The sequence below is a fragment of the Panthera leo genome, chromosome D3, assembly GCF_018350215.1.
Source record: "Panthera leo isolate Ple1 chromosome D3, P.leo_Ple1_pat1.1, whole genome shotgun sequence".
NCBI lineage: Eukaryota > Metazoa > Chordata > Mammalia > Carnivora > Felidae > Panthera > Panthera leo.
Genome location: NC_056690.1, coordinates 91,780,906 through 91,924,536, shown reverse-complemented (window position 1 = coordinate 91,924,536; position 143,631 = coordinate 91,780,906). Strand labels below are relative to the sequence as shown.

The following is a 143,631-nucleotide window of genomic DNA, read 5'->3' as shown; positions in this document are numbered from 1 at the left end:
GCCCCGGCCCCGTGAGCGCTGAGCACACAGACCGCCGGGAGACACGGATTCACCATGATTCCCTTCCTTGACATGCTGATGGCGGACTCCCTCGACTTTAAATTCCTCTCTCAGAAAAGAAAGAAAGAACCAGAACTTTTTTTCCCTAACCACAAAACCCCAGGCACGGTGATACTAATTTTTTTCAAGATACACCATTTTCTTCTGAGAGGGAATGACTCCCATCAGTTTGTCTCTAATCAAATCCAAATGCAAACGTGGTGTAGACTAATGTCTTCTCCGTGTTTTCGGGAGCCGGGCGCTGTATTCAAAGGAACGAATCTTCACCCCACCTGATGTGCATTGATCTTCAGATGTGTCAGGTGGAAACTAATCTCCTGTTATTACTTGTCAGTTTAAGAACTCCCAGCTCCCTGGCTAATTGGAAAACAGTTAAAAATCCCTTCCCGAGGTCTGGACGGAACGCGGAAGGGGCCTGGAAGCCAGTACATGAGCTCCCCTGCTGGTGATGGACATTATCCCAAGTGGGGGGAAAATCCTGTTTGTTCTTCAAAAGCAACAGGATGACAGAGGTTAATGGAAAAAGCAGTTTACCCGCAAAATTTATGAGATGGTTGCTCTTTGTCCCCTGGCTTCCCTCCCATGGTGTTTAAAACTTCTCAGCATGACGTTATTTGCCATCAAGGAGTTGCTGTGTTATTGGTCATGATGCCAAAAAAAAAAAAAAAAAAAAAAAAAGGAACACAGTAGCACCCGTGCATCCTGAGACCGCGTTTCAGGGCACCTACACGTGGCTCTGTTTAGGCGCGTTAAGCCAGGTCTGAACATAGTTTCACCAAACTGAGAAACGAGGGTCATTCTTAAGTGGTAGAATTTCTTCTACAACCTTTCAAATTTTGACTTCTTTATATGAATGTGCGTTATTTTACCCGTTAGCCGAAATGCTTTCAGTAGATTCTTTTTTTCGAATTTCTCTTGTCCAAAATGTCCAGCGGCACATGCCTCGGGGATACCGTGTGGAGACGGCCTAGCCTGGGGTGTAGACCTGTGGATGTGGGGTGGGGCTCCCAGGGCCTCCGTCTCCGCGTCTCGGCTCTCAGCCGACGGGGAGCCGCTGCCCTGCCCCTCACCCACGGCCCGTGGCCCACCTTCGAACGCCCTCCTTTGCCCGCTAACCTCCTACGGAGGAAACGAGCTCCCGGGACGGGGTAGAGGCGGGCGAGGGCACAGCAGTCTTGAGAAATAACTGGAAAATGTTAACAGTTTTGCCTCCTTTTCTTTTCAACCTTAGTGAACACAAAAGTTCTTCATCAGAGAATTACTGTGTGTCTTAAAAACTAAATGACAAAAACCGTTCCCCTGTTACGGAGCCCCGGCCCAGTGGGCCAGTGGGACTGAGGGAGGAAACCGGGACAAGTCACTGGCCCGAGACTCGGAGGGTTTCCACAGGGGACGCTCGGCGGCCGCCGCCTGGCCCCCGCCCTTCACGCCCTTGCCCGGCCTGGCCCCAGCTGGACCGTGGGGCCAACAGGTCACCCTCGTGCTCCGGGGAGCTGCCCGTCTTTCCTACAGACCTAGCATCATCCCCGTCCGTCCTGTCCCGGCAAACAGGTCCCCTTGTTCACGGTGAGGGCTAAGGCTCCCCACAGACTCAAATATGACGAGTAACCAAACCCCGCTATCTTTCAAGTGACTCCGCAGGGATCCCAGGGGCTCCCGCTGCTCTATGGACAAAGGTGCCGTGCTCTGACCACGACCTGAGCAGGGCCGGGGCAGGGCTTCGAGGGCCTCGGCCTCGCAGCCCAGACAGCCCTCCAGCCGTGGGTGGGCCCCTCGTCCCAGCAGAGCCCACAGGCCTTCGTCACGGTGCGCACGCTACTCGAGCTCAGACCCCCTGCCAGGCAGCTGCGCTTCCCGCCGTGGAGGTGGGGGGAGTCGGGGTCTGGGCGTCCCTTCTGCCAGGTGTCGGAGGCCACGGAAATGTGGCCAGACCACATCGGCCTCGCCAGATCTGGTCGGACCAGCGGCCAAAAGGTGGGAGCAACCCAAGTGCCGGTCAACGGGTGAACGGATAAACTAAATGCGGCGTGTCCGTGCGATAGAGCGTTATCCGGCCTTGAAAGTCTCGGAAAGAAATTTGACCCTAGCGACAACGTGGGTGAGCCTTGAGGGCGCGATGTTGAGTGAAGGAAGCCAGATGTAGCAGGGCAAATCGGATGAGATACCGAGAACAGTCATGTTCGTGGTGGCAGAGAGTAGAGGGCGAGTGCCAGGGGCTGGGGAGGGGACTTAGTGTGTAATGGGCACGGGGTCTCAGCTTGGGCAATAGAAGCTTCTGCAGGTGGTGGTGTCACAGTTGCACGACAGTGTAAATTTACTTAACGCCACTGCACTGTGCCCTCAACACTGGCAAAGGCGGTAAATTTCACGTACATTTGACCACAACTAGAGACATATGTAACGGGTGGCTCAGATATAGCTGGCACCCCCACCCCCACCGCTGCGCGAGGGCATCATCACCATGACAACCAGGGTGTGTTTCGCAGCGTTTCTTCCTGTGCTCACCGCAGAAGCTCTTTAGTTAGTGATCCAAAAATAAGGAGGTTAAACACGAGGTCTAGCGTCTTAGGAAACGCCCTGAGGTATAAACCTCCCTGGAGAATGATTTTCCTTCCGTGGCTGCTCTTCACGGGCCCGGTGGTAATATTCTAGGAGGAAGACCCTCCAGTGCGTCTGGCTTCTCATGTGAGCAAATCAAAGCCCCAGCGCACGTCGCGGCTTGCTCGAATCACACAGGCCTTGGTGCCAGGGCCTCCCCGACCCCCGCGGCGTGCTCCCCGCCGAGGCCGCAAAGGTGAGATCCAGCTGAAGGGGTAAGATGCCGACGGAGAAAGAACAGTCCGACGGCACGTGAGGTCTTGCAGCCTCAAGGGACCGCGTTGCTCAGGAGACAGGCACATGTGGAAGGTGAAGGCTTTCGCGGCAAGGGCGGCCGTGGGAGCAAGAGCTCGGGCCTGGAAATGAGATGCTGCATGTGGAGGGAAGGCCAGACTCTGGGACCAGGCGCCCAGCAAGGAGGGGCGACCCGCTAGACGGGTCTCCTCTGGTTTAGATACTAACCCACAGTGACACTCGGCCACGTCCAGTTCTGTGAAGTTTCAGCCAGGTGGGCTTTTGTGTAGCTGCTGTGAGGCCACAGCACCCCAGGACAGTCCCAACTGCGTCCACGTCGTACCCACACCACACCCGTCCCCTCCCCCATCCCGGCTCCTGCCACGTGCCGCCCTGCTCACCTCGCTGTGGTTTGATCGTTAGAAGAATGTCACATAAATGAGATCGCACGGAAGGAAATCTTCTAGAACGGCGTCTTTTGCTCAGCGCTGCACCGTGGCGATACCTCTGAGCTGTCGCAGGCATCCAAAGTTTGTTCTCTTTTATGGCGGGAGTGGCGTTCCCCTGGATGGATGCGCCATTTTGTTTGTCCTTTCTCCCACTGATGAACATTTGGGTTGTTTGCAGATTTAGGGATTATGAATTGAGCTGCGAAGAAACATTTGTGGACGCGTTTTCTCATGAACGTAAGTTTGCAGTTAAGACTTAAATCACTTTTTCCCCTCAAAAATGGTGACCCATACTAGGAAAAAAAATCACTTCCAAAAATATTTTTTTTTCCTTCTACCACTCAAAGCAGGATCATAGGGGAAGTAGATGGTTAACTTTATAAGAAACTGCCAAATGGTTTTACGGAGTGACCGCACCGTTTTTGCAATCTTGCCAGCAATGCAAGACCATTTGTCGTTCCGTATCCCCTCCAACACTTAGTGTTGTGAGTACTTTTAATTTTCCCCGTTGTAATACGTGTGTGGCCGTATCGCCCCATGGCTTTGATTTGCATTTTCCTAATGGCTAATGATGTTGGGGATCTTTTCACATGCTTATCGGCCCCCCACCCATCCTGGTTCCTGCGGTGTCAATTCCATATTTTGTCCACCGTTTTTAGCTGGGTTATTTTTTTTAACCACTGAGTTAACATACGCTGGTATGTTCTGCTTTCAAGTCCTTTGTCAGATGTGCGGTTTGCCAGTGTTTTCTCCAGCCTGTAGCATGATTTTTCATTCTCTTAATGGTGTCTTTTGCAAAACAACAGTTCTAAATGTTGATCAAGTCCGGTTTGTCAGCGTTTTTTATGGGCCGTTCTTTGCGTGTTGGGTCTAAGAACTATGTTTTCTTCTAAAATTTTATAGGTTGACATTATAGATAAAGATCTAGAATCCATTTTGAGTTAACTTTTTTATAGGTGTGATTTGGGATTGAGGTTCACTTGGGGGGTATGGAGAAGCTGTTGCCCCAATAACATTTTGTTGAAAAGACAGTCTTTTCTCCGTTGAATGGTCTTGCACCTTTCTCAAAAATCAACTGATCATATTTGGTGGCGGGTGGGGCGGGGCTATTTCTGGATGCAGTGTGTTCCACCGATCTATGTGTCTCTCTCTCCTCTAAAACCACACTCCCTTGATTACTCTTACTGTATAGAAATCTTAAAATCAAGTGATGTGCCTCCTCGAACTTTATTCTTCTCTTCCGCAATTTTTTTGGCTTTTTTGGTTCCTTTGCATTTCTGTATAGTTATAGAAACAGTTTGTCTACATCTAAAGAAAACCTCGCTGGGACTTTGACTGGAAGCACATTAAATCTGTGGAGCAACCTGGGGAGAATTGACATCTTGACCACGTTGAGTCTTCCCATCCATGAATATGGTACATCTCTCTGCTCACCCAAGCCTCCTTCGCTTTCTTCCTCCAGCCTTTCCTGGTATTGAGCAGAGGGATCCTATACTTGCTTTTCTAGATTCGTACATAACTTTTTGTTTCTTTGATGCTATTGCACGTGGTAGTGTTTTCAAATTTTCCTCTTTAACTGTTCTTTGCTTAGTATATAGAAATATGACTCGCTAACTGTCATTTTAGTACCAGGCCACTAAAAATATATCAATGTAGTCGTAATTGTGTGACTACCTCAGATTACTTGTGCAGCTGACAATTTACAGCCTGGAGCCCAAGTCAAGTCACTCTTCACTGGGCATGTAACAAAAGAAGCGTGTGATTCCCAGACCATCCTTCTAGTGACTTAGGATCAATTCTTTGTGTGAGGCTCTGTATGGAAAGCGACCTAAGCAGTCTGCTCAGGCCGGCAGGGCACAGGACACCTTGTCCACAGCACAGCGAGATGTGCAGCCAGAGAGAAGATGCCGTATTTGGTGAGGCAGAGCAGGGGTGGGCGTGGAGGGAGAGCAGGGGGTGGGCGTGGAGGGAGAGCAGGGGGTGGGAGTGGAGGGAGAGCGGGGGTGGGAGTGGAGGGAAAGCAGGGGGTGGGAGTGGAGGGAAAGCAGGGGGTGGGAGTGGAGGGAGAGCGGGGGTGGGAGTGGAGGGAGAGCAGGGGGTGGGAGTGGAGGGAGAGCAGGGGGTGGGAGTGGAGGGAGAGCGGGGGTGGGAGTGGAGGGAGAGTGGGGGTGGGAGTGGAGGGAGAGCAGGGGGTGGGAGTGGAGGGAGAGCAGGGGGTGGGAGTGGAGGGAGAGCAGGGGGTGGGAGTGGAGGGAGAGCAGGGGGTGGGAGTGGAGGGAGAGCAGGGGGTGGGAGTGGAGGGAGAGCAGGGGGTGGGAGTGGAGGGAGAGCAGGGGGTGGGAGTGGAGGGAGAGCGGGGGTGGGAGTGGAGGGAGAGCAGGGGGTGGGAGTGGAGGGAGAGCGGGGGTGGGAGTGGAGGGAGAGCGGGGGTGGGAGTGGAGGGAAAGCAGGGGGTGGGAGTGGAGGGAAAGCAGGGGGTGGGAGTGGAGGGAGAGCGGGGGTGGGAGTGGAGGGAGAGCGGGGGTGGGAGTGGAGGGAGAGCGGGGGTGGGAGTGGAGGGAGAGCGGGGGGTGGGAGTGGAGGGAGAGCGGGGGTGGGAGTGGAGGGAGAGCAGGGGGTGGGAGTGGAGGGAGAGCAGGGGGTGGGAGTGGAGGGAGAGCAGAGGTGGGAGTGGAGGGAAGGGTTCACAGGTGTGTCTGGGCTGCCAAGGGAGGAGTCAGAGGAGGAGCTCACGGCTCTTGTTTTAATGTCAGTAGCGGGGGAGGGGAAGGGACTCAAGAGATGTGAAAGGGAGACGTACAGGACTTGTTCCCGGAGGCCAGGGCGACCGCGGGGTTGCAGGCCCGGTGCTCTGAGGCAGGGAAGGGGGCGTCTGGGGACAGGGCACCTGTCACTCCAGCCACCCCGGTCGGGGGTGCAGCTGGCGCCGCTTACGGGAGGCCCCTCAAAGGCATCGCATTCTGCAGAAGCCGGCTGCAGCCGTCCTGGTGACACGTGTCTCCTAAGAAAGCGCCATCTCGTGCAACAGGCACAGAGCGACGGGGGTGGCGCCCCCAGTGACGCCAGCGCATCTGTCTGACTTGCTTTAACGGAAATCCCCGTCGCGGGTGTAGGGCAGTCTGGCACCGACTCCTCGGGCCTTCTGCGCCCTGTTCTGTCCCCGGGCGAGCGGGAGGAAAGCCCCGGGTTGCTGACGCTGCCGGGACGAGCCCGTGTCTCCTGCTGGTGGCCACACGCGGCCAACACTCGGCCCGTGAGGTCACTGGAAGCTGCTGCTTGGCGGACCCCCGTCTCCCCCTACCCTGTCGGTGCCCCCGTCCGGTGTCGTCCCTGCAGCACTCGCCGAGTGGGGAAGCCCTGGGCGTCACTCCCCACGGCCCTTCCCTCTGCTCCGGACGTGACCGTCCCAAACGGGGTGGAGGCCCAGGGACCCTGTGACCTGACACGCTGACGGGGAACAGACGCTAGTTCACGCGATGCAGCCACCCCGGAGCCGAGACAGGCTGGTCTTCTGCTGTTAGTGGCGGTCTGATCCAAAATTCCAGAGTATTCTCCTTTACCCACGCCAGCAGCTTGGGGAATGAACGCCGGCTCGCCCCGTGTCCGTCGTGGGTGGACTCCGCCCCCCTGTGCGGTGTGTATGTGACGTCTGGGGAGCCAGACCCTGGCTCGGTGATGGAGACGCAGCCCAGAACATTGCAGCCTGACACCCGGGATGCTCCTGGTCCCCTGATGCCCCGGGAGTGTCCCCTGCCGGGTCAGCCACTCCCCAGTGTGAGGTCCTGGTCTAAACAGAATCTAGGGGCGCCTGGGGGGCTCAGTCGGTTGAGCGTCCGACTTCGGCTCAGGTCATGATCTCGCATTCGTTGGTTCGAGCCCCGCGTCGGGCTCTGTGCCGACGGCTTGGAGCCTGGAGCCTGCTTTGGATTCTGTGTCTCCCTCTCTCTCTGCCAGTCTCCTGCTCTCTCTCTCTCTCTCTCTGTGTCTCTTTTTCTCTCAAAACATAAAATAAAAAATGTTTAAAAAAATTTTTAACAGAATCTAGATGCCCAGAGGAGAAGAGAGGCAGCTTTCCAGGGAGCCCGACAGGCGGAACCCGGCCTGAGGTCACCATACTCTCTCTTTCAGGATGGACATCACGCGGCCAGAACTGCCCACTACGGCTCCCTGCCCCAGAAGTCTCAGCACGGCCGGCCCCAAGACGAGAACCCCGTAGTGCACTTCTTCAAGAACATCGTAAGTGCCAGCCACAGGGGGCAGGGAGGGCTGGCCACCGCACCCTCCAGGGGCTCTGAGTATGTCCCCAGAGGCCCCTGGGCGCTAACCCACAAGGGACGTGACTATATCCCCAGCGATGCCTCCCTCCTCCTCGGGGTGAGGCCGGCCGTGAGAGTTGGGCCTCATCACGAGGGACAGACCGTCTCTGCCACTCACTGGAATTTTGTGTTCTAGACAGAACTCACTGCTTTTAAGACTACAGTGCTGTGTGATGCTTAGTTTAAAGACACAGGCTTTGCCAAACCATGGGGACAGCAAGACCAAAGAGATAAAAAGATGAGTGGCCGTCAGGGTTTGGGGGGAACACGACATCACCCATGCGTCCGCAGAGCCCGACGCGGGGCTCGAACCCACAGGGATCCGTGTGGCACGTTCCGCCGACTGAGCCGGCCAGGGGCCCCTGACAAATTCAGGTTTGAAAACAGAGGCGAAACCACGCGCTTGTGACCCTGAGCGTTTCTGCAGCAGGCATTGTAAGACGGTGTTTTGCAAGCGAGTTTTAGGAGCCGCAGACCTGAGAGTGCGCCGTCTGAAGCCCTGAAGGGTGGGGGACGCTTCACCTCCCACCCGGGAAAGGACCGTGGGGAAGGAGGCTCACCGTCTCCACCCGCGTGCAGCAGGCGTCCCCGGGAGGGCTGGTTCCTGCCTGCCGAGCCGCTCCCGTTCCCGTTCCCTGACATCGAACTAGGACAGGAAGGGGCGGGGTGGGCAGGCAGCCAGCGGGTGACTTGTTAGACCCCGGGGGCCCCCAGCAGACAGGAGGTCCCCGGGAGCAGGAAGGTGGGGACACGGGAGGGAGGGAGGCTCCCGCCCCGCTCACCGGTCTGCGTGTCTTTGTAGGTGACGCCGCGCACACCTCCTCCGTCGCAAGGAAAGGTAAGACCTCCGCGTGTTGTCGTTAATTATCACGGTGCGTAGGCCTTCCCCGGAATCCCTAAACGTACCCAGAAGAGGGCCGGACTCACAGCTTCACCCCGGAATGTTCACCACGTGGTCCCGGCCGGAACAGGCCCCGGGGGCCGCCGGTCACTCGGTGCTGCTGGTCCCCAGCGCGCTCCCCCTCCACCTGGTCCCAGACCCTCCCCCGGCCGCCCCCCCCCCGACCCCCAGGGAAGCGGCAAGTGTCCTAAAACTGATTCACCCCCTCAGCACGATCCCGATCGGTGTTTCTGGTTTGTCAAAAGACTTTACTTTTTCCTGCCTTGATCACAGTGTCTGTTTCTCTCTCTTGTCACACAGGGGCGAGGACTGTCCCTCAGCAGATTTAGCTGGGTAGGTGACACGCGCATGTCCACGCGGCTGCCTCTCCTTCCTGCTCTCACAGCCTCCCAGCTCCTGCGCTGGGCTCCGTTCCTTTGCCCGACGGTCCCCTTTCTTCCCCTTCAAGCCCGCTGGCCCGGCCACCGGGGGGCCACCTGCTTCTCCCGAGGGGAACCCAGCGCTGGGCCGCTGCCCCCTTGCCACGCTGGACCTGAGCCCCTCCCCGGGAGGGTGCGGCTCTGTGCTGGAGGGATGGGAGCACAGGGGATGGGAGACGAGTCCGTGCAGCGCTGGCCGAGGGAGGCCCCGCGGCCAGAGGACCCTCCATGGCCACCCCTGCCCCCCCGGGGTTGACGCCTTGTTGAGGAAACACGACGCTGCCTTCGGTTACACACTCAGAACAGCCTAACTGAGCCACGAGATGTGGGGTTTGACTATGGTGTGGTAACAGCCACAGCGTAAATATCCAGCCATCCAGGAAAAGTCTTTTTGAGGAATTTTAGGCTTTTGAATACTAAGAACAAAGTGTCAGTGAAGATTTCCAACGGCCAGCTTGCCCACCTTCCAGGTACCAGTGAAATCTGTGTCTGTGCCAGCCTAGAATGGCCGTTGGTAGAGTCTAACCAAACCCACAGACTCCACTCAGTAGTCATGGTAGGTAGAGTTCTTACTTGACAAAAGTTGTAATTTTCGGGATAAAATAGAAGAAAAGCCACTAACCTACAGGCCGGGAGTCATGTCCATCCTGGAAACACATCCTGATTCTCTAGCACAGAGCCCGCCTCTACTTGGTGCATGATTAAGCATCATATAAACAAATGGATAAATTTTAAGAGAAAGAAAGAGAAAGGGAAGAGGGAAGAAAGACCAGTAAGGAGGAGGGGAGCAAGGGGGAGGGCGAGGCCCGCAGGGGTAGGGGGGTCCCACGAAGCGGCTGCCTCGGTCCGATGCACTCTTACGTTGAATTACACGCAGATATTTGCTGCACCATTTTACAGGAATATAGTTGAGCCTCTTCCTAAGCTAATCAATTTGCCAAAAAGGTGACCCAGTGTAGGACCGTCACATGGGCTGACCCCCGCAGCCGATTGACGTGTGACTTTCTCTGCCAGCAGGAGACAGACGACATGGAAGGATGAACTCTTGTTCCCGCAACTCCTTGGTCTGCCCCCTGACTTTCTAGGCGTGGCCTCCCGGGCACTCTCGCAGCCAGTGGCCGGGGCAAGAGGACCTCTGTCCCTCTGGGCGTCCCCCGCACACTCGGCCCAACAGCTGACCGAAAGGACCTTCCCTTCCCTCCGCATCTCCCTTCCGGCTCCTACTAACGTGTATTCAATTTCTCTTTTTTCCAAAGCAAGATGCTTCCACGTTTTTCCTTTGCTTGTCCGTTTTCTCGAGCCACAGGACTGTCTTCCCGCTTGGAGTTTCTGAGTGTCCCCTACTCTCTTTCTAAACTACACTGAGTGTTTCTCGGTAAATTCTAGGTTGCCCAAAGACATAAGTGAACAAGAATTTGAAAGGAAGAAAAGCCAAGCAGATTGCTAATCTGAGAACCTATGCTTGAATCTTGTCCTCGCCAGCTTTCATTTTCGGGGAAAAGCCGCAGGGACGGGAGGATTTAGCGCTGGCGCGTGGGGTGCGGTTTTCCGCCACGTCACGTGTCTGTGCTCGGCTCTGCACGCTTTAGCCATCCACGTGCCCCTCCGTGTGCGGCCGTGCGGGGAGCACGTCCGCGGAAACGTCTGGACCCCGGGGCAGCGCCGCCACAGCCCTGCCTGACCCCGTCTCCAACACCTTTGAAAGCAAGACACAGATTGCATGGCTCCCCCGTCCCCTCCAGCCCTAACGCGTTTGTGAAAGTCGAAAGGACTGTAGGCCGAGGCACGGGGTCCTGGGGGCTCCATCAGAGGACGGTTTTGTCCCGTCGACTCGATTCCTGGGGGGCGGGGCACGGAGTCTCCCACGTCCTGTTGGCACGACGGTGAAATCTCGGGGCCTGTCCGCCGAGGACGGAGCCGGGGGGCTGCCGGCGACCTTCCGCCGACACCCAGCGGCTTGCTTGGCCCCCGTGTCGCACCTGAGGCTGGAGCGTGTACCGTGAATGCCCACCTCACCGTGTCTGCACACCCCGAGCCCCACCCCTCCTCGTGATCGCAGAGGAAAGTCAAGCACGTGGGAAAACACGCCGGTCGTAGGGACACAGATATTCTTACATTTCAGCCGTCAGCGGCCACTGCCCTGGGCCACAGACCCGGAAGTGAGGAGTGAGGGGGGCCGCTGGCAGCTGGAGGCAGGGGTTGGCTTCTCCCTTCAAGACACACACGCCGTGAGCCCACAGGCTCTGTTCACAGAGCAGAGCCTCCTGACCACCCCGTAAGGAGGGGCCGTTTATCCCCATTTTATAGAAGAGGAAACTGAGGCTCGGAGAGGTTTTGACACTTGCCCGAGGTCACACAGCTAGGGAGTGGAGAGCTGAGACCGCCCAGGCTGCGCCCTGGTGCCTGGCTTGCTGGCCGGCCCCGCCCCATTTCCTTCTTCACGACCGGCCCAGATCCCAGGGCCCCCAGGAGGACTCTGGTCCTGGTGCCACACATCGGCGCTCAGGGACCCAAGCCATGGCCAGGGGTGGTGCTTCCTGGGAGAGCCTCCTCGAAGCCAGAGAATGTGGATCTTCTTTCTGCTTTAGAAAAAGTCTGAGCCTCAAAATTTTGCAGAGTGCTAAGTGCAAAGCTCTGCACCCTCCAGGCCTCTAGCAGGAGGGGGCAGGGGTGAGGGGTCTGCACGAAGAAGCAGGCGGGGACCCCACCCACCCCCTCCCCACACCCAGGACAGGCGCCGGCCCTCCCACAGCCTCCTTTCCAGGGACACGAGCCACCCCCTTCCGCAGACGTGGGGGGAGAAGGCTTTTGCTTGACGCGCTGCACTTCTCTTGAAAGCCACACGGCGTGAGGAAGGGATCTGGTCTTTCAGTGACAGCACTTGGGTGCACGGCTCCTCACGCGGGGGCCGTGGCTGGGCCAGCGCTGCAGCGAGGAGCGGAGTGGGGCTCGGTGCTGGGGTCTCCCCGCGCCCCACGTGGCCCCGCAGGCGCCGCCCTGAGAGCCGTCTGGTCTCTTGCAGGGAGCCGAGGGGCAGAAGCCGGGATTTGGCTACGGGGGCCGAGCTGCAGCCCACAAGGGATTCAAGGGGGCCGACACCCAGGGCACGCTCTCCAAAATCTTCAAACTGGTAACGTAGCCCCTCTTAACGTCAGGGGTGCGTCGGGGCTGCGGGTGGGGGGCCCTGGGGCGGCCTGCAGCCTTTCCACACCGCCTCTCCCGCGGGGCTAGCTTGCCAGGCTGGCCGGTTCAGCGGGCCTTCTCCAGGCTTATGTGAGCAAGCCCTGGGCTGGGCCGGGCTCCCTCGGGGGCCTGAGGACACGCAGAGGGACCCACGTGCCCAAGGGAAGGAGTAGGAGCCGAGCGAACAGAGGGGAGGTCACTGCATCAGGCAGAGCCCCCCAGAGGCCACACGGGGGTCAGCCGCACTGGCTGATGTGGACGCTGGAGTCACAGGGGCCACCATCTGTTAGCGCCTGAGCTCAGCAAGGCCCGGACACCGGGACGGGACTTGGGAGACAGAGTAAGGACAGCAGGTGGTCAGAGAGCCCCGCAGCCCCCCCGCTCTGGGCCGGGATCCAGACCTCCACCTGCCCCTGGGTTGTGGGAGGGCCCCGTCTGGCCTCTGTTCATTCCCGGCCCCTGTCGTGGCTCACGGTCACGTCCGGGGTTCACTGTCGGTCCCGGAGGGCAGGAAGAACATTGCCGTGAACAGGCTGTAACTGCCTGGGAGCCGGACGTCCGAGGGCCTGGGCCACGGGACCCACCTGACGGCAGCCGCTGTCCCCGGGGGTGGGCACAGTGACTGGTCTGCGCCCCCAGGGCTGCTCCCAGCGCGGGCAGGCCGTGAGCCCACAGTCAGGGGCCCGAGACTGCCCAGGCGTCCCATCCCTGTGATCACACAATTCTCGTCGGGCTCAGGGGCTTGTTGAGCATTGCCGTGTGCTGTTGGGGGTCCGGGACCGTCCCCCGCACAGATGAATCCACAGCCTCCCAGAGGAGTGGGTTCTCGTGGTGGGGACGGAAAAAGATGGGTGCTACAGGGAAGAGGCAGGGCAGGGCCCACGGGGGGCACGGGCCTCCGCGCCCCAGAGAGCTGCTCACGGCTCCAGGGAGAGAGCCCCACCAGGCTGCGGAGCTGGCCTCACACCCAGGGGGCTCCCGGCTGAGGGGAGACCGCGGGTGAGGCACGGGGCTCCCCCCACAGAGGGCCCTCTGACCTCCCGAGGGCTTTGCCACCTGGGTCCCATGACACCTACACCTTACGTGTGCGCGTCGAGGGGCCAGCCGTGCGGGTCTGGCAGAGACCTGTGAAAGTGGGGCTGGGGTGTCCGCGGCACCCACGCGGGGTCTTGGTGGCCGAGCCAGCACTCGAGGGCCCGCGGCTGGAAAAGGAGAGGGACGGCCCCAGCGGGGACGCATCGCCCCTCTGGGCAGTGCGGGACAGTCCCCAGGCTGACTGAAGGCCCCGGGGAGCACCGTTCTCTGGCCGGTGTGCTCACACACTCTCGTTAGAGTAGCACCACGAGCCGGTTTCCACTCTGAATGCAGACGAGGCCGTCCCCTTCCTTGCTTGATGGCGCCAGAGCCGGTTCTGAACAACCAGCCGCGAGTATTTGCAAGGGGGCCCGGTCCGCCCTTTGTCCGACCTGAACAAGTGTGATGCCCGCACGTAAAAGACAGTGTTCCTGTGTCACGGCAGGAAAGGCATCAGACAAGGCACAAAACCCCACGATGCGCGCAGCACCCTGCCGAGAGAACCACAAATCGTGAAAGATTTCACTTTTATCTTTCTTGGATGAAAGAAAGGTGAGCGAGCGTTGCTGTAGAACACGGAAGACGTGGTCGCCGCAAGGGGGGTGATGGTCTGGGCTTGGTTCCCAGACACCAGCACGGGCGCACCTGCTCCGTCCGTGCTCGTCCGCGGCGTCCAGCCATCGCAGACAAAGCATCCCGGGTTCTTATTCCACATGACGGCCTCCTCACCTTGTGTCTTCAGGCCAGTGGTCACATCCTGGGGGAGGCGTGTGTTTCCACGGAAACTGCACGTTGTCGGTGTTCTTGGTCGCGGATGAGAACGGGGTCGGCCTCTCTCCGCCTGTCCTCAGACCACGCGAGGGGTCCCAGTGAACAAGTTAATCTAACGTTAAAAGGTCCTGCTGTACGTGGCTCGGCGGTGTCGCCCCGAGAGACTGGGCGGCTGAAAGGCGGGACCCACGCTTCCCGCAAGCTCCAGGTCAAGCTTCTCCGCCAGCCAAGCACGAGGCTCCTCAACCCGACTCGCCGTTGACACGAGGCCTCCGACCTGTGTGAGCTTGCTGATGGCTTCGTAACACGCCGACGTTTTACGATTTGTGCCGGGATAATTTGGCGTGTGGCCCAACTGGCCATCGTGGGGTCGCATGAGTGGTGTGCCCGGTGGCCGGGACACGCGGCGGGAACGGCCCAGTGAGCGCGTGCGTGTGGAATCCCCCCCTCCCCCGCCACGGCGAGTCCAGATTCGGCGGATGCTGGGCCCACACAGAGGTGAGGGGAAGCAGGACTGTGGTTGAGGAAAGTCAGCCGTATCCGGGAAAAGGCTCAAATCTGTGAAGTGAGTGGTCACCAACTGACTTGCTAAGTCGTCTTATGTCAGGTAAAGTGCAGGCAGGATCTTCTCCCCAAGGTCAATTCCAAAGCAAATCTGAGTAAGAAGACAAATCCTACCCCGCACATTCAAGTAACTGAGGTCATCGCGATGCCTTTGCTCAGTTCTGAGATGTGGCGACGAGAAGGTGAGGAAAAGCACCGCGTGGAGGCCCCGGGTACAAACCCAGAGCCGCGTCCGGGAGAGCAGCGCTTCCTAGGTGCCCAGAGCCTGGCCAGGCGTGCCCTCGCCTGCGTCTGAATTGCCTACGGTGCCCACGCCGCTCCTGGGCTCCCCCCAAGGCTTCCTGCCCCAGAGCGCCCCGGGTCGGGTCGGAGCCCGGAAGTGCGCAATTGGAAGGCCTCCCCCTCGTTGGAGAGATGCGGACGTACCCACTCGGGGAAAGCAGTTCCTGTGCTTTCCGGCGTGGTGACCGTTCATCCCGCGGACGGAATGGCCGGGGGACAGGGAAGGCCGAGGGGGACCGCTGTCTAAGGAACGTGCCTGTGTGCCAGCCCGGTCACCAGCCCCACCGAGAGAGCCCCGTGTCTATCCCGCACATTTACGGTTCACGACTAACACAAGCCTGAGGCCCATTTGGGTTTTGTAGGTTCAGCACTTTTCCTACGAATTTCTTTCTGTACAAAGTGGTTTAAAACTCCTGTACAGACCCAGGGAAACTTCCAATTTCAATTCATATGGCTTTGATCAGATTTTACCACGTTAAACGTTTGCGAACTGGCCGACTACGGTCACATGCTGCTGAAAGAGCCACCGCAGTGCGGTGACAGATTAAAAACGATCCCTCCAGAAGTGAGAAGGGCTCGGGGAGGGGGGGGGAGGGGGAGATGGCGTAGACCTCCCGGTAGTTACGGTGGTGCTGTTTCCTTCCTCGTTGGTTGCAAACTGGGTGGAGAGCACTGTATTTCTCCCAATCGTCAGGGAACGGAATCAAAATGTAATTGGAGTTCGCTATTTCCAAATACGCAGCTGAAACAGTTCCCTGCACTGGGGTACAAGTGGGGAGAGGGCGCAGGACCTTCCGGCAGGTTCTGTTCCTTCCCAGCCCACGACTCAGCTTCGGGCCAGCCTTCTCCTAGTGAGGCCAGCCTCATCCACTCGGCCGAGCCCAGGGCCGACCAAGCGCTGGACATCAGTCGGTTCAAACGTGCTAAAAACCCGACAGAGAGAAAAGCGTGAGACCCACGCAGCAGGGGTGCTGGCTCTAAACCCGACTCCGCCTTTGGCTGACTGACTTTGGGGAAATAACTCAACGTCTCTGTGCTTTGGCTCCTCCGACTGTAAAACGGGGAAGCTAAGAATCCCTGCCTCCGGGATCGGCTTTCTCTTTCCTCAGAGGAAACAGATGTAATGGATTTTGCTCACGGGAGACACTCCGTAAGCTGTAGGTACAACAACAGGAAACAAAACCAAATGTCCACCGTTGTCTCCATCTCAGAAGGAGCCATCAGGAAGTGAAGATGGGGCCTCAAGCCAGGTGTCTTGCGAGGGGTGTGGGGAACTTGGTCCATCTCAGCACAGACGGGCTTTGCTCTATAGAGCAGTGGTTCTGCTGCTTTTCGGGAATAAATCACACTGTACAGGGACGCCCGCAGGTGGGTTTCTTGGGAATTTAGAGAACGGTGAAGCCAGTGCGCACTTGTTCTGGCTCCTCCCGAGGGCAGAGCTGAGGGCCGGTGGTCAAAGGCGAGCCAGGCACACGGGTGGGGGGCTGGCCCCTAGGACCCGGCTCAGGTGTAGGAGAAAGGCCCCCTCCGGTGACTCCTTCAGATACTTCAGAGGCTAGAATTCCATAAGTGTTTTCGCTTCTGAACAGAAAATCCCACAAGTGAGTTGAAACGTAAAACCCTGACAAATCAGAACCGTCACCTCACTCTGTTGACTGTGCTGTTTGTAAGGCGTTTTTGGCTTTAGCGCTCCCATTATTGATATTGTCGGGCAACGTGGCAAACGTGTGATTAGAACAGGTCAGGGTGGGCTCAGTGCACGTGTCATTGGGCAAATAGGATGTTTCATGTATATCTTGCTTTCTGGGGGCTCGCAGTCTCAAGGAAATCTTTGAGAGGTGACTTAATTGTTCGTTCATAATCCAAGAAGAAAAGGGGAATCCAAGGAGAAAGAGCCTAAACCTTGAATAAAAATGTGAATGCCAAAAGAAAGGTACGTTTCCCCCGGGTCCGTCTAAGTGGCATCTGGACCCACAAATGGCCCCGTCTCCTGGGGAGCTGACGTCTCAACCGAGCCCCCTCTCCGCCACTGGTCTCTGCACAGCTGTGTGCCACCTCGGCGATCGCCAATTTGGGTTTCCGTTCGTCCGGAAAATACGTCCATTCGTGGTTTTAGGACCTTGATGTCCGAGTCTATGGACGACCCCTCTGGGCAGCTGGTTTTATGGGTGAGGCGGGGCAGAGCGCGAACAGGACTGTTCCTGGGGATGACTTTGCAGGGTCTGGCCCTTGCCTGGTGGGCACAGCAGCAGGTGTGATCACGGGACTGAAATCTCTTCCAAGATGAAGCTGTCCCTATTGTTTGCAGACACCTGCCTCAATTACCCCAGAATCTCTAGCTGGAGCAAATAGGGCTCAGTGAGTGCAGGGTAACGGGGTGGGTGAGCTTTCCACCCCCAGAAGTGCAGCGTTCCATGAGGCACCGGCTCTCTGTGTCCTGGGCAGGAGGTCAAATGAGTTTACCCCGTGTAAGAGAATCGCACTTGGCACTTGAGAATCTTACCCACTTGAGAATCGCATTAGCGCCCGCATCGGCTGGTTTGTGGCCCGGCTTCCACCCAAGCGGGGCGCATGCCCGAGGCTGCCCGTACGAGCCACCTAACTGCGTGTTTCCTTTTCTCAGGGAGGAAGAGACAGTCGTTCCGGATCACCCATGGCTAGACGCTGAAGCCCTGCCCCGTTGTTGTGATAGAATCCCGTCCTCAGCTTCTTAATATAACTGCCTTAAGATTTTAATACTGTTCACATAAATTACCTACCTGTAGCAAACCCCCCTTGCCTAATGCCCGTTGAGTTGTGCACACAGTAGGGGCAGGCACGCCGCATCCTACTGGCAATTTCCGGCCATCAGCTAAACGGAGAAAACGCAGACAGAAAATTAAACGGCGACCCTGAGTTTGAAGATAAACGCCCTGGGACTCTCATCCCCCTGCGACGCGGCCCCGCCGCACTGTGGTGCAGGTGCACGGCGCGCCTCCAAGTTCACCCTCCGTCCTTGGACTCGCTTTGCTGACTCGGCATCCCTCGGCTTCCCGGGCACTGCCGTGGCGACGCTGCTGTGGACACAGAGACACGTGCGGGGCGGTGAGGACTGTTGATCCGAGCTTCCTTTGGTTTCTTCCCCTGCCCTTGCTCACCTCCTAACACACACTCACTCTCCCTCCAGGGTTAGGCAGTCGGGAGCGGCACAGGGGGCTTCGGTATGTGAAGTGCGGGCGGGCAGCTGTGGAGAGTCCCATGTGGTGGGCGCAGAGGGGGCGCCTGCGGGGGCGGCTGCCCACCACGGCCGGCTGGCGGAATTCAGGCGTGGCGGAGAGGGGAACAGGGAGGCAGACCTGGGCTGGGCTGCGGCCCCAACAGGAAACAGGGTCTTCTTGGACATTAGGTGATGGCGCAGCGGGAGCCAGAGCGGCCCCGCAAGCCGCCTGTTTCCCCCCAGAGCCCAGCAGGAGGGTCTGAGCGGGACTGGAGGAGTTTTCTGGGTGGTCTCGCGGCGTCACCCTGGTCACCGCGGGAGGTGACCGGCGGTATGCTTACCACGGCACGGCACACAGCAGACACTAACCCTGGGAGGACGGGTAGCGTCCCGCCCACCCGCATCCCAGACACAGACGTGCGTAGTCGGTAGGCTTCGGGGGGTTCTCTTCCCGAATCGCTGACCCGGACGTGCGAGCGGACAGGGGGACTCCTCTGAGCTGTGTCTCTTCTAACGCGCGCTGACCTTTCCTGTGCGCCCCTCCTAACATACTGACCCCACCTTTTGATTTTAGCGTATCTCTCACAGGCCTTCCGAAGAGCCCCACACCGGCACCCCCGCCCCCTTAGAACCCAGATGAGGAGTAGTGAGCGTAATCCTGTCCTAATTCCTGTTCGGTGTGGGTTTAATATAGTGTCTATTAATACCTAGCCTCAACGATGGGGGGGGGGGGTGGTAGAAAAAAGGTACAAAATTCCAGAAACAGAACCTCCAAATTGCTCAACACACACACTCGACATCTTTGAGCCGACTGCTCACCGAGTGATCTCTCTTCGTGGCTACGCACCCCGTCAGCGTGCGCTGTGATGGGGGGGGGGGGTCTCATGGAAAGTACACACTGTTCTTGAATATTGAAATAAAATAATAAACTTTTAATGATATTTGTACGGGTGTCTTACTTTATCTTTATTCTGGTCTGTGGACCGCGAGCCAAACAGAGCAAAAGTCGCGTCTCGGAGGCAACGTGCGTGAGTGCTTCCTGAGCAGGGGCTGAGCCGCCGGTCAGTGCGTTATCACCGGACGGCTTTCCCGGTAAGAGAAAGTGGAACACAGGTCATGGTTAGGGCACTGGTTTGCTCACTCACAAGGCAAAGAATTTTCAATTTGTCCCTGAACAGCCTGTTGAAGTATATTTACACTTTATTGTTTTACCAGAATAAACACCTGTTAACGTGAGCTGAAGAAACTCTGAGAAATTACTTCTTGCCACACGGAGACCTCAACAACCATAAGGGGTTTGGGAAATTTTGTGTGTTAGCTGCTGTGGGTTACAGAAGTTCTGTTTCCAAAAGATAAACCAAAGTTTTCACTTGGTTTTGTTTTGCTTTTAACTAAAATCCCGGACTCCCTAGTGCCTCAGCCATGAGAAACCGTGCACGCCTGCGGGTTAGCGAGGGAAGCCCCCCAACTCTGGGATGCCTGTGGGAGCCCTTCTCCAGGGGCCCCGGGCCCGGTGTCGTGCGAATCCCCCCAAGAACGAACGGGGAAGCCGTCCTGCTCGGCCGGGACCGACCCCTCTCCTCTCCACCTCCGGACCCAAACCCTCAGACTGACGAATTGTGAAATTCATGCACAGATAGACACGTTTTGAAAATAGTATTCTTTCAGGGGCATCTTAACGGACATGTAAGACAGGTTTTTGAAACTAAAAAAATATAATGGGGCGCCTGTGTGGTTCCGTTGGTTAAGTGACTCACGGTTCCTGAGTTCAAGCCCGTGTCAGACTCGGTGCTGACAGTACTGAGCCTGCTTGGGATTCTCTCTCCCTCTCTCTGCCTGCCCCACGCTCCCGTTCTCTCTCAAAATAAGTTTTAAAAAGCCACACGACGAGAACACAGCATCACGTCTGTGATGTCTTGACCAAAGGTGCGTCATGAAGAAACGCTGGGGGAGAAAGTGGGGGACCGCCTCCTGCATGACCGGCCCGTTTTTCAGAAATGTCGCCGTGACGGGAGCCACGGCCAGAGGGGGTGCAGTTCCGACCCGAAGGTCAGGGTAGGTGGGAGCCTGAAGCCCTCTGTTGGTGTGAGGGCGGTACTGTCCGTGCCCTTCCTGTAACTCGTATGGAAGTTTGAAACCGCCTCAGAAATGCAGGGGTACACAGAAGGGATAAAGACGGTCGGTCATTATGGGGCACCTGGGTGGCTCAGTCGGTTGAGCGTCCGACTTCGGCTCAGGTCATGATCTCACGGTTCGTGAGTTCGAGCCCCACGTCGGGCTCTGTGCCGACAGCTCGGAGCCTAGAGCCTGCTTCAGGTTGTGTCCCTCTCTCCCTCTCTGCCCCTCCCCTGCTCACACTCTCTCTCGTGGTTCGGTCGGTTGAGTATCCAACTTCGGATCGGGTCATGATCTCACAGTCCATGAGTTTGAGACCCGCATCGGGCTCTGGGCCGACACCTCGGAGCCTGGACCCTGCTTTAGATTCTGTGTCTCCCTCTCTCTCCCCCTCCCCCACCCTTGCTCTGTCTCTGTCTCAGAAATAAACATTAAAAAAAAAAAAAAAAAGAGATGGTGGGTCATTAAACCTGAGAAAGAAAGATCACCCCAAGGGAAGCAGGAAAAGGGCGCCGTGAAGAGCGCCCCGGGGCAGGTGGCCAGCTGTTGTCCCACTTGGCACAGAGCCACCAAGAAACTGGCGGACCTCACGTCAAGATGAGCTGCTCTGCGTGAGTCATAGGACCGTCTTCCCAGGGAGTGTGGTTACCAGGGTAACTTGGTTCTGATACAAGAGTGGCGGCATAGGACCGTGTCTCTTGATTGATCCAGGATAATGGAATCAGGAAAACATGTTTGTCAGTAGAGAGTGTGAAGCAGTGTGTGTGGGTGTAGACAGTTTCCATTTTTCACTCCTTCCTGAAGGACTAAAAAGAGCCAATACCTCAAAGGTGCTACGTGACAATAACAGCTTCTCGGTGACGGGGACGGCATCGTGGATGGTGTGGGGTAAATTGGCCACTGACGTTTGTAATAAAAATTCCCATTGAGAGAGCAAGCCGAGCCAGGGACACTTCACGGGCTCCCGAGAGATCGGACGACGTAGCACCAGCAGCCGCGATGCATCTGAACTTCTCACAAGACGCCAGTTTCCTGGGCGCTGGCAGAGGGCTCCTGGGTCAGAGAGAAAGGGGGTGATCGGTCACAGCACCGGGGGAAGCAGGGCATCAGCCTCTGTGCGGATATCCCCACGCCCGACTGCCACAGGGCGACCCAAAGTGGGCCAGGTGATGCCCGCACGCACAGGGCACCGTGGTGCAGGAGAGGAGCCCGGGCTTAGGGAACCCGGGGCTTTTATACAAGGCAGCCAGCTGGCCTGACCTGGCCCCAGAGGAAGACACGTCTTGATTAGACCGGTCAGGAAACAAGCATGGCTCTGCTCTGAAGATTCCCCAGCTCCAGAGTCCGCGTCCTACACGAACAGCCTCGGAAAGATCCCGGGTCAAAGGCAGAGAGCACTGTGTCCCAGGACGCCCAGGAACGAGGCACCTGCGGAGCGTGGCCTCCCACCCGTGACGGCTCATTAACTGAGAACAACTAACTTTATAGGTGAGGGGACAGGCCCTGAGAAGTTACCTGAGTGTCCTGACGACACGGTCAGCCATCAGCCCCAGGACCGGTCTGACCCGAGGTCCCAAGTCACCCTGCCCCTCAGCTTTGCTGGCGCACAGGAAGCTTTGTGAACTCATGCCTTTGTGTTTGGACACAAAGACTCTTACATCATCAGAGAGCCAAGCGGCCCGGGAAAATGCATCTGGAGAAGCGTTTTAAACGGTGGAGACAACCACTGTTATCTCCCTGGAAGAGAGCAGATCTTCCAGAATCTGGGAATTCTTTCTAAAAAGTCCCTTCCCCCCACCCATCACATTTTAAAACCTGTTAGAGCAATATTCCTCCGACAAACAAGAATTGTCAATTTCTCACCATTCCCTCCGATATAAGTCCAGGAAAGAAAACCCAAAATCATTTTAGGTAGTTCAGTCCAACAAGGTATGGAGCCTCCACTCTGTGCTAGGAACAAGGTGCACAGGGATGTCCTCAGTTTGTCGTCTCGACAGGACAAGGACTTCATAAACCTCCAACTTCTAAAAGTTTGCAAATATATCTTTACTTATTTAAAATTTATTTACTTATTTTAAGGTAAACAGAGACCGCTGAGCGGGAGAGAAGCAGAGAGAGAGAGACAGAGAGAGAATCCCAAGCAGGGGCTCGAACTCACGAAGCCGTGAGATCACGACCTGAGCCGAAACCAAGAGTAGGACAATTAACCGACTGAGCCAGCCAGACGCCCCTGGAAATAGATCTTTAAATAGATCTTTAAATAATATAAACGAACTCCACTGGTGTTTCTGAGGAAGTCTAACACCCCACACAGCTCACAAACAGACACAGTGATACCGTGATGGCGTTTCATTTCCTTGTTTTTACTCCCAAATACCTTGTGCGAGAGAGAAAATGAACAGTTATCCTCAAGGACAGAAAAGAAGACCCGCTCGCACTCTTCAAACCCCATGGATCTCAATTCATTGAAATCCAGCGTCGCTGTGTTGGGTTAACCCTTGCTGAAAACGCTACCTACAGAAAACATCCATCTTTAAAACAGTCGTAACTCACCCCGAACCCAAAAAATGTAAATATACAGGAGCTTTAAAATAATACCAAAACTATTTTTATTCTTCTTAAAGCCAGCACAGTGGCTTTTGGCAGAACTATCCATTTCTAATACAAAATTGGATTAAATAAATATTATCCAATGTATAAATAGACCACGGGACAATTTTGAAGGGTAGAAAAAAAATTCTTCTGTAAATAAAAAAAAAAAATTAATTTTCTTTACTGGTGAATCAAGAGTGAATCACTATGTCATTGTAGGATTTGTCAAATAGATTACAAACCTTGATTTAATACAAAAGTCTTCATGTTGTAAAGAATTACATGTAAAAAAGATTAAATAGCAAAATTTCTTAAGGTTACTGCCTATTGCTCCTGCCATGTAATCTTTATTTTTTTTAGTGCTTCAAATAGTTTATTCATCATCCATGAGAACCTACCATAGCGCCTCTATGTGAAGGGCAGGGGTATGACAGGGAGTGTGAGCTCATCTGTGTGTGTGTGTGTGTGTATGTGTGTGTGCACACACGCGCACATGCCTCAGGAAGGGCAGTCCATTCAGATCAGGTCAACAGTGACAAAGAGAAACTTGACTTACAAAACTTACCAAGGCGAAGAAAACGCCTTGATAAGGATAAGGCAAAGATCTAGAGGCCCCGGGATGTCAACACCTTTGAAATTCTGTCCTAAGAACCCAAACCCCTACGTTGCATGAATAGGGATTCAGTGGCAAAAAGAGAAAAAAAAAAACCTAGATTACTACAAAGTGCCAATTATATAATTTCATCTCTGCCTCACTTTACATAGATTTGAGAAAGAGAATAGATTAGCGATGACCAACCCTTGGATTATTATTTTTTTGGTGGTGGTGGTGGGGACACAATAATGATTTTGAAATAAACTTCTGGGAAGAAAAAAAAAAAAAAAAAACAGGCAAAAAAGCAGGCATGAGAAGTCTCTAAAAAGAACACCCAGAAAGCAGACCTACGTATCTTACGTATCTTCTTTCAAAGGGTTACTTACATAAATCTGAGTGATCATTTAATGTCAAAAGTGTGCACCTTCATGAGTTACAGATATTTGTCTGCGAAGGAGAACAGAAACCTACTCACACTTCTAAGAAAACCTTGTACCTGTACCAGCGCAAGCATTGCTGGCACATAAATGCTCCACGGGAGGTTCAGAGATGGGAGAACTGGGTATAATCGTGAAGGCCAAGCTCACATTCCCTTACAGGCAATGGGGCAGGGAGCACAGGATATCAAGCTAGAGTCGCTGCCCCATTCAGTGTCTCACTTGCTCGGAACAGAAACCCGACGGGGCAGTCAGTGGGAATTCCTCGTTAGAACAGATGGTCCCGTCCCATCCGCGTTGGGCGGCGGGGGGTCGGGTCTGCACCGAACAGCCAGGCAGGCGTCTCCCCCAGTCCCTTGTGGGGTCTGACCCCCCTCCCCCTGACCCGTGCAAGCACTGGGGGACCCACAGAGGAGGGCCCGGGGTAGGGACACTTCGGTTTACATTTCTGAAGAGATGTTTTTATTTTACTCTATTGTTCTGGGAAAACAGGACCACCCTTGTGTCCTCCAGGGGACGGGACCCTACGCCCGCCACACCCTGGCTGCCTGCCCGCCCCAGGAAGCATCCCCTGGTTCTTAGTGTCTGTGCAAAGGCAGGTCACCCTCTAGGCTCACGTGAGTGCTCCTGGACCCTCCCCTCACCACCAGAGTGGGTTCAGGACAGTCACGCACTTTCCAGAGGGACCCAAGTGACCAGGGGATTGTCTAAGGTGGCCAATCATGAAGACAACGGACAACAGGAGGGACATTCATAGCTCACATGGATGGTGCGCCTGTCACTGATTTGTGAGGTCTGGAGCCCCTCAGAGGGACCTTCCAGGGGGTTAAGTCCTCCTCGTCCGGACTTCACAGAGGTGAAGGGAAAGATCGCTAAAGTTCTGCTCTGTTAAAAATGATCTGAACTTGAAATTAATTCATGTGCCAAACTGTTACGTATTAAATACTTCAAAAGAAAAAAATTAATCACACTTCCTAACTTCATTTTTTATTTATTGTTATTCCAAAGCAGGTACGCTATGAGGAGATATTTCTAAAAATACAGTTATCTGTTCTCAAAACCCTGGTTATGCAGGAGGCTAGAAATCTCTTGTCAGAAGACATTTATTAACCAGTAAAATATAAAGATCAACCTGTACTCCACCAAAGGTTCAAGTGAAATTATGTCTTTACAAAACCTTATATTTTCAAGGAATGTTTTGCAAAGAAGCAGCTTTTATAACTAGGAAGTAAATAAAAATAATATATTAATGTCTTGTGTTTGCCTGCTGAGTTAATAAATCGAGAAAACTCACAAAATGAATTATTGATAGATTGTTCCTCATTTTCTTTGACGAAAATAAAAGTAGGCTTTAGATTCACCTGGTAAGGCCTTACGTAAACAGGCAGTTCACCAATACAGTTCACTGAACTACGCTTTCTGTACAAGTAGGAATCAAACCCTTTTAGACACTGTCCTGAGAGATGACATTTAATGCTACAACCAAAATAAATAACCTAGCGAGAACAAAATTTTTTAAATGCAATAATTTCAACTTTGGAGATCTCTGTTCACCAAAATTAATCAACATTTCTAAAATATTTTAATACAAAATTATAAAAGAAAAGTGCATTAAAAGCAGAATCTTTAAAACTCTGGCACAATTACAATTATTCTGAATATATGGACTACTGCCGGTACACAATGACATTCAAGGAGAACCTCAGGATATAGAAGTCCAGTATCACAAGAATAAGTCAAATAAGGCTTTTTTTTTCCTTAAAAAAATATACAATACACAAAGCAGTTTGAAAAAAAAGTAATATTATTTAACAGTTTTCTGACTTAAATATTTTCACATAACAAAAGTTTTTATATCACCATCAATATTACTTATATACATATGCCCAAAGTGAACAACAACAACAACAACAAAAAAAAAATCAAAAGATGCCCTTTGAAAAAATAACAGTGAGAATGTCTCTTTCTTCAGGAATCTGAAATGAGCCCGTCTCTTAATATACAAAGTCCATACAATATTTATAATAAAACTGCTCTCTTCTGAAACCAGGGAGGCAATGAGAGAAAATAAAAGCAATTATTTTTCAGGAAGAAAAAACCAAAGGCAAAGCAACCCCACCTTTATGTTACAGTGAAAAGATACCCATTTGTGAATATAACGAATACAATACTGATCTGAAGTGCTCGCAGGGAGCTAAAAACTCTGACGCTCTCTCTGGAATCTGGGGACTAGAGCTTCTATTTACAAAATATACTGTTCAGCCACACAGAGGCCCATATATCTGCGTATGTACATATGTATTTATATATAGAACATATAAATAACTCTGAAGGAGAAATTCACATGAAGTAAAGAACTTTCCATCTTTGGAATGCTGTAGGAGCAACGCACACTGCCCCCGCACGGGGTGGGATTTGGTTTGGGACGTGTTCAATGTGGCACCATTGATGATAGTAAAGAATTCCCTGAAATAAAAAATACACCTGCTTATGCGTGAAGAGAAAGTCACGGGGCTCGTACGGTCCTTACCTTTAATCTACAAATGCACCTCTCAGGCGTCGGGGTGGGCAGGGCCACGGCGCCCTCACTCCCGGGAGCCAGCTCTGCCCTTCCCTGCTTGTGACGTATGGCTTGTGCTTTCTGCAACCGTCTAACCCGCGTACCTGGATGTCGACTAAAGAAGCAAGTGCGGCCCCTCCCGTGAGGACGGTTTAATCCTTCTCGGCGTCGGGTTTACAGCCCCCCAGGTTTCTGCCCCGATGCTGTGTTCCTGTAGCTAATGGTCAGACAAACGTGATGCGGAGAGAACTGGTCCAGCCAGCTCTCAAGGAACTAGTTAGATTAACTTACGGTAGACCAAAAACAGTCCATTTCTAACTTCAAAATGCACAGAGGAAAAGAAATGGAAAAAACTTCCCTGTGTGTTCTGACATTTTTCGAACTTCATGCACCTAATTTTATGTGTGTTTTATAAGCTCTGCTTCTTACGACAGAAAGCATGAAGGAAACTATCTTACTTTTTCCATGGTAACTTTCGTCTTTGCCAATACAAAGACGTCACACCACGAGGACAGTGAGATCCAGTTAAGTTCTGTTTAACTAGATGCACTGGCCGCCGAGTAGAGGGGGAAACTACCTATCGTAGTACCTGAGCTCAATGATTCGTAGACAAATGACGGCACCGCGTTCACACCGTCCCCGGTTTTTTCCTCTCAGTCTCTGAAAGACAATGATTCTTAGATAATTTTATAACTGAAACACCGCGGTGGTAACATCCTTGACACTTGGAGCTTCAACACGGACACTCCAAGCGCTCTGTTCTTCCGCCACATGCGACTCGAGGGACGGCCGTCCAGGCGGGGACGGGCGCGTCAGAACACACCGGCCAAGGCCTGCCACTCGCTCGCGGCCTCCTGCACCACGTCTTCCAGCTGGAGGGTCCGGCTCAGCTCCTCCGCTCCGGGCTCCTGCGGGGCCACGGGCTCCTGCACGCTTCCTGCAGCACAGACGGGAAAGAGCAGGCGGGGGCTCGGCCAGCGGCACACGGCTGCTCACGTTTACACAGAGACGATTAAACACAGACCAGAGATCTCTAAATTGGTTCGCTTTCCGTCCCACTGGAAAAATCATTTGAGCTGCAGCTTAAATAATTATGGGGGTGACAACTTCCGCTCTTGGAATGTGAATGAACGGCCCTTGCCGCGCACCCTCGCTGCCGGACGGTTACGTCAACGCGGGCGTGGTGAGCGATTAATCACGAATCCCACCAATACGGCGGGCATGGCCTCCTCACAAGACGAGGAGCACAGAATGTTTGTGTGACAACATAGCCTCCCTCTCTGGATGCCCCGCCCCAGGTGAAGGCCCGTCCCGCTGGCTCCCGGACCCCACCGTCCTGAACAACCATGATCCCGAGACACAGAAGCACGGGCCTCCCGCTCAGCTAGCAGTGTCCACGGTGGCCGTGGCGAGGCCATGTGCTCCCCTTGCCTCCCTGGCACAGCCGGGTGCTGTGCGGGCCACCAAGGACCAGGAGGGAGACGGGCCGTGGGGGGGGGGGGGGGGGGGGCGGGGGGCAGGGGGCAGACGGGCCATAGCAGGCGGGGGCGGGCCTTACCGGTGTAGCTGTGCGCCCGCTTCATGTGCAGCTTCATGTTGCTCTTCTGGGTGAAGCCCATGACGCAGTAGTCACACTTGTAGGGCCTCTCGCCCGTGTGCTTCTTCATGTGCACCTGCAGCGCGCTCTTCTGGTTGAAGGCCTTCTCGCAGAGCGTGCAGTGGAACGGCCGCTCCCCTGGGGGGACGCACACGCGTGAGCGCCCTCTGGACGCTGCGCACACGGGAGCGCCCCCCTCCGCCGCCCGCGCCCCGCCCCCCGCGCCGCCGCGCCCGAGGGCACACACGGGGAAAGCGTCCTGAGCAGCCTCCACAGAGTGCTAGGGCGAATGTACCCCACAGCGAGACCCAAAATAAAGGCTGAATCAAAAGCTACTGCAACTCCCAGAAGCATCTGGAAATACAAGTAGAACGCCCGTGGCTTACACAAAATGTTGCTGACACACCTTAGGCAGTAAGGCAAGAAAACATTAAGTAGGCGAGAACATCAAAGCCACTTAATGAAAAGGCTGATTTATCTAGTATTTTCTCAAATGCCATTTTAGCTGCTTTTGAGTTAATGCACAAACTGAACACTGAAGGCAAAGCTTCCATGTCGGCCTCCCGCGGCCAGCCCGTCTGGCAGTGGGCTCGTCTCCAGTGCCCCCTCCGGCCCGCAGCCCTGCCCCTCGCCGTCCCTGCCTCTGCCCCACACGCCGGGCCACCGCCAAGCCCCCAGGGCACGACCCCTTCCTCTGGGCCTACAAGGTTCTTTCCCGTGGACTCTGCACGGCTGCCTCCTGGTCAGGGGTCTGTCCCTCTCCCGGCCCGGCCTTCCTGGACCACGTGTCAGCAGGAAGCACCGCGCGGTGGCTCAGAGATCACCTGCCCTGCATGCTCCCAGGGTGTCACGCTAAGTCCGTCCCTGCTACCCAGCGGCCGAGACGCAGGAGGTCTCAACCACGGCCCACCGGTGCCAGGCAGAGCCGTGAAAGGGCTCCGACGCTGTCCTGCCGTAATCCCCGGGACTCTGCACGCGAGGACGTCGTACCTGTGACGGCGCTCCCTCACACACAGGGAACGGTATCACAGGCGTCATTACAGCCACCGGTGAGGGGACTCGGGGGACCCAGAGGGGGATCGTCCCTGTGGGCCCACACACACCCTGCCGGAGCAGAGGCGGCCGCAGGGACCGGAGGCTGCACGGGGCTCTCCGCTGGTTTGCAGACGGAGCGCCCGCGGGACGGGGGCGGTCCCGGTCAGCGGCACGCAGCGCACGGGGTGACGTGCCAGCAGCGGGCTCTCCACGCCTCCGTGCGCACCCGGCTCGTTGGCAAAGCCCCTTAGCGCGTAAAATCACGAGCAGGTAGGGCATCGCTGCTTTTCACTCCCACGCTGCCGAGTGCCGGCCTGTGCGGACCACCGGGGACGTCCCCGAGGACGCCAGAGCCCGGGGCCGGGAGGGGCGCGGACGGGGCCGGCCAGGGGCACCGGAGGGCGCAGAGGCCTCGTGGGGGGCGGGGTCCGGGCTGACACCCGAAGAGGAGTCAGAGGAGGCCGGGCGGAGGGAGACCTGGAGGCCAGCACAGGTCGCGCACAGCAACGCCAGTCACGGCACAGCAGGCGCAGCTGCAGGTCCTCAGAGGGCACGAGACGGCCACGTCCGCCTGCCCCCCAGGGTCTCCACCCGGCCGGCGCGGAGGCAGACCAGGCCTCGGCGGAGCAGGGAAGGCGCTGAGGCAGAGGCCGCCGGGCCGGGTCAGGGCGGGTGGCGCGTCACGGGGCGGGAGAGGCAGGGACAGACCCGAGCAGGCTCAGGTGGGGACAGGACGTCCGCACAGAGAAGCCTGAGGACGCAGGGGAAGGGAAGGAAGGGCCCCCGAATGCGGGCCCAGCCCCGGAGGACGCAGCAGCCGGCGCCTCCCGCGTCGTGAGTTCTGTGGTCGCCCAGGAGACCACAAACTCCGTGGCCTGCGGAAGCCAGCGTGCCAAGTGAGCGACGGCAGCGTGCAGGCCCAGCTCCACAGGGCACGTGTGCCGCGATCCCCTTACTCGTCGGCGGCGCCCCGGTTACCTGTGTGGATGCGGCTGTGCCGCTCCAGCTGGCTGGGCTTGGCGAACGCCTTCTCACAGGTGTCACACTTGAACACTCTGGGCTTCTGGGAGCTGAGGGAAGGGCCGGCTTGGTGCGTCTGCATGTGCTCCTGTTAACGACCACACAAGACACCTGGGGTCACGCCGGGACCACAGACCTGTGACAGGAAAGGCAACTCGGCCACGGGATCACGGCCGCCGCACGGCCCACCCGGGGCCCCGCGCCGCGGGTCGGACACAGCAGGCCGACCCCGCCGCCCTCGGGCACCAGCTGTGAGGCTCTCCAGGGCCTCTGCCCTCCCTCGTTGCCCGTGACCTTGACGGTTTTTAGGAGCACCGCTCAGCTATTCTGTAGGATGTTCGTCAGCTGAGAACCGTCTGAGATGTTTCCCGTGACGGGACCGTGGCTCTGGGCTTAGGGGGTAAGGAGGTGTCTCGGTCCCAGACTATCAGGGGCGCACAGGCTGCTCCGCGACCGTGGACAAGCTGCAGCACGTGGCTGACGTCTCACCTGTCAGCCCCTCCCAGGCACACTTAACTCTGCTTTTCGCGCATCCTCGTGCGCCCCGGGGAAGAAGGAAGGAGGAGGGGACGCCACGAGGGCGGTGTCCAGATTGCTTGGGTTTGTCTCCTCTTCCCGGCCATTAACTTCTCCAAGCACATTTACGCCCGCGAGGACTCGCGGGGATTTATCGTGCGCCGTGGGTTATAACCCAACGCTACCTCATACCTTTTCTTGCTGCAACTGTTCCAGCTCTGGCCGCCGGGAGCTCTTCCAGAGGGTTCCCGGGTGCCTTCGACACATTTGTTACCCTTTTCTTTCCACCGGTGAGATTCAGGACTTCCACCGAATCGCGTCGGTCACCCTCGGAGGGGGTGGCGGTGCTGGGGGACGGCGGCCGGGCCGCAGGGGAGCCTACCTTGAGGTGAGTGGCGCGCTTGAAGGCCTTCCTGCACACGGGACACACGTGGATGCGCTCCCGGCCGTGCACCTCCTTGCTGTGCTGCAGCAGCATGGCGGCCGACGCGAAGCCGCGGCCACACTCCACGCACTGGTGCAGCCGGGCCTCCTTCTCGGGCGGCCCGCCCTGGGCCAGGCTGGCAGAGACGTCAGTGACCTGCGGCGGGGCCGGAAACCCCGGGCGTTACTCCACGGCTGCGGCTCGCAGCAGAGCGACAGAGGCACCCTCCGACACAGGCACACCCAGCCCCGAGTGTCGTCTGTCACCCTAGGGGGGCCGGCGGGGACCCAGGCATCCTATCTGACCGGCCCGCTCTCGCACTCGGGGCAGAGTTTAGAGAACGGAACGGGGTTCCACACACGTGACCTCCCAGGTGCAAATTCGGCTCCCACCTGACGTCCCGGCTGCTCTGGAGAGAGCTTCTCCACCCTGTCCCTGGCTTCCTCATCTGGTCAACCGTAACTATCAGGGCTGGCGACGGTTCGATGAGGTAACCCATGAAAGGTCCTGAGAATAACGCCTGGCTTACAGCACGTACTCAGGAAATGCTACTCGTGATGGTAGTTTTAGCAGAGACAAGTATAAAGGACACTGCCCCCACAATGCTGCTGCCTTGGCTGAAGATCTTTTCAGCAAAGTGCAATATAAACAATACTCAGTAGAAGGGGTTTTTAGCTTTTGATTGGATGAGAGCATTTTCTCCAAACTTTAACCACAACGAATTAGGTTTTCAAATCATGTTAATGGGATGCTATTAGCACCCGGAGAATAAATAAAGCCAGAGGAGTTTACTACTCACTTTTATAAAAAAGACTTTGGTTTTGCAGGTGAAAACTTATATAGAACAATTTAGTGGAAGAAAATCAGAAATAGTTATCAAGATAATTGATGGGATTTTCAACATTTTTGTTCTAGTTTATCAAGTACTTTTTCATAATACTGTAATATACAGAAGTGGATAAAATTTAAACACCTAACAAGAAAAGATTTCTACAAGGTGCTCTAATATTATTAATCTGTGCTGTAATAAAAAAAAAAAAGAATGGAATGAAAACACAAAATAGAAAACACGAGAGGCACAAAGCTGATGCAGTTGCGTCACATGCCATAAATAGGTGTCACTTTGTGGTGTCTGTTACGGGTACACGTTTCTACATGTGACGGTGTGTGCAAAGCAAAGAAACAAGGACACACTGTGTATTCAGATCAGCGCATAAAATATATTTGTTGTGAGTCAAAAAAAAGTCTGAAAACCCCTGGAATAAATCAGACTCAAAGCGCCTGCGTGGCTCAGTCGGTTGAGCGTCCGACTTCGGCTCAGGTCATGATCTCGCAGTTTGAGTTCGAGCCCTGCATCGGGCTCTGTGCCGACAGCTCGGAGCCTGGAGCCTGTTTCGGATTCTGTGTCTCCTCTCTCTGCCCCTCCCCTGCTCGTGCTCTGTCTCTCTCTCTCTCTCTCAAAAATAAATAAACATTAAAAAAAATTAAAACAAAAACAAAAACAAAAACAAAAACAAACCACACGATTAAAGCAAATGATGCAAAAAGTGCAGTCCCTAAAACAGACCCTGGGAGCCAATGGCGCTGACGTGCCTCCATTCCTCCGCCGGTCCTTCCCAGTAGCTATGGTAACTGGACGCCATCACAAGACATGAAGACTCGAGGCGGCGCCCTATCGCTGCGACCACAAGTGAAAGATCAGATGGGGAGCCCCCCCAGGCCGTCCTCCACGGGCAGCACAGCCCGAGAGCCCCGGAGACAAGTGGGCTACCATGACCCCCGCTGACGTGCAGCTGCATGAGGCCGACCGTGTCCCAATTCTTCATCACAAAGGAGTCCTTGGGGGGGCGCCTGAGTGGCTCACTTAAGCATCTGACTTCGGCTCGGGTCACGATCTCATGGTTCTACAAGTTCAAGCCCCACGTGGGGCTCTGTGCTGACAGCTCAGACCTGGAGCCTGCTTCACAATCTGTGTCTCTCTCTCCATCTGCCCCTCCCCCACTCGTGCTCTCTTTCAAAAATAAAAAAAAATAAAACAAAAATAAAGGAGTCCTCATCCCATTGAAAGGCCAATGAGAAATTTTCTTGAAAACTTACTTGCTAAAATTGCATAAAATGTAATGCTGCTTACAGTCAGTATTTATTATCTGTGCTTTAACTTTGAAAAGTTTTAAGGAAAGAGTTTTTAGATTCTTGTATATTTAGAACTATCATTCACTAAATCTTAGACCCTGAAAACATGCATTTTAAGTACAAAACTGGTCAAACGACAAATAGGTCATGCAGACACACATAGGTGTGATGCATGAAAAAGTATAACCAGACTTAAAACAATCAGCAAAGGCTTGACAAGAAAACCTATGAAAAGAACTAAACGCAGGTACACGGCCGAGTGAAATCGGATCGGTTGGCCAGAGGAATAAATTTACAACCAGACTCACGAGTTGCTTCTACATGACCCTGCAATACGGAAAGCCCACCCAACAAGCAACGTATCACGGCCCGGACGAGACCAGTGTGCTCCGCTCACCACTGGCTGCCCCGCAGCGCCCACTCCTCATCCCTGCTCGGGTGCAGACGGCCCCCCCAGAGGGACCGGCCCTTCCCGGTCCGTGTGCGTCAGCACCTGGGGCTGAGTGTGACGTACCTGGTAGGCGATGTCTTCGCCAGCGGCAGAGGAGGGCTGGGGGGTGTGGCTCACTAAGATGACCTGTGGGGAGCCCGCTCCCCCTTGGCCGGAGAGCGAGGGATCCGTGAGTAAGGCTGGGAACTGCTGACCCTGCTGGAGACAGACTGTGTCAGAGGCCGTACCGTTATCGAACCCAGGAAGAATTTAAAAGATCGCTTCGGGAGCCGCTACTGTGGAAAATGAGCTGGCAGGCCCTCGGAAACAACCACAGAATCAGCAGGTGACCGGGCAGCTCCGTCCCAGGTATCTGCCCCAGGGAAACAAAGACGCTTATGTACGAACATTCACGGCAACCAAGAAGGGGTTGTAAACCGAGGTGTGTCTACGCTTTTTCCAGCCACGAGAAGGGTGAGCCGTGGAAACAGAAGACGCTGAGTGAGGGGGGCCGGTGCAGACCCGCTCATGTGACGCGTCCCAAACAGGTGCGTCCACAGAAGGGGAGAGCGCCTGGTGCTTGTCAGGGGCGGGGGAGACGGCAAGAGGTGGGCAGGGGTGACACGGGGGTGACTGCGAGCTGCTCACGGTGCCACATTTCTGAGGTGATGATATGTTCCCGAACTAGATGTGATCATGTGTGTGCAACTCTGTAAACATACTAAAGACCGGTAGGTTGTATACTTTAAGTTGAACAAGTGAACACTACAGCACACACGTTATATCTCAACAAAGTTGTAAATATATATATATATATCATAAGCACTCGCGCTTAAAAACACACATTTGGGGGGTGCCTGGTGGCTCAGTTGGTTAAGCATCTGACTCTTGGTTTCAGCTCAGGTCATGATCTCGCGGTTCACGGGTTCGAGCCCCACATGGGGCTCTGTGCTGACAGCTCAGAGCCTGGAACCTGCTTCGGATTCTGTGTCTCCCTCTCTCTCTGCTCCTCCCCTGCTCATTCTCTCTCTCAAAATCAACTTTAAAAAAAAAACCCAAAACACCACACATTCCATTTTGCTGTGGCCCACCAGCTCCTTTGAGCCTTCCCCTGCTCCAGCACACCTCCCACTGCGCCCGGCGGGCCGACCGCACACGCCAGCGCGGGAGCCACGCAAACGTCGCACACACACAGCGCGGGCTGCCGAATCGGCACAGACTCCCAACACGGCCGACCCGCGATCAGAACGTGTGCGCGAAACACAAGGATTCAAGAGCCAACACCCACGCACGAAGGGGCCAGGAGTCTCCAAGAGAACTTGGGTCGTAAAGAACGTGGCCCGTGTCACAGGTCCCCCACGGCTGAAGACAAGGGCTGTTCTTGTGTCTTTGGGACACTGCGCGAGCTGTGCTCCAATGGGGCAGAGACTTGAGCAGGGGTGGGCGGTGGAAAATGGACTGAGAAGGCAGTGAAGGAATTTTAGGTCCACTTCTTGGGGAAAGACACTTCCCAAGGCACGCAGGGAAACAGAGGCAATGGGGCAGAACATAAATTTACAAGGACATCGTCATAGATTCTAGACAAAAGGAGCGTCTTAAATTGATTTGGATTCTCTGCTTTCTGCAGGCACCTTTACAAAAAAACCAAAATGATATTTTAGGTGTCTCCATATATCAAATTTTTTTACACGGACGTATTTTGAAAAGTTCCGATCTACATCCACAGAGATTCCCGCTCGCTATCCCCCTCTGGTGGGGAAGACGCTTCGATACGGCTCCCTTCAAGTACTGGTGACTCCCGCACCGTCCGTGGTGCCTTGTCTGCGGCCGGCTCTGCCTGCCCTCTCGCCAAACCACCCAATTTGGGGGAATGGCATCGATCAAAATTCATCAATTCCCATTTTGTAATTTTACCCGTCAAAGACAAATGCAACTGCTGGCCAGAAATTCTGATTCACCTGAGAACCAGCGTTGGCTCGGTAAATCCATATACTCTCAAAGAAAGCTAAGGCCTCTGCAATACTCAGCTCCTATAGGGTTTTCGAGGAGAAATCGCAGCTCCTTTTGTTCCGAAGTGACAAAATTACAGAAGCGAGGGACAGATGAGCAGTTGTCAGGGGAAGGGGATGCAGGAAATCAAACGTGAGGGACCTCGTGGGCTGGAACTTGTGGGATGGGAGGTCCTGTGATACTACACCGGCAGCTTCACAAGATACTACCACTGGGTGCGCCGGCTCCCCCCGTATGTTTCTTAAAACTGACGACGAGTCGGTAATTATCTCAAAAAGTTTAACGAAAAGAACCCCAAACACACGTAACTTACTAGCTTATCGTTGGTGGTTCAACTGCTAATATTAAGTCTTCCTAACGTATACACCCTGATTTAAAAATCAAGCATTCAGGAGCACCTGGGTGGCTCAGTCGATCAAGCGTCCAATGTCAGCTCAGGTCACAATTTCGCAGCTTCTGAGTTCGAGCCCCATGTCGGGCTCTGTGCTAACAGCTCGGAGCCTGGAGCCTCTTCGGATTCTGTGGGCGTGTGTGTCCCTCTCTGCCCTTTCCCTGCTCCTGCTCTCTCTCGCACACGCTCAAAAATAAATGAATGTTAAAAATTTTTTTAATATATAAAAATCAAGCATCTAGTAAAATAAATGCTCAACCATCAGCCACACTCATGAATGCAGTGACCTGAATCTGCTAAAATGACGCCATCTGAAAGTCATTTCTTTTCGCTTCGCAGTATTACTCACAGTGTATTTTTTTGCTCTATTTGGCTCGCACTGTGTTGGAAGTTACAGGAATTCTCGCTCTCAAGCACACGTGGGTTTTGCAAGCACCTGAACGAACGCTGCTGGGCCGAGGGCTGCAGGAGAGTCACGGGGAGGGAGGGGACCACTACCAGACTCCAGCCCCACCCACTACTACTGAATCAACCCTGCAGGACGAGAGCCAAGGATTCTCACGTGCAAACAAGCCCGGGAAATACTGCTGCAAAATTACCAAGAGCTGCCACACTGATGGGTGAGACTTGCTACGACGGCAAATCTGACTCCCTGTCAGGTCCCTCTAAGTCAACCTAATTTAATATTCCCATGTGCTAATCTCACCAGGAATATATTCGTAGCAGCTCATGGCCTGAATTCCCTGTAGAACTCTTAATGAACTACAATAAACCCTGCGCCTCAATGAAAATGCCGCGAGAGTTAGAACAAGCCAGGACCAGGACGGGACACGTACAGGGAGGAAGCGGAGGAGCTGGAATTAGCAGCCCGGGCTAAAACAAGTCCCGTTGCTTCAGAACCGGCTGCTTTTCACATCGAGAGTCTCCAATCAGACTTGTCAGTGTCCGCTTCACCCCACTGTCAAATTCTGACTTCTTATTGGGGCGCCTGGGTGGCGCAGTCGGTTAAGCGTCCGACTTCAGCCAGGTCACGATCTCGCGGTCCGTGAGTTCGAGCCCCGCGTCAGGCTCTGGGCTGATGGCTCGGAGCCTGGAGCCTGTTTCCGATTCTGTGTCTCCCTCTCTCTCTGCCCCTCCCCCGTTCATGCTCTGTCTCTCTCTGTCCCAAAAATAAATAAAAAACGTTGAAAAAATTAAAAAAAAAAAAAAAAAAAAAAAAAAAAATTCTGACTTCTTATTAAGACCCGGAAAACCACATTTACATGTCTAACCACTAAGTTTCCTATGTTTGGTACCGGGCCAGTTATCTGTACTAATAGAGTTAATAAAAACCAAGCGAACAAACAAGAAACCAAAACCCACAAGAATTCATATAAAATAGAATTCCCATCAAGAATCAGTTACTTCTTTTTGTTTTCAGAATAAATGCTGAAGAATCACTCTGCTTTCTTGAACAGAGTTTTAAACGTATGCTTGCATTTATTTCCTTATAAAACTGTCACACTTAGGGGCGCCTGGGTGGCTCAGTCGGTTAAGCGTCCGACTTCGGCTCAGGTCATGATCTTGCAATTCATGGGTTCCAACCCCGCATCGGGCTCTGTGCTGACAGCTCAGAGCCTGGAGCCTGCTTTGGATTCTGTGTCTCCCTCTCTCTGCTCCTCCCCTGTTCATGCTCTGTCTCTGTCTCTCTCTCTCTCTCAAAAATAAACACGAAAACAAATTTTTTAAAACAAACAAAAAAAACTGTCACACTTAGCCACCTAGCGACGACACACCCTGGGCCTGATCCCCACCCCCACCAACAACAGTCCAACATTTGGAAAGAAAACCTAACTTCAGGTTTGCAGTTGAAAGAGCAATCTTCATAACCCACCGATTTTTCCTTTAATACTTCCCCTAGCGGAGTAACTACAAAGTCACTTCTTAATCCAAGTGTGTGTCACATCACTGTATTCTAACTTTGGCTTCAACACATTATATTTTTCAATAAACTAATTCTTTTCTGTCTCAGAATGATCATTTACCCCACAAAATATTCTTCTCTAGTTGGGCTAGTTGCAAGTTTTAAATTACGATTAATCGTGGTCTTACATAAATGTGTTCGTCCCAAACATTCTGCTACGACAGACTCAACTTCGACCCTTGGCTAAAAACTATTTAACGACACGATGTAAGTAAACTACTTAAGACCACCTCTTTTTGTTTTGAGAACCATTTTCTTTTGTGGACTTTATAAACAGATACAGAAAAATAGAAAAATGACACTCAAAAAAGTGTATTACTTTTTAAATATACTGCCTCTTTAAATTGTAATTCACGTGTTTACAATCTCGTGTCCTTCCCGTGCCTTTAGGGGGACCCTGATCTTCCACGTGCTGTGTGACTTTCACCTGCAGACAGCAGCTCCTTCTCACTGCTCTCACTTATTTCCTCACTGAACTCAAGCAGCACATGTTGTGAATAGTCTTAAGGGACTAATATTAAGCCATTCGGCTTTTGCGTCTTAGTGACTCTCGCCTGTATGCAACACTTACTGCTAGAACGATTAATTTCTCACAAATACCTTTGATTTCCAGGTCACATTTTTATAGTCATAATCAATCCTGATAATTTACATATTTATAGACACTTCCATAGATGTTCACTGACCTCTTGACAATGATGGTTTTATTTGTACAACAATTCATTACACTTAGAAAAATTACACTCCTAAAGCTAAGACAGGTTTGCTCTGTTTTTCTTTTCAAATTTTCAGTTTTAAATCATTGTGAATCCAAGTTTGGCAGCTGACAGGAAAGATTCAAATAAAACCACAGAATTTCTCTTGGAGATCAGTAATACTACTGTTGCAGAAAACAAAGCGATCTAATTTAACCAACAGAAAATAAACCCATAATCAGAAAAGCAAATGGTTCCCTGGCTCTTTCTGATCAAACCTTACCCCACCCCACAAAAGTTATTCAAAGGCACTGAATTTCATTAAAATCTGTACCTTGAATCGTTTTTACCTTACGCTACTTCCGGAACTACGTGGCTAGAAGTGCACACGGTGACACGGCCCGGGGGCTGGAGAGAAATGCAACACGACGGCAGTCACGTCGCCGAGGCCGAGCGCCGGCCACAGCCGGTCAAGGGCAAGGCGGCACCATGCGTAGGTCAGGCTTTGAATGGCGACCACGATACAAGGTCCTGTCTACAGCTACCACCGTGTGAATATAAAATCGGCAGCTTAGCAGCAAGTCAAAGGTGGAGCAAATAAACTAAGGCCCTTTATGGCATCGTGGACCTGGACCGGCAGTCTGTTCTTCGCAGAGTAAGTGCGTAACAGGTACTTTCTGCGCAGCCTCCTTCCCTACCCGCCCGCCCCGGATCACGGATGACCCGAACCCAGCCCTGTGACGGACACGCTAGAATCAGGGTAGGAAATAACACACAGCGATTCACCAGAAAACAATCAGGCTCCCTGCATCCTGCATCTAGAAAGAAAACACAGCACATGGACCTCTTAAGACGGCTACCCCCTGCCCCATATATGTATGTATGTAGGTTCCACGCCCAACACAGGGCTTGACCTCACAACCCTGAGATCAAGTCTGATGCTCTACCGACTGAGCCACCCAGGCGCCCCCCCTACAACAGATGCTAATTTTCAGGCGCCCCCCTCCCACATCAGAATGCTAATTTTCAGGCCTCCCCACAACACAATGCTAATTTTCAGGCCCCCCCCCAACAACAGGATGCTATTTTCAGGCACCCCCCCCCACATCAGGATGCTAATTTTCAGGCACCCCCCCCCATCAGAATGCTAATTTTCAGGCGCCCCCCCCCCCACAACACAATGCTATTTTCAGGCGCCCCCCCCCCACATCAGGATGCTAATTTTCAGGCACCCCCCCCATCAGAATGCTAATTTTCAGGCGCCCCCCCCCCACAACACAATGCTATTTTCAGGCGCCCCCCCCCAACAGATGCTAATTTTCAGGCGCCCCCCCCACATCAGAATGTTAATTTTCAGGCCCTCCCACAATACAATGCTAATTTTCAGGCCCCCCCCAACAACAGGATGCTATTTTCAGGCACCCCCCCCCACATCAGGATGCTAATTTTCAGGCACCCCCCCCCATCAGAATGCTAATTTTCAGGCGCCCCCCCCCCCACAACACAATGCTATTTTCAGGCGCCCCCCCCCCCACATCAGGATGCTAATTTTCAGGCACCCCCCCCATCAGAATGCTAATTTTCAGGCGCCCCCCCCCACAACACAATGCTATTTTCAGGCGCCCCCCCCCCAACAGATGCTAATTTTCAGGCGCCCCCCCCACATCAGAATGTTAATTTTCAGGCCCTCCCACAATACAATGCTAATTTTCAGGCCCCCCCCAACAACAGGATGCTATTTTCAGGCACCCCCCCACAACAGAATGCTATTTTCAGGCGCCCCCCCCACATCAGAATGCTAATTTTCAGGCCCCCCCCAACACAATGCTAATTTTCAGGCGCCCCCCCCCACAACAGAATGCTATTTTTCAGGCACCCCCCCCACAACACAATGCTCATTTTCACACGCCCCCCCAACAACAGAATGCTATTTTCAGGTGCCCCTCCCCCCCACATCAGGATGCTAATTTTCAGGCTCCCCCAACAGAATGCTATTTTCAGGCGCGCCCCCCCCCCACATCAGAATGCTAATTTTCAGGCCCCCCCCAACACAATGCTAATTTTCAGGAGCCCCCCCCACAACAGAATGCTAATTTTCAGGCCCCCCCACAACACAATGCCAATTTTCAGGTGCCCCCCCCACATCAGAATGCTAATTTTCAGGCCCCCCCACAACACAATGCTCATTTTCAGGCACCCCCCCCCACAACAGGATGCTATTTTCAGGCACCCCCCCCCCACAACAGAATGCTATTTTCAGGTGCCCCCCCACATCAGGATGCTAATTTTCAGGCACTCCCCCCACAACACAATGCTATTTTCAGGCGCCCCCCCCACAACACAATGCTCATTTTCAGGCACCCCCCCCACAACACAATGCTCATTTTCAGGCACCCCCCCCCCCACAACACAATGCTAATTTTCAGGCGCCCCCCCCCCCCCAACACAATGCTAATTTTCGGTATTCAGAAGGGTGACTGTGTCATGAAAACAGGTGCTGAGTAACACGTGAGAACACGTAACTGTCACACGATGTGAGCAAGGACTGGCTGCACAGAACTCAGCAGGTGCCCCCCCCCTCCCCCCCCCCCCCCACCGCACAGCGCCCACCACACGCTTTTCCACAGAAGGCCACTCGGTGAGGATGAGGTTCACGGACGCTGGCTTCCAAGTGGCCCTCCCAGGGGGGCGCCCGGGCAGCGTCGCCACCGCGTGCGTGTCACCCCGGGGGCCCCGACAGGGCCACTGGCCAGCAGCCCGCGAGCACTTCGCAAGCGCGACGGCCTGTGTTCCTACGGCCGGAAACTGGCTCAGCACTGGCCAGGGGGCGAGGCGGGAAACGTCCCTCTTTTACAAATGGAAAGAACTAGAACCTAGAAGAGGGAAGTCCGTTTGCAGAGTCAAAACAGCCAGCGTGCGCCTGGCATGACGGGTCCGGGACACTGTCGCCCCGGAGGCCCGGTAAGTACCCTTCCGCACAGGGCCGCCGGGGGGCGGAGCGATGGTGCTGCCCGAACGCGCTCTGCGTCCTAGGGGGTTCGGAGCCAGGGGGTCAGAGAGAAACTAGGTTCTCCTTAATTACCTTCGTTCTACCGTATCGTGGCTTTTCCAACTAAACCGAGACGTGCTGCGGTGTCCCAGCTCAACGCACTATTCAAAACGCACACCTGCAATCCAGCACGGCCACCTGCTGACTCATCGAAGGACACAGTGACTGAGAGCGTGAGATCCCTCCACCACCTGTGGGGCCCCTGAGGGCCACAGAACGCCCCTCAATAAACTCCTAGAGCTACATGCTGCGGAGCCACTCGAAAACTGCGTATTCCTGAAATCACTGACGGGGAAGATACTCACCAAGCAGTAGCGGGCGAGAGGTTCCCACCACGCCACATACACACGAACTCATTTCTGTAGAAACGTTAACGCGTGAAGGTTTACAAGGATATATATACTAACACAGCAATCCTAGTTCCGTTTGGGCAGTGGATTTTTTTTTCTTTTTTGAGATGGGGGAAGAGAGGGACACAGAGAGAGACAGCGTGAGCGCCTGCGAGCAGAAGAGGGGCAGAGGGAGAGGGAGAGAATGGCAAGCGGGCTCCACCCAAAGCACACAGCCCGACTTGGGGCTTGACTCTATGACCCTGGATCGTGACCGGAGCAGAAATCAAGAATCAGACGCCCATCCGACTGAGCCTCCCAGGCACCCCTGGGGAGGAGGATTTTTTGAAAACAGTTTTCTGTATTATCGGAATGTTCTTGTTCTCTCCTTTGTGCATTGAACATACTACTTGTATTTTCATCAGGAAAAAAAAAAACAATTTTGAAACAGACGATCAGAATACACACTTAGGAAAGAATAAACTAAAGGGTAGTCTCCATGAAGGAAAGGCCGTGCTCTACCTGAGAAGCAATGTTGAGTGTGACCGTGTCCAGTCCTCCGGAGAGCAAGCCCTGAGTATCGGCCAGAGTCAGCGTGACGCTGGCATCTCCCCCCGCCCCTGATGAAGACATGACCAGGTTCTGAGTAGATATGGCCGACGGAGACATGGGTGTCGTCGAAGGCAGGCTTCCAGTTGTAGCATTAAGTTCTGCAAAAGAGAAGAATGAACACATCAGTGGCGGAGCTAGATAAGCCCGGTTCCGCTGGGACAGGAAGAGCGGCTTTCATAGAGGAACTGTGTCTGTCATCGTCAGCGTCTACATCGCCCCCGCTTTTGAAATTGCATCAAGATAATCAGAGAATCTTTTGTTCCCATTTCATGGCAAGGCTTCTATAGTTCCTAAATATCTTTATATACATAAATACACTCTGCTTAAGTATAACGTAGAGAAAAAACAAAACAGGACGAGAAGAGTAAAAATATGACCCTACAGTCCTAGTCACTACCGCTAAGGCAGAAGGAAACTGCCAAGAATTTCCAGGACACCGTCCCCGTCGAGGACCAGAGAGCAGCCTAAAGGCACCGAATGTGACCCCCTGAGCACCGATCGGCTCCAAAGCTCACGTGACCATCTCTGCTGAGGCCTCCCCTCCACTTCCTTTAGGTCTGCTTCGTCTGAAATGAACCTCATGCGCCCTATAAACATTAATTTATCCTTCGTGATATCTTACTCTTCTTTGGAAAAGACAACAAGACTTTTTGACACTTTCCCCCTGTAGCCAATGAGAAGAGAAAGGAAGGTATCTGGGACAGAATCAGGCAAAGGAGGGCCTTTTCTTCTACGAAACAGAAACTCATGCACCCGACTGGCAAATGAGAGGGCTGAGCACGGGGTGTCAAGGGCCTGCGGTCCGCACCGACAAAAACACGCTTGTGAGGTTTCACTGGTAAGCATAGCACACATGCACATGCGTGTACACACACACACACACACACACACACACGCACGCACAAATCTCACGATCTAGGCTTCCATTCATCTAACAAACATGACTTATCATCCACGGTGTCAGCCGCTGGGCTCGGTGCTACAGATACACCAAGATGGTAACTGCAGCAGAGCTGAAAACACTATTTCCTCATTAGGTGTGAAAACAAAACAAAAAGAGACTCCTGAGGATCCTTGGCAGTGACTTGGGTCACATCGGTCCAGAGCCTCTGCTCTGATCAGGGCCAACAGGGAAGCTAGGTTACTTACTTGTAACTGGAGTCCTCCAAATACAATGCCTCCATAGATCCACACTCTTGGAGTCCCACACTGTGCTGCACAGACCTGGAACCTTCAAAAGCAGTATAACCATTAGGAGGCTAGGAGTCTCTGCTCTGCACAGCCACCGGGGCTCCAAAGACAACCTCGCCGGACCCCTCCCACCTTGCCGGGCATCTGCGCAGAGCGGACTGCTAAGACACGCTAGGACCGGAGGAGTGTGGATTTGTGGAGGGTGTATGTTCTAAGCACTCCAGTTACCAGCACGACGGTCAAGCTCGTGTTCTAACCTCACCTCCACGCACCCTTACTCTCGCAGACCAGCATGATTTTAACAGGAGTGGGCAAAGATTAAAAAGAAGGATCCTGTAAAACGTGGCAGTGACCAGACGGGTGAACCGATGTCGGTCAAAATCACTAAGGAGAAGACAGGGGCCGGGCTGTCAAAGCGCCGGGCGGAGAGAGGCGTGCCGGCACCAGGCTCGCCAGGATTAGATCTACGAGAAGCAAAGCCAAGAGCCGCTCCTCGGATGGCCAAGACTTGGTCAAACCTCACCCGAAATAAAGGAATTCCTGAAGTGAAGGAACGAGACCTCTTCTCCCCTCCCACCAGTAGCGTCTTTCTCTCTGACGATTATTAACGTTAGGGAGAGGGTCCAGGGCTGTGCAGCACAAGAAACGCAACGAGAAAACAGAAGCCTGTGTGTCGTTTCGCTGAAGCGAATCCTGACACACGGGCCAGTGGAGACACTAACCTCACACAACGCCTGGAGCTCACGTCTCTGTCCAAGTGTGGGGTGCACTTCACGTGCGTGCTTCGTTCAAGACATTTCCCACAAAGAGGATATCAGCTCAAGTACAATTTCAATCCTCAAAATGGTCCAAAAACAGGTGATGTGAGTAGGAAAAAATGGAATTTTCTTCAGCATGAAATTAAGTAACTAAATCACATTTGTTCAATAAATTACGGAAAAAGAGTTATTTAAAGCTCAGAAACCACAGTTTTAACTCAAATACTCTCAACATGGAAACTGAGACTGAATACTGGAGCAAAGGCTGCGAAGTCTTACTTTCAGTTTTCATTCACCGACTCTGAAGCACAAACGCTTGGGCTGTACCACAGACGGCTAGGTCCTACTTCGGCATATGATTTTAACTCCAAAAACAGGAACGTCTAAAGGATTAACAAATCTCTTACGGTCCTCAAACCCAACACTGTATTCAATCTTTGTTGGGATAAGGTTTCATAGCTTCTAAGAAAACTTAATTACGATTTGGGAAAGTTTCATAAGTAGTTTAAAGGATGTGAGATGAGTTTTTTCTTGAGATAAACAAAGATGCGGCAAGAAAGGGTGGGGGGGGGGGGGTCACGGGAACAGGGAAACACACAGTCCAGCCATTCGTTTCCAAGGAGAAAGTGGGGAGAATGTCCTCCTTAATTATAAAATGTACCCAACAAATGGGGAATGGGAAATAAGTAATTGATTATACTTAAATCTAGAAGACACCAAGGCTAAAATAACCTTACAAAGGAAGGAAAGAATTCCTTTTTTTCACTGAAAGCATAACCCAATTTATTCATCAAAATTATCTTAACAGTGGACGAGGGTAAGAACAAAAAGATGATTCCCGTTTGAGATCAATTCCTTAAAAAGTTGTGCTAAATCTCAAGCCTCTGAAAGGGCACTTGCGTCACATCTGACCGTTTTCTGATACAAGCACGTGTGTCCGATGCTGTCGCGGACGCCCGTGGAGCCAGTGAAATGGCCTTCGGCCCCGTGTCAGACACCCGAGCACAAGCTCGTGTTTCTGCCTCGCATGTGAAACGCTGACTGCAGTACTTTGATTCCCGTATAGCCCCCTGGAACGTAACACACTTCTTTTCAACGCTTCAGTTAGGATGCACGCCGTCCCGGGGGGCTGGGGAGCCTCGGCCCATCTTGTGAGCAAGATGGAAAGAACTACAAGTGAGAACAGTCACGGGCATGCCAGCCTGCTCTGCTCTAACGGACTGGCTGGCAGCAGAAGTTTTGTAAAATCGCTGAGGGTTTTAGAAGAGGCATGTCTAAGTCATGTGTCAAAGTCATTTTGGTCTCAACTCTTGCACGGTGTGGCCTGAAGCCTGGTCTGGGAGTGACTCTGACGCTCAGGAAAACGCCGCCCTTTCAAGAAGCAATGTCCCGCCCTGTACTGTACTGACGGGTCAGCTCCTGCATTATCACCGGTACCAGTGGATACGCAAACCTCTCAAAATAGCTGCCAGCTATCAAGGCCTGAGTAGTTCAGCGTGTGGAAGAATTTCTTCCTGTATCTGGAATCGTTCAAAGATGGCAAAGGTACACGAGAACATAATACAACTGACCTGGTCGTATAAACTCGATCCTGGGTTTATGACACCTGCTATTACATCACTAAACAAACGTGTTCACGTTATGAGCTCAACTTTTATTTCACTAAATTCCTTGGAAAATAAATTTGAATAAGGCACCAAATTAAGCTCAAGTGACATCAGAAAGAAAGTATTCTCAGCTGGCTCTAAAACAGTAAGTCCAAAGGGAAAAATAATTAAATCATGGAAAAGGGCTCGTTTGTTGTTTTCAAAGAAACGCTAGTGCATAACACCCAGGACCCTTACGCACAACTGGCTGTGATCGGCTCTACTGCACGAGGGACCCTCCCCTGCACGCAAGGCTCTACGGCTCTGTGTGGGGGCGATCCCAAGGGAAAACACTTCCTGTCTAACCAGACAACAGTGTTGTAACGAAGTATACTGGTGGCCAAAACAGGGCCCTCAGGCCATCCGCTTCTCCATCCTGATCGGAACATCTCCCATTTTCAATTATCTGCTGCACCAGCAAACACCCACGATCCCCAGAGCAGCACAAGAAAACCACTCCATGTAAACTGAAACACCTGAAACCACTGGTCTTTCCAACCATTTGCCCAGGATTCAAAAAGATGTTAAGCAGAGCTTCCAGGGAGACACGAGATTTCACGGCCCCAGGGGAGTGGGCCGAGAGGGCTCACATGGCTAGCATTCCAGAACAGAGTCTGCACCGGAGCCGGACAGCCACTCGCTCCGGCCCACGAGACACAAGGATCAGATACAGAGGGGACATCACGGGCCAGAAATCCAGACTCCGGATCTGCCGACACGGGATTCAGACAAAGTTCTTAACCACTCAGGCCTCATTTCATGCTTCAGCAAACGACAAGGGTGGACAGACGCCCCCACACTCCCAGCCCCACTCTCACAGAAGCCCTGTCCCAACCAGGTCAAATCCCCCAGGACCGATGACCTATTTTCCTTTATACATCGTTACCGCCACAAGTTTACAATGATTTACGGATTCCTCAGTAAGTGCCTGTGTCCTATTAGTTCCTAGGATCCTAAGTGCAAAGACGCTACGTCTGCCTTGCTCAGTATTCTATTCCCAGATTGAGTACAATTCTTATCACACAGTACACATTATACAGTCTGTTAGTGAAGAAATGAATTACCGGATAAGAAAGCATCTCAAATAAGCATGAAAAAGAAAAAAAGCCTAGCTGCGCCTCCAAATATATGTAAAAATTAAATTTTTCCTCTCAAAAAATGATATAGAGAGTTGGAAAATAAGAAGGCTAAGAAATTAACCAGATCTCTACAAGAGGAGATAAACCAGACAGGCATGTCATTGGAAACCGTTGACCATTACTTGTGAAGCTGTCATTTATGTTACTGGAGCTCATTTAAGTTTTTATAGAACTCTACACTTGAAAAGCTTAGCAAGAGGCTATTTTAAAACTGCGTTCTCCTAACGGCGGTGGGTGACAGGAGCCTCAGGCTGCAGGGCGCAGAGGAACGGGCTGGGTTCCCGCACGGGGAACAGGGCACGGTTCTGTGACGAGCCCTCCACGTGCTAACTCGCGAGACTCCATCGCGCCTCGTGTGTCGGAACAGGACCGTTCCCCTGCCCTCCCTGGTAAGCAGAATTTCAGCTCGGCTGCTAACCCCGCACGCACGGGTAAGGCCAGGGAGTATAGAATCACGTGACACGTGACAGCACAGATGACACGGGGGTCCTGCTCCCGCCCGCCGGCCGGGGGCACAGCCCTGTGGCCGCGCCGTGGCACATTGTGTCCGTGGCTCAGCCAGCAGCCGCGTGCACACCTGAAGAGCTCAGTGGTACACTCCACGAGAGCAGCTGATCACTGCCCCGGTTAGGGTGGCACCTGGACACTGATCATTGACTGCAGGTGCTGACAATCTTATGCTTCCGTTTAGGTCACTATTTCCGTAAGAATTGTGCTGAATGAGGTCTCGACCTAAATGGAAATTAATACTGTTTTATCTGAAAATAAGATGTTAACTTACATACTGGCAAGTGTGCTAAGCACATAATAACATCTTATTAAAATTAAAGCTATTTCACTTTTAATAATATTCCTAGAAAAACTGAAAAGACCAGCAATACATTTTCCCTAAATGACAGTATTTGTTCCCATTTTTTAAGCTGTTAAGTATTTTTAAGTGCTTCTTAAGAGTTCTATTTTAACTCCGTATTTAGGCACTTAAAATTACACACTTTGTTGACTAAAACTTAAACTGACTTGAAAACACTTCCAAATGTGGTAGACTGGCAGGTGTGGCTAGGTATGTTTGTAAAAGCAGGTGACCCTAGAGCCCCCGTACCCAGCCGCCACCGAGCGGGCTTGCGCGGCGGGGACACTCGGCACTAGGGCGGGCGAGGGGAGGGACCTGTGCCACTCGCCTTCCAGGAAGCGCTGGCCTTCGCCTCCAGACCCACCCGCGGATGCCAGCTTCGATAGCCACAGGAGTCACATAAGCGTAAGCAAACTGCATGGAAAACAGACGAACAGAGAAGGGGAACGGCTGCTGACGGAATCTTTGGAAAGACTGGACGTGAACGAGTTACTTTAAAAACATCTGCTGCCAAGTTAGGCAAACGCAAGACTAAACCGGAGGGGGAAAGCGTCAAAAGACAAAGGAGTGCTGCACTGCCACCGTGCTGTGTAAGTATCGACATCGTCACGCTTCGGTAAAGACACAGGAACACGAAATGAAGCCGAGTGCTGTGGGCATGAGCACGGGCAAAAGGAAAAACGCAAACTCCTATCAGAAGAGCAGACCCGTCTTCAAAGGATCTGTGGATGAAGGTTATCACTTTCTTGATTCCCTGCCTGACATAACTTTTCACTGAAAACTGGACCAAACCGTCAGAGAAGAGGACCTTATTGTAGAGGCACGAGACAAGTTGGGGAGCCCGGGGGCTATCCTTGCCTTGTACCCCATATTTTTTTCTCAACTGACTTCTGAATTGCTAAGAGTCTACAAAGCTTAATCAAAGTTTTGCTTTCTAGCACCGACAAGCATTTATAATTATACACATTAATGGAAAAAATAACTGAAAATCTCTACAGAGACCGCAAACTGTTTTCCTACAGCCTTTTCCGAACGGAAAAGGAATAAGGAAACGCTGACTTGTGACTTGACAATTCTCATGATGCGTAACAATGAGAATTGAGAATTAGAAGCCTCCGGCCCAAAGTTTGGGCAAACCTCCTCTCATCAACTGATTTAAAGATTTCTCCTAGGGTAAACCTTTTAAGCTAACTTTTAAACAATTAGTTAAATTCACTTCCTTATTCTGAATATGCCAATAAGCAAAGTATCTACATGATCAATGATAGGAAAATACAAGAGAAACAGAAGCACAACCCATAAGCTAAATAACACACTTTCTAAAGTATAAGCCAGAATCTTGGAATATGTGTCTTTTGTACAGGATTCGCACAATGCTTCATACACGGAGGGCACACCAAAAAGTTAATTTGATCAACAAAGGTTTCTCAACATAAAAAACATTAAAATTCAGATGCGTATAACAAAAGTAGGAAGGTTACTGAATTCTATAAAACTGAAAGTTAATTTCCACTGCCTAAGAGCGTCTAAAATCACTCACGTCGCTCAAAATCAAAACTCTAAGAATAGCTCCTCAAGTTTCTCACACGCGTTAAAAGGAAAAGACGCTCCCTAAGAAAGCAAGCTTTCTTCAGTTTTCTTCTAAGTAAATTTTCTTCCTTTTGCAATAGTAATCTCTGCAGGAATCTCCCTGAAGCGCAAGTGCGTTACCTGGTCTGCCCTCCACCCTCCCCGGTGTTTAAGGGAAAACGCTCCCCTTCTGCCATCACACCCTCTCTCCAGGGGCAGCGTTCGCCTCCCAGCGAAATGTTTTTCTCATTTGTAACAACAGCCTCATAAGGTTGCTATGAGGCTTGAATGAATTAATATTAAATGAGTTCATATTTGTAGAAGTCACTAGAATAGCGCCTGGCACATAGTAAGGGTCATACAAAGTGCTGCTAAATTTGAAAATGACTCTTTATGACCACAAAGGGCTCACAGCTAAGAGTCACGTGGGCAGCGCACCACTGTAAAACGTGTTCCAGGCTGACCTAGGCCACACACGACACAGACGGAGGGAAGTCTGGTCTTGGACGTGACAGCCCGGAGACACGGAACGCCTGCTCTCGGCTGACACACGGGATCAATTTGCCAACTTCGAGTGACCCCCACTGCCAAAGGCCATCATCTTCCCGTTTCTCCACTCTTCAGTGCTCTACCCCACATTTAACGCTGTTCCACACGGTCTGTGCAGAGTCCTGGGAAGTCAGGAGGCGCCCAGAGCGTCCTCGCGCTCAGGTTGTGCCGACCACAGTCCTCTAGTTTCACGTAGCAGGAAACCGGCACATGAAGCCACGGCTTCCTGCTGTCTGCTAACCAGAGCGAGGTGGCCAAACAGTGGTCTCAGAGTGGACGTGAGGAACTCTCACTTTTAACTTCCGGTTAGATCTCAACTGTGACGGTCTTTCGCTAAGCCTGAATTTCCCACACGTGTTACCAACACTTCCGGAGCACCGGCTATGTGCAAAATTCGGTGTTGCCGAAAACACACATACATACGACTAAGACACACTTCAACTGTGGGGGGAGGACGTTTAAGACGTTAAGTGACTAACCAGAGATGGTCAGGGTGATTTCCTGCGGGGACCCGGAGGACGACGCGGCAGCGGGCCCGGCAGCCTGCGCCAACACCTGGCTCAGACTCGAGTTGTTAATGGTCAGGGTGATCTCGTGGGGGCCGCTGGAGGTGGATACCAGGCCTTGCGACGTCACCACCTGAGAGAGGTCTTGAGTCCCTGGTCGTCGTGACAAAACAAAACAAAGCTGGGCTTAAAAGAAGAGTAATTTTCTTTCATATATGTTATTTTAATGTTATTTTAATCGTATATGTTAATATTTTAATAAAACTGTTATTTTAAAAGAAGATTCAGAAGAAAACATCAACCACGTGTAGAATTCCCTCATCCGGAAAGACAAGACGCCTTAGAAACAGGAAGGCAACAGGACCGCGGGAATTACGTGCGGGCGGAAAGGGATGTGCGTAGACTGAATGCACATCACTTAGCAGAGGAAAAGTGCGCGTGTGCTGGGGACACTCCACGTGTTCGCTGAGCTTGGTAAGGAGAGGAAAGGGGAGCCACGGAGCCCTAACTGCAAATGCGTGACCACAAGCAAGGAGCTGGACCCCCCTGCTGCCACTTACCGCTGCTGGTGGTCATCACGGGGTCCTGCTCAGACAGCGGGCCGATGGTCAGACTGGCAGACGTCACGGTGGGCTGTAAGGACAGGCCTGAGATGGGCTGGATGACGACACTGGCTGGGACCGTGCTGTCCTGTGTCTGCAAGGTGCTGTTTTGGGAGGCCAGGCCGGGCTCCCCTGGCAGCTGCTGACTGAGCAAGTTGCCCTGCTGTAGCGTCTGCTGCAAAATACTTGGGTCAATCTGAAAGGCAAAACAGGTACCTGTGACGGGCAGTGCACGCTCACGTGTGATCGTGTAACAAGGTACCTGTGACGGGAAGCGCGCTCACGTGCGATTTTGACCAATTAAAGCCCGGAAAACCTCAGAAGCGGCGTACCTGTAACGTGATGTTGTTAATGCTGGAGGCATCGATTCCAGAGATCTGGACGTTTGGCCCGACTAAGTTAGCAGCCAGCTGTAACTGTATGCCCTCCAGGCTGGTCAAGCTCCCGTCCGTCAAAGACACTGTCCAGTCACCACCAGCTGCAGAGGAAGAGAACCGGAATGACTGCATATCTGAAAGGCTTCTTAGAAAGCAAAACAGAACAAAAACCCCTCGTTTCCGTATGGGAATTTTTGTGTACACGGTCTTATTCGTACATCAACGTGATGCATGTAGTTAACGCATACTAATATCGCCACCAGACACACGCGTGATCTAATTCACCCAACACAAAGCATCCTCTGAAATAGATGATGTTACGCATTTTAAGCACACGAGCCCACTAGGCTCAAAGAGACTACGCCGACTGGCCCAAGGTCTAAAACAACAACTCACGGCTGTGTGGTATCTTTAATGGCCCCACGGGTCACATCCACAGGCTGCTGACACTCACTCTGTGACTCATAAGTGCACGACAAGCCCGAATGGCTGAAAGTTCCTATTTTTCAAGCACTGGGTGACCCACGTGACCCGAGAGCGATTATTTAAAGAACTCTAGGACAGCACACACGATGTCGGACGGGAGTCACCGGTCACGTGTGTCACTGTCACGTCTGTGGGTGCAGAGCAAGAGGCGCACGTAAACCCAGAAAAAGCAGCTCAGAGCACCGTGAAGCGTTCAGAAGCAGATGCTGTGGCGGGACGAACAGGGACGGGAGGGTGACTCGTCTCAAGAGTGAAATGTACGTTTTCCCACCTGCCTCACACGGGCAGACCTCAAGGGAGAGAAGCGCACGTCGTGGACGGAGGGCCCCCCCTCCCGGCACACCAGCGCCGCCCGGGCCCGGCGCTCACCCGACACGGAGGCAGGGAGGATGGCCTGGCCCACCAGCCCCTGCGGAAGCACGTTCTGCTCGAACTGCCCCGTCAGGACGGAGTTGTTCATGACGAACACGCTGGGGTCGGCGGCTGACGGGCTGAGCAGGTTTAAGGGCTGCAGCGCCTCGGACGGGCTTCGGGCCACGGGCTTCCTGGCTTTCTTCGGGTCGGGTTTATAATGAAACTGCATGTGCGTCTTCCTCCGCCCGGACGTGCGGAAGCGCAGCTCACAGTGCGGACACTTGAAGGGCTTCGCTCCCGTGTGCAAGCGCATGTGCACCTTCAGGCTCCCCTTTGTGGAAAAGGCGTTGCTGCACACGTGACAGCTGAAGAGCTTCTGACCTGCGGAAAGGTCAAGGGTCAGCGGGGCCCACGACGCGCCACACCCACGCGCAAGCGGCCGGCACGGGGCGGGGGGGGGGGCCCAGGTACGTCAAGGAGGACCCTGTTCTGTGGGTGCTGGCGCAGAGACCTCCTCGCGGTGAGCACCGCCACAGCCTGCGTCCACGACCCCACAGCACTTGGGCGTCTGCCCCGCCTCTCACCGAGCCTCGACAGGACCCGGGGTGGGGTCACTAAGCGGCTCAGCCCCGTGTCGCTGTCACTCGCCCCTCGGTTTACAAAGGGCACCTGTACGTGTCAGCACACGTCTATCTTCTTTCTGCAGGGGGGCCCCCGGGACACCTGCGCAGGTGGGGAGTGGCCACAGGTGTGGATCACATGCTCAGCTCCTGGGACTCTGAGCCAAGGGCATGACGAAGGCCGGGAGGTGGGGCCGAGGGCCCGGTCACCCGCCTACCCTGCCGCGGAGAGGCTCTGGGGGGACAAAAGCATCCCGGTTTTCTGTTTCTCTCTATTTCTCCCAGAAACAATACTGACTTCTATTTAACCGGGCAGGCATGCTGGGACCCACCCCAGGACTAGGGAGGCCAGCTGTCCAGCCCTGCTCGGGGCCCTCAGAGGTCACCGGGGAGCCCGGAGTGCAGGAAGAGGCCTGAAAGGTATCTCTCACAGAGACTTTTCTTTCTGGGCCTCAGGCACAGGGGCCAACACAGAATCCCCGCGTGCGAGCCATCGTGAACACCACGGGCACTGGCTGGGTGAGAGGCCCCTTCTGGTCCTGGCGGCTCACAGCGTCACACGAGAGGGACAAAAACACAGCACCCGATGAACCAGCGGAAACACTGCCCACAGCAGGGGCGCACGCTAAGTTCCTGTATCTATCTATTAAATTCCAAACACTAACCCATCAGAAAAGAATCATAAGACTTTACATAAACATGTGAAATTCCCTTGTACGTTTTTGGTCAATTCTGCTGGGAACCAAAAATTAAGAATATAAATGAGTTTCACGATCATAATCCTATGAATCACATGAACAACTCTCCCATTTACTGAGAGTTCACCACAGTTCCCGCGACAGCCAGAGGCTCCGAGAAATGGCCCGGAAGTGAGCACAGACGTCAAATCTGCGCGGGGTGTGCAGGCCTGCCCCTTAACCACTGGGCACCCTGTGCAGGGCAAGCAGCAAAGCCTCGCTGTATTTTAATGAGCACCATTAACCTTCAGTTCCTCAAATGAGATGAAGAAAAATATGGCCATTGGGAATCGTACATTAATGTTTTTCCTTTATAAGATTTCCCCCCACCTGAAAAGAATTATTAGCTGGTAACTACAATCAGCTTGGCTAAATCCCCAGTTCTTGTAAAACCTCGACAAACCAAAGGTCTCTGGCCTAAATGAGAATAAGAAATAATTTTCTTAACAAAGGTATTCAAGGCGCAGTAAGAACACTGACAGCGGGCAGCTCGGCATCGGAGACCGGGCTCCTTTTCCTCCGTGTTTTCTGGATCCTTTCTCCCGAGTCAGAAATCAAAACTCCTTTTATACCCATTTCTTCATGGTTCCTGACTTCTAAGCTTCCTATGATCTTGAAAGGTAGACGGGGACAAATACAAAATGCCATCGTGGTGCCTAGGGGGCTCAGTCAGTTAGCAGCCAACTCCCGGTTTCAGCTCAGGTTGTGATCTCTCAAAGGACATTAGTTCGAGCCTGCTTGGGATTCTCTGTCTCCGTCTCTCTCTGTCCCTCCCCTGCTCATTCTGTCTCTCTCAAAATAAATGAATGAACATTTGAAATTCTCTACAAAGCGCCATCATAAGGCACCGACGTGGAGCACAGGCGCCCGCTCGTACCTGTGTGCGTCTTCACGTGGCAGTCTAGGGTCGATTTAACAGTAAAGCTCTTCCCACATTCATCACATTTATATGGCTTTTCTCCAGTGTGGATTCGCACGTGCCTAACCAGAAAGCATTTACAATTAAGTGTTTTTATTTTTAATTTTATACACATTTACAAGCAATCTCATGATTTTAAATTCGTAACTATACCTGTAAGTAAAAAATATGTGTTAGTATGGGCTGAATAAACTCGGCCAAATAAAACCTCTGATCTCCATCTACACAAAAACAGCAGAAACAAACTCAGAAGCAAACAAAAACATCTGCAAGATGGACGAACACAGGGCTAACTTTTCTTAAACCGAAGAGTTGTTATAAATCAGCAATAAGACCAGAAACACCACAGTAGAAGAACGGACAATGCATAGGAAGCTTAGAGAAGAAATACAGCCAAAAGCCACAGGAAAGCGTTTCACCCACACCCAGAATTGAAAAAGAGGAAATTAAAACGCTAAGCTATCATTTCTGCCGTCAGTCAGATGAGGACTCAGTCAGGGGGGCAGTCTGGGCACCACCTGGCGGCAGTGACCCAACCCCCCTGCAGGTGCACCCGCGAGGGTTCCTGTAGTGACTGGAGACAGAAAGCGTGCCATGAAATAAAAGTTGGCATTCCCCCGCACGTCACCACTGAAAAGAAGGTAACAAGCTTGCAGGCACAAACAAAGAAGGGTGTCTACGACTCAATATGTAAAAACTATACCAAAAATAAAACTGTAGAACTTAATGGTGACACGTGGACATTTTTGGGAAAAACCCGTAAGAACCAGTTGACAGCGGTCGTCTCTGGGGAGCAGGAAGGACTTTTTCTCACTTGATGGTGTCCCGGGCTGCGCTTTTCTTTTGTTTTGCTTCATCACAGGACCTGGTCCTCTCCCCCTGAACGCTCTGCTGTCTTACTCCCCACTTAATTGCACCTGACCTCCGGGTGCCCAGAAGGGACACCACCGCCACCTCCTCGGCACGCGCCGTCGCCCCACTCACCCCCCCTCGCCGCCACCCTCGCTGCGGTGGGAAGAACAGGGCAGTCCAGCGGGCACCCAGGCTCACTGATGAGCACTTCCAACCCAGTGGCCGCTCTGCCACCAGCCCCACCCACATGGAGGGCGCTGAGGGCGCTGAGGGCTCAGGAGGAGCTGGAGGGCAGCCTGCTCCTTCCCCCGCCTCCCAACTCCGAACTGCTCCTCCCTGTGTCAGGGGGCCCGGTATCCCCCAACCTACCAGCTTGCTCCTAATCCTGACCCGTCCAGAGCGACCCTGCAGAGACTGCAGGAGAACATTGTACCTCCCCGTCTTTCCCGCAGGCTGACCTTGCCCCCAGCCCCCAGTGTCCCGTTTCCAAGTCTGCATCATCCTGCTGGACTTGACCTCACATCGTCAGTCACTGCTTCGACAGACTGGTGTGAACTGCACGCTGCCTCCTGACACCCTCGCTCCCGCCCCGGCCTGAGCCTGCGCCCCCCACTCCCTACACACACCAGCACCCCTGCTCCCACCCCGGCCTGAGCCTGTCCCCCCCACTCCCTACGCACACCAGCACCCCTGGGGATAAGGATGTCCCTGATGCTGTTTGCAAATGTACAAAGCTTAGCACCCTCATTTCCTTTTCTTTTCTTTTTTGAACTAGAGCAGCACCCCCCCTCTGCGGGAGGTACGGCCCAAGACCCCCCATGTGTGTACCAAACCGTATTACACTGCTCATTCCTATACCTGATACTTATCGTGAGGTCTGATTTCTAAATTAGGCCCAGTGAGGTTGATGACAACTGATGATGAACGGGAACAGTCACAACAACACACTGTGATAGAAGTTAAAATACCGGATCGTGCCACATCCCCCGCCCTTCCTTCCGTGATGACGGGCAATCATGACACGTCCACGTGAGATGACGGCAGGTGACAGACATGGGCACGTGACCCAGCTCAGGAGGAGGGTCGCCCACTTATGGGCCACGGTTGACTTCAGGTAACGAGCAGAAACCGCGGATGAGGGGGGACACCGCACGCCACGGCTCTACAGAAATGAGTACAATCCACGCAGCAAACTCATTTCTCACCAACTTCCCGAATGAGCTCAAAGGGAAGCCTCAAAATCTACGCGGGCTTCAAACGGTAACTCGGGAGACTCCTCAGCCCCTCGCGAGGCACCGGGTTCCGACAGGGCCCCCGCGACGGCAGCATAGAAGGCTCCCGGGGACGCCCCTCCCGAACCCCCGGGGCAACACCGCGACCTCACCTCACGAGGTCACTGGGCTTCTTGAAGCTCTTGGGGCAGTAGGAGCAGCAGTTGGCGAACTTGGGCTCGGCCTCCAGCTCCGCCTGTCTGTCCTTCATCTCGCTGACGCGGTCCTTCTCGGCCGCCGACTGCACCAGGACCTGCTCCGACACCGTCGCACTTTCCTGCGGCCGAATTTTGGCCAGTTGTGCCGTCTCCTCCTCTGTGAAGGTGATGACCTCGGGACGAGCCTTTCGAGATGGGTTTCTCTCGGGATTTTCTTCCTCTTCCTCCACACACATATCTACACAAAACAGGAAGGACCAAATCATCATAAAAACTTAGGTTTTAACACAACAAATATATTAAAACCAAACACCTATGTAGGATTAGAGTGGGTCACTCGGGGAAGCTCAATTAGTCCAGGGGCAGGCCTAGCGGGGTCCCCGGGAGGAAGGGGCACAGCGGTCACCGCGTGGGGGCAGAGCCCAAGGACCAGCCGGCAGACAGCTCTGACCCACGGTGTCCACGCGGGCCACCGGCATTCCTAAGCAGACACGCACTACCACGGGCAAAACCTGAAATGTCGTCGCATAAAGAAATCAGCAGAGCCCAAGACGGAAGACCAGAGATAAATTAGCAAAAGGCCCTAATTAAAGAGTTAAAAAAAAAACTCAAACATATACATATAAGCGTTCTCTGAGTGAGACGTGAGGATGTATTTACAAGGATTGTAAACAGGAAGAAGGTGCTATTAAAACCCAAGAAGGAAAAGAGCTGGCTGGGAGGGAGGTCAGAACTGCACAGACGGCTAAAAAATAAAAGAATAAGGACTCAACAGAAACACCGACTAGCCAAATGGACAGTGGCTAACACCCCATCAGTGATAAAAACTAACTAGATGCCGCGTCAGGATAAAGGGACAAAGATGGAAGGGAGGGAAGGGAGGAGAGAAGGGAAGAGAGAGGCCAGGGGAGGGGGAGGAAAGGTCGGCCGTGAAGGAGAGAATACAGTTTGGAAAGATTCGGGGGCAGTGGGGTAGAGCTGGTGGCCCCACCAGCACGGGTCACGAAGTGCGGAGAAAACTATTCGAACACTTAAAGTACCAGGAACCCCATCCATAGGGCAAAGCCACTGGCGGGGAAAGGCGAGCGAAACGGAGCGCCACGCACGGAAGAGACAGGATCCGATGGGGTGTGCCACACAGACTCACTGTCCCAACGCCGAGAGCAGGTTAAACCCCACCGAGTGGCTCTCGGTTTGGGTAAAAGAAACCGGCGCAAGCGGCTTTTCTTCTGCGGCTAAGAAGGCTCCCTCGGAGCTCTGTTTCTCAGTGACCCCACCGAGGAGAACGCCAGGCCCTCGGGTGCACGCTGCGTACGCAGGGGGGTGGCGAGGCCACAACGGGAGCCCCCAGGCGGTCGGCGTCAGCTGGCAAGGCGGCGCCCTCCCCCTACAGGGTTCCGGAACCCGTGTGAGGATGCCCCCGTTCTGTAAGTCAGCGCAGGGAGAGGTCCTGCATGATGGAAGTAGAAAGCCAGGCCTTGCGAGGAGCGAGCAGGGTGGAAGCTGGCGCTGTGTGACGGAGGAGGGGCCGACATTCTGAGTTCCCTGCAGAAGCGGCCGGAGCAGCGGGCCTGCAGCGGGGAGGCCAGGGTTTTTATCGCCTGGGGCGGGTTAGGCACGTTTGAAAGACGTTTTCCCCAAACCAGAGGTCTTAGCTACAGCACTCGCTCCCCAGGGGAGCCACCGGGGACGACCGTGACCTTGAGGCCAGCTGAACACGGAGCACACGGGGGCCACAAGCGGGGAGAGGAGCCCGGGGACTCACACCCCCGCCCCGTCAGCCCACCCGGCGACATGCGGCGCCGACTGCGCGGTGTGGACATGCCGCCGTGGGATGTGCTGCAAAGACTCGGTCTGGCCGGCGCGGAATGGCGGCCCTACGGCTGCTGCGCCCACCCGGGGGGTCAGCCTGCTCCCGTGGAACCGCGCGGTGCGCCACGTGGATCGGCAGAGGCGCTGCGGTGCGTGCACCGTGGGGAGCGCGTGAGAGGAAACGAGGGACGTGCGTGCAGCCCCCGGACCCGACGCGCACCTGTGCCGGGTACCAAACACGCCCACGATGCGGAGCACGAACCCCTCTCCGGTGGGAAACCGCACCTCCACCCACGTGCACAGCCGCCCCGGGTGCGGTGACCGGAGACGGGGGGGGTTTCCCTCTCTGCGCCTCTCCGAACCTGGTTTTCAGGGCACTCAGGCCGTGGTCGTCAGAAAAGAAACCACTGCAAGGGGTGACACGTACACGATCTCTGGGCACGTCAGCACCCGCTCCCCGGGCCTCCACCCACAGCGGGCAGTACCTCCTCCGTCCGCCTCCCCCGGGGCTGGCGCGGCAGAGGGGGCCGCCTGGTGCCTCTTCATGTGCTTCTTGCAGTGGACCGTGGTGCGGAAGCCCTGCTCGCAGAACGGACACTTGTAGGGCTTCATGCCCATGTGCGTGGCCATGTGCCTGGTGAGGCTGCCGTTGGTCGTGAACGAAGCGTTGCAAACACTGCAGCTGAACGCCTTCACTCCTGCGACGACAGAACCGCATTTCGTTACCTTACAGCCCTAAGTACTCGAGGGCACACAGAGATACGTTCGACAAGCCACAAAACCCAAGACCGTCTTCGCCCTGGTCTTGTGCCAGGACGTGGCCACGACAGCACATCTTCCTACTAATTCTCTCGTGTGATCACAGCCTCCGAGCGCACGGCTCCAGACCAACGCCAAGTCCTCTCCGCCCCTCCGTCTGCTACGCTGAAACTGACAACATGCCGTGGACTGTACCCTTTTCTCAAATCCATCTTTTTTCCTCATTCCCACAGCAAATGACGGGGGAGCGGCCCACAGCCCCTCTGTACAGCTTCAGTTTCCAGTCGGGCCCGATGGGAGGACCCTCTTCTCCGGACTGAGGGCACAGAGGCCCCCCTGACTGACCACAGCGGCCATCAGCCGCTGCTCGTTGCAGGAGTCGTACAGGCTGCTCTCTGCTGCGGGGACAGCGGACTCCTTAGCGGGACCCCAGACCTGCCCTCACGGGCCCTGCCCTCGGCCTGTCTTCCCAGCGCCCGCCAAACCGCTCCCTTGTTTTGTCTGTATGTTTTTATTTTCAGATAAAGCCTTATACAGAATATACTGATGTAAAACAGATATGATATATAAAATAAAAATACAAAATTAAATATATTTAAAATATACTCAACGGCAAATCATAGATCTGATAAAGAATATATTTTGAAAACTCTTTAAACAATGCAATAATGTTTGCAAATTATCTAATTTAAAAATGACATAGGATTAGGATAGCCATTTCTCAACACGCACATGAAAAGATGCTCCACACCATTAGCCACTAGAGAAACGCAAATCAAAGCCACGATCAGACACCACCACACACTCCCAAGGACAGTCATAACAGAAGGGACACACGATAGGCCTGGTGTTGACAAGAGAGTGAAACCAGAACCTTCATCCATTGCTGGTAGAAAGTAAAACAGTGCAGCCACTTTGGAAAGCAGGCTGATCAACTCGAAGGGTTACACGGAGTTACCATCTGACCGGGCAATTTCACCAGTAAACAGAGAAATGGAAACATAGGTCCACATAAAAGTATGCACATGTTCACAGCAGGCTAATTCCTAGAAGCCTAAGGACAACTCACGGGACCAACAACTGGTGATAATGAGAGGGTCCACCCACACAGGGGAAGGTTATCCCTACAAAAGGGAACGCACTGCTAACACTCGCTACAATGTGGACCGGCCCCCACACATGCTCGGTACCAGGAGCCCTATCTTGTATGTTTCCCCCTGCGTGCAATGTCCAGAACAGGCCAACGCACGGAAGCAGATGTGTGGTTGCCTGGGACACTGGGGTGGGGAGGGCACCGAGGGAAAACAGGGAGGGGCCACAACAGGCACAGGGCTTCTTTGGGCTATGACAACAACGTTCTAGGATCAGGGGGTGGCGATGGCTGCGCCCCTCCACGAACACACCGAAAACCACAACACCCCAGTGCGAGGCAGACAGCGACCTGTGTGGGTCTTCTCGTGAGACTTGAGAACGCCCGAGGACACGAAGCCACGGCCACAGAGCTTGCACTTGTAGGGCTTCTCCCCGGTGTGCGACCGCACGTGCTGCTTCAGGTGGCTGGACTTCTTAAAGCCTTTGTTGCAGTACTCACACCTGCAAACACAGAGTGAAAAGCAGAGAACGCGTTCATTCAGAGCTCACTCGGATCTGACACCTGAGACTGGAAGAGAAACAATCTGCACCAGGAAACAATCAGGCGTCGCCATTACAGAAATTATCACATAAGATCAAATTCCGCTCAGAGGATCTGTGGTCTTACACGTATTTTATTCTTTCAATGGTGGTAAATCCCGTACCAATCCCCAGCGGGCGTAATATCTGATTGGTCGGAAACTCCTCCTTTATACAGAACAGGAAGATAATTTATCACGTACTATTTTCTTTACTAAGTCACAGGAGACACTGTGAAACCTTCCACTGCTTCAGGGTCAGAATCATTCCTGAGTCCAGACACTTGGAAATGCCAGTTCATATACTCTTTTGGTTTATAAAATACTTCATATAACACATTTTCCTAGATCTATTTTGAATACTAGGTAAATGTACAGTATTATTTTCCCCTAAGTTGTTACAGAATATACCAAAATTGCTTCAAGGATAAAATAATTATAAACTTCTAAATTCTTATTCACATATTATTAAAAACTAAAAAAAAAAAAAAAAAAAGATTTAGAAAAGCTTCTTCTATTATATTTCCCTAGCTTTTCCAAGTTTTACCTGCAGTAGGAAATTAGTCACGTTCCAAACCACGCTCCCTAGGACCAGGCATCTGCAGATGCAGTTACTGCCCCCTAGTGTCCACACCGATCTAAAGACTGGCAAATGTAGATGCGTTTCCAAAGTTCGTTCTGACGCAAGCCTGCTTTTTGAAAAAACCAGAAAAGCAAGCAAACAGCATTCACCAGCTGATGTGAGAAAGCTAATTCCGCCAACGAAGTCGGGACTGGCTCTGTATATAGGGCGGCCGAGGAAAATACTCCATTTGCAGAACTGAGTACCGCTACACCACACAACATTTGTTGAGGAAGCCTCCGGCGCCCACACCTACAGATCATGACCAATTTCCAGCACGGGAACAACATCGGCAGTTGTGTGGACAGACACCGGCCCTCGGAGAACAGTCTGAAGCCAGGACGTCACCCCCGCCCAGTCACGCTCCCGCCCCAGGACCAGCCTCCGTCCACGCGGAGACGGGACCCTTCTCTGCCTCCCCTCGCCTCACGAACTACCCTGCCCGCTGTGCAATCACACAGCTGTCCCCTCACGTGTCCAATGCCGGCCTGGGTCACAGAGGCCAACACTGAGGGCAAACCGTTTGCTGTTCCCCAGCACCAGCCCTGATGACGCCACCCCTCATCTACCAGCCCTGATGACATGAAACCAAGTCCTGGTCTTTGTGCCATACCTGCTCCCCCAGGGGTGGCCCATTTCTAGGGGCAGTGATTTCACCCTCCCAGCTCTGAGGTCAGAGTCCCAGAGGCCGTCCTCAGCCCCTCCCCTCCTCCCACACCTCTGCCTGTTGGAGGTCCCGTGAAGACCCCACCTTCTGAATGGATATGGCATCTACAACCAGTCCCAGGACAGTAGCACCTGCTCTCCCACTGGCTGCCACCCAGCACCCACCACCCCTTCCTGCTGTCTCTGTCCCCATCTGCTGTGTACCTCGCCCATCCATCTTGCTATCATCTCTTCCCACTAGACTGTCAACTCCTGAGGACTGAAGCTTTTGTTCTGTCTTGCTCACTAATCTAGTGGGTTCTTAATAAACACTGAATAAATGCACAAATGATGCAAGGCCACAAGTCCTGGAAAACCAAGCACATGTCACAAAGGAATCATGAGAAAACATCAATCAGATTAATCTCACTTAAAAATACCAATGCAAAATCCCACTTAAACACAAGCAAGTGAATACCCGCTGAATAGATCAAAGTATGAATAAAACAGAAGGAGAGTCTCAGAAGTCCTGAGGCCCATCTCTGTGTATCTCAGATCCCCGAATTAGCAACCACTGCACAAATACTGTGTTGGATTTGCAAATTCGTGAAGATCTCAGGATAATATGCTCCCAAAAGTAAAAAACCTCCTGTATAAAAACACCAGTTCAAGGTACTCGAGGTTGTGTGTGAAAAACAAAACCTATGGAAATGGGAGAGTGACATTACACATTACAGCTTAATGACATTGGCAAATCTTAGCCATTTTCAAAATCCTCAATTAAGACCACTGACTTGAGATAAGATAGCTCACCATTTTTTAAGAGTAACTATAAAGTATTTTTTGTTGTTGTTAAATGGCTGTGGAAAAAATTTAAATTTAGACTTTCAAAAGTATTTTCAGCAAATAATAAAATTACTAAAATATTATAAAGCCAAGACTATCTCTACAAAGACAATACTCCTATTTAATTGTATACGAGTATGTCTATCTAGTTCCCTGTGAACGTTCCCATCCCGTGGGAGCTGGGCTGTGGCCTGCCCGCTCTGCAGGGCACCGCACGCGTCCCGAACAGCACACGGCCACCGTAGGCACTCGGCGCACACGGCTAAGGGAACGGAAGCATGAGGAACAGGCGAATGTAAACGCAGTCTCCGCGGTCACGGTGCTCCTTGGCTGTTATATATACGGCACGCACAGAACCCTGAACAAAAAGACACCCAACAAATTGAAGTTTTTCTGAAAACGTGGTAACAGTGGCTCTCGGCAGTAACAGGAAGTCACCGCACGGCAGGTGAAACGCACAGGCAGGTGGCGAACACTAACCAGCTGTAGAAATCTTAGCAAGCTAATCTCTTTGGTCTCCGATCCTTTAGTTATAATAAAATGGGATGAGCACAGAGCCCGTTCAGAGTCGTCGAGTTAAATCACAAGGCCCTGGGAAGGGAAGGGTGACACGTGCGCTGGGCGAGCGGCGGTCAGGACCGGCGCCCGCCGGCCCCCCGTGCAGACAGCTACCTGTAGGAGCGCCGGCCCTGGTCCTCCCCGGCCTCCAGGAATTCGGGGCGTGGGGTCTGCAGTTCCAGTTCTTCTTGGGACGACTCTTGGATCAAACGAGTTGTCTAAAATTAAGCACAAGTATAAAGCAGACTACCTGAGTATCTATACATAAATGCAAAACAACCAACAACTAAGGATAAGATTTATAAATGCAGATTCAAAGGAGTAACGCTAAGTAGCTCCATATAATCATCTGGCTAGATGAATAATAAAAATCATTCAGGGGCGCCTGGGCGGCTCAGTCGATTCAGCCTTCGACTTCGGCTCAGGTCATACACATCCCATGCACGGTTCACGAGTTCGAGCCCCGCGTCGGGCTCTGTGCCGACAGCCAAGAGCCTGCTCCAGATCCTGTGTCTCCCTCTCTCTCTGCCCCTCCCCTGCTCGTGCTCTATTTCTCAAAAATAAGTAAACATTAAAAAATGTTTTTCAAAAGACAAAATAATCATTCATATCAATTTTAGTAAATACTTACTTATTTTCTATTAATTTGCTTTGATACAAAGGCTAGCCAAGAATGAAATTGTTGACCTTTCCATATTTTTTATAATTCTTAATGAGAGATTACTCATCTGTTCTCGTGTTACTGAAAATGAATAAACTCCCACTGCCTCGCTTGTCACAGAACCACAGGGAGAGACAGCTTGTCATCCACTCCCCAGGTCCTACCTGGATGCAGCATTTGGACCACAGGCCTTCTAAGCTTTGAAGAAGTGCTCTGAATTTTCCCTGGAGGGTCCAGGCCTGGAGGGTCCAGGTAGCTGGAGAAGCTACCCACGGTGGCTCCGGCTGTTTTCAACAGCGGCTTTCACAGAAAGCGAACCATTCATCGGCCGGTCATTCCTTCACTATTGAAAAATTTCCAAATGTGGAAAAAATCAAAACCAAAACAAAACCTTAAATGTCTCCAATGAGACTGAGTAAAACTTTTCTTTTTAACTTTTGTCATGTTGATTTATTTTTGAGAGAGGGACAGGGCGTGAGTGGGGAAGGGACAGAGAGAGAGTGAGATACAGAATCCGAAGCAGCTCCAGGCTCCGTGCTACCGGCACAGAACCCGACGCGGGGCTCGAACCCACAAACTGTGAGATCGTGACCTGAGCCGAGGCCGGATGCTCAACCGACTGAGCCACCCAGGTGCCCCAGACTGAGTAAAACTTTTAAATGATGTATTCAAATATTTATTTTTAGGACATCAGCATCCCTTGTATTTCCATTCTGAGATGTAAGATTCCACAAATAAAAACACATAGCTTGTCACTAACGCAACATGACATCCTTCACGTTATTACACGTTACTGACTTCCCTGAGTTCTAAGAAGTTTTGTAAAATCCCACATCACGGGACTGAAATCTCTCAGCCAAGTTTAAATGTTTTCAAAGAGAAGACGCTTGGGGCGCCTGGGTGGCGCAGTCGGTTAAGCGTCCGACTTCAGCCAGGTCACGATCTCACGGTCCGTGAGTTCGAGCCCCGCGTCGGGCTCTGGGCTGATGGCTCGGAGCCTGGAGCCTGTTTCCGATTCTGTGTCTCCCTCTCTCTCTGTCCCTCCCCCGTTCATGCTCTGTCTCTCTCTGTCCCAAAAATAAAATAAACGTTGAAAAAAAAAAAAAAAAGAGAAGACGCTCATGCTGAACATTTCAGCATCACGGGCGACGCGACACTGTCGGTACGAGACGTCAGCCTGACCTCCTAAGTGAGCGACGTCCACGAGGTTACAGGGAAGCCCGAAGGCGCTGGCGCCGGGCACGCCACGCACACTCACCACATTCATGGCGTCAGAGCCGGGCACGGGGAGCAGGCTCTGCTGGTGGAAGCTGGCGGACAGGGCCTGAGACTCCAGCGTGCTCGAGTCCTGCAGCTGCTGGACGGGCGCGAACGCGGTCTGCTGACCGTACGGGTCCGTCACGGGGAAGCCTGAAACAAATCAGAAAGCGCGAGTCCTACAAAAGATACTCCGGTCACACACAAAGAAGGTTAAAAAGAATAAAAAAAGTCGGTTTTACAAATAAAGATGCTTAAAAGGACATTTCTACCCTCTGAACTAGAATGAGGATTAGCCGACATCGACAGGCTCTGAGAACAGGTGCTGCATCCAGCGCACGAGCCCATCTACGCAGCCACCCCAGAGTCCCCTTCTACTCAGTCACCACTGCTCGGCTACAAACCACGTGCAGAATGGTCACTAAGGCGCCTTCCAGACGACTGAGCGGCCACACGCAGTGCGCGCACGCACACACACACACACACACACACACACACACACACACACACACACGATCCATGCAGAAAGTTATCGGTTTGAAATCATAAACTTCGGAAGGGCCTTAAAACGAACACCGAAGGCTGCTGTGAAGACAACCCGACCCGGGTGCAGCTCACTGACCCTGCGACAAGCCAGCCGGTTCGAAGGACTGTGCTGGAGCCCGTTCCTCAAACTGGTCCACGGGCCCTGGCAGGGCGGGCGGCGGGGCCACGAACCCATCTGAAGTAGACATGTAAACACAAGGGGCAAGTTGTAAACTCCGAAGTCATTTCAGATCTACCAATCCGTCCAAAAGGATACTTTAGTGAGTTCTCAAAAATGAGCCTCATTTTGGGAAGACAGTAGGAAGTACATATACCTGTATAAATATATACACAACACAAAATACACGACAGATAGATACTATAGTTGAGGCATTACCTTTGTACTTCCAGAATGTCACTTCACAGTTTACCCTAAAACTTAGACGTTCTTCTACAGGGAAAATATCCCAAATGCAATTACATTCAGTGACTATTTAAAACCTTTTCAGGGGCCCTGGGTGGCTCAGTCGGTTAAGCATCGGATTCTTCGTTTCAGCTCAGGTCAGGATCTCACAGTTCGTGAGTTCGAGCCCCACGCTGGGCTCTGCAGAAGCAGCACAGAGTCTGCTTGGGATTCTCTCTCTCCCTCTCTCTCTGCCCCTCCCCTACTTGTGCTGTCTCTCTCTCAAGATAAATAAACAAACTTAAAAAAATTACATTTAAAAAAAATATATATTTTTGGATGGGCATTGTTCCAGGCAACCCAGAGGATAAAAAGCGCAAAATCGTGCTCACAGACAAAATACGTCTGGGAGCCCCGTAACACGGAACAGTAACCTGGCCAGCAAACCGTCCGTTAGGCTCGTGAAAGACAAGGAAACCGTGCCAGACACGAACCAACCACGTCACCGAGCTCACTGTCTACAGCTAAGCTGACATCTGTTTGCAGCAAGACCCTGCTGATGAAGAAAGCAACCCGCTGGGTCCGGGGCCTACCCGCTTGCGGATGCGCGACAATTCACAGAGCCATACCATTCCGTGAGTCAGATGCTCAGGGCGCCAGGACACAATGCTAGAGGTCACAAAGATGTACACTCCCTGAGCACGCAGGCCCTTCTCGACACACGAAGGGCTAAAAGTGCCTACAAGAGGAGTGTGTGTGAAGGGTCCTATCTCTGGAATTCGGGATCCCAGCAGACCCTCTCAGGCTCGCACACGGCACAAACTGGGATCCGAAAACTCAGAGATCAGAGACCCCAACCCAGACCGGAGGGAGTGTGGACGGCTGCAAAAACCGTACGGGTGACTGTAAACGTTAGGACTTCTGGAATATTTGCCTTCGTCCGCTTCCAGAGGCTGGTGTGTCAACGGCTGGCCGAGCCCCGCGTCCTCCGTGCGCACGACCTGCTGTGGCTCCAGGTCTAGCATGGCCTCGGGGTTGGCGGTGTCCGCGGCCGCCCGCCGCAGCTCCTCACTCTCGATGTCCACCTGCACGTGCGTCGGGGCGTGCACGCTCTGCTGGTCCCCGGTGCTGTCGTCCAGGGGGGCGGCTGGCTGATGCTGCTGGTGCTGCTGGAGCTGCTGGGCGAGCTCGTACCTTCAGAACAGCAACGAGAGGCCGCGCGGTCAGGGGCTGCCGAGAACCGCCGGCGCGAAGGACCGCGGCGCGGTCGGTCACTTACTAACAACATTTAAAAGAATGACTTCATCTTGAAGCCGTGGCGGCAATCCAGCTCAAATTAAACACTAGTAAGAGTTCCGGAGAAAAAAAATCACGTTCCCCGGACTCTAAGTGCTTTCACAGATTATAGGGATATGAAGGCAGCAAAGAGGAGAGAGCAGAACACGCACCAGAATAGGTAACGTCTTAAAAAAGAGTTTAAAAGATACCATACGTTTCACAGTAAAACTGTCCTAGTGCAGACTCTGCAAGGAGTTCAAGTATTCAGAAAAAGAACCGAACGAAACAAGACAGCACCTTTACGGACAGATTTCAGTATCATAAACAAGTGCGGAGTACAGAAGAGGGCCCGAGTGCCGTGGCCTGCCGGCCCCACAGTCTGGGGACACAGACATCTTCCAGGGACCCATGCGTGACACGGCCCAGACTATGAGGTATGTACGTGGCTGCTCCGTATTTCTGCAGAACCTGTATTCACGTTAGTACTGCTTTTACGTACTGTAAGTATACCCGGTACGTTTCCACCAAGGTCAACAATTTGCTTTCAAAGATAGAAATGAATAAGGCATTCAGTGAGTGGATCAAAGAACGTAAAATCCCAGCTGAAACGATTACCTGGCTAACAGGTGGACAACATCTAGGACAAGAACAGTCTGCTCCCCTCTAAGACGCCAGGGTCACACCCACATACACTCCACCATCTGCCTGGTTCCAGAATCGCGTGAATCCGCCTCCTGGGAATTCCATTCTTAGCTCCAAACAAACTCTACCTGCTTCATTTTCTAATATCAAAACCAGTCACTTCTAAACTACTTTCACTGAGAAGGGGAAACAAAATGTAATAAAACGGACAAGTATGAAATATGCACGGTCACAGCTTTACAACGCTGGGGACTGTGGGGAGCCCGTGACAGTCGCGTACGGCTCTGCCGTCACTCCCCAGAGGACGGAAGTGCATCTTGTATGTAACTTCTGCACCTTTGCTGCTTTCTGTACTTTTGCCTTTTACACTTAGTTTTGATATAACTGTGTATGGCATTTTAGGAATTCCCACCACTTCAAACAAAGGGATGAAACACCGGCGCTACGGGCTGCCTGCAGGTGGGTTCAGACACATCCAAGCTGTAAGAGGACACCCAGTTCTGCCCCACGACAGACCTACCAGTCTCCAGGCTGTCACCTCAAAGTCACACATTCATCTCAAGTAACTGTGGCAGGCGTCCCACAGCATAACCCGTGACAAGCAGTGGCCGATTCGACACTCCACCTAAGAGAGGTGACCCAGCTAAAAACAGCTGACCTACTTCCCAGAAATTCTACTACTGGCCGTCGAGTCCATAAACAAGGCCTCGGACGTGGACCCCCACGCTACTGTGGCAAGTGCACAGACTTGAAAAGGCCTGAGTTCTTGACGGAGAAAAAGTATTATCCGCCTGTCCCCAGGCCAGGTCGAACCCAAGCTCTACCCTGTTAGCACACGCTGCTCCCAGGCACGCCCGCACAGCAGCCAGGGAGCACAGAGCCCTGAACCTCCATGGCCACCAGTCCCCCAGTTCAGATGCACGCAAAGCACATCATTTACTCCCTAAAAGGAGGAAAATATAAACCGGACACAGATTGGCCGACACCAGCACCATCACGTGCCCTCGGATGATCTCAAGAAGCAGTGAAGCCTCGCAGCTAAGTGACAACTGGGCCAAAATCAAACACCATTCCTCCTTGTCCTACGTGCTGAGGCATCCAGAGGGCTAATACCAAACAGCTACCTCTCCCAAGTAGCTTATCCTAACACGTGGGGTTTGGCCTTGTTGATAGTATCAGGCAGAGATATCTGGGTTAAAATACCGCCTGAAGAGGAAATACTCGGGAGCAGAAGCTTTAATGTTCTCTTACGGCAGACCTAGCGACTCTTCCTGTCACAGTATCCCGGGATGTGGTGACCTTGTGCAGCCTTCCCAGTACAACACAGAATACTGTGCCTTCACAGAAATCCCAGTGAATGAGCTCCAGACATAGCCAGAAATGCACCGGTGCGAGGGCTTCTTGGGTCACCTCCATCTGGAGATGAGAGAGTCCTCGAATCAGATACAAACGTCAGCGAGCTTTAATGACGGGTTTGTGTGATCGCTAAAACACACGTTCTTTTCAACTCAACAACACAGAGCGATGAGCGTTCGGAGACACTAACGATGTGCCGGGAAATCACGGGGCGCGGGACTACCACTTTCTTTTTTGCCCTCTTCACCACCTGATTGTACCAGGCACGGTCTACCCCGCACTTGGGCGACTGCTGACTGTTTGGAGAGAATTTACAAAGCACTTAGCCCAACAGACACCACTTCGATGTTACATTAAAAACAAAAGAGTGAATGTTTTGAGCGTGTGGCTCTTAGACGATGACATAAAAGTTTATCTAGTCCATACACCTCAGCTAGAAGTAATAAAACAGGAAACAAAGACCATTATTTCTCAAAACCACTCTGCACCCCCATCTGGGAATTACAGATAACTAAAAAAGGACCATCAGAATTACACCTACCTATGGGTTTTCATGTGCTTTTTGCAATTTAGCGAGGTCTTAAACGTTTTCTGGCAATAGGGACACATATAGGGACGAAGGTCATTGTGGATACCCATGTGTCGCCGTAGGCTACCGCCAGTAGTGAAAGCCCCGTTACATATCAGACACTTGAAAGACTTGACTCCAGTGTGCGTGCGGACGTGTGCTTTGAGCACTCCCGCAGAAACAAAGCCTCTTCCACACTGAGAACATTTAAAAGGCTTTTCACCTGTATGTGATCTAAAAAGAATAAAAATGTTAGTGAATGAGCGTCTTACAACATTACAATGCTTCCTACGTTAGACTAGAGCACACGTGTCCACCGTTTCATTGAGCACCACGGCGGTGGAAGGCTCGGCAGTGGGGACACCCTTCTGGACATTCTACCAGCGAGAGCGCCGCAGATTCAGAGCTCGAGGGACTTGCCTGAGCCACACAGCGGCGCACGGCGGAGACAAAGGTCTATGGCAAGTCCGCCTCGAAGTTCTCAACGTTTTCATGACATTTCACCATCTCTCGCGACCAAGCCTCTGCTTTCTTTTCACTGTTGCTAGCACCAAGCATTCATCTAAATTCTGATGAATGAATCTGGAAAACCGTTGCAGTACCTCACTGTAACTCAACAAACCCAGTACTCGTTTGACACGTCCTAGAAATTGCAAATGCTGACATATAATAGTGCAAATAAAATGCGGTGACAATTTCTGGGTAGAACGGTCTAGTCAAAACACTAATGAATGAACATATCAGTCACCGGGGGCGCCTGGGTGGCTCAGTTGGTTAAGCGTCGGTTGGCCTTCAGTTCAGATCATGATCTCATGGTTCGTGAGTTCGAGCCCCGCGTCAGACTCTGCACTGACAACGCAGAGCCTGGAGCCTACTTTGGATTCTGTGTCTCCCTCTCTCTCTCTCTCTGCCCCTCCCCCACTCGTGCTGACACTCTCTCTCAAAAATAAATAAACATAAAAAAAAAACATATCAGTCACCAATAAATACTGTGGGGTCAAATGTGACATTTTCGAATCCCAAAAACAAACACTACTGTCCTTACTATTTCTACAAGCTCCCCGCTCACCGAATCACTGCAGTTAAGCTACATCTCCCATTTCTGGGTGGACATCACCTTACCTGATGTGCTGTTTAAGGTGGCAAGACTTTTTATATGCACGATGACAGTAAAAACACTTGTACGGTCTGTCTGCTTCGTTTACAAAATTGTTATTAAAATAACTTTGAAAAAACTGGTTTCTTGGAATGGGCTGGATAAGACCTACAAACCAAAAGAAAATCAGGAATAATTCACTGTTAATGCTACTAAAAAAGTTAAATGTCAAAAGGCATCTGTTTTCCCCAAAAGATGAAAATTTGGAGGAGTTAAGATCTAGATTACCAGTGTTGCAGCTAAATGCTATTTTAATTGTGTTAGAAACTGGCTATTTCAAAAAACTGGGAAACACTTATAAAGTTAACGTAAGACGGGTATTTTCCAACACAAGGAATATATGTACATTGCAGTTCCTTCCTCTGGTTCTAGAGCCAATTTTTAATGCATTCCTACATTTGCTGGCATGGAATCAAAATAACCGTATCCAAACCGTAGGTTAACCAGGACTCTGAATCCCTTATTTGTTCGGTATAAAGACTGTACCCCAAGGACGACAATAAACTCAAAACACAAATGACTCTAACGTGACCTTCTGTTCTAAAAAAAAAGTCTATTTTTATAGAAATGCTATTAAAGGGTTATCTGTGAATAGGAAAACTGGTAACTGAAGTATTCCAGGTTTTACCGACTTTCAATAAATAAAGAACCCCCTTAGGTTGACTGTGAAACTTAGGTCTTGATCAAGCCATTGAGCTAAGTACGCAATTCAGGACAAACACGCGTTTGAGCCTTTTCGATCGCTTCCTATTCACCTGGAACGTTAAGAGGGAGACCTCACCGTCGCTCTGCCCAGGCGCCCCCTCCTGCCCCAGGGCCACACGGCTGCCGGTCAGGATCCTGGGCCACTGACTCCCGTGTGAGGATTCTTGGCAGGCACCTCTCAGGACACCGTGGCTTTCCTGGACACTCCAGACCACAGCTCGGTTCTCTGCCCTAAAACCTACTTCTCCCTCCCAACTCTCCTTGTTGCACGTGAACGACAATCCCCCCAGTCACATGGGGCCAGGAGTTCAGAATTTTTGAGAACTCCCTCCCCGGTCTCGTTCGGTCCTTTGCCGTCCTGGGGGCCCTACGTCCCCACGGCCTCAGAGACCTATTTCCCCTTCTTCATTCCCGCTGCCGCCAATCTCAGACAGCGGAGGAAAAAGCAAAGCTGGGGAGGATTCAGAGGCTCAGCAAGTCACGTCACTCCCATATCAGACTCAGGAAAGGGACCTGTACCTCCTGATGCCTGCGCCAGAAGCCCACCTGTTTTTCAAAGAGAACTCGGCACCCTCCCTGTGACCTGTGTTTAATCGACACAGCACAAACCTGAAACTGCCCAAACTTGTCCCAGTTCACGAGTGTTTGGGACCAGCAGAGCCGAATCAGTGCCATTCAGAGTCACTCTCTCGCTCTGGAAGCTGCAAGGCTGTTCCACGCTCCCCGGCTTTGTCCTGGGGACTCGGCTCCCGCTCAAAACAGCTGGAGTCGCCTCCCCCAGGACCTACAGACCGAATCCCACGGAGACATATGCCGCGACGACGCCTCCATCAAATCGCGGTTCTGCTCAACCTTCCCCGGTCCCCAACGGAAAGACCCTGTTACTGAAGAACACGACGTGCTCACAGGCCTTCCGTGGCTTGCTACCGAGTTCTGGATCAGCACCGCTCGGCGTGCCTTCCGCCCGCTGGCGCTGGCAGCTCCGCCCGGCCGCCCACCCTGCCTCCAGCCCCTCTGGCTCACTCTCCCGGTCTCTTTCCCCGCCTCCCCTGGCTGCAGCGGAAGCCCAGGACGTGTGCCATGGTCACAGACATAGCCCCGAGCCCGTGACAGTCACCTGCCAAGGAGGACAGGGATCGTGACCAAAGAAATTAATGCTCCCGCCCGCAGTGTCGAGAAAACCAGGGACTGAAGGAAAGGAGCACACACACAAATCCAAACCAAGATCGTACAAGCCCCACCCCAGCCACCTACCTCTGCGGGGACCCCTCAGCCCCCCGTGGCTCCCCACCCAACCCTGGGGTGGGGAACTCTGGAACCTAGAACAATCCAGTCTACACAACTCTTTGCCTTAGTCATTTCCCCAACACGCACGGAATGACAACCTCTGGGGTGGTGTCCAGGCACATGTATTGAGAAACAGACCCCTAAATGATCCTGAGTCCTTTGCAAGTGTGTGGGGGGAGGGGGCTCCCTACTGTGAGCTATTAAGGCAGTAAAATTATAGGCCTCATTTTTTAGACGCTTTTTCACCTATAATTTTACAAACATAAACTCCTGTTACAAAGTTAGACTAATTATAAGGTCTCAATCTTCGAAAAAAAAAATTAAGGGAGAATTAAACATACATAAATTTCCTATATATACACACATATATACATATATACATATATTAAGTAAACTACTCTTCTCAAAGAAAGGCACGAATAAATTCTAGTTGATTAACGTGTCTCAAAAACAAACTGGAAATGTGCTTAAAACTTCCTAAAATTCCTCCTGTAGTAACAGGAGAAAAAGTTTTATCTTGCTACAGTATTTCAGGAAATACATTTAAGCCTTAGAAGAGCTTTCACACGTTATAAACAGTAAGAGAATGCAAATACTGCAACATGATGACAAACATAACATTATTATAGATAATGCACACCATATAAAATGAACTTGATATTTGAGGTGAGACGAATGTGTTTTAAAAAGCAAGATAAATGCTCTAATATCAATATAATTAAAACATGAAGATAAACTTGGAAGATCAATCATTACACCCCTGAGGTTTAAAATAAAAGATAACCATGGGGTGCCTGGGTGGCTCAGTCGGTTAAGCGTCCGAGTCGTGATTTTGGCTCAGGGCGTGATCTCACGATTCACGGGATCGAGCCCCAGCATCGGACACTGCACGGACGGTGCAGAGTCTGCTTGGGATTCTCTCTCTCCCTCTCTTTGCCCTTCCCCACTTGGGCTCGCTCTCTCAAAATAAACTTAATAAAAAAATAAATTAAATAAAAGATAACCAAAGCCCGGCTCCCTTTCAAAGAAAAGTTATTTCAAACATCTGTGCTACACAAAATGAAAAAATGGGGACATTACTCTTATACACACACATACACGTCGTCACATATGGGGAAAAACAGTGACTTCTAAAAAAATAGACGTATCTCTGAGTTGAAAACTGAGAAGCAACTATAGACCAGAATCGCTTTTCCTTTTTTCTTCCCCCCCTAGCTTTATTGAGAAGCTGAGAAGTGAAAGGCATACATCGCCACAGAGGAAGGCAGACGGCAGGATGGTCTGACACCTATTGTGACGTGGTCACTGCGGTGGGCTCGGCTAACACCCATCCTCTCATAAAGATACAACAAAAGGAAAAGAAAGGAAAAAAGAAAACAGTTCTACCTGTGATGAGAGCTCTGAGGACCTACTCTTCACAACCGTCCTGCACATCACACGGCAGCGCTAGCTGTAGTCACCACGGCGGCCTTCTCATCGCTGTTGTGTATTTATCTCACAGCTGGAAGTGTGTGCCTTTTGACCCCCTTCCTCCAACGCTCCCTGTCCCCCACTCCCCTCTTCTGATAAACACTAGTTTGACCTCTTGTTCTATGCATCTGTTTTTGTTTTTTCTTCCTTTTGGATTCCACACATAGGTAAGATCATATGGTATTTGTCTTTCTCAGACTTGTCTCACTTAGCAAAAAAATGCCTTCAAGGTCTGTGCACGTTGCCACAAATGGTAGGATTTCCCCGTCGTTTATGTCTGAATAATATTCCATAATGTTTTTACCCGTCTGTCCATCAATGGACACTTAGGTTGTTCTCATCTCTTGGCTACTGAAAATACTTCTGCTGTGGACATGGGGGTGTGGTTATCTTTTTGAGTTAGTATTTTCATTTCCTTTGGAGATGGATGCAGAAGTAGAATTTGCCGGATCATATGGTAGTTCTATTCTTAATTTTCTGAGGATCCTCCTTACTGTTTTCCATAGCAGTTGTACCTATTAACAGTCCCACCAACAGTGCACAAAGTCTGCCCTTTCTCCACATCCATACCAGCATTTGTTGTCCCACAGGCATAGTTCACTGTGGTTTTAATTTGCATATCCTAATGACTAGTGATGTTGAGCATCTTTTCATGTAACTGTCAGCCTTTTGACTATCTTCTTTGGAGAAAAGTCTATTCAGGTCTGTTACCCACTTTTTAAATTTTTTTAGATTTATTTATTTATCATTTTGCCATTCAGTGAGGAGTTCTCTATTTATTTTGGATATTAACATTTTATCAGATACACTGATTGCAAACTTTTTTTTTTTGCATTCTATAGACTATCTTTTCACTTTACTGATGGTTTCCTTTGCTGTACAGAAACTTTTTAGTTTGAGGTGGTCCCACTTACTTTTTCTTTTGCTGCTTGTGCTTTAGGCATCATATCCAAAACATCATTACCAAGACCCACATCAAGGAGCTTTGTTCCTAGGTTTTATTCTAGAACTTTTATGGTTTCAAGCATTACATTTATGTATTTAACCCATTTTCAGTTAATTTCTGTAAGTGATATAAGATAAAGGTCTAGTTTCATTCTTTTCCATGTGAATATTCAGTTATCCCAGCACATTTACTGAAGAGAGCATCTTTTCTCCATTGAGTGTTCTTGGCTCCCTTGTCAAGTATCAGTTAACCACATACACTTGGATTTGTGTCTGGGCCCTCAATTTTATTCTATTGGTCTACTGGTTTTTATGCCAGTACCACACTATAACCATGACTACAGCTTTACAGTATAACTTGAAATCAGGAAGTGCGATGTCTTCTGCTTTGTTCGTCTTTCTCATGATTTCCATGGCTAATCAGGTCCTTTGTGGTTCCTTACCAATTCTTCTACTTCCGTAAAAAAACACCATTAGAATCTTGACAGGATTGCACTGAATCCATAGATGGTTTTGGTAGTATTGGCACTTTAACAATATTAATTCTTCTGATCCATAGAACACTTTTCTATTTATTTGTGTCTTCTTCAACTTCTTTCATCAGTGTCTTGTAGTTTTCAGAGTAGAGACCTTTTTACCTCCTTGGTTAAATTTATTCCTAAGTATTTTACTGTTTTTGATGCTATTGATCTAACTAGGACTTCCAGTACTCTGTTGAATAAGAGCAGTGAGAATGGGCACCCTTGTCTTGTTTTGATCTTAGAGAAAAAGACTTCAACCTTTTACCATTTAGTATATTGTTAGCTGTAGTCTTGTAGCCTTTATTACATTGAGCTATGTTCCTTCTACTCCTATTTTGTTAAAATTCTTTATCATGAATGGATGCTGAATTTTGTCAGATGCTTTTTCTGTGTCTACTGGAATCATATGACTATTTCCTTTTATTCTATTAATGTAACATATCACACTGATTAATTTGCATATGTTGAACCATCCTTGCATCACTGTGATAAATCCCACTTAATCGTGGTAAATAATTCTTTTAATGTGCCACTGAATTTGGTTTAGCAGTATTGTATTGAGAATTTTTACATTTATATTAATTAGGGATATTGGCTAGTTTTCTTTTCTAGTAGTGTCCTTTTCTGCTTTTGGTTTAAGGATAATGTTGGCCTTGTAAAATGAGTTTGGGGAATGTCCTTCCTCTTTGATTTTTTGGAACAGTTTGAGAAGGGTTGGTATTAATTCTTTTTTAAATGTTCGGTAAAATTCACCAGTGAAACCATCTGGTCCTGGGCTTTTTATATTGAGAGACTTCTGATTATTAATTCAACGTCCTTACTAGTCATTGGTCTATTCAGACTTCCTATTTCTTCCTGATTCAGTCTTGGTAAGCTGTATATTTCTAAGAATTACTCTATTTCTTCTAGATTGTCCAGTTGGTTGGCATTTAATTGTTCATGGTAGCCTCTTCGGATCCTTTGTATTTCTGTGGTATCAGTTGTAATGTTTTCCTTTCCATTTATAATTTTGTTGATTTGGATGCTCTCATTCTACCTTTGTTAGTCTAGCAAAGGTTTTCTCAATTTTGTTTATCTTTTCAAAGAACCAACTCTTAGTTTCATTAATGTGTTCTATTGTTTTATGTTCTCTATTTACTTCTGCTCTAATCTTTACTACTTTTTCCCTTCTGCTAACTTTGGGCTCAGTTTGTTGTTCTTTTTCTAGTTCCTTAAGGTGTAGGATCCTTAAGGTATTGTTTATTTGGGATTTTTGTTGCTTCTTAATTTGGTGTTTACTTCTATGAATTTCCCTCTAAGAGCTGCTTTTGCTGCATCCTATTAATTCTGGTACATTGTGTTTCCATATTCACTTGTCTTAAGAGACTCTTTTTATTTCCTCCTTAGTTTTTTCTTTGATCCACTGGTTGTTCAGGAGAGTATTTCCATGTGTCTGTGAATTTTCCAGTTTCCCTCACTGATTTCTAGATTCACACCACTGTGATCACAGAAGATACCTGGTATGATTTCAATCTTCTTGAATTTGCTAAGGCTTTTTTTTGTGGCCTAACGTATGGTCTACCCTAGAAAATGTCTGATGTGTGCTTGAGAAGAATGGGTATTCTGCTGTTGTTGGTTAGAATGTTCTGTATTTTCCTGTTAGGTCCATTTGGTGTGTAGTATTGTTCAAATGTGCTGTTTCCTTATTGATTCTCCATCTGAATGATCTGTTCATTGTTGAGAGTGGAGTACTGAAGTCCTCAACTATTACTGTATTACTGTTTATTTCTTTTAGCTGTTTCTGCTTTTATATACTTGGGTGTTCCCATGTTGGGCATATAAATATTTACAATTGTTATATCTTCTTGATGTACTGACCTCTTTATCATTATATAATGACCTCCTTTGTCTTTTTTTTTTCTTTACCATTTCTACCTTAAAGTCCATTTTGTCTGATACAAGTGGAGCTACTCCTGCTTTTTTCAGTTACTATCTTTGAAATGTCTTTTTCTACCCCCTTCACTCTCTTTGTGTTATCTTCACAGCTAACCTGAGCTTCTCCTGGGCAGCATATCACTGAATCTTGTTTTGTTCTCCCTTTAGCCATTCTGTGTCCTTGGATTAGAGGATTTAATCCATTTACATTTAAAGTAATCATTGATAGGTAAGGACTTACTAATGCCATTTGGTTAATTGTTTTCTGAATCCTATGTTCCTTGTTTTCTTATCCTGCTTTTTATGTTTTGATACCTCAGTATGTTTTAATTTCTTTACCATCTTCTTTTGTGGGATTACTGTAGGATTTTCCCTTGTGGTTACTATGAGGCTTACACAGACTATCTTAAACTTATACTATTTTAAACAGATAATAACTTCAATAGAATCCATAAATTTTACACTTTTACTTCTCTTCCCCCTCACGTTTTAGGTTACTGCTGATAAAATTTATGTTTTTTCTATACTATGTAACAGCAAATGCCTATAGTTATGGTTATTTTTACAACCTTTTTTTTTTTAACTTTTAAACCAGAGTTTTAAGTAAAGTGTGCACCACTATTGTTGTAATGCAGAATCTAACTATGACTACATATTTACCATTACCAGTGAGATTCATGCTATCTTGCTAGTTGTATAATGTAAAAGCAACATAACTCTTTCTAGAGCTTAGTTTTTATATCTGTACAAATGAAGAATGTAGAGAAGTTTTGAATGACTATTTTCAAGTTCCTATACAGCTCTCAAAGTTTTTGACCGTATAATACCATACCACCAACTGTGCTTCCTTAATATGCAGACTAAATTACTTGCTATGGTAGTTTTAATGCATTCTAACTTTCTGAAGTGACAGTCTTAGCCTAAGTGACATATTGTGTTTTAAGTAACTTGGCTAAACTAGAACAGCTCATCTCTCAATGAAGTCAAGTAACTGTAACTAATCTGTGCTAAAACCCTCTCTGTCACATTTTTATCAAAATCTGTCCCCGGAAGGTTATTAAAGTCACATCTTTTCTACAGAGCCCCTGAGGAGCTCAGAGTCTGAAAGAAGGGACAGACACAAATATAAATGACAATGACGTTAAGCATTGTAAATAATTGTTTACAATATTTTACCTTCTATAATGGGAAGCCCTCTCTATATGAATCATTTCCCTCATGTGTCTCACTCAGCCTGGACCAAAGGAGAATTCTGCTTCCACTAATTTGATCTAAGTTTGGTTTCCCAGCTATCTGTGAAACCAACAAGTAAAATGTACCCATTTTAACCTGGGAAAAAGTCTGGAGTATCAGGACTGTAGTTTAACTACGGGTTTAGAAAGTTAAAGCCGGGGCACCTGGGTGGCGCAGTCGGTTAAGCGTCCGACTTCAGCCAGGTCACGATCTCACGGTCCGTGAGTTCGAGCCCCGCGTCAGGCTCTGGGCTGATGGCTTGGAGCCTGGAGCCTGTTTCCGATTCTGTGTCTCCCTCTCTCTCTGTCCCTCCCCCGTTCATGCTCTGTCTCTCTCTGTCCCAAAAATAAATAAAAAACGTTAAAAAAATTTTTTTTAAAAAAGAAAGTTAAAGCCAAGAAACCCACAGATGTTTAATTTTATTAATGGCAACCTGAAAAAAAAAAACTGGTAATTTGAGGGTAACTCTGAAAGCATGAAGGAAAATTCTAGGGCCACTAAACAAATGTTGAATCTGTCCTGACTCTCAGAGACTTTCCTCATTTCAGGAATGACACAAACCATTGAGAACCTAAAGATTATGGTGAAGATCGGATACACATTAAATCAGTGTGTTGTTTTGCTTTGTGAGCTACCAAAAGTGGACAAGAACATCAAGCCATTCTAACCTCCATGGGAGCTTTGTCAGTTTCTAGGGTTTGAACAATTAATACCCTAAGAATTACAGTTTCCAGGAAGCTCAGTACAACACACACATAAAATCAACAGAGAATGATACCCTGGGGAGGATGACGACCTTCAATCTTTTGTCTGTTTGGGGGTTTTCCATTTCTTCTAGAGTCAATCATGATAGAAGAACATGATTCTAGCAAAGATCCATTTCATCTAAGTTTTCAAATGTGTTAGCTATCTGAACTACAGCTAACACATTTAGCTTTGTTCTGTTATGTTTTCATTGAGTTACAATCAAAGATTGTGTCCTGTACAGTATCTACTTTTGAAAATTTGAAATTCTTCCTTATCCTAGGATTTGACCAACTTCAATTCCGTGCATGTTTAAAAGAGTATTATAGAGTAAAAGATTCTATGAAACTATTAAATAACCCTTTTTATATATATGTGTACTTCAAATCCGCTTCAGTTTCACCGTTTAGTTAAATTGATCTAATTGAGGAATTTTCACTATACTTTACAATTTGAATATTTCTCCTTTCTTCTAATTGTTTTTGGTTTATATATGTGATGCTATGCTCCTAAATAAAGATTCATGATTTTTTTTTCTTTAGATTCATGATTGTTGAGGAGTGCCTGGATGGCTCAGTTCGTTAAGTGTCTGACTCTTGGTTTCCACTCAGTTCATGATCTCACAGTTCGTGAGTTCGAGCCCTGCATCAGGCTCCACACTAACAGTGCAGAGCCTGCTTGGCGTTCTCTCTCTGCCCCTCCCCTGCTCATGTTCTTGCTCTCTCTCTCTCCCTCTCTCTCTCAAAAGAATAAACTAAAAAAAATTCATGATTATTGATCATCTTATTAGCAAACTGTAATTCATATTAATCTAAAATATCTCCCTTTATACCATATGATCTTTATTTATATTAAACTATACTTTGATGTTAATTTTGTTCATGGACTGGATTATCTTGCTTAAGACCTAATAAAATACAGAAACTGTATAAAAATGTAAGTTTTATCCCAGAATTTAATGCAGTTTCTTTAATTTTGTTTAGCACTTTCTCATAAGCAGTGTTTCTAGATAATAAAATCATAGTTTAACCTTAATAACATTGAGCCTGGGAAAAAAAAGCCTTAAACGCTAGCAGTTTTCCTTTTTAAGTCCAAAGATGAAAGCAGCCCATATAAAACCTGTGACCTGTCATGTAGGGATTTTAAGATGAAAGTAACAAAGCAGATTGCGCATCTCACGTGAAGAACCCTCGTCCACGTTGACGGTTCCACTGAGGCAGAAATTTGTCTTCAGTGAGGACTTACGTGCCAGTATCTCCAGCTGGACACATCCTTTCTTTCTTAACCAAGAACACAATTTGGGCAGTAGCTTAGACAGAGCTAGGATTTTCAGTTTGACTGTGGAACACACCGGGCCGTAAAGCAAAAGTGCTCCACAAACACTTCATGAACAGCACGCTAAAACTGTCTCCCCGTAACCATCGGTCTACCACTGTGTAGACAAAACACTTATATACTCTCTGCAAGGTGCAAGAGGGAAGAGAATCTTACCTACGTCAGTTATGAGAATCGGCTCTTGCAAAGGAATGTCAGGGACCGGAACGTTCGTCTTGCCGACTCGAACCTTCGCCGGTTTACGCTGGTGCCTCATCTTCCTTAGCTCCGTGTGTTTAAAGTGAGAAGCAATGTGAGTCTTCCTGTGGCCTGAGGTCCGAAACTTTTTGTCACAGTGAGGACAAGCAAAAGGTCTGACTCCTAATAAAAATAAAAGTACGCGGCAGAATTATTTCAAGAACATACGTCTCAACAATTAATGCCAACGTAAAATTCTAGTAGTTTAATATTGACTTGAATAGTTTGTCGCTTCATGCGCACAATTTCATGGATGTCATGCAGCTATTTTCCCCTGTCTGCATACAGTGCATACTATAGATGTTAAGGTATGTCTTAAGATCATTGGAAGTAAAAAAGATTTGCTATCCTCGCATTGCAAAACATTTAAACCTTCAGATACTCAAATATTCAGTCCCTAGGAATACTCCAGGGCAGTAAGACTGCTCTCTCTCAAATCATCATCCGTAACGTGGAACAACGTCTGCCTCCAGGCTGGCTGCCAGGATTGTAGACACTCATGTTTAACGAGCACTCAGCAGCTCCGAGCATTTAGTAAACAGCAGTAAATGGTAGTTGTCAGTGATTGTAAATAATAATAATGCTGCTGCTGCTGACAGTAATAATGTCCTCTTCACAATTCTCTGCTATCAATTCCCTTTCCTGAAGGAAATTCCTTCATTTACAATTTTATCGGTAAACGAAAACGGAGGTTCCAAAGAAGGGCACATAACAAAACCAGCAAATGTCAGCTTTTTTAAACACTCCTCCACATGATCAGCTCAGCCCCGGAACCCCAGGTGGGCAGGAGAAGTTTCTGCTAATGGATACGGGGTTTCTTTGGTGGGGCCGGGATGCTAAAAACGTTGAAAACAGACAGTTGGGTGGGTTGCACAATTTCTGAATAAAGTGAATTCTGAGTTCACCGCAAAATAAGAGTCCATTTTATGATCTGTGAATGTATCACAACAAAACGATCCTAAACGAAATTACAGCCTAAATATGAATGTTTTCATGCCTTCATCCTGACGACAAAACATCTGAAAGAGTGAAGAGGCATCAGGCTTTGCCTCCCTGCCCCCCCCCCCCCACCCAGGCGTCTCCTTACAAAGGCCCACCTCCTCCACCTCCGCATGCGGTGGCCCCCAACACCCCTCTCTTGGCCCTTTGCCTCCTGTGTTCATTCCGAGTGCCAGTGCTTAGTGCTTCCCTCATTCAGCCGCGGGCTCTGTGGGCATCTAGCCCCGTCACTCTGTGGACCAGCATATACCTGCAGCCTAGCCTACCAAGGTGATCACAGAGACTTGGGAAGGGTGTTCGGCTGTTGCCCGCAGGCCCCGTGAATCGGAGGGGACGGGAGGGGAAGGCCCCGAGCCCCGGGCACCTGTGTGCAGGCGGATGTGCACTTTGAGGCTCCCCGACGTGGAGAAGCTCTTCATGCAGTACTGGCACTTGAACGCCTTGATGCCCGTGTGGGTCTTGATGTGCGCGGTCAGGGTGCTCTTTACGGCAAAGGCCCGGAAACACTGCGGACACTTGAAGGGCTTCTCGTGGGTGTGAATGCGGATGTGGCGCACCAGGTCACTCGGCTTCCGGAACTCCTTGGTGCAGTAGGGACACACGTGCCACCGGACACCGTTCTCCTCGCGGATCGAACCTGGGGCCGAAAGAAAACACAACCAGTCCAGCTCGGCCTGTCTGGCCCTTGTGTTTTCTACCCACCGTTAAGGCACTTGACCGTCTGGGGTTAGATCGAAACAACAGCGTACCTATGAAAGAGCTATCTACTTTTTTTGCCACAGCAGAAGATGTACGATCAGTTAGGGAAAAAGGTGAAATTTCCATAATCACTGAAATGACGGAAGACTATGAGTGAATCCTGCAGAAAATCTTCACAGTCACATGAGAACACAAATCATGGCCCAAGGGAGGGAAGAGGGCTAACTGGACAGGTAATACACATAAACCAAAGGCAAGCGTACAAACTCAGGCCACTGTACATGTGAATAAAAGCACACGTGACCAAACGACTCCAAAGTGAACTCGGGATATGAGGAGACGAAGGCGGAGAAAGCACTGTCTGAGCCCATCTGATACCACGAATAACAAACAAGTAATCCCCACGCAAGTAATTGGGAGACCATGAATTCTTGCCCTATGAAAAGGCATTCATAAATACTTATGACAAAGAAATAGCTCACGACCAAACATAAAAGACTATTTTGTAACTTTAAATATTATCGTTCAACTTTCAATCAGGTTTAAAACTATTCCCATCAGGGGCGCCTGGGTGGCTCAGTCGTTTGAGCGTCTGACTTCGGCTCAGGTCACGATCTCAAGGCCTGTGAGTTCGAGCCCCGTGTCGGGCTCTGTGCGGACAGCTCAGAGCCTAGAGCCTGATTTGGATTCTGTGTCTCCCTCTCTCTCTGCTCCTCCCCGGCTCATGCTCTGTCTCTGTCTCAGAAATAAATAAACATATAAATACATAAATAAATAAATAAATAAAACTATTCCATCCAAAGAAAAATCACGAGTTTACTGAAATATAAGTAAAATGATTTCTAAATTATAAAAATTTTAAAAACAAAATTCAGCAGAACCACTTTTTATCTTTTATAATTTTGATTAGCTTTATTTATCTGAAATTAAATAGGTATTTACAGTGAGGTCAAGAACCCACTTAAAATTAGAAAGATTTTGGCCAGGTTAACAAAATTCATCAGGAAATTTTAACTGTTTATTTAACTGTGTCTTTACAGACATAGCTTTATTAGACAAAAAATAATTTGTGTCCTTCTGTTATTAGTAAATGCAAGGAATTCTCCTTATGTACAAGTGAATCTACAAGGAGCGAAAATGTATTTTCCTGAAGATGATGCTCTTTGCAAGACTAACATAGGAAATAAGGTTAGGTAAAAGAAAAAAACTTACATTTTTCTAAAAACAGTGACGCAACAGAAACTAGGTCAAGTCAGGAACACACGCAAACCACAGGGAAAAGAAGAGAAAATATGGGACGTGGCTTCAAAAATGGGAGAGAGCATTTATTTTATGGTGATACCGTTTACATTAAGGAAGTCTGAAACTTAAAGCTGTTTAAAACCAATAGGTAAAAATTAATTCATACAAGTGCAGTAATTACCTAAAGATCTTATGATAAATCCAAAAAGCCAAGGTATAAAAAGGCGACAGAACTAGAGTATCTATGAGCTAATAAACTTGGGAACCCTCCCTATCAGGTTTTCATCCAGGCAAGAATGAAAACTGTACCTTTAACTATCTAAGATGACAGAACATTCAACTGTCACCAGGTTCTAATTATTTCCAGAACGGACTAGAACAGAAATTACAAACTGGCGGCCTTGCAGCAGTCTCCACACGTGGCCTGCATGGGCTTTGTTTGGCCCACGCGCTGCTACTAAAATATTAAATCCAGATTTTCGACCCTCTGACAAACTGAAAGGTCTGGAAAAACAGATGTGCGTTCCCACGCGGCAACTTTCCCTGGTGCTGGACAACTGCTTTTCTCTTCAAACACATTAATAAATTTAAGAAAAAACATACATTATAATCGTCTTCAAGATGAAAAGGCAATTACTAAAATTTAATATCTAGTCTAATTTCTAAAAAATCGTCTGAAAACAGGAAGAGATGAACAAACATATATCAGTATGTTTTCATTTAATAGGAAAATACTAAAAACAATCCTATTACAGTCCAGAAAAAATCTGCTATCACTGCCATGAATTTATTGTGTTCTAGTGATACAAGCCAGTGAAATTAGGTAAGATACAGAAATATACAGCATTAACTAACTACAAAGGAAAAGGTAAAAATCATGATTTACAAATGATATGATTAAATGCCTTAAAAAACTTAAAACTCAGAAAGTGGCACACATTTTAATATGTGGAAATCAACATCATATCTACAAGCAAAATCCAGAAGAAAATTTTAAAATGCCACTGAAAAATGAAAAAATACAGAGAAAAGATCTGAAGAAATGGAAATCTACACCCTATTCTTCGGTACAAAGACTAAAAGTTATAAAGACATCAATTCTCACTGGTTAAATCACTTACATATAAATACCGAAAGGACTTTTTTAAAAACTAGAGTTTTGGAGCTTTAGCAGACAAGTCTAAAGTACACATGAAAAAATAAGTATGGGAAAATCGTTCAAAACACACCGTCAAGCGTAGCAGGAAAGGACTAGGCCCATAGACACGAAAGCATACCGGTAGCAGACATGAACAGAAAGACAGATTCGTGCCCAGAACACGGTCCGGAAAAGACCCATACAGGTCTGGGAGGGTAACGAACAGAACGGTATCACAGTGTTTCAGTGGAGAAAGCAGGACTTAGTCCATAAATGGTGTTTGGACAGCGGGGTGCCCATCTAAAAACAAAAAATTAAATTGAGTCAGAGATTCAGCTTAAAATATGAAAGTATGAGGGGCACCTGGGTGGCTCAGTCGGTTGGGCGTCTGACTTCGGCTCAGCTCATGATCTCACGGTTCATGGGTTCAAGCCCCGCAATGGGCTCTGTGCTGACAGCTCGGAGCCTGGAGCCTGCTTCGGATTCTGTGTCTCTCCCTCTCTCTCTGCCCCTCCCCCGTGCTCACTCGCTCTCTCTCTCTCTCTCAAACATAAACATTAAAAAAAAATGAAAGTATGAAAGCGTTGGATAAAAGAGGTTATTTCCCATAACGTCCACGTTGAAGTCTAAGTATTGTAGAATTCCAAAATCTGTGAAACACTTACCAATTTGGGTATAGAAAATATTTCTCCCTTTTAATTCAAAACGACAAATTAGAAAAGAATATATGCTCTCAAAATACTATCATCCTTAATGTATCATGGCAAATAAAAATCAAGTCAGGCTAATGAAAAAATGTAGGTGGCTCTTCAACATGAAAAGTTGCTCAACCTTTTTACTCCTTATTAGAGAAATGAAATTAAAGCTACAATCAGAAACCATTTTAACCTATCAGATGAGTAAAAATGGTTCCCAAATTTGGTAACAATCCCTTCAAAAGGCTGTGAGGAAATGGACAGATACCCCAATGCACTGTGGATGGGGGTATAAACTGTCAGAAAGCCCTGGAAGGAAAATCAGCAACATTTACCCCATTGTTTTTCTTTTGATATGAAGCACATTAGTGATACAAATACTGAAATTTGAACAAGATCTGTGGACTGGATCAATTTCACTACCCTGATGTTGAGGTCTATACTCTGGTTCTAGAAGACAGCATCCTTGACCTTAGGACACACACACTAAAGTATTTGAAGGGGTATTAAATAAATTTGTATTTATTATCACCTGTATTTGCAAGATTGCAAATAACCTACGTTATTATTTATCCATAAAATGGAACAATCTCTAGATATTTTCTAAAATATCAGGTGGAAAAAAGTAAACTGCAAGAAAGATTATATATAGATTTTATACACACACACATACACACACACACACACACACACACACCCAGTATGCCCCCCAACATACTGAAAAACAATACGATACATACTATATAATAACATGCCTGTACTTGTTTAAAAGACAGAGACCCCCAGTGACAGCGGCTGCCCTGGAGAGGGGTTATGTGGAGGACAAGGATGAACAGGGGACGTTTCACTGCACACCGTTTTGTATCTTTTGAATTACGTGGCAAGAGCAAGTTTCACCTAGTTACAAAATCATTTTTAAATCTGTGCATTCCACGCAGCAGTCATCCCGGGTCAGGCACTATTCCTCACACTCAGGTCTCTCCCTTTCGTTCTGCCACCGCCCCATCGCACAGACGAAGGTTAGCGAACCCGCCCCAGGTCAGGTGCCAATAAGTGGAAAAGTCGAGGCACACGTTGACATCTGTGGAATTCTAGAATCTGAGAGCGATTCTCTCAGAGCACTCTGTCCTCCCAGCTCCACTTCAAGGAGAGTGCTCACCACATGCCAACGACCACGGCAGGCAGACCCCTGCCCGTGGAGGGACTCAGGTGCGGGATTCGAGCACGCACGTGCAGCAGAGCTCAGGGACCTGCGTCAGGGTGGACTCGCCCCGGGGGGGGGGGGGGGGGACGACACGACATTCAGAAACGTCCGCATGCGAGGGGAGGGGGGCCTGGCCGGCTCGGCGGTGGAGCACGCGACTCTGGGTGTCAGCATTATGCGTCAAGCTCCACGTTGGCCAACGTGTCGAGATTATTTAAAAAAAAACATAAAATGAAATCTTCAAATAAAAAAGTCTGCATTCGAAAGACAGTTTTCGGAGGTACATTTACCAGGCAAAGAAGAAGCAAAAGCCGGGTGTGAAGTTCTGGAAACCTAAAGCTCACAACGGCCACAGCGTGAGAGGTCTCGCGGGGTCCGCGAGACGCAGAGCTTGAGGCAGACAGGGTGACGTGATGGAAAGCCTACGCGCCACGAGAGGTTTTCGGCAGGACGAAGAAAACCGTACCCTAGAGGTGTCCTCCTCACTCCTGAATCGGTTTCCACACCGGAGGAATTACTGGGGACGCGGCCAGCCGTGTCCCCGGCATCGGCCTCGGCCACGGTGGAGGACGAGGGTGACGAGGGTGACGAGGTGATGAGGACCTGGGTGCCGCAGGGGGGAGGCAGGACCGAGGGACGGGAAGACGCCTGTGGATTCATCCGGGGGCCAGAGCGCACAGCCACTGCTGTCGGAGAACTGCAGGACAGCAGGAGAGACAGACAGACAGACAGGCTCCTGTAGGACCCACTCCAAGGGCCGCTTCAGGCGCTGGACGAAGGCCCTGGCGTATTCTTGCAACGGAAGGTGTGCCCAGAGGCCGCAGGTGCGGTCCGGAGTCACAGAAAGTCGTTCTGCTTTCTACTGGAACATCAAGCTGAATACAAATACTCAGACTTAACTACTGTTCAACAACAACCGGGGAGACGCTCATATCTCAGGATCCACGTTCAGATGCTGAATCTACAGAGAAGACTTTAAACGAAGCAAAGCAGCCCAAGTGTGCCCTCGCTCTCTGTCCCACAGCGTCTCCCTACGTGGCCCCAGCCTGGACGGCCGTCGTTGTCATTCACGCCGTCTCAGCGGCCGACGGGACTGCGAGAGAGGTTAGCACCACTGGACCCTCGCGGCCTCCGACTCAGCCAGTGGGTCGTGGAGTGACGTGGAAACCAGAGGCCGCAGGATCCTCTGGCAAAAGACGCCCTGTGGGAACAGTGCAGCCCGCACCTGGCGGAGGCAGGACACTGAATCTTGCACAACGTTGGGACACCCACTCGGAAGTGACAGGCCAGCGTCCCGAGGTGAGGGGGCCGTTAAATAGGCTGCTGGGCCATACGCCACGGGACCACTTATTTGGAGTCGTACACAAAGGGACAGACTCTTGGTAAAGTGGACCGCGCAAAATTTCTGTGTCCAGTCCCACGGTCTACCGGGTTTCTCAGCGATCGGCAGGAGGACACCTCGGACTTCCTGGCCGGATTCCCGGAGCGGGAAATGGAGGGGACGGTCACTGGCAGCTGGCTGGGCCACATCAATGAGGCAGGGAGACAGCAGGAATGCTCAGACGCAACCCCAGGCGCTGAAACGGGCGCCGTGGCAGCTATGGGCCCTGAGCACGATGGCACCTGCTCTAACGGCCCACGTGGCTCTGGGGCGGAGGCCACCGTGCGGGCCGGCTGACAACCGGACTTGAGATAAAGCACGTGTGTTTGGGAGTGAGGGGGGAGGAGGAAGCCAGGTCTGCAGGGAAGAGGACACAGCCGGCACTAGTGCTGTGTGTGACTGAGTCTCCCCGACCCCGCGGCTGTCCCCTGGGCCGGGCCCCCGGTCCCGCTGAACCGGCGACCCCGCGCTGCCCCGAGGTAGGGGCAGTAAGAGCGCTGTCCTGCCGCCAGATGCCCCCCGCCCCCCGTCTCACGGTGCTCCCTGCCCACGTGGCGTCCCAGAGCGGGTGCTCCACCGGGGAGGGACGCAGGGACCGTCGGGGGTTCGCTCTCCCGGGAGATCCCCGAGATCTCCGAAGCTGCAACTGTCCAGGGAGCAGCTCTCACCGCCAAAGCACGGCATCCTTCCCCTGCCGGCGGCCCTCCAGGGACGGGGGACGGTGGGACCACTGACCTCTTTCTCACGGAGGGCACCCTGAACAGGAGACGAGATGCGCCAGAGCTCTCCCGGGTACAGCAGGGCGGCGGAGGAGGGCGACCCGCCCCATGAGCACCTGTGCAGGTGCCAACGACGAGACAGCTGCGGGGCCGGCCGGAACCTGGCGCCCGGAGGAAAGGCGGCGAGCATTCGGGGAGGGATCTGTCCCTTCCGCTCCTGGAGAGGCTCCAGGACCCCTCAGAAGAAACTTCGCTGGCGCAGACGAGGAAGGCAGGCCTCCCCGGCCGACTGAGCCAGTGTGGATGTGCCGGGGGGCCGGCAAGGCTCTCTGCTCCACAGACCGCGGGACACGCGGCTGTTCCGAAGCGCATGTGGACCGCGCGGCTTGCCGGCGCCCCCCTGCCCCTCGCAGAGGGGTGCGCTCAGCAGGGGAGTCCCCGCTTCCGTCCCCGCGTGACCCGCTGCCCCCAGGAGGTGCCGTCCATTCCATCTACCTCCCGACACCTGCTCGGAAGCTGGGGCACAGGTCCCCCCGGGAGCTGGTGCCTTCTATCGACCAGATTACAGGCACGGTGATGCCGCACGAAGCCTCGTGTTCGCTACTTCTGCTCACCTCGGCTTCATGCAATTCTGGAGGTGCTGCTCTGGGGAGAAAACCACCAATCTGCTGCTTCACGGAGGAGCCACGTTGCCGCCCGCAAACCGTCACTGGGCGAGCTGGGTCAGGGCAAGCAAGGTGCGGGGACACCGTCCCCGAGGAGCAATCCGATATCCAGACCCAAGTGCACAGAGGACGTGCTCCCGGACCGCTCAGGGCCGGTCCGAGTCGAGGGTGGAGGACACAGCCAGCGGCCTCGCGGATTCTGACCCCAAGGGCAGCGCCTCTCTGCGTGTTTCCCCAGCACCCGCAGCGGGAACCTCGGAGCCGGCTCCACGGGTGTGCGCGGCGTCCCAGAAACAATCCACCCGGAAGGGAGCCCACGGTGCGCGGTGTTCACCAGAACACCCACCCTCCTCTCGGGGAGCCCTGCAAATAATTCACGAGTTTTCGCAAGCGCTCCAGAAGCCTGATGCGGAAGTCCTTCAAAGTGACGCAAAGGTGTCTCCCAGAAAGCAAAGCCTACGGCCCGTCTCCCTCCTGCTTCGTCCCAGGAAGGAATTTATAAAGAAGGAATTTTCTCCGCCGGTCACACTGAACTCTTAAACACTGCTTCGAGCTTACTGCAGTGTCCGTACTATAACTTTCTGTAAAATGGGTGTAGTTTTCCCCAAGTGACGCAGGTGAGAGACAACCAGAGAATTTGCTACAAGCCAACTCAGATCCCTGCATACAGAAATAATGCCAAAACGTCACAGACCTATCCTAGTACCTAGAACCTTAAACTTCATTTATCTGACTCCTTAAGGCCTTTACAAAGACCACCACTGTTGAAAACTGTACTGTTTAAAAACCGCTGGATATAAATGTTTAAAAATTTTCCTTTATGTGTCTGCACACAAAGTAGGAGAAGAATACAATGATCAAAACTAGTTTCTTCTAGAGAGCAATTACATTTCTTCAAGTTGTTTTAAGACCAATGTACATTCTATAAAAAGGAACGGTTTCATACGCTGATTTAAAAGTGAGTACCGGTTATCCATTTTTTTATTTAAAAAAAGGCATATTTTCTTAAGTGAAATTGAGAAAAAGAATATTGGCCAAGCAAATTCAAAAATGTGTAATAAAAAAACACAATAGAGGGAAAACATGAGAGAGGGAGGAAAGGGGGAGAGAGAAAGAGAAAGGAAAGAGTCACATCAAAGCCCAAACAGATTCCGATTCTGTGTCTCCCTCTCTCTCTGCCCCTCCCCCGTTCATGCTCTGTCTCTCTCTGTCCCAAAAATAAAATGTTGAAAAAATTAAAAAGAAAAAAGCCCAAACAGAAGACGTGGTTTGCTTCCCATTAATCAATTACTGTGATTTACCACCTCACAGATTAAAGTAGGAAAACACATGATCATAACAACAGAGGGGAAAAAAGCATTTGATAATATTCAACATAGAGAAGAAAATAAAAAGCCTTCTTACTAAACCAACAATGGAAGGCGGCTTCCCAAATTTGAGAGGTTCTAAGAAAAGCCTATAGTAAAAAGCCAAATCCAAACCAAACCCCTTAAAAGGCAGGACGCAAGAGGCAGTTGTCATCTGCACTATGTAGGGACCACTCTCCCTACTTTGTCTACTTAACACTGTGGCAGAAAAGACACCTTAAGGAGTGTCGGATACGGTATTCAAAACACATATAAATAACAAAGAAGGGCCACCTGGGTGGCTCAGCCAGTTAAGCAGGTTAAGCATCCGACTTTGGCTCAGGTACTCAGGTCCTGATCTCCCAGTTCATGAGTTCCAGCTTGCTGACAGCTCAGAGCCTGGAGCCTGCTTCTCATTTTGTGTCTCCCTCTCTCTCTGCTCCTCCCCTGTTCTCTCTCTCTCTCTCTGTCTCTCTCTCTCTCTCAGAAATGAACATTAAAAAAATTTTAATCAAAAAAATAAATAACAAAGCAAATCCAGGGTCTAGAAAGGACTTCAACAAATCAGTAAGAAAAACCCAACAGAAGAGGACGGGCTGCAGGCAGAGACAGTGCAGGACTTATCAGGTCCTTCCAAAATCTCAGGCCTGGTTGCAGAGGATGATTCGCCGGTGCTCCCGTGAGCTGTGCAGCGACGGTTCCTCTGTGAGACCACGACCCAACACACCCTTATCTAAATGTTCAGTCTGGGGGCACCTGGGGGGCTCGGTCGGTTCAGCGGCCGACTTCGGCTCAGGTCACGATCTTGCGGTCCGTGAGTTCGAGCCCCGCGATGGGCTCTGTGCTGACAGCTCAGAGCCTGGAGCCCATTTCAGATTCTGTGTCTCCCTCTCTCTGACCCTCCCCCGTTCATGCTCTGTCTCTCTCTGTCTCAAAAATAAATAAACGTTAAAAAAAAAAAATTAAATGTTCAGTCTGCATACAACGTGAGCTATGTGTCAACAGCAGAAGTTAACGCTAGAACTTTTTTAAAATAATTTTTGATACAGAAACACAAGTGTGATGAACTGGTCACGATGACCCTCACCGAGGCCTCCACACGCTTCACTCTATTTCCGTCAGTACTCAGTTCTCGTCCCTCTAACTCACAAAAGCTTTCACCTTCTCGCTGTGGTCCGCTGAGCTCTCCTATCTCTAAACTCGGAGCACATCTGTAACAATACGCCTCTGCGACCGCGACACTGCTTTCGACTGCCGCACACCGTCCACGCACAGACTCCGCTACACCATAAGCGTCTGGTAGCTCAGTGTCCTTTTTAATACTTGACGGTGTATTATATTTAGTACATAACAGGGACTCAGCTCAAAACCAGACTACCATTCAAAACAATAAAGGTCTTAAGTAAAGATAATATTCATATTTGGGCTGCCTGGGCGGCTCAGTCGGTTAGGCGTTCGACTTCAGCTCGGGTCATGATCTCACGGTCCGTGAGTTCGAGCCCCGCGTCGGACTCTGTGCTGACAGCTCAGAGCCCGGAGCCTGCTTTGGATTCTGTGTCTCCCCCTCTCTCTGCCCCTCCCCCACTCATGCTCTCTCTCCATCTCAAAAATAAATAAACATTAAAAAAAAATTTAAGATAATATTTAGATTTAATTACAAATGACAAATAATTCAAAACAAAACCTGAAGAAAATCCTCTAAACTCTGAATCTTACCATCAAAGAATTGTACACAAATGAGATAAATCATGGAATTTTCAAACTAAATTCAACTACGTCCAAATGAATAAGTTTTTCTTTTTAAAGTTTTCTATACTGTATTATATGAAAAGCATAAAACAATACAAAATAACAAGCAATGTATCTGAACGACGAACCCAGAAATCTTCTTTATTCACAACACAGACCATCTAAAGACAAAGAAAAGGAAGAATAAAAAGAAAATACCCCTCTCTTGAATTACTTAACGTAGACATAAAACTCCAAATAAGCTCATGCGCGTTATTTTTAGACAAAGTATAATGGTTGCAAAAGTTCTTACCAAGAACAAATTTCTACTTTTGTCTAAATGTTTGTTTATTTGGGGGAGAGAAGGCAGAAAGAGAGAGAATCCCAAGCAGGCTCTTCACTCGGTGCAGAGCCCAACATACTGCTCGATCCCAGGACCCGAGCCCAAATGAAGAGCCAGGATGCTTAACCGACTGAGCCAAGGTGCCCCGATTCATACTTACTTTCCAGGCAGCTATAAAAGCCCCCCGGTATCAGAGCTGCAAGCACTTAGCAGACCTCAAGCAGCAAAATAAGAGAGCGGGACAAAGACTGCTACAGGGAGCTGAGAACAATACGCACGCCATAATAAATGTAGTTTCCAGGGCAGAGGAACTGAAGCCCACAGCATCAGGGGCCCAGGTCCTGCAACGGGTCAAGCAGATGCCGGCCTATCACAGCACAGAGCAGGGGTCAAGTTCACGGTCCTAAGTCATCAAGAAGAGGTTAAGATTTCAAGACCCTGCTCTGGTGTAAGAGGGTGAAATCTCTCTGGCCTTAGGAGAGACGTCCGCACGGAGCAGTTAAACCACTGTCATACCTAAAGGAACAAGCTGCCAGCTTTTCAAAACACCTTTCACTGTGACTCCTAGGGAGCCCGTAGTTTATAACAAATGTCAAACTCTGTGAAGTTTTAAGAATGATTTATACGTCACAAGTTTTACGACAAATATACAAAAAAGCATATTAAATTTTAAATTAATATGCAAAATGCCCCTTCAAATAACCCAATTCGACTAAAAACATTCTCTCTCACAAAACTAAATAAATCAAACAGTGACAGCTTTAGATGGAGTGTGTTCGATCTGGAAATATGTGGTTAATTATGAGCTAACAACAAAACCTTGACTCGTGAGGTCTCCTCAGGACGACAAGAGCCCTCCCCTCCCTCCAACAGGTGTTTGCAGAGACAGTCCCTATGCTAGACGTGCGCTCCTCCCTGAAAAGTGTCAGGCAGAAGAAAGAGCTTTTACCTCAACCCGTCTCTCAACCTTTTCTCAGCACACGAAGAAAACAAGCGCCAGCTCCAGCTCGTCCTGAGGATCAGTTGACCGAAAACGCAGCAGAACCGCATAAACTTGCTCAGCGGTCTACACGTGTATGTGACTTACTCGGGTCACAGCCCAACAGACGGACGCACTGCGTGCAAGCTCTCCAGGCGGAGCGCCGCATGTGACCTCACGGCCTCTGGAGCCCCATCCGGCGCTCGGGGCAGGAGGGAGCGCGGTCTCCGGGCCCAGGGCCGAGTGCCTCCCCCCATCTGGGGGCCAGCGCGCCTCAGTGTTGTGGGGAAGCGAGTCTGGCTGCCTGCGGCCACCTCACGGCACCTTGGAAGGTTCTGGCCCAGTAACCGGACAGTGGCCGGTGCTCTCTCGCGGGAGAGGTTTCACGGGCTGCGGATTTCCAGCAGCTTATTCGTGCACGTGAAGCAGATACTCAGAAATGCAAGGGGGACTTCTAACCCAGAGGCTTCGTACAGTGAATAAAAGTATGTGGAAATGTGCTTTTTTTCCTCCTCTCCTGTCTGGACAGCGGGGATCCCCGGATGATAAACTGCTTAGATTCCAACCGCCGGTTTTTCACTTGGGGCCGAGGGGCCAGATCAAGGGGAAGAGGGGACTAGAACCACCGTGGTCTGTGGGCTGAGAAACAAGGATTTTGTGGCCACATGTCAACACTGAGACAATGCGTGTCAGGAGGCAGCGTTAACAGATGAGCGCTTTGCCCCTCAGAGAGCACCTGCTCCCCAGACTCCGAGAGACACACAGCCGGTCCCCAAGAAAACATTTCTGTGGGAACACTCCTGCCCCAAAGACAGAAACCTATTTCCTTCAAGAACGATGCAGGAACGTCTGCCCCTCTATGAAGCCACGCTGAGCCCCACGGGTGCTCAGGAACGAACAGAATGTCGCTACAGTCTGCACGGGGGCTCTAAGGGCCAGCGCTGCGGGCACTGAGCAGAGGAAGGGCAGGTTCCGAGCCTCCACAGGGAGGCCGCACTTGTGCCGGCCTCGGATGGCCTCATAGGCCTGCCGGAGCTCTCAGGGACGCGGCGGAGAAGGGGAGAAGACACTCCCGCTGAAGAAAGGCCCGTGGCAGAGGATGGCCCTTGAAAAAGAGTGTGACTGTTTCAAACGCCCGGGGAGCCAGCATCCCGAAGGCCAGGGAGGGAGGCCGCAGAGGCACGGGGGCCGGCTCACGGAGAGCTCACGGACCCACGGGGCGAGGAGTGAGCGCGGACGGGACCGGCAAGGGTCCAGCCGGCGGGATGGCGGTGCCGTGGTGGAAGGGAGGACGCGGGTGGCCGAGAGGCTGCTGCATCGAGGACAGGCAGAGACCGCCGGGGTAAAGCCCTAGGGGCTGTCGGGAGGAGACGCCAATCACAGGGAGAAAAGCAGCCTAAGTTTTACGACTGTCGTGGTTTTGAAATATCAAACAAACAGGTTGACACCATCAGAACGTTCAACAGACCTATCGCCTTTTCGAGAAAAAAAAAAAAAAAAAAGAAAAAGGAGGCACGTTTCTTAAAAGATAAGCACTATGGCAGCCTAAACGTCTCGGCCTTGACGCGTATGAAAATTACCGGGGAGAAGTGGCGATTTCTTCTTCAGGATTTTTTTGTCTTTCTTCTCCAACTTCTCCGGGCTTTCTTGTTCTTTGTCTGGCTCTGCATCGGCGGGGGGGGGCGGCTCACTCGAGGCGTGCGGCGTGTCCGCGGCGGGCCCCTGCGCGCAGGGCGTCGTGGCGTGGCCGGGGCCGTGAGCGTGCGCTGCAGCTGGAATTGAAGACAGCCCACTGTTTTCTAAGGCTTGCTGAGACAGAACAGAACTGACAGGTTAGCAGGGGTGAGGCCCGAACCCGCCCGCCCAAATCAACCACGGAGGTGCGACGAGGCTCGCCCACAGAATCCTAGTTCCGCCCCGCGAGACATAAAGCTCTACACGCCGCCGATCGTCACCTGTAAGCTCGACCCCCAACCCTAGGAAGCTGAAATGTCCGCTCTGACAACTGACCCCTCCCCTCCACCCAGAACACGCTACGCTAAAATCAAAAGGAACTGAAGTTAATTCCTTATTAGCCTTTTAGGAATTTTACCCCAGACCACGTTGGTTATCTCCAAACGGGTCTGGGACTCGCCATTTTCAGTTACAGCGAGCCTATCCAAAAGTTTACGTCGGCTGTCATGCGCCCCGAGATTCTTTATACCAACTCGTCCCAAAAGGTACAGAGAGGAGACGGGTTAGTTGTTACGGCAAGTAACTAAATAGGGTGGAGAAGGCAGGCCGTCTCTGTTGGCAAAGGAAGGGTCTGAGGACACAGCTGGCCTGGGGTGAAAGGATCAGAAAAGAGCACTTTGCCCCGATTCGTTCTGCCGCTCTCCCACCGGAGCGTGGACCATCCACACGGCCGAGGAGACACGAGACTGACTCTCTCGAAACAGTTACACGAGAGCCTCTACAAAGAACGAGGTATGTCTTAGGCCTCCGTCAACGGGGATAAATACAGGAAGGTTCTGAAAAGCCTATTCATCTCAAGTAAATCGCTCATGGAGGAAATGAAAGTTTTAAACTATTTCTAAATTTATGCATTAACCATCTAGGATTCCGCACTGTCCATAAGCAACTCAATAAGCAGATTTTGTTGCGACAGAGTGTTTTCAATTAGGACGCATCTTTATTGATGCTTCCTCTCCTCTGACAAGCCCCCGCCTATTTATTTTTCGGTCACGAAGCCCAGGCGCAGACGAGCACGGACAGGAACAGGCAGGTGCGTCTCACCTGTAAAATGTCCTGGTTGATGCCCACTGTGATGCTGAGCTGCTGGCCGGGCTGAGGGGGCTGGCTGGACTCAGCCGGCCCCGGCTCGGACAGCTCCAGGAGCTGCTGGATGACATCGGTCACCGCCTGGGAATTCTGCTGACTCGACGCGGACGTGACGTGGACTTCCGTCTGCTGGAGAGGTAACGTCTGAAACAGTGTGGCCTGAAACGTAGCAGCATTGTCGTTGAAAATGTAAGAAGCACATTAACTTGTACTTCAATTTACCAGAAAAAAGAACAGCACCTCTTCCTTACGACCATTAAAATCTAACAATATCCCAAAAGATAAATGTTAAATAAAACGTCTCACTGATTTTTACATGGGGCACAATACTGGCTGTTAAAGGAACGTATGCGGTGAATTGTTCGCCTCACTTTTTAAATTTTTCTAAGTGCCAGGAGAGACAATCAGTTCAAGGTGGGGGTTTGAGCACAGGGTTACGAAATAAAATAAGAGAGAAACCACCGTGGCCAAAACAGTTCAAGACATTTCGGGAAAACACGTGCGCTAGAGGAATAAACGCGCAGTGAAGCTACAGACAAGAATATATCCAAGGAGGGACCGACCTGATCACCCAGAAACTCAGGAATCTGAAATGCCACACCAAGAAGAGGGTGGAAGTCAGAGACACTCGTGTGTGTGGTGCCATCAAGGTGGACACAGGACGCCACGCGTCTGCCAGAATCAACAGGGCACACGACACAGAGCGTGGACCCGAGTCACTGCCATAGCACAGCAGCAGCGCTCGCTCATCCGCTGTGACAGACGCGGCACGGAAACGCAAGGGGGCAGCAACGGGGCGGCCACGCATGGGGCTGGTGGGGTACACGGGACTTCTCCACCTTCTGCTCAATTCTCCTGCAAACCTAAAATTGCTCTAAGAAATCAAGTCTATTAATTAGAAAAAAAAGATGATGGAAAACTATTTAGGGCTGACAATGAGTCCCTTGTCTTTGTCCACAGAACAAGTGACAGGCACTTACCCTGAGGCAACAGAAATGGGGGATTGTCTCTAGAAGAGGCAACAACGGGGGCGCCTTGGGAGGATCAGGGCACCTTCTTGGCACTTAGTCCCCCAACTAAACAAAGTCTGCGTTCTGCCCCAGGGACCCCAAGTTTAAGAGCTGGCTCCCCGGTCAACTGCATGTGAAGTGGCTCTGGAGGCCACACAGCTCCATCCCGCATGGGCTCAGGGCCGCCTCACTGCGCAAGACGACAGCACCACCGGCCACCGGGAGCCACAGGCTATCTCGACGAGGGCACGGTGGGCAGTGGCCCCGGGCAGACCACTCAAGGAGCAGAAGAGAACTTTAAAAGGAAAATGCTAACTAGGCTTCCCAGGAAACCTCACCAAACCAGAAAAGAAAGAAGCAATCAGATGGCAAAGGAGCAGTCTCAGAATTTAAAAATCTTAGCAGCTGGAGCGCCTGGGTGGCTCAGTCGGTTAAGCACAGAACTTCAGCTCAGGTCGTGATCTCTCGGTCCGTGAGTTCGAGCCCTGCGTCAGGCTCTGTGCTGACAGCTCAGAGCCTGGAACCTGCTTCGGACTCTGTGTCTCCCCCTCTCTCTGCCCCTCCCCTGCTCGTGCTCTCTGTCTCGCCCTCAAAAATGAACAGACATTTAAAAAAATTTTTTTTTTAATCTAAAAAACAGCCCAAAATAGACATTTGAAGACTTAATCGTTAGTCTCTAATTGTTCTCCAGTTTCAGAACTTATGGACAACAATCCCCCTGATCAGGGGTAAGGTGAGGAACCATCCCATGCCGCAGATACTGCAGAAAAGAGAAGAAAACAGAAAGCACACACGAGGCCCTCACATTCAGGAACTAAGCACTGCCTAGTGTCTACACTGGCAGGAGGCAGGTGCTGACGAACACACACTAACGCTTCCAAGATTCCTGGACGCAGCGGGTCTGCGGCGGTGGAAACAAGCCTACACTTAGATCCTGCCATCATAGAGGAAACAGACCAAGGCCAAGCTGGAGATTCCTCCCAAAAGTTTGTGTGTCAGACAACTTTCAATACGTGTACTGGAAGATACAACTTAGTTTCCCAAAAGTCCATAGTCTCAGGAAAAAATTATCACTGTCACATCAGACATGGAGAAACCTTATTTGGAAAGGATAACTGATTCTTAAATTATAATAACATAGGGATAGAGATCATTCAATAATAATTGTCAGTAGCACTGTAGGAATTACAAATTCAGAAATTAATGATTACATTTTGTCCTTTTTTCACTGGTTCAAACGACAGTCCATAAGTCAGGGTCATCTGGTATCATTCTGAAGTCTAAAAAGATTGATTTTCTTTCACTAACTAAAAAAATAAGAAAGCAGCCCTTACCTGCTAGAAACTTTCATAGCACTTTATGGCATTAAGTAATTTTTTTTTATGTTTTTTTACAAGTGGGGGAGGGGCAGAGAGAGAGGGAGACACAGGATCTGAAGCAGGCTCCGGGCTCTGAACTGTGAGCACTGAGCCCAGTGCAGGGCTCGAACTCACAAACCACGAAATCAGGACCTGAGCCGAAGTCAGATGCTCAACCGACTGAGCCCCCCAGGTGCCCCGGCACTAAATAATACTCTAAGTAATATTCAATCTTAAAGGTCAAAATTGGGATGACAGATTTCGGTAAGACATCATCCTCTTATCAACCAGCTTACTAAACTCACCGTTAACACATGCGCCGTCTCTGCGGAACTTGCTGGATTCTGTGGTCCACCCATATGCATCTTGCTGATATGAGTGTTCAAGCTACCCAAACTTTTAAATACACAACTACATTCTGTACAATTATAGGTAGGGCCATTCTTGACCTTAAGGAACAAAAAAGGAAAAAATGCTTTTTACAATTAACAGTTAGATAAAAATGTTTAAATTATAGCCAATCTAATTTACCGTTCTATTGAAAATGACGGAAACAGCCTAACCATTTAACATTACCTCCTCATTCAAATTAGACAGCTCTAAAATCAATGACCCAATTCTTTAATCAATAATGCCAATCTGAGACTAATTGAAATTTCAGTCTTTTCTACAAATCAGGACACGTTTGGAAGTAAGAAGTGTTCAGTTATTATAATTTGGTAAAAATATCTGACTTACACTCTCAATTCTTAAATTGCTAAGCACAATGTTCAATTAGAAAGGCTACACAGTTGGGGCCCCTGGGTGGCCCAGTCAGTTAAGCGTCCGACTTAGGCTCAGGTCCTGATCTCACGGTCCGTGAGTCGAGCCCCGCGTCGGGCTCTGTGCTGACAGCTGAGAGCCCGGAGCCTGTTTCAGATTCTGTGTCTCCCTCTCTCTCTGACCCTCCCCAGTTCATGCTCTGTCTCTGTCTCAAAAATAAATAAACGTTAAGAAAAAAAAAGAAAAAAAAAAAAAGAAAGGCTACACAGTTAGATATAAACATCACCCTAACTGAGCCTTTAGGGAGCTCATACACACACGTGAGGACAGATGGTCACCCAGTGTGTACATTTTTCATCACCAATTCCAATATTCCACATCAGCAACTACTTTCTACCACTGTGACGTAGCCAGAAGTGGACACCAGAGATAAGGAGTGATGTGTAGGGCTTTTCCAAACTCAGGAGCTCTGGTGAGCACCTCACAGGGCGGCTCGGGGTCCCAGCGAGGTCTCTCTGGGCACTACACAAGTGAACGGTCATCCCGAAACCTCATCTGGGCAGAAGCAGCTCTGGGAGAACGCCGCGTGCAGGCCACATTTATTCTTCTGCGATCTACAGGAAGCCTCACCTCACGTTGTTACCACCTCACTAGTATTTACGTGTTCTTCCTCATGTTTCTGGGTCTGAGATAGTAAGCCTTGGTTTTTAAAAGTAACTCACTGCATACGGAAGTCTGAATCTGTTTATAAACTACGTGAAGGGTGTAGGTTTTTTTTATTTTAGTGATACTTAAGACTTCATTCCAAGGAAAATAAAAAGAGACACATTTGATTTTAATATGAGTTTTCATTCTGGGGCGCCTGGGTGGCTCAGTCCGTTGGGTGTCCAACTTTGGCTCAGGTCACGATCTCACGGTCCGTGAGTTTGAGCCCTACATCGGGCTCTGTGCTGACAGCCCGGAGCCTGGAGCCTGCTTCAGATTCTGTGTCTCCTTCTCTCTCTGCCCCTCCCCCATTCAAGCTCTGTCTCTGTCTCTCTCAAAAATAAATAAACATTTAAAAAAACAAAAAATTAAGAAAACATATGAGTTTTAATTCTGCAAAAGTTACACAAAATAAACAGATCCTGGATAAAAGTATTTGTGTCGCTTAAACATTTATTTATAGTCTACAATTAGATTATAAAAACACCAAATCATGATAGTCAGTAAGAACAAATGTTAACCTGCTTAAGAGATATACTTCCAGAAGCTTTGCAAGTCGGTAAGATCTACAGACAATAAAAAATTGTCAACATCAGTTTCACTGAAAGAGTTAACACGGAGGGAAATAAACAGACCAGAGGTCTGTCTGACAAAAAATGCGAATGAGGCCACATGTAAGTTTAGCAATAATAATAATAATAATAATAGGAAAAATACTTTTTTCCTCAATTTGTTTCTTATCTTTCAATTTCTTACACTTCAGAGTGTCCATGTTTCAAGTTTGCTAAAGGGATGAAACAGGTTAACAATCACAACTAGCAAAGGTATGATGATATTCAAACATTTATTCACCAGAGCTATGACAGTGCAAGGCCACATAGGGATAATATTTTATGTTTCTTCCATATCGGCCTAAAAGGTTTCCATCTACAGGTATCTGTTTCTTGTTTAAAACAAAGTCTGCTCTGCACCAACCCTAAATCTAGAAAAGCATGTCTCAGGCTCACCCATTGGCTCAAGAGCCGCGTAGCGCGGCCCCGTGAAAACCACACCCACCCACGTGCGACGTTTACCTCCGAGTGAACTCTCTGCACGTGTGACTGCAGATTCCCTTTCTGAGAAAAGGCGGCAGGACAGAAGGCACAGGCGTGGGGTTTTTCACCTGTGTGCTTGATCATGTGCGTCTGCAACGCCCCCTTCTGGTTGAAAGCCTTCCCGCATTCACTGCATTTAAACGGCCTTTCACCTAGGGAGGGAGAAACATGCTCAAAATATAATTCCATAGTGTGGGAGCCCCGGATGAGCTAAGAGAGAAATACGTTCCACCAAACTCAAGACCCAAAACCTGTCTGTCCAGACAGAACGCCGCCCCATAACTGTAGACTCATGTATCTAACGACCTAGTCAACATGAAGACCACGGGCACACGACAAAGGACGAAAAACCAAGATTATCTTCCAGGTCTAGCTAGCTCTAGAGCACTCGTTCTTTCCTCTAAACCACCTCATAAATCACCCAAAAGTGAACGTACTTCATACCTGTGTGTATCCTAATATGCCGAGTTAACTGACTTGGCTTTTGAAACGTCTTTCCACAGTGTGGGCACGAGTACGTGAATCCACTCCTGTCGATGTTCCGATTGTAAGACCTTGTACTTGACACCCTAGTGTGACACAGGGGGGAAACACTCATGAAGTCATCTCCTTTGTGTTACAATTCCAAAATTCAAATGCTACCGGAAAGTGTGGCTGACTGGTGGTCAGAACACACAGCAGTGAGAAATCACAGAGGAGTATGTGTATGCACGCGTGCACACACACGCACACACACACACACGCACACACAGATGCACACATACATGCAGTTGTTTTGTGTGTTCACTACCATAAAATTCATTTTTTGCTACATAATGAAACGATAAACTTCCTTTTGTCTTGTTTTCTTGGGGGCGGGGGGTGCGGAGGTCAGAACGTCCCTTGTGGACAAAGCTTTACCGTGACGGTCAAAGGTAAACAGCTCTACGCTGCCAAGTGTCCCCCCATCCTCCGGTCTCCCGCTGTCAGTACCATCGAGACGGGGCGCCAGGGTGGTTCGCTCATGATCTGGGACAGGCATGCCTACCTGGAAGGGCTTCCCACTACCCTGGGGATAAAATCCTCAGCCCAGGATGGCCTCAGCGCCACAAACTCGCCTCCACAGTGGGCTCCCAGACACCAGGCTCCCTTCTGCTCTCAAACGCAGAAAACTCGCCGCTGCTGAGTTGTGGTAACTGCTCTCCCCTTGGCTGCAGGTCCCTGCCCTGGACCCAAAGGGCCCTCCTCACAGCGGCTCCCAACCCACCGCCCTTCTCCGCTCACTCGCTCACTGCCTGCCTCCCTGCCTCCTGAGGAGTAGATGAGCAGTCCTCACGGAGTGTGAGGACGAGGGTGTCTGTCTGTCCGGTGTGTCCCTCGGCCTCAGCAGACTCAGAAGCCAGCGTGGCCGAGCGCAAGCCCACCACCTAGTCATCCTTAATCATCTCTCCAAAACCCTCCCAGACACATCAAAACCACCTGTGCTAAAACCTCATCAGAATAAAAATCTAGTGTGACGGGGCACACGCAGCACGGCTCAAACGGTGACGTCCTCGCTGGGCTCTGCATCATCAACAGGCAAGATGGAGGGAGCGGGAAGGGGAAGAGAGCTCTGACCCCACATGGGGTGCAGGCCCCACATCCAAACCACAGCGCCCGAGAGGATACACGAGCCCCGCCGAGGCCGCGGGGCACACACTTTATTAACCGCTGCGGACACTCTGGTTGTGGCTGTAGTTGTTATTTAAGAGTCTGCATATTCCCTAAGCTCTGGGACTGGAACGGTGGCGAGCCAAAGTGACAAGGGTAGGTAACAAGAAAACGGATGCTGGCTCTCAGGGTCTGGCGGAGAACTCGGCTCCGCGAGTGTGACACGTGAGCATCGACACCAGGCCCCGGGAGCACAGGCCGGGAAGAGCCCGTCTCCATTGCATCAAGAAAGTGAAATTGCAACAAGAATACACAATCAGGAATAAATCGAACAGGAAACTTTGAAAGAGGTGTTAAGTTTTACTGGCAGTAAATGCACACGGGTATTTAAGCACACTCATGCTGCCAGCATTATGAGCTCTGAAAGCAGACGATGAGGGTTTGATTCCTTGACACTGGAAACTTCGGTGCTGTACAACCGTGGGAAAGTAACCTGGTCCTGGAGTCTCGGGTTTCTCATCCGCAAGGCAACCCGGTCTTACAGGGGTGCTCGTAATGATTAAACTAAGCTTTATTTACGTGTTTTTATACACACGCTAAGCGCAGTGTTCAGAACACAAAAGTTCTAACCAGACGGTATAAATAAAGCGATTCATGAAAAAGGGTGCTTATCTGAACCCTGTTACTTACCTGTAAAAACGTATTGCCAGGATCTTGTTCTACAACTTTTAATACTCTATGCTAGTGAAAAATCTCTACCCATACAGCCTGCCGTCTATTTAAAATTTCGGCTCTAATCCGAAGCAGACTCCAGGCCCCGAGCTGTCAGCACACAGCCCGACATGGGGCTCGAACCCACGAACTGTAAGATCATGACAGCCGAAGTCAGACGCTCAGCCGACTGACCCCCGCAGGCGCCCCGGCTCATACCTAATTTTGTAATGAGTCTTCATGTGCTCCTTCAGCTGTGATGACGTCTCGAACTCCTTCCTACAGGCCTTACAGGTGTGCACGCGGCTCCCGGCCAGCTCCTGGCGGTGCTCCTCCATGTGGATGGCCAGTTGGCTCTGCAGGGTGAACTCATCCCCACACTCCGAGCAGATGAGGTTCTGCAACAGCAAAGACCATTCGTGAGCAGAGCAAGCGTTTCAAAACCATCACTTCTTACAAGAACTGGTGTTGGGAACAGTCAATACACAGATTACACTTTCCTCTGGAACAAGCACGATTTCGCCTCAAAAAATACATCATTATGTCCAAATGTGAGTATATAAAAATAATCTTTATTGGAAGTAAAAGATAGAAACACAGGGAAAGGGATGAGAGAACACTGCCATTTTTGGGCAGAGTGAACGGCTCCCAATTGGCTGTTGTAACTGGCATCTTGTCCTTCTGTGCTGTGGACACATTAGAGAGGCAGAACGACTTCACCTCCACAGAAGGGTCAGGACACAATTTAAGATTATAGTTTAATAGACTACCTTAAAACAAAACAGCTGGCAAATTTTTAAATGGAAACATTTCTCATTGTTGCAATTTGTTTACAGGGAGTCTATCACAGAAAAGTCTGGGACTCTGTCCAGACCTGGCTTGCTCCATACGTGAAACAGGCGTGGTCTGAACAGTGCCGTGAGGACGTATAAAATACACACGGGATTTCAAAGACTTACTGCAAAAAGCAAAGAACATAAGACAGGTCAGTAACTTTTATTATGTGAATAATATTTTGGATATATTTTCAATACAAAATATACCAAAATAAAATTTTTTTTTTTTCTTTTGTAGCAGGACTACTTACTATACATTTTAAATCAGTCGTATGTCAATTAGGTAATGCTGGTCCAGATGTTCTGGAGTTGGGTTGGTTCACATGAAGCCTGCCAGTTACGAGCCACGTGCATTTGGGTGTTAACCACTGTGTGTGTGAAACACGGATGTCAGTAACGCCCGCCCTCACCGGTACTCTAAAGACACCGCATAGAGCGCGGCACAGAGGAAGAACTCAGCATGACACATATCGGTAGGGGCTACTGACTGAGCACGAGGTTTGATTAGCTTACCCGTTCAGAGTTCCTAATACAATTTTTTAAATGATCCGCAAAATAAACTGTCCCAGCAAGGGGGAAAAAGTGAGTGTAACCCGTCAATGAGCATAAACTATTGCCTCCAAATAACAAAACATATAACCATTTCGTTCAACAGACTTTCTTCCATTTACTATACATAATGGCCCTGTGGATGTGTGTAAACCCTATTAAAATGAGCTGGTTCACTGACACTGAGAGCATCCTTAGCAGGAAAAGACAGGGATGAATGGAATATATTAGGCAACCCCATAATGATTTCAATTCAAAGAACTTTAAGTTAGTATTCTTTTATAATAATTTAAGGAAATAATGAACTACCGAATCGTTAGCATCTTGTCGATAATAAGAGAACTCTCTCCCGGAAACTGTCAAAAAGAAAAAATACACCTAATTTGCTGCATCTCTTAGAAAACGCTCAATTTGTATGGCAAAATATTCACGTTCACTAAGGACTCCCCCGGGCCTCCCATCTTGTCACTGTGAAATAAACTTGACCCCAGCACCCTGCCCTGTCCTCACCTTATTCTTTTATTGCTCTGGCTCAGACCCATCCTCTTTTTACTTACCTTTTTACCAAATGATCAGAGTAGTACATCTTAGGAGAGCTCTACATTTGTCAGTTCTCTGAGTGAAAACTCTGGTTATGCAGTTTGCTCATTTGGTAAAAGCAAGGGCAAGAACCACCCCCCGGGCCAAAGCAAGAGGCCACGTGATGGAGCGCGTCATCATGGTCTCTGCTTCACGCCGGGAAAGCCCAAGGAGCCAGGACACGCCTTCCGCCCTCCCGCCAGCTGGCGGCACTTGCAGAAGCCTGACAAGGAGCCTGTCCTCGAGCCACGGAGGACAGCTAAGGGTCTTCTCACTGTGCCGCATTCTCCATAGTCAGAGCTAACGGCAATCTTTGAGGCTGGAAGTGACGACTGCTTCCTCCCCTAGAACAGACCCTTCTGCGTAGTTTCCCTCACTGACAAGTGGCAAGCAGAAATCGTCAAGGGAAATGCATGGCATTCTGATCAGCCTCCACCTTGCCGAAGACGGAATTTTTACAAGTCAGGGTATAAAATATGATAATACTAACTGCCTTGGGACCACTCCCCCTGTAACACCTGTCCTTCCGTCTCCCCAGCCCTGGGGCCACCGAATGATCTTTCCCTGCCGCCCCATCTCTCAGTCACGCGCTCACACCCTCCAGGCTCCAGCATCTAAGGCTGCTCTCTGCCCCTGGCCTTCTCCGGTGCCTCTGGGATTTCTATTCCACTGCTGAGCCCTTCAACTGCGTTCTCTATTTCAATCACTGCATTTTCCGCTCTATCATTTCCCTTTGGCTCTTCTATTCTTTTCGTTTATTTCAAAACCATTCGTAAAGCAATTTTAGGATGGCTGCTTTAAAATTCCTTCCAAATAATTCCAACAGCCAGGTCATTTCAGTGTTGGTATTTGCTGTCTTTCCTCATTAGAGTTGGAACTATCGAGGCTCTTGGTCTGCTCGATGACTTTCAACTGTATCCTGGACACTTTGGGTATTATGCTGTAGACTCTAGATCTCCGCTTATCTTTCAGCAGGCAGTCACTCTGCTTAGATGCAGCACAGGACCAGGTCAGGGGTAGAGGCTCACCTCGCAGGGCCCCGCTGACCCCACGGGTGGAAAGCCCAGGGCAGACTAGTCCTTCCTGCACCAACTGGTTCAATGTTGCTGCGGCCAGGTGCGGTGAGGCTCAAAGGACACTATCTGGGCAGAGAATCGGACCACTGCCTGCACCTGCCAGACAGAGTATGGGAGGTCAGGTCCCAGCCCGGCTCCACGGGCACCATCAGGTGGGGGAACCTGGGTGCCGCCTCCCACCAGGGGAGGGCTGCAGGATCAGCTCCTACATATTCCCAGGCGGTCACGGGATCAGAGGGCCATCTGTTCCTGAGAACAGGGACGGGGCGTGGTGAAAGATCACTGGAAGCCTTGCCGAGCGGGTTTTCAGTTGGTATTTGGCCGGAGCAGGGTGGGCACCGTCAGAAAGACTTCCCACGGTGGCCACTCTTTTGCCGGTTTTGGCTACGGGGAAGCAGCTTTCATCTACGGTGTTGGCAGGGGCACCAGGCTCCTCCAGCAACCCGCCCAGGTGGAGGGGAGGAAAGAAAGAAGCCGAGGCCCGCCCTCCAGCTGCCTGCCCTCCTCCCACCTCCCCCGGCCCTCTCCACCCGCCCGTTCCGCCTCGTCCAGGCATCTCAGCCGTGAGGGGGCCTGGGACGAAGGGCTTCTCCGTGTTAGCTGGATTCTTACAGCCTATTTCTGCATGTGACTGACTACAGGACTTCTGCCTGGAGTCACATTCATACACCATATTCTTCTACAATCACCCAGAAATACAAACACACCGCACAGAGAAAGGCAGCCAAAACCGCATTACTTTCACATATGTGGGAAAGACGGAGAACTGTGGTCCAATACCTAGACTTTCCTTACACAGTAACAGATTTCCTACCCGACCAAATATTCCACCTCCCAATCCTGCTCACCCGCCACCAGCCTGCGTGAGGACCGTGACTCTCGGGAGAAGCCCTCTTCGTCCTCCTCATCGAACCACGCGACAGGGTTACCTCAAAGAGAGAGGAGGGCGGAGGGGGTCCCGGACAGCCTAGGGGGCAGCGCGACCCTGCCAGCTCTGAGCTGCACGGGGCCAGACAGGTGAGCGACGGAAACAGAACCTGGATGGAGCCTGATACAAGCATTTAAGACAAGAATGAGCTCCCTCCTTTTCACGTAAGGCCAACACGTTTTTCACACCTGAAGTAAGCACAGCAAAGCCCTTTTTCTTGTGCCCCTGGAAAGCCCCCCAGACACAAATTCCTGCCCGGCGTGGGGTTACTAAGTCAGGTCACCGAGTATCTGCCTCCAGCTTCCGGAAGCCTTCTTGGCACACACAGGGCACCCACGCGTCCCTGCACGTGCCGCAGACCTCTCTTCCCCGACGGTGCCCGCCCTTCCCCTCCCGCCATCCTTCACGATCCGAGACCGGCTGCTATGAGACAGGAGCCAGATCGCAGGGACAGCAGCAAGAGAAACGTGGAGTCCCCTCATCTCAGGAAGACACGTCTCTCAGAAGACTTTCTAGAAAAACTGTAACAGAGTCGGAAAGTACGGAACATTGACATTCTCACAGCCATGACAGTAAAAGGCAAAGACGCTGAGGGTCAGGTGGGACCAGCTGCCTGCAGGCGGGGCCTCGTCTCACAGCCTAACAACAACTGACACGAGGGAAGTGAAACCGTAGACCGTGATCAGAGGGAAGGACGGTGAGCTCCACTGGGAGGAACCACCTGGGAAGGGATACGGACGAAGCGTGTGCAAGAGAAAATACGACCAAGAGACGACTCCGAAAGTTACGTACGAGGAACTAAGAACTCCTGTCAGCGAGAGGCGACTGTCAGGGTCCAAGCCGACTGCAAAAGGCCACTCCGAAGAAGCACTACAGGGGAGCACGGGGAGTGGGGCCGTCGGGGAGCCGCGGGTGGCCGCGAGGGGCCAGAGCGGGTGCCCCGGGGAAGGCGCCCCGGCCCGCTTCGCCCCCGCCTGAGTGATCCTGCGGGAGGAGCCACACACACCCCAGCCCAGACGCTTTCTGCCCACAAAACATAGGCTCCAGAAGCACTAACCGGGCTGCACACAGCTATTCGCTCGTACCCAACACACACTGGCCCATTCTCAGCAACGAGCCACGCGTCACCTGCACCACCGCCCGGCTCGCGTCTCTGATCAGGCTCTGCTCTTATCGCCCGCTCTGTGTCCAACTGCCTTGGCTCTCGGCCTCATGAAGACAGAGCAGTGCTCCCACCTCACCGAGAAGAATGAGGTTAGCCAGCCACAGGCCCAAGCTGTGGACGGGGCACCGCGTGCCCCAGGGCAAAGTCACGACGGGGCCCGGGACAGCGGACACTGTCAAGGGCTGTGCGATGCTCACTGCTGTCCGGTCCCGGACACACGAGCGGCTCCAGACACTCAGCTCCACTGTCATCAGACCCTTGCGAAGCTGGCTTTCGGTACCTGCTGTGGTTACAAGCAAGGACTGAGTGACAATCAGTGTGGAATGGGAAATCCCGGGGTTCAAAAAGCTGTGCAGCACCTAATCCGTGCACGGAAGTCTTTCACATAACTCAGTAAGACCAATACTCACTATGCTGTTTGGATCTAAGTACTTGGAAGAGAAGAGAAGAGAAGAGAAGAGAAGAGAAGAGAAGAGAAGAGAAGAGAAGAGAAGAGGAAAGGAAAGGAAAGGAAAGGAAAGGAAAGGAAAGGAAAGGAAAGGAAAAAGAAAAGAAAAGAAAAAAGACGGGAGGGGAGGGGAGGGGAGGGAAAGAAGGAACTCTTAGGTTTTGGCCTCCGAAAAAACTTACTGAGACACGTTGGGAAGTCTGCCCAGTGCGGCAGAAGCCGCCGGGTGTCCACCCCAAACCCGTGCCCTCCCTCCCCGTGAGCCCCCCCACAGGGGGTCATCCCTTGCTCTGCTAGGTGCCGCCTCTGAGGATGAGTCCCGACAGCAGTGTTAAATTCTGGAGCGCGGCCACTGTTCTGCGACGACGAGGGAAATGGTCTTTGCGTTCAGGAGATGACACACTCAAGTATTCAGACGGGCAACAGCAGTGGGACAATGCAGTGGGGCCGGGGGGACAGAGGTGTGCCTGGCTATCCAGGTAAAGGACTCACTGTTCTCAGGTGCTCACTGGACCCGTCTCAGTGTGAACTTTTTCAGAATAAAAAGTCAGGGGATATGCTACCACTGACTACACACCACGATGACACACAGGATCAGAAGCTGGTTTTATCGGAGACGCTCCCCCCATATGCTAGTGAAAACAGAACGTCTTATCACCCGATTACTATTTCTAGACGAGGCTGTGTAGCTAAAACCTTACAGAGAAACTGGCAGAATGGCAAGGTACAAAGGCTAACATACAAAATCGCTTTCCTACAGACGAACGACAAACACATACAGAAAAAAACCCTAAACGATGCTAATAAAAATCCTAAAATACTTAAGAGTGTAAATAATACACTGAATAAAACATTACTGAGATGTTTTGACAACAAAGATTCAATATTGTAAACACATTCAATTTTCAGCCGTAACAATCTAAAAATGTAATTCAAACAAAATAAAAATACCAACTGATTTCTAACTAGGCAAAATTCTAAAGTTCACATTAGTAACAAACCAGAAAAGGAAAACAGGAAATATACGAACATTTGCTTATGGTCACAGAGGACCACGGCAAAGACAACGGTGGAGGACGAGGAGGTGGTGACCCCCACGAAGCCGCGAGAGGACCGGGCAGAGGGAGACGGCAGTTCTGATGCCACTCTCTGTCATCTCGACTTCTACTAGTAGGCTACCTTGCAGATATTCGAAACCGAACGCCCCCTCGCCCCTCAATCCCTACTGTGCTGTGGGCTGTGTGGTCACACTCACTGAACCCAAAGCCAGGGCGGGTGCTTAATCCGACGGAAAGGGGCGGACGTGAAACAGAAGCGGGCTGGACGCCAGAGCCCGGCGCTGACTTCCCCAGACGGACGAGGCTTCCTGGGCTCGCGGACAGGGGTCCCAGCAGGTGGCTGTGGAACTATTCCAGGGACAACTGCAGGGCAGAGGGAGGGGAGGGGCGTGCCGACACGCGGGCCGAGCCGGGGGGCAAGCGCAAGGCCCACAGGAGGACCGGAACCGAGGGATCGGTGTGAGCGCCCGCGAGGTGCAACGGGTGCGGGTGCCGCGCTGCACGTGCACCTGCACCGCGAGACGCGGCGGGGCCTTGCAAAGTAATTTTAGATGCGGGAAGGAGTTCCGAGCAAGTCCCGGGGACCAGATCTGGAACTGAACGCGCTGCTCACTGCAGCCTTGTCTGTATCTACGAAAAGCTGAAGGCCACCTAGAAGAGGGACGGTGGCCTGCCGACTTCCGCACGTGCGTCTGCAGGTGACACCGTGTGGTTGTTGAAGAGAATGAGACGGCCCAGATGAACACAGGCGGAATGCCACCGAGGCTGCACAGCTGAAGACAACAGGAGCAGGACGGACGGCGCGCACCGACCGGGCTGCAGAGACCTGCACACGCCCGGGATGCCAGGCAAGCGGACAGACACCGCTTCCAGGACGCCTCGACACCTTGCTCTCACCCTCCCCACTCGGATTTCTTACCACGTGCGTGTCGAAATTAGTCCAGAATATTTTAATAGACTGTTCAACACACACGTTTTCTGCTTTTCAAAAAACACAAAAACAAAACCAAAAACAACGAGCGAGACAAGGCACGCCTACACCGTGCGGGAGAACGTATAAAGCAGCACGGGCTTCCCACAACATAACGTGGCATTCTATAAAGACCTGAAAAAGTATTATCAATTCAGCAAATCCAACTGTAGGCATCTATCCTAATGAAATAATTAAAGATGCATAGAAAGACGTATTATTTATAATATTAAAAAAGCATAGGGGCATCCAGGTGGTTCAGTCAGTTATGCACCCGATTTCGGCTCAGGTCACGATCTCATGGTTTGTGAGCCCACGTCGGGCTCTGTGCTGACAGCTCGGAGCCTGGAGCCTGCTTCGGATTCTGTGTCTCCCTCTCTCTCTCTGCCCTACCCCGCTCATGATCTATCTCTCTCTGTCTCTCAAAAAATGAATAAACATTAAAAAACAATTTTAAACTATTCTTATATATATATAAACTATTATGGAAAGCACATATAGCAAAAAAAAAGTCTGAAAGATTATACACGCATTCTCTCTAAATGTTGTGATCATTGGTTCTTTTAATAATGTTACTCTTCTTAATCTTTAGTTTCCAGCTTTTTTCCAAAGTAAATACATATTACCTATACAGTAAGTTTCAAAAAGATAAAAACACATTATTTTGTATTAAAAAGCAAAGACATATAAAAAGAAGAGACAAACCTATGTAGAAAGTATGAACTCAATTTTTAGGATGCAAATTTTCCGCATGCGACTTCAATCATGTATTTGTTTTTCTGTCTCAGGAGGAAAATATACCAAACAGTTATCTGTAACCATCCTTGGAGAGTAGAATTAAAACTTTTATTTTCCCCTTTTTACTTTTTTGCATGTTCCTAATTTTACACAATAAGCAGAGATATGGGGGGGTTAATATTTTCAAAGCAGCAGCCATTTACACACTGCAGACACAAGCACCCCCGCCCCCTCACCAGCGACAGAGAGCCTGCGTTTCCCTCATCAGCACTGCAGCCCCGTCGGCCCTCGAGTGCTCCCAATACCACACCTGTGGTCCTCACAGAGTCCCTGACTGTGGTGTTTAACCTGCTTTGGGTCATCATGAACTTCTCTTCCCCCAAATTCCCACACCTCAGGGGGTTCAGACGCCAAGCAAGGAGACACTACTGTCTTTAGAGACAGAATATTTACTTCTGGCCACTGCAGAATCCTACAAAAGTTCATTTCTGATTAAAAAAAAAAAAAAAAAAACGGGTGGGTGGGTAGGGGAAATATACCAAACATTGAAGGGTCTCTGCCCTAAGGTACTGACATAGCCGAAAAAGAAAACGTTTTGTCAGTCAACTAGAGATTCAGCCAAGGCACATTTAGTGATAATTATCTCCTTGAAATCTATACGCAAGGCTTTTTTGCACTAGTTTCCACCTAAAATCCCCCTAAGGATTAGATGCATTTTAAAAATCCATGAACAAAGTATAGGCCAAAATAATTACCTCTTCCTTTTCATGCAGCATAATATGCGCTTTGAGACTAGCCACTCTGGAGAACTTCTTGTTACACACAGGACAGGTAGGGTCTTCCCCATTGTGGGTGCATTTATGAAGTGTCAGGTTGAATTCAACATTAAATGTTTGGGGGCACTGGTCACATCGATGTGGCTATTTGGAGAGAAAAGTCAAGAAGCCACTGAAACACAATCTTTCCATAATAAATGTCATTCAAATATCAACAAGTACCACGATCTACAATCTTTCTAAGGAATTTCTGAAGTCTCTTCTGGACCTGAAGTCAATAAATCCAAAATGGACACAGCAAAGCTCCTTGCAAAATTCCTCAGAAGATTATAAGGATGACAACACGTGTATGTAGAAAATATCTTGAAAAAGAAATGCTGCATATAAATGCGTCAGGATATAGTCTCTATGAAAATAAACGTGGGCACCTAGGTGGCTCAGTCGGTCGAGCATCCGACTTAGCGCAATTTGTGGGTTCAAGCCCCACGTTGGGCTCTGTGCTGACAGCTCAGAGCCCGGAGCCTGTTTCAGGTTCTGTCTCCCTGTCTCTGCCCCTCCGTCACTTGTGCTCCTTCATGCTCTCTTGCTCTCTGTCAAAAATAAATAAATAAACATTTAAAAAAATATACGTATGGGCGCCTGGGTGGCTCAGCCGGTTAAGCGTCTGACTTCAGCTCAGGTCATGATCTCGCAGTTTGTGGGTTCGAGCCCCGAGTAGGGCTCTGTGCTGACAGCTCAGAGCCTGGAGCCTGCTTCGGATTCTGTCTCCCTCCCTCTCTGCCCCTCCCCCACTTGGGCGTTCTCGTGTTCTCTCTCTCTCTCTCTCTCTCAAATAAATAAACAAACATTAAAAAAAAAGAAAAGAAAAGAAAGGGGAGAAATTTCAACTCACTGGGTTGGATTTTTCCGTTCTTTTCTGATCAACTCCACTGCTCTGAACAATATCACTTCAAGTAAAACAAGTAATCAACATTTTTATGTTTTCAGAGAGTTGATTCTCACGGTCTAAAATTTCCCCAAATGAAAAGTATTCTGCCACTTACTTGTGGAAAGATAAAGTAATCGCTGGCATTTCTGAAGTATCAAGACCCTGAAGAGTCAGTATTTTCAGATTTTCCGCTTGGGAGGGTGGTCCCAGTCGGTACCAGCACTAACGTTATTATACTTGGTCATATGTTATCTCTAATATTCGCACTGCAGACAAAGCCAGAGTGAGTCACCTCTTGTTCTCCAGAGGAGACTTCCCTGGTCATCTGAACTCGAATGGCTCACCGGCTTACGTTCTCCTCATCCAGAGGAAAGTCAACAACCACTTTTTAATGGTGGTTCTAACTGCCACTTCCTATCTATTGGGCAGATCATTCCATTAGGACGCTAATACTCTTAACCTAGCCCACAAGGGGCCTTGAAAAGAAAGATTCAAATCTCTATTTAAGATAGTGTTAGTCCCTGCTGAAATTCGATCTAAAGTATCTGGAATCTCTTATAAAATGCAAGACACCTTAAGGATAACGCTCCCTGCTGGAGACAAACCCATCAAGATACACCAATGTTGTGTTTAGGCATACAGAAAGCGAACTACTGAAAGTCCCGTTTCGAGATTATTTCTTTCGTCCGCTGACAGAGAACTTCAACACCTAGATTCCCTAGGCGAACCCCCCCTTCGTCTCATTAACCAATATAATGGCTAGGAAACGACTACAACTTAACACAAAACGTCAAAGATTTACTGACGTAAGATAAAACGCTCCACGACTGAGGAATCTAACTTACAAGGAAAAGTCTTATTTGACGTGGTGATTTTCACAATACCTCCAGTTTCAACGCTCACATTTCTGACACCCCTCTTGAGAATACATACCTTGTCATTTCGCTCGTGATCCCTCATGTGGCGTTGAAACTGGGACTCTTTTGGAAAAGATAGCAGACAGATTTCACACTTATGGAAGTTTGGAACTTGATAGGCATAATTAGTGTTCTCCGCATTCAATGTTAAAACTCCATCTACAAAATTGCATAAGTATAGACAATAAATACCAGTTGTTATTCTCATCACATCAATAAAACTAAGTTATTTGGTTATTATTTAGAAACCAAATGACGTCAGAGATTTACGAGAGAATTTAGAAGAAATTAATGGCATCTTAAATGTTTTAAGCGGACACGTTCTTAAATTAGATACGAGAAACGCTGGGACGCCTGAGGCACAGCACGAAAGAATTCTAAGTCCCCGTGGTAGGGTTTTTAGAAACCTGAAGCTAAACTCCTGAGCTTGATATCCACACAAAGACACACGAAAGCCAAGTCTCTTCGCCTTGCCTTTGGCCTTAACATGGTTTCAAAGCCACCTGAAATCGCAGAGGCATTTCACCTCTAAGCCACTTTGAGGATTCACCGATAACCCCCACTGTTCCTCTTCCATCACGCAGCAAACAAAACTCAGGTGGAGACAGAAAAGCTAACTGGAGCACTCAATCCACCTCTGAAAACTGCCGCAGAGCAAGATAAGTCAACGAGGAGAAAACTCGTCCCCCGATGGTTACCGGTCAGACGGACGGAGGCCGGCAGTGCTCCCTCCGGATGAGCCCTGGGCCTCACGATACGCTTCTCGACACCACTCAGGTCAACAGCTACAAACATAAGAGTATTTTCTAATAAAAATATGCAATAATCACAAAAATTCGTCAAGAATTTCAGGAAATAAAGATGTCCAAAACTGCTACAACTCTTTAAATAAACTCCAAGTCTTACTATAATTTAGACACAAATACATAATACATGTTAATGATACGAGAGCTAGAAATAACAGCACGTACGACTCTTTGTATCAAATCTGACTCAAAAACATTAAAATTTAGAAATCTGGAAGTAAAGTAGGGTTGATTTTAAGACTCTAGTGTTAAAGTAAGCTCCAGAAAGTGTTCTATTTCTCAAACGTCCATGTGGTAAACATGGGCATTCCACATTTTCAAAAGACCTTTAAATGCCTCCCTTGAGAAAAGAAGCCACAGTTCCAAGTTTGGCCAAAAGTCCTTCTCCTAAGGTGCAAGTGCCCTGAAGGAGAAGTGTGGCCACGGATGGGGGGCGGGGCAGAGGCCAGGCCACGGAGGAGGTGGGGTGGCCGGGCACAGAGAGTGGGTGGCACCTTCAAGAATTCCTCCGGCGGACCCTGGGTAAAGCCGATTCGTTTCTAGAAACACTGACATAGTTCGATAGACCACAACTTCATCCAGAAACAAACGGGTCTACTATAGAAAAGATGCACATAACTTTTATTCTATTTATCTTCAACTATATCCACATTCTGTTCACAGACATGCATTCAACATTTCTACAGTAAATTAGTAACAAATGTTTTAGGACTCCCCAGGTCCCCCCAAAAATGGTTGCTGGGACATCAATTGATATATTATTCCCTTTGGAAAAGTTTGTACTATGGAAAGAAACAGTTTGGGAGGTTGAGAATGTTCAAGTAAAATATCTGTTGAAAATTGTGTTTTAAGAACTCAGTAGCGACTGTTTCCACCGAATGGCTGAACACAGTGGTGACAGAGCTCCTCAATAAACACAAAACTAAAAGGCTACTTCGGGACGTAGAACGAAACAATGTTCATAGCGTCTATGCTGAAACTGCTTAATGACAGCCCAAAATGAGAAAGGATGTAATTATGTAATTACCTGCAACTAACAGATAAAACCCAAGAGATAAGAGACTATACACTCAAACCTGAAAATCACATTGTTTTGCTTATGAATTAAGACTTTTCCAGGGAAGATTTTTATCTTAAGAAGCAAGACCTCCCTCCTTAACGAAGCTCAAAACATACTAAAATCATGTTTTCAGTACGTCCCTTCCACCAGTGATAATACACTATTAATTTGGTTCAAACACAAACTTAAAATGATTATTCAAATCAAAGCGTAACTACAAGGGAAAAACATGTCTTAGTTTCCACAGCGAGCATAATTTTAAAATCCACAGCATCTCTCGACTTCCGCTCTGCTTTGGGGGCACAGGCTTTGCACACGTCATTTCTCTGCACTGAGAAAGTACGAAGCCTTCCTCCCAGGGCGAGGTGGGCTCTATCATGCACACTGTTCTTTCCGGACAGCGTCCCGGGCCTTACAAAGAACTCTTTCGCCTATCACCTCTTCAAGTTCATTCAAATTTCCAATTTCCGGTCCACAGAGTACGTGTTGTTCAGAAAGAAGCCCATGAAACAAATGTATCCTTAGGATGAGCTTAGGAGGTCCACAAACCCTGTGAAACCCACACGTCCACGCACTTCCCATTGTGCTGGGGGAGAGGTAGCATGTCCGCAGCCACAGAGGCCACCAGATTGTTTAAGGGGCCATGGATCTAAGTAAGGCGTGATCACACGAACGGTCCGCCCTCCTGGGGACAGCTGCATTGTTAAGAAGCGGCCCGAGGAACGTCACGTGACACTCGGGCAGCACACGTTCCTGATGCTGTCCAAATCAGGTCGGTGTCCTCTGTACCCGACTCCACACACGCAGAGTAAGCACAGAGCCACCTGCATCCAGCAGGGCCCAAATCTAAGAGTTCACTCAGGCCAGGATTTTTCAAGTACGCCTTTCTGCCCATCCCCGCCCCCAGAGGCAGGGGATGATCACTCTGAGATCAGTTTACCCAGTCACCTAACACACAGGCACGAACACATTCTCTTCAACTGTCCACCCTTCCTGACTCCAAGGACACAAATTCACCACCAAATTTAAACAAACACTGACTGTACAAAGATCAGAAATTGAGCAGGGGCGTCTGGGTGGCTCAGTCAGTTAAGAGTCAGACTCTTGAACTCAGCTCAGGTCAAGATCTCAGGGTCTGTGAGATCGAGCCCTGTGTCAGGCTCTACGCAGAGGTGGAGCCTGCTTGGGATCCTCTCCCCCCCCCACGCCCCCGAAAAATAAATAAACTTTAAAAAAAATTGTTTGAGCAGCTTTGTTTTCCTCGAAAAAAATGTGAACACTAGTTTCAGAATCATTTAACTCCACACGGAGATTCTCAAGAGTATATAGTAACTGACCAGCCCCAAAACAATAAAGCCTCAGAGTCGCTCAGATGAAATGAGACAGATAACGCCTCCTGGCACTACGAGGACAAGCCTGCCAATGACTGAGGGGCACAGCCACCTCTAATGCTGTCCTTCCGCTCCACGGCCCTCCACGGCCCTCCACAACCACACTGCTCCACAGCTGTATGCAGGCCTGCTCTGTAAGGACCTGGGACAGGACGAGCTCTCTTACGAACTGGTCCTCTTCCCAGACCGGGCATGGCAGCTCAGCCCAGTCAGCTAAATCTTAATGGCAAAGGTCTGCTCCTTATCTCCAATTAAGGGAGGAGGGGCAGAGAGGAAGACACAGAATCAGAAGCAGGCTCCGGGCTGTGAGCTGTCAGCACAGAGCCCGAAGTGGGGCTCAAACCCATAAGCCACAAGATCATGACCCGAGCTGAAGTTGGACGCTTAACCGACTCAGCCACCAGGCCCCCCTCTTTTTTTTTTTTCAAAGATCTTATTTTTAAGTAATCCCTACACCCAATGTGGACCTCGAACTCACAACCCAGAGATCAAGAGCTCTGTGCTCCTCTTCCTGGGCCAGTCCGGTGCCCCTCTAAGTTGATGTCTTCTACAAAATGCCTGTCTGTGACATGAGAGTTCCACAAAATCTATTACATTTATAGCATTCCACTGACCTACCTCAAATCTGCATCTCCTGACTGAAATTCTCAAGCACCGTGCATTGATGACCTCGGCTATCCATAAATCCTGCTGAGGCATTCTCAGTATTAAATATCGGATATCAGTATCGATAATTATTATTAATCGATATAATTATAATTATATATTACATAGTGTGCATACTAATTATGTAATTATAATTATATAATCAATATTAAAATGAGATACACCAGTTTCAGTTTCTAGACTGAACTAACCCCTAAACTTTGTATCTCTTTTCATGTTTTTGAATAAAAACCTTCCAAAATATCATTGACCTATCTTCTGCGATAGGTCCGTCTTCCAACACCCCGCCCTGTCCCCAGGAACCCAGCTCTCTACCCACGTGACCTCTGCCCCCTGACCCCAGCTGCCTTCTGAGGCTGCCCCGTGGGCCCCGGGGAGTCTGACAGCCACCACCCTGCTTCATGCGGGGGCCACTTCCCTACCATTCTCTCCTTTCTCTTACCGCTTCCTACTTGCTCCTGTTCTCGGATTCCTGCTGCTCCCCCCACACGGGCCAGCATTCGGGCAGGAGCGGTTCAGGGGCAAGCATGGGGGGGTCTGGGCCCATGAGCCTATCTAGGTCATCACGGTGTCTCCAAAGCCTGGCTCAAGCCTGGCACGTCCTGAGCGCCCAGCGAGTATTTGCTAAGTAGTCGGAGATAAGATGAAAGTTATGACTCTTTCGGTCTCTCCTCGGTTGTCTGAAGCTCCCAAGACCAACATACCTAATCTCCACTTTCAGCCTGACTCACGCCTCAAAATGACCTAAGTTACACTCGGTACTTCTCCAGCTTGTTGCGTACCCACCAACCATTCTGACTTTGCGCACATGTTCTCTAGCCATGTGGTTGTTCCAGGAGCCATTATCTTCTCCCTAGAATCTTTCAAAAAACCCAGTGCTCCGGTCAACAGCTCCAGCCACAAGCACCCGCTTTCCTCTCAGAAGGAACAAGCATCTGTCAACTCAGGAGTGCCCGCACCGAGAGAGGCGAGTACTGTCAGGGAAGATTCTGGCACTGTTTGAATCTGACCTCTATCATCTATTCAAATGTATCTACTATTAAGTAAATATTCATTTGGAAATGGAAGGTAATTCTCAAAATGTAGTCGATGAAAAAAGCAGTATGTTCGCGGTGCTATTACTGCTTTAATAAAGGGACGATGGGGCAGAGATTTACCGTGCGTTTGCTTGTATGTGCACACGATATCCTTGAGAAACTACAGAAAAAAATAACAGCATTGGTGACCTGTAAAAATGGCAACTACGTGAGTGGGACGAGGGCTGGGAAAGGGACTTCCATTTTTTAAAATTCCAAACCATTAGAATGTATTACCGGTTCAAAAAGAATTAAAAAGTAAGAGATAAAATTTACTCTGGGGGAATGGTGAGTTATACAGTCCATACCTTGGCTGCATAACTAAGGAAACAAAGACCCCAGAGAAATTTAGCTACTTGGTCAAAATCACACAATAAGCCAGGGCAGAAGTGGGAGTGACTTTCAGTCCTAGAATCGGGCTTCCCTGCCTCTTAAGGTCCTGATTTCTGAGACAAGACCCCAAATTCAACATTATGCCTACTGTGAAAACAGCAGATGAACTGGGATTCTATCAACAGTACTTTATGTCAGTTATCAGCCCAAGACTGCTTGTGTTCTTTCCGTATAAAATAGATTCAACGGACCGTCAAGCCAAAGCACTGGTCAAAACCATGAGGAGTTTTGGGATGCCTGGGTGGCTCAGTTGGTTGGGTGTCCGACTTCAGCTTAGGTCATGATTTCATGGCTGGTGAGTTCGAGCCCCATGTCAGGCTCTGTGCTGACAGCTTGGAGCCTGGAGTCTGCTTCAGATTCTATGTCTCCCTCTCTCTCTGCTCCTCCCCCACTCATGCTCTGTCTCTCTCTCTCTCTAAAAAATAAACAAACATTAAAAAAAAAAAAACAACCATGAGGAGTTTCAATGAGAATCAGAGTCAGAAACACTGGCACTGGTTTCATGATACATGATATGAAACATATCTGTGGCACAGAGTTAAAGATAAATACTTGGTCAGAAACTCATTACATGATCCCTAACAGGGTCAGGCCGCTCATATTCCCACGGTAAAGTTCACCTTTACCCAGGAGCACTTTCAATGCCCGTCAGTAGGTACCTGGTCCCCTTTCATGACTCAGATTACATTTTCTCTGCTTTTAAAAGGAGTATCAAATCCTCTTTCAAATATTTGCTTTTATTACCTGTAAATTTTGATTTCTAAAGAAAGACTTTAAACTCAGGTGGCTGTATATTTAGACACCACACGTTATCCAAATTTAACAAAACTACAGTGCATTAAAATTACAACAAAATAAAGCCTCCAGGATCTAAAGCCCCACCAGCTAGCTAAAACATATCTAGGCCCAAGGTCTAAAAGTAACAGGGCCTTTTTGAGACTGATCTGAGTGTTACTGCTGAGAATAACCTCCTTAGACGATGCACAAAACTAATTTTCCATATGTGACAGAATCATTTCTTATTGATGTATTCGCTGCCAACGCTGTTTCTCATCTCTGCGAACGTACGGTTCATGTCAGCACTGCGACAACAATCGGGTAGAGCTGAATGAAGACTGCCACAGAAAACTGTGCGTGGCCCCGTCCGAGAGCCTGTCCCGATTTCCAATGACGTATGTATGTGTAGGACATGCTATTTTTAACGTACCTATCTTTAAAAACGGGTAACTATAGCTTAAAAGTTTGGGTCGTGGGTCACAGATTAGAGAGATGGTGATGAAAACAGGCCTAGCGGTCATGAGACTTCTGAGTGTCCGTCCTGCCAAGTGGTCAGTAAGGTCTCCGCAAACCAGATAATCCGTCGCTTGGCTCAATTCTTCCTCCAAAGATGAGGCTGGTTTCCTTACAGGGAACTTACAGGGTGGTTGTGGAAATCCAAGTCATAACAAATAGGAAACAAAAAATACTTCTCCAGAAAAGCAAAATGCACATCTACTAGGAAGGCCAGAATTAAAAAGACAGACGAAAACAAGGATTGATGAAATATGAAGCAACTGGAAATCGCATGTACCATGAGAAAGAGTTAAAATCACTACAATCACTCAAAAACCATCTGGCAGCATTGACCAAAGCTGAACGCACATAAACCCTGAACCCGGCAATTCAGCTCCCAGGTATAGCCCCACGGAAACCTGCACATACGCGGATCAAAAACATGTTTAGGGGCACGTGGGTGGCTCAGTCGGTTGAGCATCTAACTGATTTCAGCTCAGGTCACGATCTCATGGTCCTGAGATCGAGCCCCGCACTGGGCTCCGCTCTGGGTGTGGAGTCTGCTTAAAATTCTCTCTCCCTTTGCCCCTCTCCCACACGTGCTCTCCCTCTCTTAAAAAAAAATCAAACCACATGTTTAAAAATGCTTACAGAAGCACTACTATGACAGCCGGCAGCTAAAAACAATGCAAATGCCCTTAAATAGTAGACGAAGAACTGTCAATCTACAGGTGAGAAGTAGAACAATGAAGCATCTAGATGGAACACCTAAGGAAAGGTCTCCATGATCTTACGACTGTCAAAAATTCCCTACACAGGTCCCAAAAGTACTAAACGTGAAAGAACTGATGTTAGACAATATTAAGATTGGGAATTTCTTTCATGGAAAGATATCCTCAGAAGAGTGAAGGGCAAAGTAAAAGAACTCCTCCACGGTATATACAAAGAACTCCTATAAATCAATAATGAAAAGACACACAACTCTTCACCAAAAATATACAGATGTCAAGCAAGCATACAAAAAGATGGTTTACACTGTATCTCAGAAGGGAACTGCGAGTTCAAACAATGACACACCACCGTACACCTAGGAGAAGGACTAAAGTCTAAAAAACTCAATACCAAACGCTAACGAGGATGTGAAGCAACAGAAACTCCCATTCTCTGCTGATGAGAATGCACAATGGCACAGCCACTTGGGAAGAGGGCGGCGATGTCTTACAGAGCGAAACACAGTCTCCCCACACCATCCAGCACAGTGTTTACCCACACGAGCTGGAAACTTATGTCCGCACAAAAAACCCGGCACACAAACGTTTATAGCAAGTCGCAACTGCCCAAAACCGGAAGCAACCAAGATACCCTTCAAAATGTAAATAAATGGACTGTGGCACATCCAGACAATGGGATATTATTCAACAATAAAAAGAAATGAGCTGTCAAGCCATGAAGAGATGTGAGGGAATCTTAATTGCGTATCGCTTAGTGAAAGAGGGCAGTCCGAAGCTCTGTATGGTATGATTCCCACTTGAGAGCAGGCAGAACTATGGAGACAGTGAACCCTAATGTAAACTAGGGACTTTACTACAAAATTGATCCATTGTTACAAATATAACACTATCACAAGATGAGAATAAGAGGGGAAATCCTGGGGGGGGGGGGGGGGGCGGGGAGGGGGATGATAAGAAGTATAGAGGAACTAGGTACTCTCTGCTCAATTTAACGTAAGCCTGAAACTGCTATAAAAAGCAAAGTCTATTAACTAAAAATACATAAATAAGATATCCAACCCAGGAGGAAAGTGGGAAAAGACTTAAACAGGAGCCTCACAAGAGAAAACAAACGGCTAATGAACATAAAGTCCTCATTAGCACCGAAGCGCAAGTTAGAAGTCAAGATTAACACTACACAGACCGGAATAGCTAAGATCTTAAAAGGACAGCGCAGACGGGACTCTCGGACACTGCCGGTGGGAGATTAAACTAGCACAGTCACTAGACAACTGTTCGGCAGTGTCTGCTGGGACCCAGAAACGCATACAAGTTCACAGCAGCGCTGACCTGTAATAGCCCCAAAGTGGAAACCATCCAAGCACCCAGAGCAGAAAGGACAAACTGACAGTGTGTTACACAGTGGAATAATATACAACCATGTGAATGAACCTATCTCTGCCAAACAATAGCAGGGAGGGGCACCTGGGTGGCTCAGTGAGTTGAACGTCAAGACTCTTGATTTTGCCTCAGGTCCCGATCTCAGGTTTCATGAGCTCCAGCCCCCAGCAGGGCTCTGTGCTGACAGCGCAGAGCCCGCTGGGGATTCTCTCTCTCCCTCTCTGCCCCTCCCCACTTGCTCTTTCTCTCAAAATAAATACATAAAAGCATTAAAAAATAAAACCCATAAACGAGAACAGGGATGATCTCACAAAAGCAAACACTGAATGAATGAAGCCAGAAACAAAAGGGTACATACTGTGAATCCAACTTAGTTTGAAAGCAAGTCGAACTAACCTGAGGTATCAGAAGAGGACAGTGGGGCGGAGAGGGAGGTGGTAGTAACTGGGAGGAACAAAAGGAACTTTTAAGATACCACCGATGTTGTGCCTACGTGAAGTTCTTCACTTTAAAATCCGCACACCTCCTGTATAGATGTTCTGTTTGATTAACATCATTACCAAAATACGATAATAAGGCTTTCAAAAACATACAGGTCTGGCTTCTCTTGAAAAATCACAAGCCACGGCGATAACTGGACGGAGCAGAGCAGGAACCCGCCCCCGTGGACAGAACAGGACCCCCACACTTCTCTGAAACCCCCAGAAGCACTGGCACCTGTTACCTTCCCCTGCTCTGCTAGCCTCTGTGGCTGACTCCCGTATTCAGAATTCAGACCCCCGTTGGTGCTGCTTATTAGGTAAAGTATTCGAATCCACTAAAGCAACAGTTTTCCCGCTCTGCTGAGAGGAATTTGGGGGGATGGCACCCTAGAGGGCCATCTCGGAAACCCTCAGTCTCACGCCTTTCAACCTGCACAGCCCTGCCACAGATCAATGGTTTTCAGCCTTGGCCACACAGCAGAATCACCCGGGTTCCACCTCACCGGTTTGGAAGTAACTGGACTCAAGGCCCGGTCATCGGGATTTTTTAAATCTCCTCAGGTAATTTCATCAACGTTTCGCCAAGGATGAAAACCACCCCTTGAGACCTTGCTGTATTATTTCACGGAAGAAAGTTCTAACACTAAAAGTAGTTTGAAAAACAGTTGGGCGCAGAGACACAGTCTTTGTATACAGAGAAAATATAAAGACCTTGATATATGATAACGATTATTTTAAAAAGCACTGAATTGATTTTATCTAATGAAGAATTATGGTGTAGTACAGTTTTCCCAGGCTGTATTTGTGTCAGAGACCAAGATTTTTTTTTAAATTCATCCTTATAATGAAATATTTTTCCTTTATTGTGAAAAGACCAAGATTTTGAACTCATGTTAACTCACTACTTGTTTCCAGGATAGTAAAATCTTTAAATTTTGTGTTGCCTAATACACTTTCCTCAAAATACTAAAAACTCCAAGTTTCTGCCTACCTAAAAAGTTCAACTACAGAGAGTGAAGGGTACTCCTTTATCAAAAAATCTTTTCGGGGCGCCTGGGTGGCACAGTCGGTTGGGCATCCGACTTCAGCTCAGGTCATGATCTCACAGTCCGTGAGTTCGAGCCCCATGTCAGGATCTGTGCTGACAGCTCAGAGCCCGGAGCCTGCTTCCGATTCTGTGTCTCCCTCTCTCTCTGCCCCTCCCCTGCTCATGCTCTGTCTCTCTCTGTCTCAAAATAAATTAAAAATATATATATTTTCATCCTTGGACACCTGATATTGTCAGAAAGTTCTTCTTCGAAGCAGAATCTGTCTCCCCTTAACTGTTACCGCCAGGAGTACCTAGTTCCACCCGCTGAAGCAGAGGATTCACCTCTAAATCTGAGGGCACGGGGCCTCCTGCCGTCTCGCACACAAAATCCTACTGCTGAGCCCTTCCCACTAGCCCGGTGCCCTTGGAGGGGACAGCAGCTTCCTGAACGCGCGTAATAAAATCTGGAGTGGCCTGAAGTGATCATCTGAGCAACAGAGGACTTGTGGATCCATTTGGCTCAAGCTCCGTCTCAGCTCTCAGCTCTGGAAATGAAGCGTTACAAATATTCCTCCGACAGAAAACAGAAAGTGAGCAGGAGGCCGACCAGAGGTACAGCCCGGGAGAAAAAGCGCGTACCGGCGCACTGGAAAAAACAAACGGAGGCCAGACAAGGTCCCAAAACGTGGCTTCCATCAAGGTCACTACTGCTTAGTAAAACTACAGCGTGTGGAGGAAGCACTCCTGTCTCACCCAGCTTTACTCGCCCAGGAGAGTGCCAGGCGCCAAGCAAGGGCTCGACAAACACGCCCCTCAGCTGGGAGCCCAGGCTTACTCACCACGGGGTCCCCCTCCCCGGCAGCTGGTGTCCTGCAAGATCCCCGGCGGGTGCCAGAAACCACAGAGGGCATGGAACCCTGCACATCGGGTCTTTTCCTACGCTTACACACCTACCACAAAGTTGAGCACACACTGCGCACAGTACGAGATCACCAAGAACTAATAACCGAGTAGACACCTGTGACGACATTCTACAGAAGCCGTGTGCTTGGGGTCGCCCTCTCTCTTACTGTGCTGCACCCGCCCTTCTGGCGAGGACAGATGATACAGTCCCCGCGTGACCAGATGAAGGGAGGTGAGTGACCTCAGGCCTGTGAGGCAGGGGGACACGGCATGGGGCCACCGTGACCTCCTGAGGACAGGCCACAAAGAGGATCACGTGCTTCGGCCCACGGGCCCGAACAGATGGAAATGGAAACTGCGGAGAAGGGTGGACCACTGCACTCGTCCTGAGCCAATTACTTCCAGAAAGGTCTGTCAGCGGGCCTACCCCCACCGCCTCTTGAGGTTTCCATACTGACAGCATCCTCTCCGGGAACCCCGCACTTCCAGCGTCCGTTACCTGCCACCCGAAGCAGAGTCCCCACCGTCGCAGGACGCAGGGTCCTGAGGGGCCAGGGCAGAGATGACCTCTCTGCTGTCGAACTTTGCAACCCAGCCCCTACACGGCGACAGGCAGTGCTTTAAAACGCTTTAAATAAACTAACCCATGTGTAGGGCTTTAGGTTTATCAAGGTGGAACAATACGACGCACCGTCTGGTCAAACGTAGGTTCAAATCTCAACTGTGCTGACTAGGCGGGGAAACCTTCCAAATCCCTTCACCTCTCTGAGCTGCCTTTCCCCGCCTGTAAAAATCCCCACCGATCTTCCACATTTTCTTGGGAATAAAATTCATAACGGTAACACAGAAAACAAGGTAATTTCAGGCAATGAGAGGTACCGTTAACAGAGTGAGTGACAGAGCAACAGTCCTCAAACATTTTGATCTGGGGATCTTCTCACGTTCTTAAATATTACTGAGGCCTCTGAAGACCTTAAGTTTATATAGACTACATCATTATTCGCCCTACTCAAACTGAGCACTGTTTAAAATAGCTCTTCAATTAAAAGCAAACATCTGGCGTATGTTAATGCAAATACATATTTTTATGAAAAGTATATTCTCAAAAAAAAAAAAAAACAGTGAAAAGAGTTTTCACTTTTAGAAATCGTTTTAATGTCTGACACAACAAGCGGATCCTCCTATCTGCTTCTGCATTCTCTCTGTTGCCATCAATGTGTTGTGTTTCATTTTCCTGCAAATTATTTTACTTTGCTAGATTGAGTATGCTGTTTTGAGTGAAATACACCACTGTCTTGATTCATGCAAAGGCGTCAGCAATTTTACTCCTAATCGTTTTTGTACCATTAGGGCAAATGTTAACCAAGTGGAGAAACCAAACAGTATCGCTGTGAAAAGATTTACCTTGCAGACCCCTGAAAGTGCCTCCGGGAACTCCAGGGGTCCACAAACCACACTTTGAGAACCACTGTGGTAGAAAAAGACTGGCGCAAAGTGAAGTTATTTGCAGGCAGGTTTGAGGAAGGCCTTTTTTAGGAAGCTGACGCCCTGAGACCTAAGGGAGGAGTCAGAGGAGGCGGATTCTCAGAATATCTGCGAGGAACACGAAGAATTGAATGCTCCAGCAAGGAAAGAGGGAAAGGAGCCCTAGACAAAGGCCAGATCAATTAGGATCCTGCAGGAATGTAGATTTTACTTCAAGAGAAATCCTTTGAGGAGTTTTAATCAGGGTGTGGCCCTTTGATGTACCTTTAAAGAGCCCCTCCACGGACAGGTGATGGGCCTAGGCTGGGGCCAGACTACTTGGGACTCAAGTCCACCTGGAGACAAGGGGGCTGGGGAGCCAAGGACACTGGCGATAGAAGAGGTGGGGCTCACTGCAAACACATTTTTGAGGAAGAGGCCACAAGACTTCATTATGAACCGTCTTCAGGAATAAGAGAAGGAGTATTATTCTTAAGTTCGGGGCTTGAAAACCCAAGTGACCGGTGATGCCATTCAGGAAGATGGGAAAGATGGGGGGGGATTAGGTTCCCAGCCCTCCGTCAAGGCCAATTTTACATTCTCCATCCTAAGCCTTCTTTAGAGCACCTGAGAGGCACTGCACCTTCTATTATTTTTGGCAGCGGGCACATTAACAAAAGTACAAACACTAGACGAAATGAGGCCAAAGCCAAAGCAGTGAGGTCTTTGAGAACTCCTTGCGGAAGCCAAGAGCCACTAATCAAGATTCTGAGCAGTTACTGCCCAACTACAAATCTGCAAACCTGCACGGTTCCCCCGCCAGCGGCCCACTAAGCTCCCTAAGAGCTGTCCGAGGCGTGCGGATTCGTGCTCAAATTCACACGCGCTCCTGTCCTAACGTCTCCTTCATTCACCCGTCTGTTAACTTGATCGGTGATGAGACCAGTAAGAGCGTCTGGTCGGTACGTCCCGTCAGTAAGTCTACACCGCTGGCTGGTCTCGACCTCTCTCCCTAAATGCGACGAAGGGCACAGTTAAACACTATCCACCTGCAGTTTCCAGAACTGACCTTTCTCCGTTCTGAAAGCCAGTGCGTGTGCGCGCCGCCTGGCACCAGCCCTTGAGTGAGTCCCCGTTTACTCCTCCTCCGGGGAAGGGTAAGCCTGGGCCACCGGGCTCGGGGACCAGCCAGCGACAGGTACCAGCCCCGGGAGCGCGTTCCAAGTCCGCACAGCCGGATCCGGCGCCCACGCAGCCCCCTCTACGACCGCCCCGGCTCTGGTCCCCACCCCACCCCCGGATCCCCCAGTCCCCCGGGCCCCGCTGGTCCCCTCCCGGTCCCCCGGCCTCCAGGCCCCGGGGCCGGTCTACCCGGCCGTCCCCCAGGTCCGACCCTCCCCACCCCCACCCCCACCCCCACCCCCCCGGGGGCCGCGCGCCCGAGGGCCTCCCCAGGGCCTCCCCGCCGGGGCCGCGCAGCGAGCAAGCCCTCGACGCTCCGGGGCGGCCAGGCCGGCCGGGGCGCCGCTCCCTCAGGCCCGCGGGTAGGGCGGGCCCTGCCGCCCGCCCACGCTACGCGCGGCCTCGGAGATGGCGGCGGGGCCCGGCGTCCCCGCGACCCGCCCGGGGAGGGCGCCTCCCTCAGGAAGGCCGCCCGCCGCCCGGGAACGCCGGGCCGGGCTGGGCGGCGGGCGGGCCGGGGAGGCCGGATCCCCGCGGGCGGAGGACGGCGGGGGAGGAGGGCGGCCGGGGGAGGAGGGGGAGGGGGAGGGGGAGGGAGGAGGGCGGCGGCGGCGGCGGCGCGCACCTCGCCCCCGGCCCCCGCCGCCGCCGCCCGCCCGGCCCAGGAAAGTAGGCCCAGCCCGGCGGAGGGGCCCGCCGCGCCGCGCCGGTATCATTCCGCCCGCGCCCTGCGGCCCGCACTCGGGCGGCGGCGGCGGCGGGTGCGGCGGCGGGCGCGGCGGCGGCGGCGGGCCCCGGCCCCGCTCGCCGCCCCCGGCCCCGCCGCCCCCGGCCCCGGCCGCTCCCGGCGCCCTCCGCGCCGCATCCGGGGACTATATTCGCGCGGAGCGGCACAGCGCGGCCGGCCCGGACGAGGCCGCTTACCGGTGTCGCCGCGCGCCTTGCTCTCCTTGGGCTTCGGGGGGCGGCCCCGCGGCATCGTCGGCGGCGGCGGCGGCGGACCACCCCTCGGCCGCACACACACTCACACACATACACTCGGCGGAGCGCGCACGCGCGGGGACCGGCCGCGGGGACGCGGCGCGCGCCCGGCCGAGCGACGGAGGCGGGCGGAGCGGCCCGGGAGGGCGGGCGGCCGCCGAGCCCTGTCTGGGCGCCCGCGGGCCTCACGGGGGGAAGGCGCCCGAGGGAGCGAACGGGAGAGCTAGCACCGAGCCGACTTCGGCGGGTTCCATGGCCCGGCGGGCCGCGTTAGGGGCGTTGGGCGCGGGTGCGCGGTGGGGGCGGGGAGAGGCGCCGTGCGCATGCGCGTTCCGCCGTTCGGGCCTGGCGGGGCCGCGGTCGCCTGGCGGCCGCCGCCTCCGACGGCCGGCCTGGGGGGAGCGGGAGGGCCGCGGTCACCCTCGGTCACCTTGGGCCCCTATGGCCTGGCAGGGCGGGCCGCGGTCACTCTCGGTCGCCATCGGTCGCCCTCGGCCCTGGTCGGAGGGGAGCGGCATGTGGACGTCCTCCGTCACCCTGGGTCCCAGTGGCCGGCCTGGGGGGAACGGGAGGGCCGCGGTCACTCCCCGGGCCAGTGGCCTGAGGGGGGGGGGGGGGGTGGGCGACCGTGGTCCTCCTCGGTCCTGGTCCGAGGGGAGCGGGCTGTGGTCACCCTCGGTCACCCGCCGTCCCCACGTCTGGCCTGAGGGGGCGGGCATGGCAGTGTGTCAGGCCGAAGCCCGCAGCTGGGACGGCCGTCGGGAAAATCGGAAAGGTGGCCTTTGGACTGGCACAGGTGTTGAGAAAGCGCTTTCCCGGTGGAGGCGACACACAAGAAGGAAAAAGACCAGGGTCCTTGACGTGCCAGGTGCCCCGGACGTGTCCGTGTCCGTTTACGTGTGTCACTTAAGGCAGGGAACACCCGGCACGTCGTCCTGCGGGGTCTCGCGGGAAGGCCTCTGACACCCGCCCGCGGCACACGCTTCACGGCCGAACTTCGAACCCAGGCGGCTGGACCGGCGAAGACCGCCCCAGACGTCACCGATGTTCCTGTCGTCGGGTGTTAACGCATTAAAATGTACACTTTCAAAGGTGTTGGTCTTTTATTTCTGTTGTTGCTCATACCAGCTTCCACAGAATTCCGACACTAAGGGGACAACAAAGAGTGAGGTGACATGACGGCACAAGGAGCCAAAGAAAACTAAGCAGAGGATCCTATTTGAAAAGAAACAAGCACAGACAAGTTATCTAAGCAACATCAGCTGGCCAATGAGTGGAAATGGTACTGAATAACGTTCGATCCGCTGTTTTTAACGTTTCAGTGTTTTTCACAATCCTGCAAATACCATTTTACAGATGATACTGAGGTTCAGAAGGGTTAAGTCATTGGATCAAGAGAACCTAGCCTGTCAGCAAGCCCAAGGTGCAAACCAAATCTCACTGGTTCGTCCCATGTACACAGTTGCATCAAAGCAGAAATACGCCTAAGGTTAGACAAAGTAGGACAGTATTAACGTGTGTATCAGGGCTAGCATAGGTATAAGGCTGGGAAGATAGACTGGAAGCAGATCATAAGAATTTGTAAGTCAATTTGGATGATGACGATGTGTATAAATGTTTTGTTCCAAATATTTTGTTCCAAAGAAGACGTGAAGCACAGGAAAATACAAATGAGGAAATTGGGATGAAGGAAGAAAGGAGGAAACCAAAGGGAGTAAGTGCCTAAACTAATAAAGTCCAATGTACTTATAAAAGGAGACTAGGAGTTGAACTGCAGGTGTCTTAGCCCAAGAAATAGGCATGATTAGTTATAAGATTGTTACTTACCCATAAGAAAACAGCTGTATCCCTATCACCGTATCCCTATGTAGTTTCCTACGATTGTTTCTTTCCTTACCATCCGTATGCATACACAACATATCTGTAAACCAAGGCGATTTGACTTATTGTGATTTGGATGTCTTTTATTTCTTTTTCTTGCCTAATTGCTCTGGCTAGGACTTTCAGCACAATGTTGAGTACGACTGCTGAGAGCGGACACCCTTGTCCTATTCCTGATCTTAGAGGGAAAGCTTTGAACATTTCACCCTTGAGTATGAGGGTAGCTGTGGGTCTGTCATATACGACCTTTATTGTGCTAAGGTACATTCTTTCCATACCCAATTTGTTGAGAGCTTTTATTAGGAAAGGATGTCGAATTTTGTCAAGTTCTTTTTCTGTGTCTATTGACATGAACATGAATCTTTTATCCTATTAAAGTGATGTATCACATTAATTTGCATTGCTTTCCAAGGATAAATTACATTTTATCATGGTGTATAATTCTTTTAATGTGCTGAATTAAGTTTGCTGGTATTTCATTGAAAATTTTTGCATTTATATTCATCAGGGATATTGGCCTATAGTTTTGTTTTGTTTCGTTTTGATTTCTTGTAGTATCCTTACCTGGCTTTGGTATCAGGGTCCCCTGGCCTTCTAAAATAAGTTTGAGAGTATTCCCTCTCTGGTTTTTTGGAAGAGTTTGAGAAAGATTGGTGTTATTCTTTAATGTTTGGTAGAATTCACTGGTGAAACCATCTGTTACTGGGCTTTTCTTCGGTGGGAGATTTTTTGAGAGAGCAAGCAGGAGAGAGGCAGAGGGAGAGAGAGAGAATCCCAAGCAGATTCCACACCCAGCATGGAGCCAGACGCAGGGTTCAATCCCATAACCATGAGATCATGACCTCAGCCAAAATCAAGAGTCACTCAACTGACTGAGCCATCCAGGCACCCCACCTCTGGTGGGAGACTTTTTTTTTATTAGATTCAATCTCCTTACTCATTGGTCTGTTCAAATTTTCTATTTCTTCATGAGTCAGTCTTGGTAGGTTGTATGTAGGTTAGCTTCCTAGACTCATATTCCTAGATGTCTCAGAGGGTTCCATGGAAGGCTGCTCTTTTATTCCATCTCATTTCTAAATTGATACCTATAGAGACACAAAAAGGGGGACATAAAACCTATGCTCCCCAGAACCACCACACAAGGCACAGCTGGAGAATAGGACCAACAGCCTGGAAGACTCCTAGGTGCTCCTCCCTGAGGCTGCCCTCTTCCTACAGGTATCTGCTCCCCTGACACTGATAACCATCCCCTTGCCTTGATGATTGTACCGTCTTTTTAGATGGCTTTAAATTAATCTATTGGTCAGTTGGTCCAGCTTTTCAACTTTCAAAGTTTTTCCAAGTTCTTCTGTGGCTTGTATCTTTGTTCATATTGGGTTTGTGAGATTAATCGGTGCTGATACATACAGCTGGAGTTCATTTATTTTCACTGATGGACAGCATTTCATTGTAAGACTATGCCACAGTTTATTCATTCAATCCATTGTTGACAGACTTTTGGGTTATGTCAAGTTGTTTTTCTGTTGTTTTTGTGAACACACTGCTATGACTATTTTTGCACTTGCCTTCTGGTGTTGAGTTTTTTGTTTTGTTTTTTTTTTAACACTGGATGAAAAATATTTATTTTTTGCTTTCAATTTGTTCCATGTCAACTAAGTTTACTTCCCTCTACTTTCTTGCCTTTTCTGGACTGACATTTTTTTTTTCTCATTCTGCTTTTTCCCTTTTGCTAGTTTGAAAATTATATTCTCTATTCTGTTAAGGGTAACTTTAGAAACTTCAAGATGATACTTATGAAAGTAGAATGTTAATCAACACCTTTAGTCTTCTCCTAATTCATATACTATTGTTTTTTGGTGTTTCAATTCTACTCTAAAATGCAGAAGATATTATTGTTTTATTTGTCTCATTTGTGTAAATTACTTACATATATTCCAACTTTTTTGTCCTCTACATTCCTCCTTACACCTCCAGACTTCATCTCCTATCTCTGTTGGTATCATAGACACACTTCACAATTTCACTTAGTGAACACGGCTTAGCAACAAGCACTCTTACATTTTTTGTCTACCTGACAATGTCTTTATTTTGTCATCATTCTTTGAAGATACTCTTTCTGGTTAAGTAATTCTAGGTTGAACAATTCTTTTCTTTCAATCCACTGAAAATATTCCACTTTTAGCTTAGCTTCTGTTGTAATTGATGGAGAGTCAGTTATCAGTCTTCTTTCTTTTGCACGGCATTCCCCTCCCCCTCCCCACCACTGGAAACTTTTATGACCTTCTCTCAGCCATTGATGCCTTGCGTGTTCGTTAAGGTGTGCCTAAGTGTGAACTCTTTTCATTTATACATTCAGGGAGTCACTAGGAATTCTCAGGGATTATTTCTACAAAGATGGCCCTAGCTCCATTCTCTCTCTTTCTCTTGGAGTTCCAGCCAGACTTATGATAGGCCTTCTCATTTTATTCTCCATTTTTCTTAACTTTCCCTTCCTATTCTCTCTTTTTCTCTGTCCTCCACCTTGGATGAGTTTTTAATATTTCTTTGCAATTGACCAATTTTATCTTCTGCTATGTCAGTTAAACCTATCCATTGAGCTTGATAATTCAATTATGTTTCATCTTTTCTAATTTGGTTATTTTTCTAATCTACTTGGTAAGCTTTTCCAACTTTTTAATGACAAAATTATCAAACAAGCAAAACAGCTCGAAAATAGTATAATGAACTCCCATATACTGAACACTTAAGATTCAACAGTCTTAATATTTTTGCCATACTTGCTTTATCTATTTATTTTTCTATTGTCTTTCGTTTTTCTGGTGTGTGGTTTTTGTTTCCTGTTATTTTGTTTTTGCCAAGCTATTTGAAATAATCTGCAGATCACTTTACCCCTAACTGTGCCAGCATGACTCTCTTAAGAATTCATGCATTTCTGGGGTGCCTGGGTGGCTCAGTCAGTTAAGTGTCCGACTTCGGCTCAGGTCATGATCTCACGGTTTGTGAGTTCGAGCCCTGTGTCAGTTTCTGTGCTGACAGCTAGGAGCCTGGAGCCTGCTTCCGATTCTGTGTCTCCTTCTCTCTCTGCCCCTCCCCCACTTGTGCTCTGTCTCTCTCTATCAAAAATAAATAAATGTAAAAAAAATTTAAAAAAAAAGAATTCATGCATTTTCTTGCAGAGCAACAATATCATTACTATACGTAGGAAAAGTACCAATACTCTCCTAATATATTTACTATCCAGTCCAGATTCAAAGACTCCCAATTATTTCTAAGGTTTCTTATTTTCCCAGTCAGGATCCAAAAAGGGCTCATGTCTTAAATTCTTATTATGCCTCATTTTATTTTTAATAGCTTTGCTGAAATATAATTAACATACAATGAGCTGCACAAATTAAAGAGTAAAGTGTGATAAAACCTGACACATGTATACAAATGTGAAGTCATCAGTACAATCAAGATGTGAACATATCCTACCACCCAAACACTTCCTTGTTTCCCCATGCGCTCATCCCCTCCCTGATCCCCAATTCCCAGGCAACTACCGTTCTTTTTGTCACTGTAGTTGGATCACATTTTCTATAATTTTATATAAATGGAATCATACGATATGTATTCTTTTTACCTAACTTCTTTCACTCACAATAATTATTTTAAGATTTACCCGTGTATTGTAGGAATCAATAGTTCATTCCTTTTTATTGCTAAGTAGTATTTATTTCCTTTTTTTATTGATATAATTTACATATAACATATTCATTTCAGGTGTATAATATAATTATATGTAATTGTATATACTGCAAAATGATTCTGGTAAGTCTAGTTAACATCCATCACCACACAGAGTTACAATTTTTTCCTTGTAGTGAGAACTTTTAAGATCTACTCTCTTAGCAAATTTCAAATATACAATACATTGTTACCTATTAACTACAGTCACCAGGCTGTACATTATATTTTCAGTTCTTACTCGTTTTATAAAAATATGGAATGCTTCACAAATTTGAGTGTCCTGCTTGCACAGGGGCCATGCTAATTTTCTCTGAATCATTCCAATTTTTTTTTTATTCCAATTTTACTATACATGCTGCCGAAGAGGGCACTGAATAGTATCTCATTTTATGGATATACCACAGTTTCTCAATCCAGTTTCCACTGATGGGCGCTTGGGTTGTTTTCAGGTTTTGACAATGATAAACAGGAGCCAGACGAGGTGATAAAACGAGGCACCTTGTGCGGGACACTCAAGGAGGTGCTCCCTCTCAGATTTGTGCCCATGTTCCACTCTCCTCACCTTGTGCAACAAAACTGTTGTGAACATTTGCATTGAGTCTGGCCACAGGCCTATGTTTTCATTTTTCTTGGGTAAATACCTAGGAGCAGGATGGCAGTCATATGGTAGCTGTTTCTTCAACTTTTTTCAAGCCTCTAAACTGCTTCCCAAAGCAGTTATATCATCTGACGCCTCCACCAGCGACGCACGATCACTCACCAACACTTGGTGTGGTCAGCCTTCTGGATTTCAGTCTTTCTAGTGGATGTGCAATGGCATCTCACTGTGGCTTTTATTTGCCTTTCTCTAATAACTAATGGTACTGAGTATTCTTTTCAATCTGCTCATTTGCTATCCATGTATGGTCCTTGATGTAGTGTCTGTTCAAATTTTTGCCCATTTTTAATTGGGTTGTTTGTCACACCACTGAGATAAAGAGTTATTTGCGTATTCCGGATACAATCTCTCTTTCAGGTATATGTTTTGTAGTATTTTCTCCTAGCACGTGGCTTGCCTTTTCATTTCCGTTACAGTGTCTTTTGAATTGCATAAGTTTTTGCTTTTCTTGAAGTTCACATTATCAATTGTTCCATGCCTGTTGTGTCATTTCAAGGAAACTTTGCCAAACCCAAAGTCACTAGGATTTTCTGTGTTTTCTTTCAGAAGTTTTAGCTCTTATATTTAGGTCTTTCTTCATTATGAGTTGATTCCTATATAATGGTATGAGATAAGAGTTCAGTTTCATTGTTTTTCAACAAGTGATACACTTGTTCCAGCATTATTTGATTAAAAGATGATTATTCCTCCATTGAAATGCCTTGTCAACATTGTTTAAAGTTAATTAATCATATATGTACGGGTCTCTTGTGGACCCTGTTTTATTACTTTTTGTGTTTAGCTTATCTCCAATGCCACACACATTTCCTGAATTTTAAAATCAGCTTGTCAATTTCAAAAAAAAATTTTTTTTTAAGCGAACTAAGATTTTGAGTAGAATTGCTTTGAATCTGGGGCGCCTTGATGGTTCAGTGGGTTAAGTGTCCAACTCTTGATTTCAGCTCAGGTCATGATCTCACAGTTTGTGGGATCAAGCCCCACATTGGGCTCTGTACTGACTGCAAGGAGCCTGCTTGAGATTCTCTCTCTCCCTCTCTCTCTGCCCCTCCCTTTCTCATGCTCTCTCTCTCTCTCTCTCTCAAAATAAATAAACCTTAAAAAATTGCTTTGAATCCATAAATTTATTTCAGAGAAATTCACACCTTAACAATATTGAGTTACCCCAATCTGGGACCACAATGTCTCTTTCCACTTACTCAGGTGTCTAATTTCTCTCAGCTATGTTTTCTAGTTTCTGGTGATCAGCTCTTGTCCATCTTTTGTCAAATATATCCTTCCTATTTCATATATTTTTATTTAAGTTTCTTTATTTGAGAAAGAGAACACAAGTGGGGGAGGGGCAGAGAGAGAGAGAATCCCAAGCAGGCTCCGTGCTGTCAGCACAGAGCCCAACACGGGGCTTGAACTCACAAAACGAGTAGACCACGACCTGAGCTGGAGCCAAGAGTTGGACACTTAACCGGCTGAGCCTCCAGGTGCCCCAGTATTTCACATCTTTCATGTTATGTTAAACATATTGTTTATGTAGTTTCAAACTGATTGCTTAATTTATTTTTTGATATTGGTTGTTTATCCTGAAACCTTGTTAAACTTAAAATAGCTTTTTCTATAGATTCCAAAAGATTTTTTTTTAAGTAAGTGATTATGATTTCTGAAAATAAACTGTTTTACTTCTTTTCCAATATGGAACCTTTTTTTCTTTCTTTTTCTGGCTTTATTGCACTGGCCAGAACTTTAAGTTTTTTTAAAAATCCTTTTAATGTTTATTTCTGAGAGAGAGAGACACACAGCACGAGCAGGAGAGAGCAGAGAGAGAGAGAGAGAGACACAGAATCCAAAGCAGGCTTTAAGCTGTCAGCACAGAGCCTAATGCGGGGCTCAAACTCACAGACTGCAAGATCATGACCTGAGCTGACGTCAGATGCTTAACTGACTGAACCACCCAGGCGCCCTGAGCGCTGGCCAGAACTTCTGATAATAGCTATGGTACTAACGGGTAGATGGCGTAATAGCAACTATCTTTTTCCTCCCTGATATGAGAGGGGAGAGGATTCGGTCTGTCACTATTAGGATATTAGCTAGAGGTTTTCTGTAGTTGTTCTTTATCATATTAAGGACATTCCCCTCTTTTCCTACATGGCGAGAGCTTCCATCATGAATGAATGTTGTTGCATTCACTAACATTTTGTTATGAACTTTGGCATCTGTGTTCATGAGGGATATCCTCAGTCTGTAGTTCTTTTGTTTTGTTTTTATTCCTAGTATGTGTTTTTCTAGTCTTTGTAACAAGTTAATACTAGTCTCCTAACAGGAATTGTGAAGTATTCCTTTCTCTCGAATTTTATGGGAGAGGTTAACATGAGCACACTTTTCAAGTCTTACGATGTTTGGACTTTTCAATTTGCTGTTGTTGTCTTTTTCTTAGCTCCCAAGGATTAAGTTCCAGCAGACGGGATCCAAGCTAAGGCTAATGAGGAAGAAAGCAAAAACATTGGGCATCCATCATTTGCAGCCAGGAATGTTTACATGTTTAATCTCTTTTAGTTGCCCTAGGTGCGGAAGTGTGCACGATGACTCCCACGTTACAAGTCTGTCAAAGATGTTAAATAAGTTGCCTAAGATAACACAGCACAGGAATTCAGGTGGGGAGGCAGGTGTCGAAGTCTCCGGAACCTGCAAACTGAAGTGTAGACCTAGGAGTCTGAGAAACTAAGACCTGGGAGTGTGAATTTAACATCACTCCGGAGTTGTTTACACTCACGCTTGCCCATTGAACTAGACTCTGAAATCCACCTGACGCTGCAGCTGCCTGGAGTAGTTTCGAGAATAAATTGAGCTAGTGTGACACGTAAGAAAATGGAAATAACATGATAAGTGAACCAACAACAACAATGATATACAATGAGCAGACGAGTAAGATGATTGCTGAGTCCAAGGAGAACTCCTAGTGATACCAATCGGCCCCATCCTGTGACTCTTTCAGAAGCACTCAGTCGCCCAAGAGAATGGGCACAGTCCACACGCGAGGGGTGGTGTAAAGACTAGCAAAGAACTGATGGGGGGCGAGGGGTGGGGGGAATCTACGGCCTAACCGCACGATTGCAAAAAGCACAATCGGCTGATAGGAAATAAGGCATGATGTTCGGACATTCAAATAAGGAAGCAAGTGATGTGCCAATGCCTGGAATAATGAGGAAAGATGAGGCTTTATGAGGACGCAGAACAGGGTCCGCGGCGGTGATGGGAGTGCAGACGTGGGAAAGGAAAGTGCTGTCAGGGAGGGGACGACGCCAGAGGGCAGAACAACTGTGAGTGACCACAGGTTCCTGGGGGCAAGCGATCGCTTTGTTCTGTCTAGCGCCTACCTACCCGCCTTCTGCCTTCTTCAGGGCCCACCGGGCACGCACGACGCACCAGGCACGACACCTCCCTCTTTCACCACACAGTTCCTCCGCACCCGTGTCGACCAAAGTAACGGGCAAATAAAATGGGGAACACGAGGGGTTCATCTACCAGAAAGTTAAAGTGGTGTTGGAAGGAGAAGGCAGATTTTAAGTTCTTTATGCCAAAGACTACTTATCACAGAGATAACAGCGTTCGCTCTCTTAAACTGTATACACTAACGGATTCAGTCATGGAAATGCCCAGGAAAGAACAGGCAAAACATCAAACTTCTGAATAAAATTTCCAGATTGTCCTGGTAATACGTATGGACAATGACGCACTTAAATTCAATTTGGGGGCGTTCGGAAATTTCGCAGTCTTTGCAAGTTAATGCTTATTCACCCCCTTTCTCCAAAATGCTGTCTGTGTCTGTGCTGTCACCTGACCCTTACGACACCACGTGAGATGGACAAGGGGTCATGAGGACACCGAGGCCCAAAGGGGTGAAGTACCTCTCTTGCTCAAGGTTCACGGAAGGAAATAGCAGAGCTGTTCTCCAGACACCTTCCCATCTGCACCCACACCCGCTCTGTCTCTGATGTCCATGTTTATGCCCCACACCCCACACCGGCACCTTCCAGCCCCTTGGTGTCTTAGACCGTATTTTACTCTTTACGCACCTGCACCGAGGGCTGAGGCAGAAATCCCCATCTCGGCTGCGGCTCCCACTTTCTAGAAGGCAGCAGGTGCACACCACGCTCACTCCTCACACAGGGCACGTTACTGTGGCCCCGCAGTTCAGGAATGTTCTTTCTCATGGCATTGCTTAGTGCCTCGCGGTGCAGGGAGCTCAGCGCGATAACCCCGCGGCTGCAGACTCTCCCACAGAGGCTTCCTGGGGAAACGTGATAACCCATCTCGGAAGGACAACCGCATCCAGCCCTCGGACACAGCTGCCCAGACTCCTTCCACAGTCCGCAGCCGCCCTTCCCGGTGAGCGGAACACAGCGCCCTTTGACGTTGCTCGGTAGCCCTTGAGGAATCTTTCAAATTTCTGTTCCAGAAGACGTCCCAGAGCAGCGTCAACGAGGAACTTAGGTGACATGGACTATTGTTCCCGAAGTAGAACCCGCGTGAGTGCTTCCATTTATACGACTCAGCACCGGCCCCACGGAACCCCACAGGAATGCCACAACTGTTCGGGACCGCTAGCCTACGGCCTCAGCTGATAGCTTCGATTCATCCTTCCAGAAAATTCGAGGCTGTCTGCATTCTGGGCTGGAACAAGCGCCTGACCACTTTTCTCCCAAGTAGATAAAACACGGAAGGGCTCTTAATTATGCCTCATATCTGGGGGCAGGAAACCCTCATCCATTCAGTTGTTCCCTAAAAATAAGAGGTTTTATGTAAACAGGACATTTCTGCCAGCCAGGTAAGCTCAGATAACCCCAGCCTCACCTGCCCAGGTGGGAGGCCGTAGATGCACCATGAACCAGATCTTTTTACACACACTCAGCTCACAAGAACGTTCCACGGTCAACGGTTTGCGGCCGTTACTCGGTAGAGCTTACAAACTTCCAGCACATTTCCTACCGTGGCCTCCCCGCAGCTGCTGACAGTAACCTTCTCAATTCCAGATGTCAGGCTGTGCGACCCGAGGAAAATCACCTTCCCTTTCTCGGTCTCAAATGGCAAAATTAGAACTAAGAGCTGAGCTCGTGCTCTCTGAGGTCCCCATGCAGGTTTGGTGCGCTCTATGCTATCACCCCTGTACGCTTCAACCAGAAAACGTCAAACACAATTTTTTTAGGAAGAGTCTGTTGAACACATACATTTCCAGGGCTCCCTGCCTGCCTGCGGATCGCAGGTATGAGAGTCACGCTTGCCTGTGACAAAAACACCAATGTGCTAACAGTTCACTGGCAAACTCAGACCCCAGCTTCATTTGTGTGGCTCCGTGGTGCCAGCGCCCCTCTCTGGGGTGTCAAGAGCACAGGGGCAGCCACGTTGAAAGAGAGGACAGCATCCTAGCCCGTTCGTCTTCAAACCTAAACACAGCCGGCCCACTGCCCGGGAAGGTCTCCCTGGGGCCAAGTGTGGGGACAGAGAGAGGGCAGGGGCTGTGCTCCGACGCCCCACCACCACGGCCCCTTCCTGTCCCTCTCCCGGTGTCCTTGAGGACCCCGGGGCTCACCCACTGCTCACACTTGTGGAGCGTGCCTCCCCCTCGCCTCCAATGCAAGACCACGTGCGCTCTTCTGTCTAAACGCATTCTCAGCTCCCTTGTCCTCCAGATGTCCTGGGAACCCCCAGGGCGGGCCCCCACACACCTGCTCTCTTCATGCGCTGCCCATGCTTCCCCTGACTCCTGGTCCCCGTGTGGGACCCTCGCTCAGCTCATGCCCCGTTTCGCCCTGCTGTGGCCTGCCCTTGGTTGCCCCCCCAACCCGTCCATCCGTCCATCCGTGGTCTCAGCCAGCAACCCCCTGCGACGCACTCTCAGCTTCTCAAGCCGCTCAGGCCATGCGCTGTGGAGACCCTCCAGCACCTGCCAGGTCTCCCTGCACCCACGGCCCAGCGTCACCTGGAAGCCATCCTGCCGAACCGGGACGGCCTTGCTCCCGCCGAGCTTGCCTCCGGGTTGAGGATCTAGGTTCCCAGGACACGGTTTGCCGGCTTTCCCG

General features: G+C 49.9%; 2 protein-coding genes and 1 non-coding gene across 25 annotated transcripts in view; 1 reads left to right on the top strand and 2 right to left on the bottom strand.

Moving 5' to 3' along the window:
• LOC122203528 (myelin basic protein) overlaps window positions 1–18,910 on the top strand; it is a 118,901-nt gene extending 99,991 nt beyond the window's left edge. For 15 of the 18 annotated variants that reach the window (XM_042910454.1, XM_042910458.1, XM_042910464.1 and 12 more), the window contains 5 exons: window positions 7,470–7,577; window positions 8,460–8,495; window positions 8,859–8,891; window positions 12,000–12,107; window positions 17,475–18,910. In XM_042910454.1, coding sequence (XP_042766388.1) covers window positions 7,470–7,577; window positions 8,460–8,495; window positions 8,859–8,891; window positions 12,000–12,107; window positions 17,475–17,519 — 330 coding nt within the window. In that variant the 3' untranslated portion in view covers window positions 17,520–18,910. The remainder of the gene's footprint in view (window positions 1–7,469; window positions 7,578–8,459; window positions 8,496–8,858; window positions 8,892–11,999; window positions 12,108–17,474) is intronic. The other 3 variants (XM_042910456.1, XM_042910455.1, XM_042910469.1) reach the window with 3 other exon arrangements.
• Window positions 18,911–24,761: 5,851 nt separating this feature from the next.
• On the bottom strand, window positions 24,762–131,360 carry ZNF236 (zinc finger protein 236). 6 transcript variants are annotated; one of them, XM_042911193.1, is made up of 31 exons: window positions 131,239–131,360; window positions 116,495–116,637; window positions 114,613–114,777; window positions 105,730–105,908; window positions 103,615–103,739; window positions 103,150–103,322; window positions 100,915–101,058; window positions 98,197–98,400; window positions 97,002–97,230; window positions 83,647–83,919; window positions 82,203–82,406; window positions 71,859–72,000; window positions 70,710–70,970; window positions 67,827–68,086; window positions 66,587–66,685; window positions 65,966–66,117; window positions 64,161–64,264; window positions 61,147–61,298; window positions 59,432–59,644; window positions 57,090–57,372; window positions 54,812–54,915; window positions 52,593–52,958; window positions 51,693–51,838; window positions 51,319–51,556; window positions 50,732–50,911; window positions 42,461–42,648; window positions 33,586–33,720; window positions 30,897–31,094; window positions 29,957–30,086; window positions 27,905–28,081; window positions 24,762–27,283 (listed from the first exon to the last, which is right to left on the bottom strand). In XM_042911193.1, the coding sequence occupies exons 1-31, from the start codon at window positions 131,291–131,293 to the stop codon at window positions 27,159–27,161; spliced, it is 5,547 nt and encodes a 1,848-aa protein (XP_042767127.1). In that variant the 5' UTR covers window positions 131,294–131,360; the 3' UTR covers window positions 24,762–27,158. The 6 variants fall into 6 exon arrangements, with proteins under 6 accessions (XP_042767127.1, XP_042767128.1, XP_042767129.1 ...); XM_042911194.1 differs by lacking the exon at window positions 131,239–131,360 and adding an exon at window positions 130,202–130,399; XM_042911195.1 differs by lacking the exon at window positions 131,239–131,360 and adding an exon at window positions 120,354–120,454.
• A 5,792-nt stretch (window positions 131,361–137,152) lies between these two features.
• LOC122204349 lies at window positions 137,153–137,256 on the bottom strand. The gene has a single exon (XR_006195633.1). It is a non-coding gene; the product is annotated as a U6 spliceosomal RNA (small nuclear RNA).
• Between the last annotated feature and the right edge of the window lie 6,375 nt (window positions 137,257–143,631).

Bases quoted from the DNA above. Each gene is read 5' to 3' on its own strand.
- ZNF236 (XM_042911192.1), bottom strand. From the start codon at position 117,273: ATGTTTGTAGCTGTTGACCTGAGTGGTGTCGAGAAGCGTATCGTGAGG. The intron at 103,323-103,614 runs GTATGAAGTACG...CTCCCTCCCTAG, and splicing joins GCATATTAGGATACACACAG to GTGAAAGGCCGTTTAAATGC. The intron at 83,920-97,001 runs GTAATTTTCATA...TTTCGGCCCCAG, and splicing joins GAAATCGCCACTTCTCCCCG to GTTCGATCCGCGAGGAGAAC.